This window comes from Gossypium hirsutum, chromosome A13 (genome assembly GCF_007990345.1).
Source record: "Gossypium hirsutum isolate 1008001.06 chromosome A13, Gossypium_hirsutum_v2.1, whole genome shotgun sequence".
Lineage (NCBI taxonomy): Eukaryota > Viridiplantae > Streptophyta > Magnoliopsida > Malvales > Malvaceae > Gossypium > Gossypium hirsutum.
This window is the reverse complement of record NC_053436.1, coordinates 107,242,395-107,370,268: the sequence shown is the minus strand read 5'-3', so window position 1 is coordinate 107,370,268 and position 127,874 is coordinate 107,242,395. Positions and strand designations below refer to the sequence as shown.

General features: G+C 30.6%; 10 protein-coding genes, 1 long non-coding RNA gene, 3 other non-coding genes and 1 pseudogene across 17 annotated transcripts; 5 read left to right on the top strand and 10 right to left on the bottom strand.

Annotated features, from left to right (window-relative positions):
- Positions 1 to 2,650: 2,650 nt before the first annotated feature.
- Positions 2,651 to 6,605, bottom strand: LOC107938815 (palmitoyl-acyl carrier protein thioesterase, chloroplastic-like). Of its 2 annotated transcripts, none has more exons than XM_016872059.2 (7): positions 6,161 to 6,605; positions 4,784 to 5,370; positions 4,523 to 4,656; positions 4,175 to 4,288; positions 3,676 to 3,847; positions 3,522 to 3,590; positions 2,651 to 3,157 (listed from the first exon to the last, which is right to left on the bottom strand). In XM_016872059.2, the coding sequence occupies exons 2-7, from the start codon at positions 5,282 to 5,284 to the stop codon at positions 2,906 to 2,908; spliced, it is 1,242 nt and encodes a 413-aa protein (XP_016727548.1). In that variant the 5' UTR covers positions 5,285 to 5,370; positions 6,161 to 6,605; the 3' UTR covers positions 2,651 to 2,905. The 2 variants fall into 2 exon arrangements, with proteins under 2 accessions (XP_016727548.1, XP_016727549.1); XM_016872060.2 differs by having other exon boundaries at positions 4,784 to 5,365; positions 6,161 to 6,421.
- Positions 6,606 to 41,592: 34,987 nt separating this feature from the next.
- On the bottom strand, positions 41,593 to 47,556 carry LOC107893306 (3-hydroxyisobutyryl-CoA hydrolase-like protein 3, mitochondrial). The gene is made up of 10 exons (XM_016818255.2): positions 47,100 to 47,556; positions 46,137 to 46,238; positions 45,908 to 45,972; positions 45,001 to 45,135; positions 44,792 to 44,888; positions 44,107 to 44,236; positions 43,512 to 43,690; positions 43,228 to 43,355; positions 42,984 to 43,085; positions 41,593 to 41,980 (listed from the first exon to the last, which is right to left on the bottom strand). Exons 1-10 carry the CDS (start codon positions 47,197 to 47,199, stop codon positions 41,879 to 41,881), a joined length of 1,140 nt encoding a protein of 379 aa, XP_016673744.1. The 5' UTR covers positions 47,200 to 47,556; the 3' UTR covers positions 41,593 to 41,878.
- Positions 47,557 to 48,220: 664 nt separating this feature from the next.
- LOC107893305 (ESX-3 secretion system protein EccA3) lies at positions 48,221 to 51,538 on the bottom strand. Its single transcript, XM_016818254.2, has 7 exons — positions 51,135 to 51,538; positions 50,230 to 50,340; positions 50,023 to 50,121; positions 49,820 to 49,930; positions 49,428 to 49,731; positions 49,174 to 49,313; positions 48,221 to 49,095 (listed from the first exon to the last, which is right to left on the bottom strand). Exons 1-7 carry the CDS (start codon positions 51,273 to 51,275, stop codon positions 48,559 to 48,561), a joined length of 1,443 nt encoding a protein of 480 aa, XP_016673743.1. The 5' UTR covers positions 51,276 to 51,538; the 3' UTR covers positions 48,221 to 48,558.
- Positions 51,539 to 55,547: 4,009 nt separating this feature from the next.
- On the bottom strand, positions 55,548 to 55,643 carry LOC121212988 (small nucleolar RNA snR60/Z15/Z230/Z193/J17). Its single transcript, XR_005908355.1, has one exon. It is a non-coding gene; the product is annotated as a small nucleolar RNA snR60/Z15/Z230/Z193/J17 (small nucleolar RNA).
- A 55-nt stretch (positions 55,644 to 55,698) lies between these two features.
- On the bottom strand, positions 55,699 to 55,783 carry LOC121213000 (small nucleolar RNA U83). Its single transcript, XR_005908368.1, has one exon. It is a non-coding gene; the product is annotated as a small nucleolar RNA U83 (small nucleolar RNA).
- A 241-nt stretch (positions 55,784 to 56,024) lies between these two features.
- Positions 56,025 to 56,126, bottom strand: LOC121212990 (small nucleolar RNA Z43). Its single transcript, XR_005908357.1, has one exon. It is a non-coding gene; the product is annotated as a small nucleolar RNA Z43 (small nucleolar RNA).
- A 2,924-nt stretch (positions 56,127 to 59,050) lies between these two features.
- Positions 59,051 to 63,163, bottom strand: LOC107893307 (protein CONTINUOUS VASCULAR RING 1). The gene is made up of 7 exons (XM_016818256.2): positions 62,775 to 63,163; positions 61,969 to 62,021; positions 61,674 to 61,783; positions 61,006 to 61,173; positions 60,772 to 60,869; positions 59,831 to 59,957; positions 59,051 to 59,434 (listed from the first exon to the last, which is right to left on the bottom strand). The coding sequence occupies exons 1-7, from the start codon at positions 62,913 to 62,915 to the stop codon at positions 59,343 to 59,345; spliced, it is 789 nt and encodes a 262-aa protein (XP_016673745.1). The 5' UTR covers positions 62,916 to 63,163; the 3' UTR covers positions 59,051 to 59,342.
- A 4,100-nt stretch (positions 63,164 to 67,263) lies between these two features.
- On the top strand, positions 67,264 to 73,000 carry LOC107893308 (probable plastidic glucose transporter 2). 3 transcript variants are annotated; one of them, XM_016818258.2, is made up of 14 exons: positions 67,264 to 67,589; positions 68,329 to 68,478; positions 68,892 to 69,003; positions 69,116 to 69,183; positions 69,275 to 69,407; positions 69,923 to 70,022; positions 70,127 to 70,239; positions 70,321 to 70,414; positions 70,841 to 70,994; positions 71,128 to 71,271; positions 71,352 to 71,425; positions 71,779 to 71,867; positions 72,219 to 72,333; positions 72,491 to 73,000. In XM_016818258.2, the coding sequence occupies exons 2-14, from the start codon at positions 68,388 to 68,390 to the stop codon at positions 72,671 to 72,673; spliced, it is 1,470 nt and encodes a 489-aa protein (XP_016673747.2). In that variant the 5' UTR covers positions 67,264 to 67,589; positions 68,329 to 68,387; the 3' UTR covers positions 72,674 to 73,000. The 3 variants fall into 3 exon arrangements, with proteins under 3 accessions (XP_016673747.2, XP_016673748.2, XP_016673749.2); XM_016818259.2 differs by having other exon boundaries at positions 67,345 to 67,589; positions 68,324 to 68,478; XM_016818260.2 differs by lacking the exon at positions 67,264 to 67,589 and having other exon boundaries at positions 68,324 to 68,478; positions 68,903 to 69,003.
- A 594-nt stretch (positions 73,001 to 73,594) lies between these two features.
- Positions 73,595 to 74,529, bottom strand: LOC121212576 (uncharacterized). Its single transcript, XR_005907880.1, has 2 exons — positions 74,228 to 74,529; positions 73,595 to 73,894 (listed from the first exon to the last, which is right to left on the bottom strand). It is a non-coding gene; the product is annotated as an uncharacterized lncRNA (long non-coding RNA).
- Positions 74,530 to 78,888: 4,359 nt separating this feature from the next.
- On the top strand, positions 78,889 to 80,113 carry LOC107894798 (E3 ubiquitin-protein ligase ATL42). Its single transcript, XM_016820010.2, has one exon. The coding sequence runs from the start codon at positions 78,923 to 78,925 to the stop codon at positions 80,033 to 80,035; it is 1,113 nt and encodes a 370-aa protein (XP_016675499.2). The 5' UTR covers positions 78,889 to 78,922; the 3' UTR covers positions 80,036 to 80,113.
- A 3,219-nt stretch (positions 80,114 to 83,332) lies between these two features.
- On the top strand, positions 83,333 to 85,933 carry LOC107894452 (polyprotein of EF-Ts, chloroplastic-like; annotated as a pseudogene).
- A 10,211-nt stretch (positions 85,934 to 96,144) lies between these two features.
- Positions 96,145 to 100,953, top strand: LOC107893309 (hexokinase-1). The gene is made up of 9 exons (XM_016818261.2): positions 96,145 to 96,691; positions 97,740 to 97,890; positions 97,979 to 98,161; positions 98,624 to 98,698; positions 98,813 to 98,968; positions 99,054 to 99,152; positions 99,239 to 99,369; positions 100,053 to 100,134; positions 100,242 to 100,953. Exons 1-9 carry the CDS (start codon positions 96,420 to 96,422, stop codon positions 100,587 to 100,589), a joined length of 1,497 nt encoding a protein of 498 aa, XP_016673750.2. The 5' UTR covers positions 96,145 to 96,419; the 3' UTR covers positions 100,590 to 100,953.
- A 9,639-nt stretch (positions 100,954 to 110,592) lies between these two features.
- On the bottom strand, positions 110,593 to 115,249 carry LOC107893310 (protein phosphatase 2C 56). The gene is made up of 4 exons (XM_016818262.2): positions 114,729 to 115,249; positions 112,606 to 112,893; positions 112,349 to 112,454; positions 110,593 to 111,413 (listed from the first exon to the last, which is right to left on the bottom strand). The coding sequence occupies exons 1-4, from the start codon at positions 115,200 to 115,202 to the stop codon at positions 111,079 to 111,081; spliced, it is 1,203 nt and encodes a 400-aa protein (XP_016673751.1). The 5' UTR covers positions 115,203 to 115,249; the 3' UTR covers positions 110,593 to 111,078.
- Positions 115,250 to 120,726: 5,477 nt separating this feature from the next.
- Positions 120,727 to 121,059, top strand: LOC107894453 (E3 ubiquitin-protein ligase RNF181). The gene has a single exon (XM_016819725.1). It carries the CDS (start codon positions 120,727 to 120,729, stop codon positions 121,057 to 121,059), a length of 333 nt encoding a protein of 110 aa, XP_016675214.1.
- Positions 121,060 to 122,718: 1,659 nt separating this feature from the next.
- LOC107894454 (E3 ubiquitin-protein ligase RNF181) lies at positions 122,719 to 123,057 on the bottom strand. Its single transcript, XM_016819727.2, has one exon. The coding sequence runs from the start codon at positions 123,055 to 123,057 to the stop codon at positions 122,719 to 122,721; it is 339 nt and encodes a 112-aa protein (XP_016675216.2).
- Positions 123,058 to 127,874: the final 4,817 nt, after the last annotated feature.

The following is a 127,874-nucleotide window of genomic DNA, read 5'->3' as shown; positions in this document are numbered from 1 at the left end:
TGACCTTTTTGTAAAGTTAAAGGACTAAAAAAGGTCATTATACATTATTTTTGGGGGTTTAATAATTATAAATATAATAATGGTGATAATAATAATTAGGAAACTAATGATTAAGTTTGGGACATGTTGTCTTATAGCACAATTATAGTTCATCTCTTTGAGTATTTGTGAATGAAATCATGGTTAATTAAAGAGAATCTTTAGGTTATACTAAGAAAATTTTTCTTATAAATGAATTTTGGCATTATTATAGACATTAATTAATCAATTCTCTTTCAACCACTTGATTTTGTAAGTCAAAACAAACAGAAATAAATGTGAAAAATATTTAATTTCATGTTATGTTATATTTTTTTATAATGAAAAATATTAAATTATCTAAATTTAAATTCTGAATTTAATGTCAACTGTCATTTTACTAAATTTGTGGGTTTAGGGTTTAATTTAAGTCAGTTCAGAAATTTAATTTACCCAAAATCTTTTAACTTAAAATATTATTTATTTTTATATTTTTATAAATCATTAAAATTTATAATAAAATTGCACATAATAATATTTGAATTAAAGTTACCATAAATTTTAGTACTTTATTTAAAATATATTTAATACAGTTTTTTAATAAATATTTTTATTATATAATTTTTAATGAACATAGCATAATTTAATAATATATTATATGAGTTCATCCAAAAGAACAATAGAATATAAAAAAATCAATTTTTAGGATTAATGATCTTTTTAAACACGAGATATTATTTTTAGGGTTTTAATGTTTTTAAAATATTGGAAAAAAATCTATGAAGTTTTTTATTTAAATTAGTATTTATATTTTTTATAATATCAAACTTTTATTTTTTTATTTGTAACTAATTATGAAAACTTTACATTTTTATACTATTATTTAATAATTTTATTGAGTTAATATTGTCAAGTCGATATTAATTTGATTAAAGAATTAAGATTTTAAATTTTAAAATAACTAATAAATATTATTATGATTTTTTTATATTTTTATATAAAAAAACTCAAATTTAAATCCAAAATAAATGTGAATTTGATATTTGAAGTTAAGAGATATTCGAATTTTTTAAACTTTAAGTTTACCATTTCAATCAAAACCTTATTATTATTTTTTAAAATTTTTTACATAAAATTTATTTTTCACTCGCATTGTTGTGAGTGTCTCATGATATACTATTTTTAGTATGTGTTTCATAAGAAATCATTTATTTGAAAAATGAAATAAAAAAATAATTTACTAAAAAATGCATTTATTCTCAATAATTCTTAAAAATAAATTATTTTTATAGAAATTAGGTTAAAAGAAAATTAGATACACAAATTTACTTTAGTCCATATAGGTAAGAAAGTTAAAAAGCAGGGTAAGAAGGTCAAATGAAAGATAAAGTAGGACCAAGATGTCCAAACTTTTAAAGTCAACGCAAGAAATGAATCTCCGACACGCAGGTGCCAAATGCTGGAATGTCGGCGACGTGTCGCTTTCGTATTAGTAGTATGAGAATCTTTTTTTTTCCTCCATTTTAACCTCGCAAATCAAATAACAAGCCCGGTTTCTGGCGGTGGCTTCACCACGTAAGGTTTTGGGCCGAGGCCCAACGCTAACTCTTTCTAAATATATATACACATTTTTTTACAATTCCTAAATAATCAACTCATAATCTTAATTTAATATATACTTAAATACGTTTAAATCAACGTGATCTTTAAATTTTATAATAAAAATAGTCTCAGACAAATTAATAATTAATCTCGCATAGCAACAGTTTTAAACCAAAAAATAAATAAAGTGGTAGTAAATAAACACCAAGATCTTCACGAAAGTTGCTCCTTAATTGCTCCTTAATTATTAATAAATTGCTCCTTAATTATACTTCAATTTTAAGACTGGTTTTAATAGTTGGTTGTAAATTATCCATTTGTTTTGGTTTGTAAAAAAATCAACTATAAAAACATGTCAAATATAAAATTTATTTTGTGAGTGAAGCTAAAAAATTCTACCAATAATATAAAAAATACTATTAAGTTTCCTTAAATAAAATCATAAAACAAAAATTAATAAATAAATAATACTCAATTATAGATTCTTATCATATTTGCTTTGTTTGATACGATATTTACAACTACTTGTAGCCCCTCTCCAACTCTTAAATAACAGAATAATATGTTTTAGTGCACAACCCACGTCTTCTTGCACTGGCAACTATGTCGATATTAATTGAATTAAGACTCAATCGATTTAATTGTAGACTTCTTTAATTTCAATATTAGTTTTATTTAATGATAATCCATAAACAAATTGTAGTATGTTAAATTGATTGTTATAAGATAAAAGATCTTTGAGTTATGTAAAATTATTACATACATCCATCCATAAATTTACGTGTTTATGTGTGATATATTTTATATCATATATTTATCATTAATAAATTTGTATAGATTCGTGTTTTAATCATAACACAAAATTATCAAAGACATCAAATGTTTTAACTGTAACACTTGATTATAAATAGTAAGGAAATCATTACACTCTAGGTTAGTATAATGACATTATACCATATGATATTTATAAGAAATACTTATTTAGGCTTTTACTTCTGTTATTAACTTTAAAAAAAATGGCAATCTAATAAAAAAAATTAAAATGCACATCACATGATAACTACATAATAAAACAATAAAGAATAACTACATATGCTTCTCTGGCATGGTCTGCTCCTAATTTCCTTGGACAGTTTTCTTGATTCAATGAATAAAAGGTTGAGAGAGATAAAGAAAGAATAAAATAAGAGAGATACAGTGAAGCTACATACATATATACTACATTGATAAATACATACATGAAAAAATATAGAAACATATATAACTCGGAAGAACACTTGGATTTCTAGGCAGTATCAGCTGGAATTTGCCCCACATTCCCAGAAATTTTGGCATTCTTTGGCCTCCACTGGGTCCTCCCTCTCGTGACCTCGGACCCATCTTCGAGACGAAGCAAGTGCTGGCACTCGATCTCATCAGTACCATTGTCGGACACAGCAGTTAGTGACTGCAGCACGCTGTCCCTACCACACTCCCTCCTATACTCCAGTGTCATAGAGGATAGTTCATGAGTCTCCAAGATTGGCAATGGAGCACTCTGCAGCCAGTATTAGTTTTCCGATTAAAATGCATGTAAAATTGGTGAAAATCAGGAGAAATAATACTGCATAAATCAGATTCCGAGCATCGAGTTCCTAAACCGCGGTTTCTTAGTGGGAAGCTACTGGTTCCAAGGAAACATCTAAGGGAATGCAAAGAATTCGGCAAATGATTTGTATTCATCAATGAATGCAACTTAAACACTTTAAAGGAATGTACAGAAAATAACTTTTGCTTTTAGGTTGGATAATAAATGCGGTTTATCAGTTCGAATTTTTCTAGAGCCGAAGCAAGTTCTTCCTTGGAACCACAGGTATATGAAACAAATGTTAAAAATTTAAGACGGTTAAATTGTTATGTACCTCGAGGATCCAGCCGATGTACTTCACATTATTGACATGCTGGTTGACATCCAAATCACTCCATTTAGGCTGCAAATTAGACATAAACTTTCAATAAGAATGCTTATAAGTGGTGACAACCGAAACCATGAGTGATAAGAGCAGCTGGACTTACAGTTAAACCTTTTCGTACAAATTCTGCACTGCTGTCATTGAGTTTCACTAATTTACGGCTATCCTCAGCAACAACAGGTTCAGAATTCATGAAATAAGGTTCTATTTCCCCTCGGACCTCTTCTGGCATTTTAGATAACCTTCTAGTCACTTTATTCATCATCACCCAGATACTGCAGATCACCAAAACCAAAATCAAAACAGAGGAATCAATAAACATAGATAAAAAGAACAATCATTCTATGTTGCCTGGGAAACCAAAATCTCAACCGCGTATCGAGCAATGGTTTTGCAAATGATTGCAAAACGAATATGCAAAGATTTAGCAAAGATATTTGATTTAGGCTACCCCTATTTCCATCTTTTAAGGAGAAAACGAGCTTCAGACTATATATCATGATAATATACAATGAATGCGAGATATTTTCATGCCGGAGTCAGAAGATCAATGCATCGTTTGTTTAAAGGTAAGAACAAAAACCAGCCACACAATGGCTTACCTTGAAGCTCTTGTTAGAACTTCACCAGTTTTACTATCTCTTACAAGCCAATCCCTTCGCATGCAATTCTTTCCGGATGCACTGACCCAAGTATCTACTTGAACAACATTACCCCTGCAAGAAAGACACAAATAAGTCCAATGTAAGAGTTAAGCTTGCCCATAGCAGTTTATGTATCATCCAAGCAAGAAAACTACTATTCGTGAAATTCAATTTTCAAGAGCTACACCAACTAGCAGCAAAACACAAGTTTTAGTAACATCACATTCAACCACATGGTAAGCAAGAAGTGGCTTATCATGAATTGTTGCTATACGAGAAACCTATGAGCAAGAAAGTACATCTTACCAAGTAGGATAGCGATCAACCACGACTTGCATCCGAGTGACAACCCATATTAGATTCTTCTTGCACATCTCTGGGGTTGAACCAAAACCATCTACAAGCAGTCCAGCACTTCTAACATGATTAAGTGCTGTTTCCTGCCAAAAAGAAAGATATATTAATTAGAAATCATTCTTAGCCAAACCTCCACGTGAAGAATCAATAAATATAAATTATAATTCCTTAAACTGTTCAAACATCCTAGCCAAGTAACAAAAACCGAACCTGTAAATGATTCATTACTGTCTCTATGGAAGCTGTCTGATCAGCACCTATCTCATAAGACCTAATCGAGAAGTTCTGACGGAAAACAAGACCATCCTGAACAATCTTTCCTATACCAAATGGATCAATAAGCATGTCAGGTCGCTTCGGCTTCCAATCAAGCATCATCCACTGCTTCTCAGCAGCCAAGAAAACGGTTGTGATAGCAGCAAGAAGCATGCTCCAATCAGGCAACTGATTGATAAACGTCCTCGGAGGATGGAAACTGACACCATCTTCGTTCTTGAAAACTTCCGCCGGAGGTGTAACGACTTTGGTTCCGTTTATTTTTGGAGGGGCTTGAGCATTTGCCTTGACTTGCAAGTTTCCAGAAGAAGAAGTTTTCGACTTGATACCTCCGAGGTTAATTGATCCATTTCCAAGCCTTTTCTTTTTCGAGTCAGAGGAGTCTGGCGATGGAGTGACCGGAAAGAATGAGGATGTAGCAGCAGTGGCAACCATGTTTTTATAAATTAAAATTAACTATGATCAAATTCCCTCTTTTACGACGTGCAAGCTTTTTAGAAAAGCATCTGCTGCATTCTGCACTGTATCACATATTATAATAGAGAATCAGAATATTTCCAAAAGTCGCGTTAACAAATGCAGATAATTACAAAATCCTCAAATTATGACTCTAATGTTCACATATTCAATAATTCAATGCAACATCACAAATTACCAATTTAGTTTTCTCAATAGTATAACCAAAAAACATATATTTGAAAAATCAAGTTATTCATTTCTACAAAGAAACCATCGTTTTAAATCTTCTTAAAAAACGAAATAATTTAACAGCGCACCACAGTAAATATGCCACAAACGAAGCAGAACAGCCAAAAAAAAAAAAGAAACAGATCTAAGCTGTAAAAATATTTTAAATAACAAAAAGCCAAAAAAAGTTTAAAAATAAAAGAATAGAGATAAAAAAAAAAAGCAAACAATTCATGAACGCATATCAGCTTCCTTATCCGTTATAATACAGAACAGAGCATTCTTTCAAGAATCTTTTACGTTTCCCCGTTTCGACCCTCCGTTTCACTAAATCACAAGAAAAGACGACGGAGAAACAGACATTCTAAAGAAAGAAGGAAAAACCTAACCATTTTGAGCTGTATTTGGTTGCTAAGAAAAGAAAAACAACTCTCCTATGACACCTAACCATCACTCAGAACCTTTTTTTTTTTTCAAAAGCAACATCTAGAATTTTCCTTCCGTTTCTCGCCAACCAGACAGAGCAACAACACTTCAACTAGCAAAACGCGAATCAAACCAAAAAAAAAGGGAAAAAAAAACAAGATAATAATTAAAATATAACTAAAGCATTCGCGTCCATACCTCAAACAAAAAAAGAATCAATCGAGGGGAAATTTTCTCGAGAAAATTGCAAAGACGAGAAAGTCCACTTAGAATCCTCAAATCCTTATTTTTGTAGTTCTTAGTGCAGGTAATTTAGCACTAATATTTCTTCCCTCCTTCTTCGTTAGCCTTTCTCCTTATTTTCTTCTGGTTTTTGTGTTGTTTTTGATATTTCGTCTAAATTTTTTTAAAAATTTATAAAGAGAGAAGATTCAAGGCCAGCTGTCTAGTACGTGGTGGGGAAACGGCCTCCAACGCCTCTATTTATAGTGTACACCCTGTCCCTCCCGCCTATCAGTTTCGTTTTTTGTTTTGAATTTTCCAAATTTGTAACACCACTTTCGCTTATTTACCATGTTGCCCTTACCCCTTAATTCATGTTGGTTAACATTTTTAAATTTTAAATTCTTATTAAACATTTTTGTCCTCGATCTAATTAAGAGGTTTAGGCATATATGCCACTTTTAATTGATAATTATGGGAATAATTCGTTTGATTTGAAATTTAAGTAAATAAATAGATTTTTATACAGGTAATAAAAACGTTTTTATCATGTGTCATCGGTATCTAATAAAAATGATCTATTTCTTAATTTTTCTTAAAAATTTATTTAAATTCCTAATTTTTTTTCTAAAACGACATATATATATATATATAATTTTCCTTTTATTAAGAAATTGTTATATTTTTTTATCCAATTTTCAATTGTTATATTTTTTATCCAATTTTCAATTTTGATTTTATTTTATTTTAAATTTTAAAATATTTTTATTAGGTTTAAATTTATTTATCAAATGAAAATGAAACTTTACAAAACTAAGTAAAAATTAACATCTTAAAATCTTGAGCGATTATATTTAAGTCTCATCATATACCACACGTTTACTTACTAAAGTTTTTTTTTTTAATATTGGTATTAATCGAAGACGTGAATAATAGAATCAAAATACAACATACATAACCCTATATAAATAACATGAGCGGTTTCTTAATTTAAATTTTATTCTATGTCCAGATTTATTATAGTTTAGATACAGATATTATTCTGATTATCAATTTGATCATACATTATAATAATTACTTATGATAATAGTTATTCATATGTTCATTCTATGTATCAGAATTGTGATTGTACTTATATTTTAAAAAAGAATATATTAAAAAACAGTAACTGTTTTAATTTTTTTTATTATAATTTTAACTTGTCCTTTTAATGTATCTTTTAATTTCACAAGCGGGTTAAAAAATTTGACATTAATTAGTGTTTAAATTGTATTTAAAACTAAAAAAAATAAAACATATGGTAAATTCTTAATAAAATTAAAATTTTCAGCAATATACAAATAATAATTCATTTAATAAATATAAAAAAATAGAAATGGCATTTGAAGTTAAAAAAAAATAGAATATATAAAACTTGAAATGGAAGGTTTTTATAAAAATAAGTAAAAAAGGTAAAGTCAAATATACATAGCTTGGGGGCATAATAAATTCTTTTTCAAGTTGGAGAAGAAATAAATTAAAAATAATAATAGATATTCATGATTTGAAAGAAATTTTGACCCATTGGCCATTAGGACGAAGTTAGGTAAACAAATGGCTAACCAAAAATGGGATTTCGTTTTCTCTTTCATTTTTCTATTTTTATAAAATAAAATATTTGGCTTTGTATGTCAAATTTGACTAGAATAAAATAATTAAATTTAAATAAAATAATATATATAATTTGGGCCGATCCTCACCCAATACGTCAATTTAGTGGAACCAAAATTTGGGGCAATGCTCATCCAATATCAGATTAAGACACAACTACCACATGATTAAAAATATATATTTTTAAAAAATATTATGTTTTATTAATTTTATATTAAAAGAAAAAAAAGTACATTCATAATAATATAATTTATTTTATATAAAAAATATTTTTTTAAAAATTTAATTGAGTTGGTGATTAATTAACTCTAGATACTAACATAATCAAGAGTTTAAGTAATTGTATAAAATTTTATTTATATCATTTTATTTTGTAAAATTAAATTCTTCTAAAACAATTAGTTTTTATAGTATTATAGATTCTGATCATATTTTTTTTTGACACAATGTCTAGAACTACATATAACTATTCTCAAATCCATAAATAAAAGAATAATACACTTCAGCGCACTTAAACACATGTCCTCCTATATTAGCAACAATGCATATACCAATTGAGCTAAGACTTAATTAAGGGCGAAATCAGGAATTTTTTTTTTTGGGAAAAAATTAAATTATAATTTTTACGATAATGAAAATACAATTTCACTACTTTAATAGCCTAAATCTTTATGATTATTAAATGATTAAATTAAATTTTTATCGTTTTTAAAGAGGCCAAAGTGTATTTTATCTTTATTAATTCAAAATTTTAAAAAAATTTTAAAATTAAATGAAAAATTTTATATTTTAAGAAGACCAAGACGACAAAAATTAAAAAATTAATTTAATTAAAATAACTATTTTTTTAAGATAACTAAATTTTTTAACCGAGATAAAGAAAATCAATTTAAACCAAATACATTTTACTAATAAGCGAAGAATGTTAAATTAAATTAAATTGAATATTAGGATTTAAGTAGGTTTTTTTATTTTTAATTTTTTTTATCAGTCCTAAAATCCATTGGAAAGGGGGTTTGACTTGCAACAGAATTAGACTCAAAAAAATTTTGTCTGCGGTCTACTTTTTATTTCAATCTTCGCTCCCTTCGTCGAAACAACCTTTTTGGAAATTCATGTCAAAGGAAAATTCTAGAAAGCCTCTCATCCGCCTCAATATTACGTAGAAATATTTATATAATATTTGCTTGTGGAATTTTTTAAATACATGGTGATATCTTAAATTTGGTTGTGAAAAAAAAATTAATTACAATAACAAGTCAAAGATCGAAGAATAAATATGATTAATGTGATTCGAATTTAAGTCACACCTAAGGTGATGAATACTCTTATGTCACGGGACTAGATCTTTCGTCTCGCAATTTATGCGCACAAGAGGTGTTTGAATAAATACTCTTCAAAAATTCTATTACTCTTTGTAGCGACGTAAAAAAATTTTTAATTAGTTTCGCTTGGTCGCTAATTGTGGCGATTTATTAAACATTTGAAAACCAACTTTCGATTTTATTAACAAAGGGAGTCGCCACCGATCCTTTTTTATAGGTGTGATCGGACACCTAATAAAATTATTTTAAAACAAAAAGAAGGCCAAATTTAGGTCTACGTGAAAGTCTAGAGAAAAATTGGGGTTCGGGAGTCAATTACGCGCGAGGAAGGTATTAGCACCCTCGCGACGCCCAAAATTGGTATCTCATAAACATGTGTTAACTTGATTTTCAAAAATACGAGTTCAATATAATATTTAATCGTGATCCGATTGAAAAATGAGAATTTTTAGTTTTCAATTTTTTTAGAAAGGGTGTCCCGTTTTTTAACACAAGCCGACGAATTTCACCCAACATAGCGATGAAATCGATGGCTTAATATTAAATCGGTACATTGCCTTATTTTTGAAATTAATTAAAACATGAGAAAAAATATTCCTAAAGTGAGAAATTAAAAATAGATAAAGGACGCAAAAAAATGATATCATTAATGAAAAATATTAACATGGAATACTAGAATATTAGAATAACAATAATAATGATATTTACAAAATAAAAACAAATCATGTACTAATAATAAAATAGGAAAAATAATATATTTGGTAATAATAATATAAAATAATAATATGTACATAAAAATACATATATATATATGCATATAATAAAAGTATGTAATAATAATAATAATATCTACAATAAAAGAAAATATTAGGAAACGTACATAAAAAATATATACATAAAAAATTTACAACAATAATATAAAATAATGATATGTGCAAAAATATATATATACATATGTACATAAAATATACACTAATATAATAATAGTTATAATAATACTAGCAATAGTAATAATTTGTAATAATAATATATACACAATATGGTATTTAAAATATATATATGTATATAATAGTATTTAAGAATATATACATAAGAAATATATAACTAATGGCATTAAAAAATATATACATAATATATATATAAAATACCTAAAAAAAAGAAGGGGGAAAGAAGAGAGAAGGGAGGGGGGAAGGAAATCCGGCCAAGGGGGTCCGGTCACCGGTCGATCATCGGTCGCCGCCCGTCGTCGGCCACCGCCTACGGTGGCCAGAAAAGGTAAATTTTTTTAACAATATATGTATATATAAAGAAAGAAAAAAAACAACACACAAAAAAAAGAAAAAAAAGATTCGAAAGAAGAGGAAAAAAGAAAAAGATGCAACCTTTTTATTGATGTTTCTTTTGTGTTCAAATTTTGAAGGGATTTTTGTGTTTTTTTTTCAATCTTTATAAAATCTCCTCTCCTCCATATACAAAATATGAGAAGGCTTATATAGCCATTTACAAAATATTTTTTATTATTTATGTCTTCATTTGTAGGTATAAGTGGTGGTGGAGAAGGTGTGGCTAGTGGAGTTGGTGGTGGAAAAAGAGTGGCTAGTGGAGTTGGTGGTGGAAAAGGTGTGGCTAGTGGAGTTGGTGGTGGAAAAAGAGTGGCTAGTGGAGTTGGTGGTGGAAAATGTGTGGCTAGTGGAGTTGGTGGTAGAAAAGGAGTGGCTAGTTGAGAAAAGTTTAAGTTGTGGGCTAGGTTTTTTATTTTGATTTGGGCTTAGGGTTTGGGCCATTGGGGTTTTGATGTAAATTTGGCTTTGGGTAGTTAAGATTTTGGGTTTTGGGTTTAATTTTGGTGGGTTAGGTAAGGCTAAATTGGGTTTTGATGTAAATGGGCTAAAATTGGCCTACAACAGCTGCCCCTCTTTGCTTATTATCGTGTAACGAGAATAGAGCAAAGATATAAAGAAAGGCCAATTTTGCCCGGTCTTGCTAAGTATGGACTTCTTTGGTGCTCTTCTCATCCAGGTAGTCTCTTTCCAGTCCATCACATCTTGTAGCTTTGGTTCAATCCACTGCAAATTCGGAGATATGCCTTGTAGCTTCAATCTGTTCCAATGTAATTCAATATGCTCTTCTATCGCTTCAGTGAGATAAGGTTTTGGGTCTTCTCTTCTGCCACTTTAGAAAGGCAAGATCTGATATCCTCGATTAACTCCACTACAACTTCAGGGAGACAAAATCTGGTGTATTCAATCAGCTCTAATATTGATTCTTTACTCGGTATGTGATCCTGAGCTCAACTCATTTCTCGTAATATGAATTGACTCTGTAAAACTAGACATTAAAAACAGAAATTGAAAATAGCTCAGCACGTGAGCCAAGGCTCAACTCACCTCTCGCAAAAGTAGATTTTGAAAATACCTCGACATGTGAACCCAAGGCTCAACTCACATCTCGCAATATGAGTTGATTTTTGAAAAATATAAATTGAAAAAACAGAAATTGAAAAGCAGAAATTAAAAACAGAATTTGAAAAGACCTCAGTGTGTGGCCTGAGACTCAACTCACCTCTCGCAATATGAGTTGATTTTGAAAAGCAGAAATTGAAAACGCCTCAGCGTGTGACCCGAGGCTCAACTCACCTCTCACAATATGAGTTGATTCTTTTGAAAAGCAGAAATTGAAAATAGCTCAGCACGTGAGCAAAGGCTCAACTCACTTCTCGCAATATGAGTTTATTTTTAAAAAATAGAAATTAAAAGGCTCAACTCACCTCTCTCAATATGAGTTGATTTTTGAAAAGTAAAAATTAAAAACAGAGTTTGAAAGACAGAATTTGAAAATACCTCGGCATGTGACTCGAGGCTCAACTCACCTCTCGCAATATAAGTTGAAATTTTGAAAAGCAGAAATTGGAAAAAAACAGAAATTGAAAATACCTTAGCGTGTCCTGAAGCTCAATTCACCTCTCACAATATGAGTTGATTTATTTTTTTGAAATTAAAACACAAAAATCGACAATTCCTCAGCGTGCCCCGAGGCTCAACTCACCTCTTGCAATATGAGTTGATTTTTGAAAAACAGAAATTGAAATTACCTCAGCATGTCCTGAGGCTCAACGCACCTCTCGCAATATGAGTTGATTTTGACAAACAGAAACAAAAATTGAAAATACCTCTGCACGTGAGTCGAGGCTCAACTCACTTCTTGCAATATGAATTGATTTTTTTGACAATAGAAATTGCAATTACCTCAGCATGTCCCGAGGCTCAACTCACATCTCGCAATATGAGTTGATTTTGAAAAACATAAATTGAAACACAAAAATTGACAATACCTCATCGTGCCCCGAGGCTCAACTCACCTATCGCAATATGAGTTGATTTTTGAAAAACAGAAATTTAAAAATACCTCAGCGTCTCCTGAGGCTCAACTCACCTCTCGCAATATGAGTTGATTTTTTTTTACGAACAGAAATTGAAAAACAGAAATTGAAAAGACCTCAGCATGTGAGCCGAGGCTCAACTCACCTCTCGCAATATGAGTTGATTTTTGACAAACAGAAATTGAAATTACCTCAGCGTGTCCCGAGGCTCAACTCACCTCTCGCAATATGAGTTGATTTTTTGAAAAACAGAAATTTAAAAATACCTCAGCGTGTCCTGAGGCTCAACTCACCTCTCGCAATATGAGTTGATTTTTTTTTACGAACAGAAATTGAATAACAGAAATTGAAAAGACCTCAGCATGTGAGCCGAGGCTTAACTCACCTCTCTCAATATAAGTTGATTTTTGACAAACAGAAATTGAAATTACCTCAGCGTGTCCCGAAGCTCAACTCACCTCTCGCAATATGAGTTTATTTTTGAAAAACAGAAATTTAAAAATACCTCAGCGTGTCCTGAGGCTCAACTCACCTCTCGCAATATGAGTTGATTTTTTTTACGAACAGAAATTGAAAAGACCTCAGCATGTGAGCCGAGGCTCAACTCACCTCTCGCAATATGAGTTAATTTTTGACAAACAGAAATTGAAATTACCTCAGCGTGTCCCGAGGCTCAACTCACCTCTCGCAATATGAGTTGATTTTTGAAAAACAGAAATTTAAAAATACCTCAGCGTGTCCTGAGGCTCAACTCACCTCTCGCAATATGAGTTGATTTTTTTTTACGAACAGAAATTGAAGAACAGAAATTGAAAAGACCTCAGCATGTGAGCCGAGGCTCAACTCACCTCTCGCAATATGAGTTAATTTTTGACAAACAGAAATTGAAATTACCTCAGCGTGTCCCGAGGCTCAACTCACCTTTCGCAATATGAGTTGATTTTTGACAAACAGAAATTGAAATTACCTCAGCGTGTCCTGAGGCTCAACTCACCTCTAGCAATATGAGTTGATTTTGAAAAACAAAAATTAAAAGTACCTCAACGTGTCTTGAGGCTCAACTCATCTCTCGCAATATGAGTTGATTTTCCTTGAAAAGCATGAATTAAAAACATCAAAATACCCAAAACCTGTCCTTTGGTAAAACTCGGGTGTCTTTTCCTTTGATTCAGTGCGACTCTCATTCAAGATTTCTTGCTCTGCTGGAGTACCTGTATATGCTATGTATGATGTTATCATGCTATGTATGATGTTATCATGCTATGTATGATGTTATCATGATATGTACATGTTTGTCTTAAATGCTTTTATGCCTACATGATTATGCAGTGCTCCTTAAGTATGTTTGTCGTATGTTCATTTAGCCACGACTGTTGAGGATCTGTGTTCATTGCTTTGATTCTCGACTTTCTCTTCAGGCCTTATACCTGCCTTCAAGCTTCACGAGTAATCGACGTTCCTCAGATATCACTCTTCTGCCCCCGATTGAACTTTGTTCTTACTTTGAGACTCTTGTGCTTATCAAATTTTCATCCAGGTAATGCTTAACATTTCTTTTGTTTAGAGTATGTCATTTCTCCATTTATCATGTAAATAAACACACAATGAGATGCATGAAAAAGGTCAGGTAGGGAAAAAATGATATTTCATATTCATCTATTTCAAATGTGGCAAACAAAGCAAGTTAACCAATGAGAGTAAAAAATGTCAAAAAGAAAGAAAGGATCGTATTCAACGGATACAAATACTTTAGATATTCGACACATGAACTCTTCCACGTTCCTCAATCAAGAATCTTTTCGAGTCTGGCTCTTTGCGTAGAAGATTTCGAGCTTTCAAAAATGCTTTAAATACTGTAGTCTCACTGTTTGACCCGCTGTTAAAACGCCACGCTCTTTAAGCCAGGTTTACCTCATTAGGACGCCCTCTCGGGTTTTCATCCTAATCTTTTGTGCTAATCAATACGCCTTTTGCGGGTTTTCGCCTTGATCCCTCTTTTTTTTTTGGATGCCCTTTTCGAGTTTTCATCTCAAGCATAATATTTCTTCACAGCATCTGAGTTCACTGGATTCGGTAGCTCCTTGCCATCCATCTCGGTAATGATCAAAGCTCCTCCTAAAAATGTCTTCTTTACGACGTATGGTCCTTCCCAATTTGGTGCCCATTTTCCTTGCAGGTCCTTTTGTATTGGGAGAATCTTCCTCAGTACGAGTTCTCCTTCGTGGAATTCTCTTGGCCATACTTTCTTGTCATGGGCCGCGATCATTCTCTTCTGGTACATCTGCCCGTGACAAATTGCTCTTAGACGTTTTTCTTCGATGAGGTTCAACTGATCATATCGAGCTCGAACCCATTCTGCTTCTTCTAACTTTAATTCCATTAAGACTCGCAGGGAGGGGATCTCAACCTCAATAGGTAGCACAGCTTCCATTCCGTAAGCCAGAGAGAAAGTAGTTGCTCCCGTAGATGTTCGCACAGATGTGTGATATGCAAACAAAGAAAATGGAAGCTTATCGTGCCAATCTTTATATGTCTCAGTCATTTTCCCAATGATCCTCTTAATATTTTTATTGGCTCCTTCAACAGCCCCGTTCATCTTTGGGCGATAGGGCGAAGAGTTATGATGCTTTATTTGGAACTGCTCGCACACTTCTTTCATCATCTTATTGTTCAGATTCGTGGCATTATCTGAAATGATTCTTTCAGGCAAACCATACCGGCAAATGATTTCCTTTTTCAAAAACCTGCAAACTGCAGTCCTCGTCATATTGGCAAATGAAGCGGATTCAATCCATTTTGTGAAGTAATAGATAACCACAAAAATTAATCGATGTCCATTTGAAGCTTTTGGAGAAATTGGCCCTATGACATCCATGCCCCACATAGAAAAAGGCCACGGAGAAGTCATGACATGAAGGGGTGAAGGGGCTATATGAATTTTATCGCCGTAGATTTGACATTTGTGGCATTTTCTGGCAAAATTGATGCAGTCACTTTCCATTGTCAGCCAATAATAACCGAGTCTCATGATCTTTCTGGCCATATTGAAACCATTGGCATGCGTTTCGCAAATTCCCTCATTGACCTCTTCAAGTATTTTTCTGGCTTCAACATCATCCACACATCTCAAAAGCATTTGATCCTTTCCTCTTTCATACAGGATATCCCCATCAAGAACAAATCTCGCTGCCATTATTCTAATTGTTCTTTTATCGTTCTCATTCGCTTGTTCGGGATACCTTTGATTCTTGATATATTCTAAGATATCATGGAACCAAGGCCGTCCGTCTACTTCTTTCTCAATGCTACAACAGTGTACATGGACCTCGTATATGCTCATTTTGAGGGGCATTATTTCTGCTTCTCTACTTGCTTTGAACATTGAAGCCAAAGTGGCTAGGGCATCAGCCAGTTGGTTCTCTTCTCGTGGGAAGTAATGAAAAGTTATTTCTTTGAATTCCTTGATCAATCCAGCCACTAAATTGCTGTACTTAATCAATTTTGAGTCCCTCACTTCCCATTCTCCACGGATTTGGTAAATCACTAGGGCTGAGTCCCTGTACACCTCCAAGATCTCGATGTTTCGTTCGATAGCTGCACGAAGCCCCATGATACAGGCCTCATATTCTGCGATATTATTGGTACAGAAGAAGTTCAGTCTTGCAGTGAACGGATAATGATTCCCGTCTGGTGATACCAGGATTGCTCCAATTCCATGCCCTAAAGCATTTGACGCACCATCAAAGCACATCTTCCATGACTTCTCTTTTGATGACTCGGATTCTATTTTTGTGATGCACATTAAGTCTTCGTCTGGGAAATCGAATCTTAAAGTCTCATATTCCTCTGTCGTTCGAGTTGCTAAGAAGTCAGCTATTGCGCTCCCTTTTATCGACTTCTGACTTACATAGGCAATGTCATATTCCGAAAGAAGGATCTGCCATCGTGCCATTCTTCCTGATAGTGTCGGCGATTCCATCATGTATTTTATTGGGTCGAGCTTTGAAATTAGCCATGTCGTGTGATACAACATATATTTTCTGAGTCTCCGAGCTACCCAAACTAGAGCGCAACAATATTTCTCAATGGACGAATATTTTGCCTCATATTCAGTGAAATTTTTGCTGAGGTAGTAGATCGCTTTTTCTTTCTTTCCTGACTCGTCGTGTTGCCCCAGTACGCAACCCATTACAATATCAATGGTCTTCCAGGAGTTGGCGGTATTAGCACTGGAGGACTGGACAAATATTGTTTTATCTTATCAAAGGCCACCTGGCATTCCTCGTTCTATTCTCCCGGGTTATGTTTTCGAAGAAGCCGAAAGATTGGGTCGCATTGGTTGGTAAGTTGAGCGATAAATCGGGCGGTGTAGTTTAATCTCCCTAAAAATCCTCTAACTTCCTTTTGCGTGCGCGGAGGTGGTAATTCTTGGATGGCTTTTATTTTATCTGGATCAACTTCGATACCTCTTTCACTGACAATGAAGCCTAGCAACTTTCCCGAGGTAGCCCTAAATATACATTTGGCTGGATTAAGCTTTAGCTGAAACTTTCTCAGCCTTTCGAACAACTTCTTGAGGTTCACTACATGCTCTTCTTTCCCTCGGGATTTAGCAATCATGTCATCGACGTAGACCTCTACTTCTTTATGCATCATGTCATGGAATAATGTCACCATAGCCCTCTGATATGTTGCTCCAGCATTCTTTAACCCAAATGGCATCACCTTGTAGCAGAATGTTCCACACATTGTTACGAAGGTAGTTTTCTCCATATCCTCAGGGGCCATCTTAATCTGATTATACCCCGAGAATCCATCCATGAAAGAAAATAATGAATGTTTTGCTGTGTTATCCACCAACGTATCAATGTGTGGTAAGGGAAAATTATCTTTAGGACTTGCTCAATTTAGGTCACGATAATCCATACACATTCGTCCTTTACCGTCTTTCTTTGGCACTGGGACTATGTTAGCCACCCATTCTGAATATTCGGAGGCTTGTAGAAAACCAGCATCAAATTGCTTTTTAACTTCCTCTTTTATCTCAGGCCTCATCCGTCTTAGCTTTTGTTGAATGGGCTTGCATTCTGGCTTTAATGGAAGCTTATGGACCGCTACATCTTCATCTAATCCTGGCATGTCCTGATATGACCATGCGAATACATCTTTGTACTCGCGGAGCAAAGCAATCAAATTATGCCTGGTGCCCCCTAAAATAGAAGTCCCAATCTTCACTTCTTGATTCCTTTCTTCAGTTCCCAGATTTATTGTTTCAACAGATTCTTGATGAGGCAAAATCTATTTATCCTCTTGTTCCACCATTCTTAACAATTCAGGAGACGAGACATAATCTTCAGCATTTTCTTCGGCTTCAAATTCTCCTAAGCAAACAGCCTTCTCAAAATCAATTTCAAGATTCGTAATGGGCTTATTCATGTCGTCAATATCTGAGCACCTGAAAGTTGAATGGAAAAGGAAGCTATAGAGGGGCATCCAAGTATTGGAACCAACAAACGAAATGTTTTGGCATGGTATGAGGCAAATGTACAGATAGGCTATAAAATGAGGAGATGATTATGAAATTAGTGATAATGCGAAAGATCGTGATAAAATGCATCTTCATTGATATTCATTTAAATGATAAAGAGTGAATGCAAGCTCTTACAAAAGAGTTCTATTATATCTAAGGACACAATAGAGGGTTAATGTTTGAGCATTACTCTGAAGACTTATAAACTACAAGAAGGTCCTGGCAGTCCAATTGTTCAACATGAAACCAGGGGGACAAAGGCGTATCCTTGAGACATCTTTACTTGTGTCAGCTCCTTTGTCAATGACATTTATACTGATGTTCTGAAAACCCTTTTCGATCATTAACATTGTGCCTTGTGCATTGTCCTGCCTTGGGTATATCATTCCCGCAGACGTAAATGTTCTTGACAAAAGAGGGAATTCCATAGGCTCTCATTCTGGTTCTCGGTCTAAGGTTCTCGCGATCCTTCTTTCTTGATCTTTCTTCCACTGTCTTCTTCTTTGACGCATGTCCGGCTGGAACCCCAAACCGTATCGGGCCTTATGATGCACTGGTTTTAGAGCCTTGACTATTCATTGCAGATATCTCCCTAAACCTCTTATCACTCGAGCTCCCCTTCCTACAGTCAACTTGACACCCATTCTAGTATTTCTCGACAATTTAGGCACGGGAATTTTGTTTCCCTCAGTGAAGAATGTGGCATTGACGAATTCAAAGGATCTGAAGGAGCATTCCACTACGTCCTTACTCACTTCAAGGTATGGCGCATTAGCAGAGATAGATGCGACAATGTCTTCTTCTCCCTCGACAGTGACCAAACAGCCATCCATGATAAATTTCACCTTTTGATGGAGGGATGATGGGACCGCTCCAGCAGAATGGATCCAGGGTTTTCTCAAAAGGCAGTTATATGATGATGTAATGTCCATGACTTGGAACTCGACATCATATATGTAGGGACCCACTTCCAGAGGGATCTCAATTTTTTCCATGACTTCACGCCTTGTCCTGTCGAATGCCCTTACCGTAGAATGACAGGGCCTTAAATGGGACAGATCCATCGAAATTCTGGAAAGCGTGGCCAAAGGCATAACGTTGAGTGCCGAACCATTATCGATGAGCACGTTCGGTATTATGTAGCCCTTGCAACGGGTTGTGGTATGCAATGCTTTCACTGAGCCTCTACCATTGGGCGGTATTTCATCATCACTAAAAGAAATGAAATTATCCGCATTCAAGTTGTTCATCCACCTATCCAGTTTTTCAACGGATACATTGTTTGCCACATAAGCTTGATTTAACACTTTCAGCAGAGCGTTTCGGTGTGGTTCTGAATTCAACAGCAGAGATAATACCGAGATTCGCGCTGGCTGCTTACTCAATTGTTCTACCACGTTGTACTCACTGTGCTTGATAAATTTTAAGAATTCCTGTGCTTCCTCCTCGTCCACAGGATTTTTAGCTTCTTGTTCAGGCGCAGTTTCATGCTCATCATCGTTCACATGCATCAATGCTTTTCCTTTCTGTTTTAAGTCACTGTTCTTCTTTATCTCCTTCGAATAACATCTTCCACTACGAGTGAAATGACCTAATTCCCCGACGCTTCCAGTCATGGCTTTGGGTTTTTCATCTTTAGGTGTGACGATATTAACGTCATATTTCTATGGTACTGTTTTATTGTCCTCGTAAGGGAAAGAAGATGGTACTTCGATTATCATTTTTGGTTTCACTGGCTCTTTCGTCGCATCGTAATAAATTACTAACGGTTGATCAGCGCTATAAGGGGGATGACTGGCTATCAGAGGCGCATATTTCTCTTTCATTGGTCTCTTCCCTTTTGTTAAGGATCTTAATCTCTTTATTATCCATCCGGTCTTGAAGCAACCTTTTAAATTCCTCACACGACTGAATGTCGTGTCCCACAATTCCATTAAAATTGCAAAAACTTTGACCTTCTTCTCCGAGAATTCTATCGGGGTGACAAAGCAATCCTTTCTTAACCAATACCTCCCAGATTTTCTACAGAGGCGTCCTTATTTCCGAAACACATCTTCTGACTTTCCATTCGTCCACTTTCCCCACTATGCTCACATCCCTTTCGATATGGTTAGGGAATAGGTTCCCAGTTGCATTACTGGCACTATCGAATTGTAGGATACCTGCATCAATGAGTCATTGAACTCTTCTCTTAAAGGCTAGGCAGTTTTTCGTGGAATGTCCCTGGTTTCCCGTATGGTATGCACAACTAGCGAATTGTATGTTTTAACCTCAGCGAACGAGTATGGAATATGCAATGAATGAATGAATGCATGAATGTCAAATGACTGTTAGTCATGAAAGAAATGCAAGAAATTGGTGTTAATTTCAAGATAGCCCCTATTTAGGCATTTCCTTAATCAAAAGAGTCTATTACACAACGTTTCGGTCACTCGTGTAATTGACTCCTCTATCAGAAACCCCTTTTTGGCAACCAATCTCTAATCAACCCTTTCCTAACAAGATGTCTATGATGCATGATGAAAAATAGAAATACAGACAAACAACATTGGTTAGCAAAACACATATGATCAGAGAAAATTGTGGAAAATCTAACAAATTAAGCTACTTGGTCCAATGGACTCGATTCCCTTGCATAGAAAGCGAAAGTGCAAAAGGTAAGAGGCGTTCCTCCCGTGCACTTATTTTGGTGACTACTAAACGGATGGAGGTTCAGCATGGCTCTAGTTGGATGGCTCGTATGGTTCACTATATGCGGTTTTGGTTCTAGATAGGTACTCGAATCATCTGTACTGTCATCTACTAAGATTAGTACATAGCCTCGGTCATGGCCCATCATAGGCTTACGAGATCAATTCGAGGGATTACATTTACTTATGCCTATGCGGAGGGACAAGTTAACTCACGAAAGCATAAGTCATATGTAACCCGAAAGTATTCACTAGCATGTGCGGAGGGACGAGTTAACTCACGAAGGCGTAGCGCTTACTTTCACTTAAACGGACGGAGCCCGGGTATAGAGCTCATGTTATGCAAAGATGTATGTGCACGGTGTGTGGGGAGAAACTCACAAACCTTTACGTTTTATTTAAAAACTAAACCAAAACTAAAATCACAAAAATTTAAAGCTGAAAAACAACCAAATAAAACAAGTTAGAATATATACAACACGATGCAAATGCATGATTTTTGAAAACAAAAAATTTGAGGATCACGACTAAATGTTAATTTGAACAAGGAATTTTGAAAATTTTGACAACGCGAGTTTAATTCCAGACACGACTCTCAAAAAGGGTCCCCAGCGGAGTCGCCAGCTGTAGCGACGTAAAAAATTTTTTAATTAGTTTCGCTTGGTCGCTAATTGTGGCGATTTATTAAACATTTGAAAACCAACTTTCGATTTTATTAACAAAGGGAGTCGCCACCGATCCTTTTTTATAGGTGTGATCGGACACCTAATAAAATTATTTTAAAACAAAAAGAAGGCCAAATTTAGGTCTACGTGAAAGTCCAGAGAAAAATTGGGGTTCGGGAGTTAGTTACGCGCGAGGAAGGTATTAGCACCCTCGCGACGCCCAAAATTGGTATCTCATAAACATGTGTTAACTTGATTTTCAAAAATACGAGTTCAATATAATATTTAATCGTGATCCGATTGAAAAATGAGAATTTTAGTTTTCAATTTTTTTAGAAAGGGTGTCCCGTTTTTTAACACAAGCCGACGAATTTCACCCAACATAGCGATGAAATCGATGGCTTAATATTAAATCGGTACATTGCCTTATTTTTGAAATTAATTAAAACATGAGAAAAAATATTCCTAAAGTGAGAAATTAAAAATAGATAAAGGACGCAAAAAAATGATATCATTAATGAAAAATATTAACATGGAATACTAGAATATTAGAATAACAATAATAATGATATTTACAAAATAAAAACAAATCATGTACTAATAATAAAATAGGAAAAATAATATATTTGGTAATAATAATATAAAATAATAATATGTACATAAAAATACATATATATATGCATATAATAAAAGTATGTAATAATAATAATAATATCTACAATAAAAGAAAATATTAGGAAACGTACATAAAAATATATACATAAAAAATTTACAACAATAATATAAAATAATGATATGTGCAAAAATATATATATACATATGTACATAAAATATACACTAATATAATAATAGTTATAATAATACTAGCAATAGTAATAATTTGTAATAATAATATATACACAATATGGTATTTAAAATATATATATGTATATAATAGTATTTAAGAATATATACATAAGAAATATATAACTAATGGCATTAAAAAATATATACATAATATATATATAAAATACCTAAAAAAAAGAAGGGGGAAAGAAGAGAGAAGGGAGGGGGGAAAGGAAATCCGGCCAAGGGGGGCCGGTCACCGGTCGATCATCGGTCGCCGCCCGTCGTCGGCCACAGCCGGCCACCGCCTACGGAGGCCGGAAAAGGTAAATTTTTTTAACAATATATGTATATATAAAGAAAGAAAAAAACAACACAAAAAAAAAAGAAAAAAAAGATTCGAAAGAAGAGGAAAAAAGAAAAAGATGCAACCTTTTTATTGATGTTTCTTTTGTGTTCAAAATTTGAAGGGATTTTTGTGTTTTTTTTTCAATCTTTATAAAATCTCCTCTCCTACATATACAAAATATGAGAAGGCTTATATAGCCATTTACAAAATATTTTTTTATTGTTTATGTCTTCATTTGTAGGTATAAGTGGTGGTGGAGAAGGTGTGGCTAGTGGAGTTGGTGGTGGAAAAAGAGTGGCTAGTGGAGTTGGTGGTGGAAAAGGAGTGGCTAGTTGAGAAAAGTTTAAGTTGTGGGCTAGGTTTTTTATTTTGATTTGGGCTTAGGGTTTGGGCCATTGGGGTTTTGATGTAAATTTGGCTTTGGGTAGTTAAAATTTTGGGTTTTGGGTTTAATTTTGGTGGGTTAGGTAAGGCTAAATTGGGTTTTGATGTAAATTGGCTAAAATTGGCCTACAACACTCTTAAGAGTTCAAGATACAATTGATGAATAAAGTCCTTTACAAGTGAGGGGAGGCTCGTTATTTATAGTTGAGTTCCACCAAAATTGACGACCTGAATTAAGTTACATCGACGGCGAGATTAGCTTATCCTTTCAATCGTGAGATTTACAATATATATAATATTAAATCTAATTTAATTTTTACAATATATGATTCATATCAATCTTTTTAAGATTAATTCTTATTTTTACCAAGATAGCCTAGTTGTCATATCTTCATCATTGGGCTACTTAGGCTTCAATTTGACAAGCTTCTCCAATAGCTTATTGAATCAGTCTCGTTCTTGTGAGTCAAATGATCCTCATCTAACCAATAAACTTCCATTGAATACATTTGGTGCGATGGTCGCGGGTTTTGAACTACGACCCGTGACACTTAACCATCAAGTCACATGGGTTCGTTGTGAATTTTTTTTATTCCATTAGCAATATATAAAATAATTAGTCTTTATATAATAGGTTATAATTATGGGACAAATGTTCTATTTATTTAATTTTTTAATTTATTAATAAACAACTATCATAATAAATAAAAGTTTATTTCAAAATAAAGAAATAAATATGTTTTCAAAGAAAAGTGACATTTGCACGTCACATGGGATTTTCGTTTCACCACCTCGGCGAGTCATTAATATACCACGATGCCACTCATATGCAAGCCGCCACCGTTGGGCGAAATTAATTGTGGACCAAGAGGTACCTACACGTGTTGATAATTGGGTCTGATCGTAAATATCCACATTATAAAAATCTTAATTTTGCACCATTATATACATTAATTTTTCTTTTATTCAGTTTTAAGACATCAAACACTTGCCATATTTTACATGGTAATATCATATATAATTTATAATAATATGCATTGAATAAGCTTGGTGTAACACCCCTTACCCGAGACCGTCTCCGGAATCGAGTACGAGATGTCATCCAATTTAACTTACCGATTCGGAGCATAAAAATTTGCTTTTAAAATTAAATTCACTGTACATAACAAACACTGTCCACCTGCGCAACTGTCACTAATTTAATTATAACTTGAGTTACGAAACTCAAAATTTAAATCCGTAAATTTTCCGTGAAACTAGACTCATATTCCTACTTACGATAAAATTTTCAGAATTTTTGACTTAGCACATTAGTACAGTTTATTCATTAAAGTATCCCCTGTTTCACAGCTCGACAGATCTGACCTCTTGGCGCTAAAAATCAAATATCTAATTGTACAGAATTCATATAAGGTTACCATTAATTTATTTTGAAAATAGACTCACTAAGGAATCTGAACATATAAATTATGACCTATAATTATTTCTGTACAATTTATAATGATTTTCTAAAGTTAGAACAGGGGACTTCAAAAACCATTCTGACCCTGTCTCACTAAAATTTAAATATCTCAAAATATAAAATTCCTTTACCTACACCATTTCTTTCATGTAAAAATAGACTTGATAAGCTTTAATTCTATATATCATTCACCCTCTAATTCCATTTCTACTATTTATGGTGATTTTTCACATTCACGTCACTGCTGCTGTCAAAGAAACTGCTTCTTTGAATTAGTTACCATTTAAACATACATAACTCCAAAACATATTCTTTAATAACTACTTCAATAGCTAACATTAGCCATATCATTTGGACATGCTCAAAATGATTAAGACTCTATACATGCCATAATTTAAACATTTTGAAAAGCACATAATACCGAGATGGTTATGATAGTGTGATACGAGCTCCGACAGTCCACTATTTGATAAAGTTCAAATCACTATAAAACAAAGGAAAGAAAGAAATGTGTAAGCTATAAATAGCTTAGTAAGTTACATGTAAACAATAATTACTCAATTAATAATTAACACTTTTAACATATAACTAATCAAAACATTTCTTAGCAATTTCAATCACTTACACATACACAATCTTACCAATTCACTTGCATATACTTTTTCACACTTAACATTTCATATTCACTTTAATTCATTATTAATCCCGTTGAACACTTGGAATATACACGGATACGTAGAGATTTTGCACATAAGTGCCACACTGATATGTAGCCGAAGCTACCACTGATATGTAGCCGAAGCTACCACTGGATGTAGCCAAAGCTACCACTGAAATGTAGCCGAAGCTACCACTGATCAATAACACTGGAAATGTCCACGGGTCTGCTCACACAAGTTGTCAGGTGTCTGCAACATATGCTAGATCACCCAGCACCCGGGACTCACTGTAACACTGTAACACTGGTCTCTAGTGACATGTCACTTGTATCCAATTCTATTCCTAAGTTCAACCGGGAATTTACACTTAACACTTTATTTTCAACACTTTATCACCTGAATAATTCATGAACAACTTTCATGTTCAACCGGGAATTTACACTTAACACTTTATTTTCAACACTTTATCACTTGAATAATTCATGAACAACTTTCCTTCCACATTCAATATTAATTCACATATCAAATATAATTCACAATTTATACAAATATAACTATTATTTACATATAACCTACCTCGGATGCAAAACGACTATTTTTGTAATTTAGTCGATAACTTTCTCTTTTCCCCGATCACTTGCACTATTTCTTCTTTCTTGATCTATATTAACACAATTTAATACATTTTATCAATATTCCATTCAAATACAATTCATACACAACATTTTGACACATTTACATTTTTCCCCATAACTTTTCAAAAATTCCACTTTTGTCCCTAAGCTCGTAAAAATAAAATTCTCTAAATTCTTAAATTTCAAACTTCACTAAATCATATTTCATGCTCATAACGGGCCTCAATTTCACAAAATCACAACTTTATGCACACTTTACCATCTTTCATAATTTAGCCCTTTTTCAACATTTTTCATTGAAATTCATCTAGTAAAACTTGTAATTAACACTTCAAACATTCATTATCTAACATCACTAATCAATTTACAATTATATCATGAATGGGTCAATTTTTAAACTTTAATTTCATTTAAATTAAATAGTAGAAACATGAAATTCAAGCTTCAATAAGCATAAAAATACGAAAATAATTAAAAACGGGGCAAGAAATCACTTACAATTGAGCTTAGGAAAATCAAAACCCTTAACTATGGTAACCTGAAACTTTCGGCAGCAAGCTTCTGATTTTTTTGAAGAAGATGGACACTTATTTTCTCTTTATTTTGTCTTTTACCCAATTTGGACAAAAATGCCCTTGACCCATTACTTAGATATTTTTCTAGAAATACCCTTTTGTGTCCATAACACTAATTTATGGTCTAATTGCCACATAAACACTTCCAATTTCATGCAATAATTCAATTAAGTCATTTAATCACTAATTAGACACACTTTGCATTTTTCTCAATTTAGTCCTAAAAATTCAATTAAGCACTAAAGCATTAAAATTTCCTATCCATATTTTCACACAATATTTTAATCAATCAGTAACTAATAAAAATTTATAAAATTAAACTATTTCACTTCGGATTTGTGGTTACGAAACCACTATTCCGATTAGGCCCTATTTCAGGCTATCACAGTTCTCCCCCCCTTAGGGATTTTCGTCCCCGAAAATCTTACCAGTGAATAAGTTGGGATACTATTTCCTCATAGCCTCCTCAGTTTCCCATGTTGCCTCTTCCACCCCATGTCGTTGCCATAACACTTTCACTAAAGCAATTTCTTTGTTTCTCAACTGTTTCACTTCTCGTGCCAAGATTCGAATCGGTTCTTCTTCGTATGTCATATCCGATCGAATTTCCACTTCAGTCGGTGAAATCACATGTGATGGGTCCGATCGATATCGCCTCAACATAGAAACATGAAACACATTATGAATTCTTTCCAATTCCGGTGGTAAAGACAATCGATAAGCCACTGGACCAATTCTTTCTATCACTTCATACGGACCAATAAATCTTGGACTTAATTTGCCTTTACGGCCAAATCTCAAAATTTTCTTCCATGGAGACACTTTCAAAAATACTTTATCTCCCACTTGAAACTCAATCTCTTTTCTTTTCAAGTCCGCATACGACTTCTGTCGATCCGATGCAGCTTTCAAACAATCACGGATTATATTCACTTTTTCTTCGGTTTCTTTTACCAAATCGACTCCATGTAACTGATTTTCATTAAGTTCAGTCCAATATAATGGAGTCCGACACTTTCGTCCATACAACGCTTCATAAGGTGCCATTTTTATGCTTGACTGATAACTATTATTATAAGCAAATTCCACCAAAGGTAAATATCTTTCCCAATTACCTTCAAATTCCAATTCACAACATCTCAACATGTCTTCGAGTATTTGAATTACTCTTTCAGACTATCCATCGGTTTGGGGATGGGATGCTGTACTAAAATTCAATTTAGTACCCAATGCCTCTTGTAATTTCTTCCAAAACCTTGAAGTAAATCGTGGATCTCTATCAGATATAATAGACATAGGTACACCATGTAATCGGACTATCTCAGCAATATACAATTCAGCTAACTTGTCAAGTGAAAAACTCATTCGCACAGGAACGAAATGAGCCGACTTAGTCAATCAATCAACTATAACCCAAATTGAGTCTTTCTTTTTCGGTGACAATGGCAATCCAGAAACAAAATCCATAGTAATTCTATCCCATTTCCACTCGGGCACCATAATAGGTTGAAGTAATCCTAAAGGTACTTGGTGTTCAGCTTTTACTTGTTGGCACACTAAACACTTTGTCACATACTCGGAGATATCCCGTTTCATACCCGACCACCAATAAAATTTCTTCAAATCATTGTATATTTTTACACTACCGGGGTGAACTGCCAAATGACTATCATGTGCTTCTTGCAAATTTTCTGAATTAAATCAACATTTTTCGGAACACATATTCTATCACGAAACATTAAACATCCATCTGAATCAATCTGAAAATCAGAATTATTGTCCACTGCACACTGAGTCTTTCTTCTTTGCAATTCATTATCCACTTTCTGAGCCTCACAAATTTCTTGAAGAAACAATGGTCTAGCTTTTAACTCAGTGATCACATCAGGAGAAGATGCTTCCTCTCTAGCTCGGATGGCATAAGCTCTTGCTGGAGCTCCCACTTCAGATCTTACAGTCGTGTCTTTTGTTACGCCTCTACCACTAGTTCCAATCCCCACATTTCTCTGTGGTCTTCCTCTAGTAGTCACACTGCTCGATCTCACATTCTGAAACTTTTATATCTCTTCTCTTTCCGGACAATCTTTCACAAAATGATCTTGAGATCCACATTTAAAACAAGCTCGGCTGATTAAATAACATTCCCCCAAATGTCATTTTCCACAATGTTGACATTCCGGTCTAGTAGGTTTAACACTACCTGTACTTGCCATAGAAGTTGCCTGAGCTTTAGAACCTGAATATTGTCTTCCTCGATCTCTTTGAAAATTCACACTAGAAACATTCGATCGAGTATTCATTTCTTTAAACTTCTTCGCTTGAGACTGAAATGGCTTGCTCATTGATCTTTTTCTTTCATCTCTTGCTTCACTTTCCACCTTTCTTTTCTCTTTGCTCAATTCTTCAGCCTTGATAGCTCTTTCAACTAGTACCACTAACTCTTTAATTTCAAGAATTCCCACTAGCAATCGGATATCCTCGTTTAATCCATCTTCAAACCTTTTACACAATGTAGCTTCATTAGATACACACTCTTGGGCATACTTGCTTAATTTGACAAATTCTCGCTCATATTCGGCTACCGTCATGCGCCATTGTTTCAATTCAAGAAACTCTTTTCTCTTTTGATCAATGAAACGCTGACTCACATACTTCTTCCGGAATTCTTCTTGAAAGAAGTCCCATGTAACTTTCTCTTTAGGCACCACTGACACTAAAGTTTTCCACCAATTATAAGCCGAATCCCTCAGCAATGAGATAGCACATTTGAGACTTTCTTCTGGAGTACAAGATAATTCATCGAACACTCTGATAGTATTATCAAGCCAGAACTCTGCTCTTTCAGGATCATCATTTACATTAGCTCGGAACTCTTCGGCTCCATACTTTCGAATTTTATCCACTGGAGGCTTTGACAATTTTATCACTTCAGTTTGTTGAGGATCTATGGGAACAGCTTGAGGAATAGGAGGGGGCGGAGGAGGTAGAGCATTAGGATTAGTTCTAACAAACTCAGTGTACCAATTGTTCATCATTTGGAGAAAAGCTTCTCGAGCCTCATCTCCTTGACCCTGAGTCTCGAATCGACTTTCAACAGGCACATTACTTTGAGCATCATCAGCTGTATCTCGGTTAGAATCCATTACTATAAAAAAAACATTTTAAGATGTCAGGAGTCGTCACACTATCATTATTCACTTATGGCATGTATAGATAGTCTATTACACTCGCTACGTTAGTCCGAGAATCGACTAAACCGTAGCTCTGATACCACTAAATGTAACACCCCTTACCCGAGACCGTCTCCGGAATCGAGTACGAAATGTCATCCAATTTAACTTACCGATTCGGAGCATAAAAATTTGCTTTTAAAATTAAATTCACTGTTTATAACAACACTGTCCACCTGCGCAACTGTCACTAATTTAATTATAACTTGAGTTACGAAACTCAAAATTTAAATTCGTAAATTTTCCGTGAAACTAGACTCATATTCCTACTTACCATAAAATTTTCAGAATTTTTGACTTAGCACATTAGTACAGTTTATTCATTAAAGTATCCCCTGTTTCACAGCTCGACAGATCTGACCTCTTGGCGCTAAAAATCAAATATCTAATTGTACAGAATTCATATAAGGTTACCATTAATTTATTTTGAAAATAGACTCACTAAGGAATCTGAACATATAAATTATGACCTATAATTATTTCTGTACAATTTGTAATGATTTTCTAAAGTTAGAACAGGGGACTTCAAAAACCATTCTGACCCTGTCTCACTAAAATTTAAATATCTCAAAATATAAAATTCCTTTGCATACACCGTTTCTTTCATGTAAAAATAGACTTGATAAGATTTAATTCTATATATCATTCACCCTCTAATTCCATTTCTACTATTTATGGTGATTTTTCACATTCACGTCACTGCTGCTGTCAAAGAAACTGCTTCTTTGAATTAGTTACCATTTAAACATACATAACTCCAAAACATATTCTTTAATAACTACTTCAATAGCTAACATTAGCCATATCATTTGGACATGCTCAAAATGATTAAGACTCTATACATGCCATAGTTTAAACATTTTGAAAAGCACATAATACCGAGATGGTTATGATAGTGTGATACGAGCTCCGACGGTCCACTATTCGATCAAGTTCAAATCACTATAAAACAAAGGAAAGAAAGAGATGTGTAAGCTATAAATAGCTTAGTAAGTTACATGTAAACAATAATTACTCAATTAATAATTAACACTTTTAACATATAACTAATCAAAACATTTCTTAGCAATTTCAATCACTTACACATACACAATCTTACCAATTCACTTGCATATACATTTTCACACTTAACATTTCATATTCACTTTAATTCATTATTAATCCCGTTGAACACTTGGAATATACACGGATACGTAGAGATTTAGCACATAAGTGCCACACTGATATGTAGCCGAAGCTACCACTGATATGTAGCCGAAGCTACCACTGGATGTAGCCAAAGCTACCACTGAAATGTAGCCGAAGCTACCACTGATCAATAACACTGGAAATGTCCACGGGTCTGCTCGCACAAGCTGTCAGGTGTCTGCAACACATGCTAGATCACCCAGCACCCGGGACTCACTGTAACACTGTAACACTGGTCTCTAGTGACATGTCACTTGCATCCAATTCTATTCTTAAGTTCAACCGGGAATTTACACTTAACACTTTATTTTCAACACTTTATCACTTGAATAATTCATGAACAACTTTCATATTCAACCGGGAATTTACACTTAACACTTTATTTTCAACACTTTATCACTTGAATAATTCATGAACAACTTTCCTTCCACATTCAATATTAATTCACATATCAAATATAATTCACAATTTATACAAATATAACTATTGTTTACATATAACCTACCTCGGATGCAAAACGACTATTTTTGTAATTTAGTCGATAACTTTCTCTTTTCCCCGATCACTTGCACTATTTCTTCTTTCTTGATCTATATTAACACAATTTAATACATTTTATCAATATTCCATTCAAATACAATTCATACACAACATTTTGACACATTTACATTTTTCCCCATAACTTTTCAAAATTTCACTTTTGTCCCTAAGCTCGTAAAAATAAAATTCTCTAAATTCTTAAATTTCAAACTTCACTAAATCATATTTCATGCTCATAACGGGCCTCAATTTCACAAAATCACAACTTTATGCACACTTTACCATCTTTCACAATTTAGCCCTTTTTCAACATTTTTCATTGAAATTCATCTAGTAAAACTTGTAATTAACACTTCAAACATTCATTATCTAACATCACTAATCAATTTACAATTATATCATGAATGGGTCAATTTTTAAACTTTAATTTCATTTAAATTAAATAGTAGAAACATGAAATTCAAGCTTCAATAAGCATAAAAATACGAAAATAATTAAAAACGGGGCAAGAAATCACTTACAATTGAGCTTAGGAAAATCAAAACCCTTAACTATGGTAACCTGAAACTTTCGGCAGCAAGCTTCTGATTTTTTTGAAGAAGATGGACACTTATTTTCTCTTTATTTTGTCTTTTACCCAATTTGGACAAAAATGCCCTTGACCCATTACTTAGATATTTTTCTAGAAATACCCTTTTGTGTCTATAACACTAATTTATGGTCTAATTGCCACATAAACACTTCCAATTTCATGCAATAATTCAATTAAGTCATTTAATCACTAATTAGACACACTTTGCATTTTTCTCAATTTAGTCCTAAAAATTCAATTAAGCACTAAAGCATTAAAATTTCCTATCCATATTTTCACACAATATTTTAATCAATCAGTAACTAATAAAAATTTATAAAATTAAACTATTTCACTTCGGATTTGTGGTTACGAAACCACTATTCCGATTAGGCCCTATTTCGGGCTATCACACTTGGAACTTTAAAATGTTGGAGTGAAAGATCCCATCCATTTTTATGGTTATATTATGCTGTTAGTTTTTATATTTTACAAAAATTTTGAATTTAATCCTTATATTTTAATTTTTTTAATTTTATATTTTCAATTGTCACCAAATTCATTAAGTTAATTTTTACTATTTCTAAGATTTAATATGCCAAACATATTATCATATGTGTAACGTTATATCATCTTATTATTTTCACATGTTATTGATTAAAAATCTCATTAATGGATTAACAACTGTCATTGGTATCAAAACTGAAATTGCAAATTTTGAAAAGTAAAGAGACTTAGAATGACCCAATTGGAGAATATGAACCAAATCTACAATTGTATGCATAGTGCATAATTAATAAATGAATTTAACCAAACGAATATAACTGTTACTATTTGGGCCAGGATTAAATTTCAAATTTTGAAAATGGTAGGGACTAAAATTGACAAACTATAATTCAAAAAAAAACTAAAATTAATCAATTTAAAGTATAAGGATTAAATACAAACTATAAAGACTAATACCAAACCAAACCAAACCTTAATACTGACATTATTTAGGTGTACAAAAAGTTTGGCACCTTATTATAGTTTCAGTCTAGTTCAATCAATTTGTTGATTTTAATCAACATTGTATCAATTCTTAGCCTGTTTGTAATGTAATGGTTTGATTCTGCATTGTGACTATTTACACTGTCCGTTTGTAATAGTTTGATACTTGTGGTTACTCAGACTTGTATTTGTACTCGTTACACTAAAAAAAAGAGAAGGGAATAGCTATGTATTAAGATGTTCATGGGTCATTAGGTTCGATTGGATTTAAATATGTTACTAACAGATTTTATGTTTGTTTAATTCTGATTTGGTCAAAATATGAGCATAAAATTTTGTCAAAGTCTACCTATACTCATTTTAGGTCCGTTTGTATTATTTTTAATTTTTAATTTTTAATTTTTAATTTTAAATTTAATAATTTTTATTTTTTTATTCATTAAAATTTTATATACAAACAACTTAATAAATTTTTAATATTTACATTATAACATTATATATTACTATATATTTAATTTTTAAATTTTACTATTTTTATAATATAATAGGGTCGGGTTGAGTACAGGGTTTGAATGTTTGGGCTCAAGCCTAACCTATATTCTAAATAGGTTCAATGTTTTGGGCCTAAGCTCATTTTTCAAACCTAATATATTTGTTCAAATCTTGTAAAATTTTGAATGGACTTTTAAATTTAAACAAATAGTTCAACCTTTGAATAAGTCCGCTACTAATATTTATATATATTTATCAATTCTAATATAAATTAGGGTACATGCACACATGAAAAATATTATATAAAAAATATACTTGTTAAAGGTTTATATGCAAACCAAATAATGCTTTAGTTAAAATAATGTGCTCGATAGGTAACTTTTTAACATTTAAGACTGTAATTCACTATAGCAAATAGAGGAAACAACGGTGGTTTTCTTGTTTTGAAGTCACGACACTTTTTTATGGTTGCAAAAAGTGGCGCCGTTAACATTCAGATATTTCAATACTACCTGCTCCTTGCATAAACTTATATACTAATAATGTAAAATTTTTGACAATTTTACCCTGTTTTAATGTTTGTAATTCATTTTACTTAAATCGAAACTAAATAATAATTAATTAATTAATAAAACTCTTCAAAAAAATTCGGTGAAACTCTCTAAATAATGAGAAAAATTAATATAGAGAAATACATTAATTAATTAGTAAAATAAAATCTTATACTATGAAAATAAATTAGTAAAATGTGTTTTTAGATCGTATTAAATTCCATCGATCAAACAATAAATTTTTTTCATGTATTTGGAAACACTTTGGAGTAAAGATGTTCATAAACCAAGACTGATCACAATCCAATTTAGAAAATTTCCAAACTCAGGCTCAAGCTTAATCCATCTAAATCAGCCCAAAAAACACATTTTATTGCTTAAAAATTAGTTATTTTTATTTTATTTTAAATCTAGGAATATATAAATATTAATATAAAATATAATAAAATAAGTCGAACTGACAGTAGAATAAGGGTCCATCTTGAATGGAGCAAATAGAGATAAATAGACAGCCCAGCCCATAAACACCTCTTCTCTACAGTGGAAGACGCTGAGTATTAGAATTTGATTTTCTTTTTCTAGATTCTCTAGTGTTAGAATTGGTGATCGGCAATAAAACTTTTTAACTTTGTCAGTGCAATATGAGAAAATATACCTTTTAATTACTTGTAAAAATTAAGGAAGTTACACTTTGTATTTATCAAAAAAATGCCCCTCGAAAATCTCTTTTTCTTCAATCCCATCCTAATCCTATAACTAATCTAAGTTTCCCAGGCTATCGAGATGAAGAAAACATCGCCGCCGGCAGCGGCAGCACTTGAATTTCACGAACTTTTCCTCCTCAAATATCCCACAGCTCTCCTCAATCTCGAAACCCAGTTTTGTCCTCTAACTATGTCCGAAAAGAAAACAGGGTTATGTTTTGTCTCTTAAACTAACTAACTAAACTAGAGGCGATCAACTGAAACAGTAACGAAGACGACGATGATGACTCATGACGGTTCATGCCAACACAAAAGCATAGTGATACAACGTCTGAGGATGTAAAACCTAGTTTTCTGTTGCTTCGCCATCGAGGAACAACGGGTTTTGAAACTGGGTTTTTCTCGAGGATTCTGAGACTTGCTGCAGCAACGAAGGGTCGATTTGGAGCTTGAAAGAAAGTTAGGGATTGCAGACATGGCGGAAACTCAGAACTGTTTGATTGAAGATGATGATGATGATGTGATTGGGGTTGTGATTTTGAAGCACTTATAGCTAATGACTGCTTTAAGTTACTACTTCACTTGTATATAAGACATCTGACGATTGTTGTTTGTTCCCTTTTAACTTTTCGCAGATTAAATGTGCAATTTCCTAGAAGCTAGCCTTTGATTTTTTTGAATGACATGTTTACCCTTATTCTACTACAATTTCGCTGTTTTTGCTTTTTTTTTTCTTTTATATTAACAATGACTAAATTCAAGTGAAGTCAAAGTTTTTTAAATGGGATAAACCTCTTTCTGTATTAATATTTCTATCTATAATATTCAAAGTGGAGAATTTAATTAAGAAGTATTGTGGGTATGTCTCGAATTCTGTTATGATTATTATTGTGATATTTTAGTATGATTAAAACTCTAATTTTAACTTATTTGAAAGGATCTTAAATCTTTGTTTTGAGATGTCAATTAGCAAAGACTTTTATTTGAAGGCGACAAAATATAGTCGCATATGAGTTTTAGTGAGAGTTTCGTAGAAATTATAGAGATTATTTTATATCCTTTTCATAAGTATTTTATGAGATTTAGAGTTTTGTTTATCGGTTTGCTCTTTGGAATTTTGAGCTTTATATTCGAGGTTTTTGGTAACATATATTTAGTACATTTAGGTTTATTTTCTTCATATTATATTCTCGTTTGTTTACTCATTTAGTGAATAATCAAAACCTCCTTTGCCAGTGATTTTTCCCTCTTTGAAAGTTTCTTACGTAAAATATTTGTGTTTATTATTTTCCCCTTTTATTATCTCGTTGTTTCCTCGCCAAAGTATTAAACTTTTTAACACTTGATCTAATGAATTTTTAAAACTTTATCAATATATGATAACATAAATTGAAAATATGTATGTAACGAATATATTTATGAAGTTTTGATTGAAATTTTGGTACTTTAATTTCAAAATTTATCATATACGTAATTTTTAAATTTTATATAATTAAAAAAAATAAAATACTCTTATCATGTTATGTTTCACTTTGTAAAAATAATTTTTTTTAAAAAAATTTTAACTGAATTAAAATTTAATTGATAAGTAACATAATTTAAAAAAAATTAAAGAATTGAATGGAAACATATAAAGATAATTAAAGTTATTAATGCCATTATTGAATTACTATTTAAAGATTAGATTGTGGTTCAAGTAAATTGAGAATTGAGGAAAATGGATGACAGAAGAATTTGCATGATAATTAAAAGAATGGAGATTAGAATGAGATGATGAGTTATTAAAAATTTTCTAATTAAAACATGAAAAAAAAATAGATTTATGATTGTTGAAATCAATGATTGAGTGTTGTTATGGATAATGGGTTGTCAACAAGAAATTTGACATTAAAAATATATGAGTATGAATTGTTGTTAATATTCTCTTCACACATTTAATATTATTTAATTTTTATTTCGTGTGATACACACATTGATTTTGTGTTTGTAATTAACTTTGAATTTTTTTAAATAAATAAAAAATCTTATTTTTCACTTAAAATAAAGTTTTATGAAATTTATGTTTAATTAAAGTACAATAATAATTAACAAATTGTAATGTGTTTTAATATATTTTACTCGCTTTTTAATTATTTATGTAAACTTTAATAAAATTAAAAGATAATTTATTTTAACATATGCATGCTAATTTTTTTTAATTTTTAATTTTTTAAAAACAATTATATAATTTCATAAAAGCATGATATTAGAAATTAAAAATGAAAACTACTTATTTAAAGTTGTTTATTATTGAAAATTTTATTATTAATAATATAAATGGCAAGAAAACAATATTTAATATTTAATTAAAAAAGAGATCCACTTTAAATATAATTTAAAAAAGAAGTATTTTAAAAATCAAATTTTCCAGTTTACTTTCATACCTTCTTTTGTGATATATATGATTATCTTTTTTGGAAAAGAACCAGTAATTATATTTTATTGACATGTTATGAAATATAAAATGGATAATAATTAATCGACAATTATATATAGTATTAATTGTAATTTTGAGCCTTTTATACATCGTGATTTTTTTTTTGGTGAAATTATACATCGTGATTTTCATATAATGTTTAATACACATGTTAAACCCTCAAACAACCACAAATTTTTTATAATGATAAACTTGTTTAATTAATAAAGACTTAATTACAAATTGGTCACACATTATGTCGTCTTTTTTCATTTAAGTGTTTAAAGTTTTTTTTATAAAAATAATAATTAAATTATTAATTTTGTTTTATTTTATCAAAATGTATACTATGCTTAATAAGAACAAATTATATATTATGTTCTTATTAACTCGATTGACATAGATATTGTTGCTAAAATAATAAAACGTGAGAGGTGAACACCCTATCCTAATCATTATGTAAACACGCGGTTTAAAAAGTAAAATTGATATTAGAAAAAAAGATAAAATAGTAAAATAAAAAGAGAGGAGCATTTAATTTATTCTGATTATGGTCAAAGAGAGCGAAACCGTAGAAAAAACGTGTAGAGAGAAGGAACCAGATACAGGGAATCAGCAGCAGCAGAAGCAGAGTCCCCCACAAGGCCCTTCAATACTCGTCTAACCAACAATCTCTATTCTCTCCCCCCACGTGGTGGCCTTGTCGTCATTTTGCACACGTTTTCGGCGGCCCACGTAATGTGAAAAAAAGGGGGCTTTCATTCGCTCACGCACTCGACAGAACATTGATGTTTCTTTCGTCGAGATTAGAAACCAGAGGGCAGTTGAAGCTGAAGATTGTTAGGTCGGTCGGTCGGTCGGGAAGGCATTGCACGGGCGAGAGAGCCCATCCTACCGCTACCAAACTTTCGAATTTTCTAGTTGCATTCTTAGAAATAGCTTAAGAGCTAGTTTAGCAATATTTTTAAAAAATGTTTTTAAAAAGTATTATGAAAAAATATTATGAAAAAATATTTTTTAAAAATATTTTTTAAAAATTTGGTTTAAAATTTGGGTGTTTAATATTATTATCAAAAGTGTTTTTGATAAATAAAATGTCCATCCAAGACATATTATTATTAAGTAACAAATATGCATTTAAATAATATTTTAAATTAGTTAATATTATTATATTTTAGTAAGAATATAAAAAAATTATTATAACTTCTTATTAATATTTTAATATATAAAATATAACTTTTAAATATTTTTAAGCAATAAATATTAATTACTTATAAAATTTAATTAGAATATATAAACTATATTTTAAATATTTAAATATAACTATTAAATATTTGTAATTAGTATTTTAATTTTTTTTTATTTTTAATTAATGATTTTAACATATTTGTAATTAAGTACCAAGAAAAAAAGGGAAGTACTATGTTATTGGAGGGGTGAAAAAGTAATTAAACAATAAAAGTATTTTTGAGAGAAGAAAAACTAAAAATTTTAGCTTCTTATTCTCAGAAGTGCTTTTAGCTAAAAATTTCAGCCAAAAGCAGTTTGTTTTGCATAGCTTTTCTTCTAGAAGTGTTTTTGGAGTCATAAGTACTTTTGAAAAGCAATGCAGAACTAGCCCTAAGTCTCGTGTTTAGTCCGGTGGTAAAAAAAAAAATTTATCGACAAATTTCATTTGGATTTGAGCTTCCGAAGAATAAGCAGTAAACTTTTATTTGGACAATCCCTGTTAGACATATAGTAAAAAAAAAAAAAAAAGGCTAAGACTTTGAATATCTAGTTTGGAGGGTTTGCTTCTCTAAAATGAAAAGTTTTTCATTTAAATATTTTATAATTTATAAAATTTTAAATTAATAATAATAAAATTGTATTTTGACCTTTACAAAATGATAAAATTTTGATTTAATTCTTTAAAAATTATAAAGATATAGACTATTGAAATAGTGAAATTACATTTCGATTATTGTAACAATGTACAATTTAATTTCGGCCTCCTACAAAATTTTCTGGCTCCACCATTACATGTATAATTACTCTGTTTGGGTTTTGTTCTATTATTTTCTTATTTTTCATTCGATGTGCAATTGTTTAGTTTGGGTTTCATTTGATTATATTCTTATTTTTCATCTATTTGTGTTTTTGTATTTGTTTAATTTTATTTAGTAGTTGTTCGGACCAAGGTTGTTAGAATCAACCCAAATTGGTCGATCGGACCGGGAACCAACTAGTACACTAGCTTGAAAAAAGAGGTTGAATTGATACAAACTGATTAAACCGGGCTAAAAATTTGGTTAAATTTAACGTTTTTATTTTTAATATTTTTTTATAATTTTTTAATAATTTATTTAATCAAACCGAATCAATTGGTCAGACTGGGAACATGTGACCTACCAGTTCGATTGCAAAAACATTGGTGGGTTTTCTTTTACATGAATAGTATCCTTAAAAAAATTTAATTACGAAAATAAGATATGTTATAGATTATTTACAAGGACTATATGTTTTTAACAGTAAGCTTAAATGCTTCCAATGTGTCAGACAACACCAACCTAGTACCCCATTATCAACCAATCATTTCAAGTGAAAAAGTTATTTTTTTAAGTGATGCTGTTAGATTATCAAACAACACACACAAAAAATACGAATTTCCTTTAAATATTATACAATATTTCTTTAAGTACAAAATAATTGAGCTTAAACGATTTTGACTAACAGAAAAATTAAAATTAATTGTTTAAAAAAACATATTTAATATTTAATATAAAAAAGAGATTTAATTTAAATATAATTTAAAAATGATGTATTTTAAATTTAAAAAATTTAACTCAATCTCATTCTTATTTTGATCATTTTAATTTTTTTCGTTAATTTAGTGATTGTCCTTCGTTAAATTGCTCAAAAATAATTATTATGCTATTCTCTCCTAAACGGAAAGATGGCCGAGCGTACCACATAATCGTTCACATACTCGTATAATTAGATAATACTTTGTGTAATTTTTTTTTAAAAAATATGAATGTTATAATAATATATTTTGTTATTTACACAAAATATTACGAAAATTGTATAATTATAAATGTTTTATGTAATTAAAGCGTGCCACATTAATAAAAAAAATTGTTATCAATAAAATGGTCATCTAGAATATTGTTACGAATATCTAAAATTTACTCGATACAAATTTGTATAGTTGTGTATTAGAATTAGTTATTACTAATTAGATTGAATGATAAAGAATTTATTCTCTCTTAAATAATGTATTAAATTCGAGTCTTGTAAATAAAAATATATATAAATATTTATTTGACCCTCAAATTTTATAAAAAAATATTTTACTTCTCCATTTAAATTTTTTTTTACCACAAAAAATAACATTCGACAAACTTTACCAATTATTTTAGATGTTCAATCTGACTTAACTTTAAATTTAATTAAAACTCAAAACCAACTATCAAATATCGAAAAGTTTCCTAACATAGAAAGAATATAGTGCAATAAAAGAATTTTCTGTTTTAACATGTGCTTTGTAGGATTCGTCAGCAACCTATTTAGATAATTCTTATTAATACTATTATCAATTTTAAATAAACTGTAAAATTATAACACCACATTATATTATACTTTGGATTTATCTCAAACAACTCGATTTTCTTTTTTAATTATATATATATAAGAGAAAAAAAAAACCTAAAACTATAAAGCTGGTGCAGTAATAACAGAAATTCTGTTTCTAGAAGATGTGATTTGTAAGATTCGTCAAAAATCTTGGTCCGTATTTACATAATTATTTTGCATCAAAATTTTAAAAAAAATGTAAAATTGTACATATGAGATTGTTTTTTACAATTTTATTTTATTTTAAAAGCTGAGATTGGAATCTCACTGTGTATACTTTGGTATTAAATCTTTGTAGTTTTATTCTGACCGACTTCTTTTAAGTTTAATGATAACAAATATTTTATTTTAATCACTTAACTAAAAGAAATATAATTTTATTATTGAATTATTTAAATTTTTTATTTAAATCATTGAATAAAATCAATATTATGAATTTAAATGTTCGCACTACCGGCATCAATCGAAAACCATTTTTTCTCTTTTTTACAATTCAATCTTATTTTTATAAAATAATTTTGGAAGTCACGAATTACAATCCAGAATCCAAACAATTTTTTTTCCCTATATTTTTTTACGATCATTGAATCGTCGCTTGAAATTTGCAAGAAAAACTTTTAAAAAGAAATTACAGCTCAATGACTTAAATAAAATACTTATGAATAGTTCAGTGGCTTAAATAAAAACTTTCAAATAATTTAATAATCAAAACGAAAACTTTCTCATAATGTAGTGACCAATAATATAATTTACCCTTGATTAAATGGACGAATTCGTCCGATTTTCTAAATAACGGTCTGATTGTTCGAAATAATGCAAATAACCTAACAATATTGCTAGAATATAAGCCATCATCTTAGGAAAACATTAATGTATATTTCCCCTTCTTTCAATTTCCCCCCACCCCAAACAGACAAAAATGCACAAATTTTCAGCCTTAAAACTGATTGAACATAAAGATTTGATTATAGCAATGGCAGTCCAAAAGTGTAACATCTTAGGAAACATGGATGTTCTTTAACATGACAATATTACTAAAGCCATAAGTGTCATGATCCAAGTATATAAATACGTTAACATACCTTCATGCCAGAAACTGAGGTAGTTGCGCTTGTAAATGTTCTTTTATTTTTCTTTAGCTTCATAGTTCATATTTCTACAACCACGAACCTTTCATTCATCTTCGCAAATGACAAGGAAAGCGAACTTGATTATGTGGAAGTGTGAACCTTAAACTTTCAACTCTTCGATTCCCGGACCTAAAGGTTCAAAAACTGCCTCCACTTCCTTTTGGTCAACTTCGTCTAAGGTGGCAGGGTTCCACTTCGGATTCTGCAAAACATATGTAAGTCACAACTATGAAAAGTAAAGATGCAATGATAAATACATGTGCTATAAACTCGGGAAGTAACACAACCACTTTTAAAAGATGGCACCTAGTAAGTCCAAAATTCAAATCTCAACGTTTGTAATTCATTTCTATATCTTAGAATGTGGCCCTCTTTATACAAAAAGGAAATTTAACATGTTACTCGGACTTGGTTGTTAATGTTGGGGTTATATTACTATCTGGGGTCAGAACTTGGCTACTTCTCCCACATTGAAGCGTGAACCTTTTTCTTTTTGTCCAAGTTAGGCCCTGAACTAGGCAACTGTTTCTATATTAGAGCTTGAACTTTGTTTTGTCCAAGTTGGTCTTTGAACTGGGCAATTATTCTCATATTGGGCCTGAACTTTGCAATTTTTCCCACGTTAGGGCCCGAACTTTAAGGTTTTCAAGGATTAACTTGGACAAAAAAAAATTCTAGCCCCAACGTGGGAACAGTTAAGTTCAAGCCTAACTTGAACCAAAAAAATTTTAGGCTGCAATACGGGAAAAGTTACCAAGTTTAGGCCCCAAAAAGTGTTTTAACCCTTAATGTTGAGATAGAATGTGTTTCACATGGGCATGTTCAATTTTTTCTAAGTTCTCTTATATTTTTCGAGGGATGGAGGGTCATATCCCCCATATCCATGTTGGATATGGGTGTTAGACATTAGTATTTTAAGAAAAACAAACAGTTGGACCAACATATAATTTAACATCAGATTTTAAGTCCCAAAGACACGGCATATAGGAACATGCAGATCCACAGAGGCAAACATATACGTTACAAATGCATGAACAATTCAACATATTTGGGTATCATGAAGATTTTAAAGAATAGAAGAAAAAAAGAGATAAGAAAGTTTACAGAAGCTAACACATTTCTTTTTTATAAATATTAAAAAATAATAATCTTAGGGATGATCTTCTATCTTGGAAAGAAAAGGAGAAGAAGCATGAAGAGCGAACCTTATCCTTGTCAATCAAGACTGCACGGACGCCTTCAGCAAAATCATTCCGCAGAGAAGACCGTAAGGCAACACGGTATTCAGTTTTCATGACGCCTTTTAGCTAGACAAACAACAATCCATGCAACATAAATACAGATGTTACTGAGAGTATAGCTACTTGAGCAGAAATTTACTTAGAAGGGAAACAAGAGATAACACATCAGATGGAGGAAGGCAGTTGAGTTAAACATCTCAAAACTCACCATCGTAAATTCGTTGTTCTGTTTACCATATCCAGATGCAACTCTAGAGAAATAGTTGTGTGTTAAGAAAAGAGAAAATGGAGCACCCTTTCCGAGACCCTGCAGAGCTTCATTTGCCCACTCGACCACTGCAGAATGAAACAAGGTTAACATATCTAGATTGATAGATTCAGTTTCATTCAACAACACCCACAAGGGGAAAATCCAGGGAGAACAATAATGGTGTATATTCACTATGCAGTTCATTTCACTGTTTGGATTAACATGATTTAATTAAAGCTTACCTGAAGCTTCTGTACTTTGTTGATGTTTTTTAAGTTCTTCAATTATCTCCTTAACTGACTTATTTGCGTTAAAGCATGAAGTTATCTGAGGCAAAAGCGACTTCAATTGAGCTTCCGACTCAGGGTCACTGCTGTATTTTCCCAACAGTGTTGTAACATCCTTGTGTGGATCCTCCGAACTGTGAAAATATACATATTCATATATTAGAATGCTGGAAAGAAAATATACATGCAAGTTATTGAAAAACAGAAACAAATCTGAAACTATCTTATCAGAGAAAAGGAGGCAATTGCAATGCAACCTACAAAATGAAATAAACCAATAAGATAAAGAATTGAAGATCATAGTTCACGAATTCCAGCCCAACATGGAAACATCAAGTCATGGCGTACAAAACTGATTTGATTTGGAATATCAAGTCGGAAATACTTTTCTCCCAATTCTAGAGAAATATTTGCAAGTTGTCTCAATTTATATTAATGGCGAGCAACAAGAGAGAGAATACGATCCTAAAATTATTGATTTCCACTCAAAAAGAAAGCCAAATAGAAAGAATATAAGAGATATACAAGGTAAAGAATATAAGAGATATACAAGGTACTGGCTAGAAGGGCTTCCTTTACTGAAGCTAGATTCCCAGATGGCACATAGTGTGTTCCAAGACCTATAAATAGAGCATCTGAAGGTGTTGATATCCTTTTCCCAGTCATTCCAAGATAAGCACCTGCAGAACTACAAAATTGTAAATGGCAATAGAGAAATGCAATGTAGAGTGAGCTGAAGAGAGCAAAAGAACTATTTGTGCATATATGCAGTATGAAGTTTATCTTTAGGGATTCAGCATCAACAAAAAGTTCTTAAAGTAATTTTAAGATTAAAAATAAATCTTTATTAGTAAATTGCCCCCTGAACTGTACCCCAATTACCAGATTGGTCTTTAAACTCTTTTTTGGTAAGTGTTAACTAAACTATCAATTTTATCTCATTTTACCCAAAAAAGTGTATGATGTCCATATGTCACGTTTTTTATTGTCTGGTATTGTTTTTGGGGGTAAAATGGGACAAAATTGATAATTTAGGTGCTACTTCTGACCAAAAATAACTTCAAGGATCAATCGGGGAATTGGAGTATAGTTTAGGGGCCAATTTACCAATAAAGCCTAAAAATAATCCTACCACCCTCCAACTTCAAACCACTGCTTCTCGTTTAACTTTTAGCTTCCTATCACAAACCATTTTTGCAACTCTTGGAACTTGGTTTAGAGTAAAAGAAACATACCAACAGAACCCCCTCCTGGTGTTTGTGCTGCTATATACGAAAACCCAACATCAGGAAACAAACCAATTCCATTTTCTGGCATAGCAAGAACAGTCCTCTGAGCCAAATATATCAAAGAGTACAACATTAGAGAGAGAAATTGAGAAAGATATTATAATTTAAAATGCAAGACAAATACTTCTCGGCAGAGGAAGGAGATTAGTTTGCACCTCAGTTATCACTCTGTAACGACCGTGGCCAGATAGGCCAATTCCAAAGCCCATTGTTATGCCATCCATGAATGATATATAAGGCTTCTTGTACTCTGAAATTTTGCATATTAGAGAATACTCTGCGGTGAAGACCTGGAAAAAGAACAAAAGATAAAGATATTAACCTCAGAGGCATGGTAATATGCAACATGCGGAGTTAATTTCATCCGATAACCAATTGAGGCAAAATTATTAATACATTATACAGGTTGTATTACATGTGCGGTCAAAGATATCCTTTCCCTTCTCTCTCAAGAGAGGGACGGGGGGATTCACATCACATACAACTATTTGATCCCAACCATCTCGAATGTTTGTGTTCACATGGGATATCAAAATTGCATACAATTAGTACTAAGAGAAAAAAGAACATAGAAAACAGTTAAGGGTTTCAAACTGAGAAGCAAGCAAGTAAAATCGGACTCATTTTCTTTTTTCCAGAAAAAGGAGAAGGATAGTTCTTTATTGTCACTGATATGAGCAATCATAAAGGTTTCTGGAAGGTTAATTGTATCATAGTCACAGCAAGAGTTTATTCCAAGTTTGGACAAACATAACAGACGTCTTGTGTGTTGCCTTGATTTTAGCAAATTGAAAACGTTTGTGATTAAGATGGTATATAATTCAACCTGAATCATATTTGAGAATGCATGTATTTTTGTTTGTAATGTGCTATACATCACCGACCTCTAAGCCAGGATCTAAGTTTTCAATGAGAGAAGCATTGAGTGCTTTAGTTTAAGTAAAGAACGCAACATTGAACCAAAAATTTAAAAAAACAAAAAAACAGAGAGAAAACAACTTAGCACAGCAAGTTTGCAGGTTAGATAGTATGCATTTACAGATGGAAGGGAAAAAGAAAAACCTTTGGCACAAGAGGTGTGTTTCTGTCCTTTTGGATTTCAGCCACAACACCTTTAATATCCATTCCTGCGATACCCGTGAATGGTTAGCCCCAAAAACTCCCTTTACACTAGCAAAATGAAACAGAGCCTACAATGATATCTATACACATTTTTCATTACAAACACAAAATGCCATTTACAGGTATCTTTTCCCAACCAAAGAAGTAGGCTTAATATTTCTTCAAGTACCTGCACAAAACGCACGCGATGAGCTGCCCTCAACCAGAACACATTTGACCTTTGGATCTGATTCCCATTCTTCAAGAATTTGTTTGTACTTGACATCCATATCTGCATTTATCAAAATATACACGCTGTCATATCAACAAAACTGATCCTCAAACCATTAACTCATATATATAATACAAAGAAAATGTCACGAGATAACAAAATTACACAAACAAATTTGTCCATTATTTCTTAAAAAGTGCTAAATTTGTGTATAAAAAATAGATTCTTCTTTTACTAAGATATCTTGCAGAACAATTACAAACTTCTTCAAATAAGCTCATATCCAAATTATATTATTCTCCTCCAATATTAATGCCGTCAAATTCTTGAACCTTGGCTTACTTTTGTTCTTTTACCTTAACTAATTTTGACAGTTTTACCCGATGTACAACAAAGGTATGCCTGAAATCGTAGCCGAGAACATGAGTACTTTTTTTTTTTTCTGTAAATCCACACTTAAGCACGAGCCAAGTCCTCCTAATTGTTGCAATAGCAATGGTGCCTTCAAAGCTAAGACTCAATCAGCAAGCACATAAGTACTTCAATAAAGACAAATAACATATCATCTTTAAATTATCAAGGATAAATTTTGCAGTTTCGGAATCGAGCTAGAACAAAAAAATATTTAGCTCGAATTCAATTTGATTTCAAGCAAATGTTAACATTCTAGCTCAAACAAGAGCGAATTAAAACAAGAAAATGAGTACTTTATTAATTGGAGTAACATACTCCATAATATATCATCTTGACATTATCAAGGATAATTTTTGTAACTTCAGAATCGAGATAAAAAAGTCAACTCGAATTCAATTGATTTCAAGCAAATGTTAATATTTTAGCTCGAACAAGAACCAATTAAAATAGTAATAGAAAAAAGAGGAGAAATTTAAATGTAAATGAAGGAGAAACAACGAAAGAGACCTAAATTCATGGCGTTAAGGGCTTTGGGACGGTCGAGAGTAATGATTGCGACGCCGTTGGGATAGACATTTCCTTTAACAAAATCCTCAGCGCCAGCCATGGTGAAGAAGTTTCGAAATTCGATGACCAACAGAGAGAGAGAACCGCTTCCGAGGCGTCACCGCAAGCAAAGAACCGGCGGAACGAGCAGTGGCGGGGATAACCGCCGATTATCGGGGTTGTTTGGTAACAAGAATAGTGTAGACCTCAATGAAAGATATGGTGGCGAGTTTTTAGACGCTGATAAGCAAAACATGGAAATGCTTTATCGTAGTTGAAGTGTTTAACTTTGATTTCGTCATGACTGTATCAGTGTCAGTGACTGCATCGACTTCTGCTCCGGTTCGGCTCAAAGGCTTCCTCGGTACGGTTCGACAAATTGGGTTCGGTGGGCTAATTATTCACAGCCATATAACCATATTTGGGTAAACGTGCTTGAGAGGTCCCTCTATTATAGGAACCTGATCAAATTAGCCCTTATACTATTAAATGAATTAATTTAGTCATTGTACTATTAAAAAAATGAGGTAAAAATAACATTTACTATTTAATAAAGTTAATATTTTTAAAGTTTTTATTGTTCTATAAATGAAATATTTTTTTGTAATTGAATTGCAAATGAAAAAAAATTTAAGACATATTTTATATAGTAAATGTTCATTTCGTTACAATTTGAACTTATTTTATTCTTTTTTAATAGTATAGGGACTAAATTGATCCATTTAATAATATAAGGACTAATTTGATCAAATTCCTATAATATAAGGACCTTCTAGGTAATTTAACCCATATTTGTTATCCAAAGTGAATTGAAAAGAGTTAAAATATGCTCTTAATCCCTATACTTTGACAAAATTTTAAATTTAGTCCCTGTACTTGAAAAAGTTAGAATTTAAGTTTTTCAACTACTTTGATTTAAAAGTTTCAATCCAATCATTAAAATCATAAGTATTTTTGTCGAAATTTGTTAATTTGGCTTGTTGATTAAGCTGCCATTCCATGACATGTCATGATTGATGGAAAATAAAAATGTTAAGTTAGCAAATTTTACCAAACACTACCAACCACCATAATAATTAGCATGACCTGAATGAATATAAATTCCTTTAAGAAGATAAAATCAAGCATTCATCCAGAGATGCTGGAAAATGAGATTTACAAATGAATACTCCCTCCTATAACATGACCTAAAAAAAGAATGCCTTTTTAAGGGAAGAAACACATATATGCATGACTTTATAAATCACCAACCAGATCCTGGGTTTTCACCAGTACTCGAAACTAACTGATACCGATACTCGGAAAAGAATATAATGAACGAAACATATCTAATTTTCAATTCGATGAGATCCCCATCAAGCTTTCACCAATGTATATGATAAAACACAAATGCTTGTAAGGCCTTGATTCAACCCTTGTTTTATGGTGTTAAAAGTTGGATGCCTGCTTCAAGATCTTCTAAGGTAATGGTACGCAGTTCGTCCGCGTTTGTACAGTTGAAATCGAGCCTAAGATCAAGGTTCTCCCTAGCGTTAACTAGCATCGGATCGACTAAACCTCCATTCATCTCCTTACGCTGCTTTTCCGTTGTTTCTTTCTCTATTAGTCTTGCTATGGCATCTACACTGCAAGAACTATGCAACTTGAATCCGTATAACAAACTCTCCTCCGTTTGGTGGTTCTTCTTGATATGGAGGATCTTGGCGAGTTCTTCTGAGTTGAAGTCACTAAAATGGAAAAATTTTGTTACTCTTCTGCAGAACCCTTCATTAGAAGCAATTACACGCTTCATCGGTTCGCTATACCCAGAAAATATGACTACAATTTTTCCGCTGTCCATTACCGACATTATCTCTTCCAAGGCCTCCAAACCGTAGTCTTTGTCATCAGCCTTTTGCATCGGTATTAACCGATATGCTTCATCAACGAAAAGGATTCCTCCCTCTGCTTCTTGGACCTGCATATGAACAGTCATAAATTAGTTCATTCGAGCAAGCATGATAATCTGCGGTCAAGCAAAGGGACAAGGAAGCACCTTTCTCCTCGTTTTTGGCCCAGTATGTCCGACAAATTCACCGACTAAATCAGTCCGTTGCACTTCTGTTACCTTGTCTGTAGGTAGAATTCCAACCATATGAAGTAATTTCCCGAGAATTCGAGCTACCATGGTTTTACCTGTTGGCCATATAATCATCTTGTCATTCATACTTACCAAACATCCTACAAAGTATAAAACCAAAAGACAAGTAATCTATATCAAGACATATAATACGATCCAATGGCATTTACCGGTTCCAGGATTGCCAAGGAATGCCATATGAGGTGGTCTTCTAGCACCAACTTTCAATCCAAGCGCTCTGCGTCTTTCATCCAAGAGCATCCCCTTTGCCCATTTCCGAAGTTGTACTTTAAGCTCATCTAAGCCCACGATATTTAACAGTTCGTTTTCAAGTTCACTCATCTTAGCCTTTGTTTCACCACATGCTTCGAGTGCTCTTCTCTTTCGCTGCTCTTCTAGATGCCAATGGAATAACTCACTTAACTTCTCACTTCCAGGGCCCTTCGAAAGATGTTTTATAGGAGTCATACCCTCCTGTAATGCAAATGGTAAATCAACACTATCATGAGTCAGTATATCAAAGCAAGAATGGAAGGAACCAAGTAAATGCAACAAATATTACATTGTCCTCAGCACTGCAATCGGCATTGTACTCGAGTAGTGTCTTAACAGTTGCATAGTCATCAGATCGAATTGTGTGCCAAACAGCAAGGTGTAACGGTGTCATCCCATTCTGCACAAATAACACGGAAGAAGTAAACCTTTCCATCCGATTCTAATCACATACAACGATAAAACCAGAAACAATGAGACAAGAAAAATCACATTAGCTTTGGCTTCAATGAAAGCACCGTGAACAAGGAGCAACCGTGCAGCTTCATTACACCCATTCTTGGCTGCCATATGCAATGGAGTTTCCCCGTACTGCAAAAGTCAACATATACAACTCAGAACGAGGAATCCGATTTTCAGAGGAAAATATCAACATATTGAAAAAAAAAATAGTGAAGAATTAGAAAATCTTTTACATACCATATTCTTTGCCTCCATCTCAATTTTTTCGGGTCCTTGCCAGTCAAGCAAAAATTTAACTATATCAACCCTATCATATCCAGCAGACACATGTAACGGTGTTTGCGCCATCTGCAATTTTAACCAAAAGAAATCAATAGACCGAAGACTAAGCCGGAATAATTCCCCATCAAAGTTCAGTGTTTGAAGCTTGAAATTACAAGTCCATGACGTACAATCAAGACGCGACTAAAGAAAACAAAAAGAATAAAATTGGCAAAAGCTTTAGTTACAAGAAGTAAAGCAGAAGCATATTAAGTCAAACAGAGAAGGCCAAGGATAGCTTCATCCAACATCGGAAATCGCCTCATAAGCTGTTTATGGATTATGTTTTATTTATGGTCAACATCTTATGAAATGCCCTTTCTACCACCATAATTTTTCATGGTAACCTTAGAATGTAGGTTAAATTTTGCATATCAATGAATGATCAAGAAAACTTATGCTTGCCCCAGGGATCAGCATTGTTCACCCATAATTCATAACTTCATATGTAAGGTAAAATCTAGGTCACATGAACTCTACATTTTTCTGTAAAGCACATACATATAAATCTTCACACATATACAAAACTTTAACAATAAAAAAATGAATAGATCTATGCCACAACATTTTTTTAGTACCTAAATGAAATTAAAAGAAAATTGAGCCCAAGTGGCTGCTAGATCGTTGAGGCTGCTAGAGATTAAATCTGTTGATAAAAACTAAAGAGACCCAACAGTCTTTTAGAAAGAAACGAAATGCAAGTAACCCATTGATCTTAAAACATCAAAATTCAACCAAAACTAAAGCTGAAAAACAGAGGAGAAATTTCGTCCATTTACAAACTACCAAAAAAAGCAATCAAAAAAGAAAAGGGATCATACAACAGGGTTTCTCTCGTTGAGAAGAGAAGGGTTGTCGTTGAGAAGCTTGCGGAGGGCATCAAGATCCCCATACTGAGCAAACCCATGAATGGTGGTGGGCTTTGAAGGTCTCGAGAGTTGATCTTGATGACGCCTCTTCATCCTTGAAAAATAAAAGAAAGCAAAAGAAGAAAGAAGAGTCAATGGGATGGGGAGGTTTCGATGAGAATGTTTTCCCTTCCGGGTCCAAATGTCGTCGACTCAGAATGTTAACACTGGTTGGCGTATATCTTCTTCTTCATCTTCCACTTTCCTTAACTTTCGATTATATATAGATATAATGCATTATTATTGGTTTCTCCCCATTTTCCGTGGTGGGTGATATTATCCAAAGAAAAAAATGACAAATAATTTACGTGGTCCATTGAGGATTTTGCCATGTTTATAATAAGTGTGGTGTGTTTGATGCTAATTGCCAGCCTCTCTTATTCAACAAGTAAAGCTTCCCAGTTGCCACCGCCCACCTGCTGCTCCAACTACTTTTAAGCTGTCAATAACCCCAATAATAAGTAAAATTAAAAAAGCTTCAATGATTAAAATTAAAATAAGTAAATATATATTAAGTAAACTACGTCACTAAACTATTAGACGACTTAACTTTAAAAAGTTATAAAATAGTCCCTAAACTATTAGAAAATTTTTTATTTAAGTTATATTAAACCATTAAGTTTTTCTTTTAAAAATTGTCAGGCTAGTGAGTGCCTAGCAATGATTCAATGATTGGAATGGTAGATAAGTATTCATTGATGAGTGAAATAACATACTTTAAATCCAAGTTAATCTAACAATCAATGTTGAAGATTGAAAAAGAAAGTTGTTTGAATTTTGGTTCGTAAATTCATTACATTTAAAGTTGTTTCGTAAAAAAAAAAAGAATTGTGGAAGAGAAGAGGAATTAGGGGTTTTGATTAGTTCAAATAATGCGAATACAGAAGGCTATACAACAGCGATTATAATAATCTAGTGATTTAAATAAAAATTTTCGAATAGTTCAATAATCATTTTGTAAATTTTTTAAAGATAAGTGACTAAAATATAAACTTACTAATAATGTAATAACCTTAGATGTAGTTTATATGCATACATTATTATATAAAAATTTTATTGTGCATATTGAATCAGGAACACCTCATCACATCACCCAACTAGACATACTATAACACGATCAAATCTTCTTGCCACCACAAGAGTTACTCTATCAAGGTTCAAGTGTACTCAACTCAATTGCTCTTTAATGACCACATTATCGAACCACTTTTAATAATAAATTAACCTATCAGAGAATGACATGTAGCATGAAAAGAATTTCTACGGAGTCGCTTAAATTTTTTATTTAGGTTATTTATAATTTAAAATTTTTAAAGTTAATAATGATAAAATTATATTTTAGCCCTAAAAATAATAATTTTAATTTAACCCTCTAAAAGTTATAAAGTTATAAACTATTAAAATAATATATAATTTAATTCCAACCCTCAAAAAAAAATTCTAAATCCGTCACTACTTACTGGTCCAATAGAATTCATAAGTACAAGAAGAAGCCCAGTCAAATAGAGATTTTTTTCTTTCGACCATATTTCGATTGTTAATATGATATATAAGAACCGCTACTATAAATAGTATTACATCCTTAATCGTAAAATATCAATTACTTGTTAAACTCTATAAATTTATAAAAGTATGATATTCTAAATTCGGGGATCTAACAGGTTTATAAAACGAAAAATATTCATATTGTAAGAATAATAATATAAGTAATGTCACTTGGGCCCGTTTATTGTATTTTATGAGTTTCCAATAATGTAATTGTCACAGTCACAGGGGGCAAAGAATTTATGAAGCATATGCATGGTTTCCAAAACATATTCAATTATTAGTGTTTATTTATTTATTTATCATAAATAAAGGAATGGATAAATTCATATTTAAATTTAATTATTGGTGTCCATAAAAATTCAAATAACGCAAGTCATTTTACGATTTATCAAAAAATCAGTTCACAAAAGAACTCAAAATTGCGGCATGTAATAAAGAAACAATATACATATTTTATACAAAACTAAAAAATAAAAAATAAAAAAGCTGACTTAGAACTTTCAATATTAAAAACTAAGCCCAACTAATAATTAAATTGACCTAACAAAAAAAAAAAAACCTAACAATTATTAGACAAACCCACAAGTAGCCAGTTCATAGATTACATGTATCTACAAATTAAATAAAAAATTTAGAAAAATGTAAACACAGGTTGCACTTGCACATGGACTTTTTTTCTTATCAATAATCACTATTGGTAATTTTTTTTTTATATTTGAATATGATAATTGATTCTATTTTGATTTTTAAATTTAAAAAATTAAAAATTTTATTGTATGATATTTTATAATTGTACCATATTATTCTTTAAAATTTTAAAAAATATATATAAATTTTTACATGAATAAAAATTTGATGATGTGACAATTTAATATTATACCATATTATCACTTTAAAAATAAAAAATATATATAAATTTTGAAGTGATGATATCGTATCATCTTCACCCTATCTAACTTTAGCTTAGTTTAGCAAAGTTTTTCAAAGAAAAATTAAAATTTTTAACTTCTCAAAAATGTTTTTAGATCAAATTTTTACCTTTAAAAATATTTATTTAAGAATATTTTCATCTTAAAAGCTAAATAAAATGTTTTAACTTGGTAGTTTTGAACGCCTGAGCACTGAGATTTGATAACAAACTTAAAAGTCACCTCAATAGTTTACAGGAGCTATTGGCACAAACTTAGTCTGTGCTAATTTTATTTTAAGGGACGAATAAAATTCGATTCAATTCTAAAAATTTCATAAAAAAATTTAAATTTTAAATTAAATAGTTTAAGTTATTTGAGTTAATCAAATTATTCGAATCAACTAAAATATGAATTACACATTTCAGTTATTCAAAAATTCAGATAAGAAAAGACAAAATTACATCGTTTTGATGAATGTTTACCTTTTTTAAAGTTAAAATTCAAAATAATTGAATTAAAAGGTAAAATTACGTCGTTTTGATAAATATTTACCTGTTAAAGTTAAAAGGTAAAATCATTATATTGTTTATATAGTTAAATAATATTGTACTTCGTCTACTAATTAAATAATGGGTCCATCTAAACATAACACTAAGTATAAATAATAAAATTCGTTAACTCAACTCAATTTGACTCAAAATTTTTTGATTTAATTCGATTCGATAAAAATTCAAATTAATTCAATTGCTAAAATAGAATTTACCAACTCGACTGATTAAAAAAATTTTAACTCAATTCGACTCAATCAATTACTCAGCCCTACTTATTTCCCATATATCACCAAGTCCACACCCAATGGACCTTCCACTTTCACGAGACGTTGCTTCATCAAGCTTTCACCTATTGTAGAGAGTTTCTCATTGTCGCCTCCCGCAAGAGTTCGGCCATGTCTCAATCCCATTAAGCCCCATGTTGAATAAGAAACGAATCCACTTTCACGAGACGTTGCTTCATCAAGCTTTCACCTATTGTAGAGAGTTTCCCATTGTCGCCTCCCGCAAGAGTTTGGCCATGTCTCAATCCCATTAAGCCCCATGTTGAACAAGAAACGAACCCAAAATCATTTGATTGAATAATTAGCCCAATATTTTGTTGTTCAATTTCATTTTTAAAATTTTCTAATTATTTCAGAATCGTTCGATTAATCAAAATTCGATTTTTCTGGCTATATCTCAAGATAAGAATATCAATTTAGTCAGAACTGATTCACCTCTATTTCTACTTTTCATAAGTAAGCCTGAGCCTTTTCCAACCATTCAATAGCCCCACATAGAGTTTTTGGATTTCAAATAATATAAAAATTATATATTAACCAATATTTACGTTTAGGGTTCTAATGTTTTTATACTATCTGGTATAAAAAATTTACAATTAGGTAAAATATTCATAAAATTTAAAAATAAAAAATTACTTAATCCAATTAAATCTATACAACTCTCAATTTTTATCCCAAATTTCAATTTTTAACAATTACTTAATCCAACTAAATTGAAATTCAATTAACATTTACTTCTTTTAAAAAATAATGTTTTTAATTTTACTTTTATTTACGTAAAAGTGTATTTATACATTTCCAAATCCCATTAAATATAAGTTAACATACAAATATATTAGTCACTGCGGTTAAGGTTTAGGGTTTCAGCACAGTGATTGGGCTTTTGAACATAAATTTTTTTATTAATTCAATTAAAATTAATTAATTTATTCGTTCAAACATAATTTTCAGTCCAAAATTACAGAAAAACTAAATAAAATTAGAAAACGAAAATCATTTGATTAAAATTAATATAAAATTAAGGATGGAAAGAGCAGTCATCAGATAGGAGCGAAAGACTAAAACAGTTTTAATAATCATGGAGATTATCAGCTGAACTATGCATTTTTAAATCATCACCTGACCACTCTTCTTAAAAACTTCAATAATATCTATTTTTTTAAAAATATATTAAAAAATGAAAAACCTCAGAAGGAAGGCAGTAGAGGTATTTATGTAATCATTATTTTTCATAAATTACAATAATACCATTTTCTTCATCATCGGCAATTATCTAAAACATTCATTTAAAAAATTAAAATCACAAATAGGAGCAGAAATATAATTTAAAAAACGATTAATCAGCCTCATAGAGAAGATTAGGAATTTCAACAAGAAATAATTCAGACATATGCTTGTCATTAAAAAAATATTTAATCATCGGCCGATTTTTTTGAATCCAAATCACTAAGCTAAAAACTTAAAACAAAAAATATATAAATATTTCAAAGAATTTGAAATAAAAGAAGGGGACTCGGAATATGGGTGGTGATATAACAGGATGGTCGGCAAAGGCCATTAAAACAGCCATTTACGACGAACGAGACCTATCTGTAGAAATCGTCACCGTCCCTATAGTCACTTTTGAAAGAAAACAAACTGACATGAAATTAAAATTGAAAGTTGAAAACTCGAAGAATAGATCTGTGATAAATGAGAGGCGAAGAGAGGAACCCTAAAAAAAAAAACTAGAAGCAATAGACGAGGAGAGACGAAGAAGCTTACAACGCTGTGTTATGATCAACCAAAGCGTACATTATATAGAGAGTTGAATCATGAGAACTAGGGTTTTGCTGGACGCGATTTTGTGAAAAACAAAAATGGTATAGATAGGGTTTAGGGCTGAAATTAATTAATGGGCCTGGGCATAGGAAAGAAAATAAAAGGTAAATGAGGTAAGAAAGGATATGGATGAAAAAAAAAGTTACCTTATTTGCTACTTGAGTTTTTGTTTCAATATTTAATTTGGTAGCTAATTTTTTCTGTGTTAATTTGGTATATAAATTTGGATTCAATGTTCACTTTGCTATATGAATTTTTTGACTTCACTGTTCAATTTTATACTTGAGCTTTTTACTGTCTCGATTAAGTACTTGTATTTTTTTAGTAGTAGATATAGTGATACAACAAGGAGGAGATACGAAGGAGGGTATGATGGTGCTAATGGAGGTCAGTTTATCCTATCGGGATGAAGCATCAGAGGTTACAAAGAGTAGAGGTGAAGAAGGTACGAAGATCGACTATTGGAGGTAAGTTGGTAGTGCGGGCAAATAAGTCTAGGAAACTGGTCCATTCTTCATCATTTTGGGAGCTATTTACAAGTGAGGTCTCATGCAAGATGACAGTAATGTATTAGATCTAAAATCAAGCCATCATTGTGGGACACATGGGGTGAATGACTTCTATGGGATTATGATGTTTGGGACGAAACATACCCTGTCATTTGTTTTTATTCAAGATATGGAGTAGTTGAACTCAAGTGGGGTTTGGGGATCATGTTCTTAACAGAAGGTTGAGTGACTAAAGGAATAGATGGTTAGCTTCCTTTAATGGCCACCTTCTGCCTGTTTAAGTGGCTAAGACAATGAGTGAGGCTTTTGAGGATCTCCCAATTTGAGCAAGTTGAGTACATCCCTCAAGCAACCTTCTGACCTGCCATATGTCCCTATTCATAAGAAATGTATAACTTAGAGTACATATGTCAGACATTCATTAGGTCTACCAAATGGAACATTAAAACTAATCTCAAGTGACAAATGGAATATTAACCAAAAAGTACGTTTTTTCTATTATTATTTAGAAAGAATGACAATGGATAATGTGGACTCAGAAAATTATAGATATTAAATTTATTTTTGTAGATTCATTTATTCTAATTACTATCTGTAGTGGACTTAGAGTTGATGCAAATTCGTTTTACTTTTGCTAATACGAGATTAGATTTAAGGTGTGTTTGATAAAATATTGAAAATTTTCATTTTAAAAAAAATATATTTAATAACCATATTAAATTTCTACTTAATATACATTTTTTTCAACCAAAAAAAAGTGTTGAATATGGTAAATAAATAAATAACTACTTATCACTTCAGGTTAAACAAATTAAACAAATTAAGTTGATATTATTTTTGAAAAAAAATTATTTCCTCATTTTATTAAAATATTAAAATTATTATATTTAAATTTTATTTAAAACTATTATAAATAAAATAAATTATACTATATTAAAATTATGAAATAATGATTTTTCAAAAATAAAAACTTACTATTATCTAACAAAATAATTATAGTTAGTGCTTAAATTGTACTAATGTATCAAACAATTTTATTATAGAAATCTAGTGGTTATAAAATTTAAAATTTTTTTAATCCTCTTTGCTTTCCAGATAGAGAGTTTAGATATACGAATCTATTATCCGTTTTATTTTTTAAAATTTCGTTTAAAAATATTATAATTCTTTTTTTTTATTTCATTAATTCATTTGATAGCACACAATTTGTAACCCTTCTTAGGCGGTGAATTAAATATATATTTTTAATATCTACATTTACCAAAAAAACAAACACGTCTTATGGGATTGTACAATTTTTTTTATTTAATTAACTACTAACATCCAATTAATTAAGGAATTAATAATAAGGGTAAACTACAAAAAGTCATTTTTATTTGTTTTTATTACATTTTAATTACTTATATTTGAAATATTACGTTCTAGTCACTTAAGTTATCGTTTTGTTATGAAGTGATCACTCTACCTCCTTAACAATAGTCCTATGTGACAATTTAAATAGATTTTAAATACAAACTTAGATGTCCAGTTGAGATGAAAATAGATTTTTTAATTAAATAAATTTAATTTAAACTACCACGTAAGGTATCCAAATTGGCATTTAATACTCATTTAGACTATCACATAGGACTGTCGTTAGGGGGTAAACAAAGTTTAACAATAGAGTAATTACTTGGCAACAAAATGATAACGTAAATGATTAAAACATAACATTTCAAACATAAATGACTAAAATGTAATTTAAGACAAACAAAAATAACTATTTTTATAATTTAGTCTAATAATAATATGAATATATTAAATATAAATTAGCTATATTTTTTTAGGATAGACCTCTACATCTAGCTCACTCATGTTCTAACTGCTCCCACTCAAACGAATTACATTGCCATTTCACTTCAAATCATGGATGCTTTCCCACTAAGCAATATCTGTAATAAAAGAAAAAAATAAGCTCTTGACTTTGAAATTCGAAACTAAATAAAAAATTGCATTCAGTATTTACTCTTAAGAAAACACAAATTCCACCGTTCGATAACTCAAATTGATAGCATTTTAGCCGAATCAAATAACTTGTGAGCACAAATTTCTTATTTACACCCCACTAGTTGGGATTTCAAACTTTCAAGTCCCAAAAGAGTGGGGGATACATAACTAAATCAAATCAAAGCTCAAGAACTTCGACATGATAGAGACTGCAGAAGAAACTCGAAAATGTGCACCACAATAACATTGCTGTTGTAACAGTTGAAAGAAGCACGATCCGAGACCAAATCACCTACCAGGCACCTGGTCTGTATTTTCGATCAAACTATATTTGAAAAGCAAATAGTTTTACATTCTACGCAAACAAGCGACGTTACGCATGCCACCAGAATCAAACATACAACAGTAACAAAATCTAAATATTGAATCCTGGATAGCCGACACATTGATTATGTGGGGTGATCCGGTGATTCGAATCTGAAAGCAGAGAAAATACAACTCTACGACTATCTTAGCTTCTGTCGGATCTACTTTCTAGAGGCAAACGTGTGTCTACTGTTGACAGGATCTGGGGCATGGACATTCCCCCGGAAACAACGATTTCTGCAATAGAAAAAACGTGAATGAGACACAAGCTTAAAATATTAAAATATTCCATAATTATATCAGATCACTACCGAACAGGAGCTACTCCGATTTTTTGTTGTTGTTGAAGTACCCTTACTGACAACCATTTCCTACACACCAGGTATTGAGTGTGGTAATATGACCTTTGAAAACCCTCCAAATACATGGAGAAGCTTAGAAACAAAACAAATACAAGTGTTGGACATATACATATCAGACATTCACATCTGTGTTCAGCAACATTGATTACCACTTCACAAAAAGAGAAACCATCCTCATGTGAAGTGGTAATTTCAAATCCCCTCCCAAGCTTCATTCTTTTTTTTTTTTCTTTGCATTTGTAAATTATAACAAAAGAAGCTGATCACTCACCAATTCCTTCACGGACTGATAGATTCGGTCTAATAACATCCTTGGTATTGATGAGGAAAATATCACCAATGTAAAGATGATTTGTGGGAACATAGACGCAACATAGCTCTTCATCACCAGAGTAGCTCTGCATTTCAAAATAACAAAGAATAAGAACAGCACTCTTGAGAAAAACAGTAGTCAAATTTCAGCTAACTGCTAATAGAAGATAAAAGTAGATGATTAGAAGTCAAATATTGCTGCCGTATGCAAATGCAGCTGAACTTCGGTTTGGAAATTGTGACATTGAATGTACTCAACAAGGTTAGGACAAAACAGAGGAGAAACATTAGCTGAATGTCACCAGAAAAAGAAACTATTCGTGCAGTGCACATAAATGCAGTGTAAATAAGACAGTTGTGGTTGCAAGCCATTCGAACTCGATTAGAACACTTGATTTTGGCTCAATCATTGGCAAGTTCAAGCTATCAAGCGATCTAAATATGAGTGTCCTACTGCATGACTTAAGTAGCTCATCAGCCTTATAGAGCCTTTTTTTTTCAATCATTATTAAAAAATCTCAATTTGAACTCAAGCTCAAGCATAGATAATCAAGTATGAAACGTGGGAACTGAGCTCATTTTTCATTAGGTAAACGAGCTTAACAAGCCTAATCAAGTTAACTCAAGCAGTTTGATTATTATATTGAATTGAGACTAATTAGTTTAGTAAAACTCAATCAAGCTCAAGCTTCTAACTGTTTGAGCTCGATTCAGCTCAACTACAGCCCCAGCGTACATTTATTTCTTACAACGACATGGAAGCAGGAACCATGACAGGGCAATAGGCAGTCTAAAAAACTGTCAAAGAAAAGGGCTTGTGAAACAGGCATGCTAGTAAAATAGCAAACAGGGGAATCCATGCCAAATGACAATTCTGGAACAAAAAATTGATTTGCCAACCTGCAGAATTACAGATGAAGTGATGAATCCAAACGCATATTCACCAATACGTGGATGCCTTATGATGGCTACTTCCTTGAAGGCCTGTGATTTCTGATCTGAAATGCAATAAATATGTAAATCGTAAAAAGTTATGTAGCAATATATTGTCACTGCGTGAACCAATTTCAACAACATGACCAGCCAAATTAATTTATTTTGCTTGAAATATGGATAATAAAGGCAGATAAAAACCTGGAGATATGGCAGAACTAATCTGCTTGGAAGCATTGTAGATATGTCGAACAAATGGCATCCGTTTGATAAACCACTCACCAAGGGCCAGGACAGATGCTCCCAACCAAGATGACATAAATACCCCAATCAAGAAGATGAATGTTAAAGAAGTTATAAATCCAAGACCTATACATCAAGAAACCTATTATTAAAACGGATAGTATATACTGTCAAAGGAGACACATTTAATAAATAAGGCAAAGACTGATATTAAGATACATCTGCGATGTTGGTAAACCAGTTGCAAAGGCCACTTTGGAAAATCCTCTTAGCTTTCTTGCCATACATACCAAGTTTAGCAAGATAACCTCTAAAGATATTAGATACCTTAATTATGTGATAAGACCGATCCTTATTTAGAGTAGCGTATGGAACACTTGATCCTAAGGAAAATTTCTACCAAAATCTCTAAAGAGATCTAGCTCTCACTACTAACAAGTCCTAAGGTTTCAGCTCCCTTTGAAGAGCTGAACTGTCAATCACAATAGGCCATTACAAGAATTGAAATACAGGGAAGAAAATTGACTTCCCCACCAATCATCATGTGACTCAATCCTGTTCTCGTGTTTACAATAGATGGGAAGAGGAAAGAAAGGCTTTTAGCCAGCAACAAATGAGATGCTTACCAAATATGTCAATTCCAAGTTGATTATAAATTGGAGAGAAAAAGCCATCCACGAAGTGAATAAACCACCATGTTACATAGAAAGTGATTGCTATAGGAAACAAAATGACACTGCAAAACAACTACGCATCATTAGTTAAATCATCATTTTCACTCACTATCAAATATACAACACAAGATGCTAAACCAGAAAATATCATTCTTTTTACAAGGAAATATCATAGAGATGATAATTTGACAAATATGAATCTTGAGTTTATAAATCTAAAGTAAGAAGATATAAGAATGGCACTTACCATCCTGTCATAAACTTCTTAGAAGCCCAACTCCTGACAAATTTGTAAAAGGTCTGCATAAAACAAAGCTTGCCAGTCATATTTTAAAAGGAATGTACACACCTCATTACAAAAGCACATAGACAAGAACAAGCATTCAGTTTCTGTGTAGGCATCAAGCTGAAACATTGTTTTGAAAGATTTCATTAAGAACTGTAACAATTTTCTTCAGGACTTCATCCAATTCATCAACCAAAAAAATAATGTCATCAAGTCCCGTAAGCAGAAGGTGGCTTTAAATGTAAGCCTGTAATTCTAAACCTTAAATTTATCCAAATGCATTTATGAGCTTTAACATGCTTTCCACAGCTTTTTAAGCTAAAAAACCCAGATACATATGAAGCCTCTAAAAAAAAAAGGGCAATCATTACCAGAATTGTAGGAGAAGTCCCTATCAAACATCAGTTCACTTATATCTCCCAAAACTTTCCAAAAAGAATATGAAAGGAAAAAAACCATCCCCTCATTTTTAACAACTCCAATAAACTATACTTAATCCTACAACAAAATACCAAGTAAAACAACAATTAAATCGTTTAATTTCCATAACTAGCACAAAATGACAAAATCAACACTTCTCAATTAAAAATCATTTTGAAACATCCAATTACTCTTTGTTAACAGCAAATTTATTCAATCAAAATCTGTTAGTTGAAAATTTGCAATTACAATCTCACAATTAGCAACATAAACAGCTAAAGACCAAGTCAATCCAATCAAAACACAAACGTCAGCAATTAAAAAAAAGAAAAAGAAAAAGAAGAGACCTCGTGACCGGCATGACGCGGTGAAGATGAAGAAGACGGTTTGGAGGAATCATCATGAACGAAGTCAGAGACTGGGATAAGAAGCTCTCGATCTCTACTCTCTCTACTCGCCATCACGATCGTCGATTTCTCATCTCCCATGACCAAAAAATCCAAAAAAAGAAACACAGCTACAAATCCCTTTATCAAATACACAATAAAAACCCTATCTCGCTTTCAAAAAACAAAGTTTCTTCCTTTTCCTCTCAAAGTCACTGTTTCTCAGAGTCAAGAAAATGAAAAGATGAGCAGTTCGATTTCAGCATTTGACTTTTTTAAAGATGGTAGAACATTGGACGACTCTTTGAAATCTGCTCCCTTATTTTGGCTGCTTTTTTTGTATTTCTTATTTATTTATTTTAATTTTAGAGTTATTTATAAGGGTGAGAAATTTGTCCGTTTGAAGTTTGAACCGATTTAATGGATCAAACCGATAAAAAATTAGTTAGTTCGGTTTGATTATTCAGTTTTAAAGAACCGATTCTTTTAATTAGTTTGATAAGTTCTAATTGAATAAATTGAATTGGTTCAATTTGTTTTATAAATTAATAATATTTCAGGTAATGGAATAATTCAAATTCGACTGCGCACAAGATTATTAGATTAATTTAGTACATACATATTTAGGAATATTAATAAATTTAGTCCTTAATGTTTGTATCCTTTTTTAATTTGGTTCTTATATTTTAGTTAAATTTGGGTATTATTTTAATTTGGCTCTTTCTTTTTAGTTAAATTTGGATATTAATCTTCCGAAAGCAATCAATTTATTTTTTTAAATAAAAATAATTATTAAATCATTAATTTTTTACTAAAGTTTATGTGGCAATCTATATGGTAGTCCACGAAATTTAGGTGGTCAAAATTAAATTGTAATTTTTGAGACAGTAAAAATATAATTCCATCATTTTAATAGCCTATCTCATTATAATTTTTAAATGATTAAATTAAAATTTTTTATTATTTTTAAGAGGACAAAATATAATTTTACTTTTACTAATTTAAATTTTTAAAATTCTATAGGCTAAATAAAAAAAAATTCATTTTAGAGAGGCCGAAGCCCCTGTCAACCCTCTAACTACGTCCCTAAATTTATCTATATTTCATGCCAACATAACACTATTTATGTCATATTATAAATAATTTAAAAATATTAAAAAATCGAAATTATTAAAAAAGAAAATAGACGCGATTCAATTCTGAGTGGTAGACGAAGCAGGTAGGACAAAGTCAATGTTGTAGCCTAGGCGCGTGAGTATTTTTCAAGGAGACCATGGTGTTTTTTAGTGCTAATAAGAAGAAGGCAATTAATTAAAATTAGGCATATTCATAATTTCAACTTTTAATGTTTGAATCTTTTATGATAATTTTTTTTTCGACTTAAACTTAAATATATGTAAGTTAAAATTTTAATTTTTTTATTATATCGGTGTTACAATTCAAGTATATTTTATGTTAACATGAAATTGTTTGTTTTTTTATATAATGTGATATAAATAAATTAAAAAATATAAAAATATTTAAAAAAAAATGGAGTATACGTGAAATGTAATACGAGTTGTTATATTTAAATTTAAAAATTTAACCTTTTAGTTAATTTTCCACTAAGAAAAACTGCACTACAGCTCTTTCTAAAAGTTGATTATCAAATTTAACTCTTTAAAGAGTCAATCGATAAACTATGTAAACGTTATCATTACACATTCTATTTTTAAGTGTTATCATTATAAACGAGTATATTTATAATTGTAGTATTAATATAAATTAAATTATAGTACAATCACAACATGGGTAAAACAATTTTATAATATTTGATAAAATATTCAAATTAAGCTTTGATCGGAATGATAAAATCAATGCATCAGAAAATCACAGGTCCTAGATTCAAATCTTATTATATGTACATATAGAGAGATTTTATATATATATATACAAAGACAAAAGCACCGTTGAAATATTGGTATTTTATAAAAATAATGTGATTTTGGTAAATTCACAATTGAGTTGGGACTTGATGATGGATATAAATAAATGTTTATATAAACTAATAAAACACATAAATACTCTTACAATAATATTTTAAGTAAATTAATTTAAACATTTTATACAGACTATTAAAATACATAAATATCCTTATAATAAAATTTGTTGTTAAAGAAAAAGATAAATCTTAAAACTATATATAAAATTTGATTTAATGTGCGATTTTATATACGAGTTTTGATTTTATATAATTTTATACATAGAATTTTGATTAAATCTAATCCTCACTAATTATTAACACAATTATTGATATAATATCCTTTTTTATATATTTATACATAAATAATTATATTTATTTGAAATAAAAATAAATAAAATCAAAAGCATAATTAAGTGACTATTTTTATAGTTTACTATTTTAATTAAAAATAAATTACTTAAAAACCCATATCTTTTTAAATATTTTTTAAACACCAAATAATTCACTTTCTTTCCTATTTTAATTTTTTATTAATTATTGATTTTTATTACTTTTTACTGACACTGTAGGTGTATGGATTATTTATTGATACCAATTTAAGTTTAATAAGAGTTTTTTTTTTCTTTTAAATAAGTTATCACTCTACTTATAATAGATAATTTTTTTATAATTATATTTTTAATATTAAAATTTTCTTTCGCAGTCATAATGACATTTTGATGCCATGTTAAAAATGTTACTTAACAGGATGTCATTTTAACATACTACGACAATACGATATAAAAAATAATTGAAATATATTTAATATTCTTAATTCCCGTATTTACCTATTTAAACTTATATTCACTTATAATTTAAATTAAATTGCTTTATTTAATTTTATACATAATACATACATACATACATTTATATATATATTTGTTGTTAGTTAGTTAAAAATTGTACGTTTCATTATTTACTGGATGTTATTTTTAAACGCACACTTATATTTTAAATATAAAATTTTCATGCACTTATGTGTATGATACAATCATTATTGTGTTGTTTTTTTAGTCAAAAGTATTATATATATGCACATATATAAAATGGTTAATATATTGTTTGATACTTGAGTTTGACTTCAATGTTCAATTTGATAACTAAGTTTCTTTCCTATTTGGTACATGAGTTTGGCTTCAATGTCCACTTCAATACTTAAGTTTGTTCAATTTTATAACTGAGTTATTTTTAATCCAATTAAGTACCTAAGTTTGGTGTTGATGTTTAATTTATCGATATTTGAGTTCTTTTGTCCTAATTAACTATATATTTTACTAGAGCACATGTGTCAAACGTTCATTGAGTCATATGATGTCATTTGAGTTGGGTATCAAATTGAATATCAAAGCCAAACTTAGATACTAAATTAGAAAAAAAAAACTCAAGCACTAGATTGAACATTAAAGCCAAATGCATGTACCAAATGATATATAAACCCTGCATAAAAAGATAGACTCCAAACTTAATAAAATAACATTTAATCATTGAACTTGATAATTTTTTTTTATCCACATTTCTCCCAGAACTTGTAACCTTTCCCCATTTGGTCCCCAAAACTGTATTTCTTTTAAAAGTCTAATGACATGAGTCTGCGTTATGCATTCATTTAAAACTCTTTTAATTTTTTTTAAAAAATGTTGTATTTTATTTATAAATTTTAAACAAATTCTTAATCAATTATGTATATATTTTAAATTTATATAAGATTTTAAAATTTTCATTGATGATGTTGTACCGAAATTATCGTGGACTTAACAAAAGTTTATGAAACTATTAAACTATTAATAAATTTATATTTTGGTCATTTAATTTTAAAAAATTATAAAATGGTTATTGAATTATTTAAAATTTTTTATTTAAATCACTAAATAATTTGAAAGCTTTTATTTAAGTTATTGTGTTGTTAAGGATTTTCTTTTTAGAAGTTCGACAAGCAAGTTTTAAGCAATGATTAAACGATATGAGTGAAAAAACATATCTTAGATCAAAATTAAATTGATGATTAGTGTTGAAGAACGGAAAAGAAAATTGTTTCATGAAAACAAAAAAATTGAATTATAAATGAAAAAAAAATAGAAGTTTTTAATTGGTGCAGGTGGTGCAAATAGAGAAAATCACAAGACAACTATTTTTACAGGCAAATGACTTAAATATAAACTTTTAAATAATTCAATAACCATTTTATAACGTTTTTAAAATTTAATAATTAAAAAATAAATTTATTAATAATTTAATGATCTTGAGTCTAATTTTCTCATTAAAAAATACACAAAATCCAAGGCAAGGATTTGCTTTAATCACGAAAAGATATAAAAAGACCCGACAGTCTTTATCCTGCCACCTGTCCTTAATGCACCAATAAAAGATTAAATTCGATACACTAAATGACTAGATTACCCCCAAGATCGTCTTCTTCCATAGACCTGTAAACCTTTCGTTTAACGACAAATGTCCATTTAAGAAAAAAAAAACCAATTTCAACACCAAATCAAATTCCTCCACTGCTTCTCGTACACGACAAACAGTCAAAGACCATAAATCACGTTTTCTCAATATGTAAAATTTGTTAAAGCACACCTCACCCCGGCGCACGATAGTACCTAACACTTCCTTTTTTATTCTTCATTTTATTTACTTACAAGTAACTCGAGCCTCTAGAGCTTTCCTCTTTTGGTTTTTTCTTTCTTTCAAGAGATTTCGTTACGTTACAGTGAAGGTGTGGCCGAAATTTCTATGCTGATTTCAAGTGGCAGATCTAAGTCATCTTAAGCAAGGTGAACTTAATTTGAACTTTGTTTTTCGATCGAATATTTTAGCTTTTTTAGCTTTAATCATTGCTTAATTTCTTTCGAAGTGATCTTTCTATTACACGGTTTCTACTGCGATTTGATCATTATTTTTGAAGTTATTTGGTTTGGTTGATATACGTGATTTCTTTTAATTTCATAGGTTTTAGCTTAGTTCAACTTTTAGATCATCTGTTTTTCGTTTTTCTTATGTTTGGTTGTTTAGAAAATAAAGGAAAAGATAAAGAAAAAAACTGAAGTGTGACCTGTAAGGTAGAAGTCAGCTTAATTTTGAATCATTTTAGTATCAATTTAAATTTTCGATGTGAAATTAATGAAAATGGAGTGAGAAAACTCCGTGTTATCATGATAAAAATTTTTTATTGAAATTATGATAATTGATAATAGTAGATAATCTTTTTTTTTCTCTATTTAGCTAAGTCGGTAACTGCAGTTTAAACAGTTATCTTTCAGATTAATCTTTGTGTGACGGTAGATTTATACGATTCGCTTGGAGATCTCATTTACCTTGTTCCCCCTGAATGCTGGAAATTAGCGTGGATTACAAGTTGTTGAACTTGTGTTTAACTTTTATCATCAATTTAATACAAAAAAATGAACAAAGCTTTTTATGTTAAGTTATTAATTTATTATTACTTATGAATGAAGGAAATGAGATTTTGATGTTAATGCTAATTTACGTGCAACATGCAATATGATAGTGCAGTCCTTTAAAACGACAAAGGTTGAGTGATTTGAAGGCCAGACCTGCTGCTGTTATTTGGCATGTGGGAACGTGAAGGCAGAGCATTCTCGATGTACAAGAGGATGCCATCTAGAGATCGTTCAGATGTAATGGATGTAGAAGAGAATTCAGGTAAATTTTATCTATTGACCAGCTGAGGGTTTCTGTACAACCACGGTTGTGGAGTTGATAGACCCAGACCCAACAAACTTCAGTTGCATTCTAATTGCCTGAAGCGCTCACCGGTATTGTCCCTTGAGACGGGTCTTTGCAAGCTTTGTACGCAGAAAATTTTTAACCAATGGCAGTATTTTGGAACTTTTAACTAATGGCAGAGTTTTTGGCTCTCTTTTCAATTGACCATTTAGAAATTTGCATTTGGTTACCTGCAATTTGAAAAACGGATTAAAAACTGCAGTTGTTTTAAGAAACCTAACTAATTCGTGGCAAGTTAGGAAATCTGTTGTTTGAATCAATATTTTAAATCATTTTGACTGTTCTAGTATTTAAGAAGAATTTAGTGCTTAACTATTGTGGCCTTTTAGCTTTCTCACAGGACAGCATGGATGTAGAAACTACAAATCCTTCAATGTGGCTTTCTTTCCCACATGTTGTAGTGGGAACCCTATCTTCATTCCTATTTGGCTACCACCTTGGGTTTGTGTGCTATCTAAAACTGTCATCTTCATAATTTTCTTGTTATTTGATTTGATAATTCTCCTATCAAAGGCTAGATGTTTATGGTTTGCATGTTTGCTATTCTTTACAGGGTAGTTAATGAACCGCTTGAAAGCATCTCTTTAGATTTAGGTTTCAGCGGGAATACTCTGGCTGAAGGTGACATTTTCTTTTCCCAAGCTTTTTTTTTCTTCTGACTTTTGCATCTGGAGTCCAGACTTTTAACATGATATGTTGCAATTAAATATAGGTCTGGTGGTTAGCACATGTTTAGGCGGTGCCCTTATTGGATCTTTGTTCAGTGGTTGGATTGCTGATGGTGTTGGGCGTCGAAGGGCATTTCAATTGTGTGCTTTGCCTATGATTATTGGTGCTTCCACAAGGTGATATGCAATGCTAATCGAATGCTTTTAATGAATAATTTTGTGATATGCTCTTAATTTTCTTTCTATTTCTGCTCAAAATAGCTTGTGACTTAAATTTAAGCCCTCCCTTTATTTAATATATCTGTGCAGCTTTCATGAATTTAGTTGTTACTATTATATATCCTAGAAAAATGGATTAGGTATATATTTTATAATCTCGAGAAAAACTTATGTCTGACTTCAGCTCTACTATTTTGGATGAAATAAGAATAGCTAGGACCTTAGTTGATTGATGTTACACAATTACGTTTCTTCTATTTGACCTGCAATGCCTTTTAATTCCTAAATCTTTTGTTGTGTAGAGTTCATGTATGAACTAGTTAACATCTGTGTTATACAGAGTACTTTTTACTTATCTTTATAAACTTTGGTTTATTATTCATTCCCCTCATTATTCTTTTCTCTTTGTTTCACTGCATAAAGTCTGAATCTATAAGGTTTAGGTCTGACAAATTTTTTTTTTTTCATTTTAGCGCAACAACAAAAACTTTGGCGGGTATGCTCATTGGAAGGTTCTTAGTCGGGACTGGAATGGGAATTGGTCCATCTGCTGTAGCTCTTTATGTGACAGAGGTATTCCTACTGTTAATTTTATGTTGCATTAGTCATGGCTTATATAGCACTCTCTCTGTGTATAAACATAAACTATTGTTTCATCACGTACTAAATGTGTGTAGGTTTCCCCTGCTTCTGTAAGGGGAACTTATGGAAGCTTCATCCAGATTGCCACATGTCTCGGACTTATGGTAGCTCTATTTATTGGAATCCCTGTCAAAGAAATTGCTGGCTGGTATGAATCATTATTTAGGCATCAATCATAATTCCTGTAAATCATTTGTAACTTTTCAGATTTATTGCATAATTGTCTCAGGTGGCGCATTTGTTTTTGGGTCTCCACAATTCCTGCTGGATTTCTTGCAGTTGCCATGATGTTTTGTGCTGAGAGTCCACATTGGTTATACAAGGTTTGCTCTCTGATTCGTATTATCTGCAATTGCAAATTTATTTCCAATGTTAAATTCTTAATATTATTCAATGGCCATTCAATCAAACCCTTGGATATTGACTCTTATCATTTTTTTTTTCCTTTTGCGATAATCCCAATCTAATTTTGTGTCATGGATATGTATTGTTTCCATGTCCTCTATGTCTATATTTGTTGCTATATATAGATGCAATTCATTGTTGAAAATCACTAAAAATTTGGATTCTTTCACGTTATTTTATTTTTGCAACTTTTGCCACATGAAACTGCACTAATCTTCTGTTAGTTTCCAAGATGTGCCCATCATTTGTAGCATATGACTGAATTCGATAAAATCATATTTTCCATTTTATTGAAAGCTTATAGCAGAGTAAAATAATTATATTCCTTTGATGATGTCACACAGCAAGGAAGAATTGCTGAAGCTGAAGCTGAGTTTGAGAGGCTATTAGGTGGATCACATGTCAAATATGCCATGGTGGAATTAGCCAAATTGGACAGGGGGGATGACGCAGACACTGTAAAACTCTCTGAATTGTTCTATGGCCGCCATTTTAGAGGTAAATAGTACCATTTCTTTCCATGCCTGTACAAAGGCTTTCCGAGTTCTTTTTTGGTGCCTACAGCTAGTGCTTCCTGTTCTGCTTTGCTTCTGTCCTTTTGGGCTTTGTTATTCATGTTCTCCTTTTGCAGTTGTTTATATTGGGTCAACTCTGTTTGCTTTACAACAGCTATCTGGTATAAATGCTGTGTTTTATTTCTCTTCATCTGTATTTAAAAGTGCGGGAGTGCCTTCAGATGTTGCGAATGCGTTCATTGGAGTTGCTAATTTATCAGGTATACTTTTTTACTTTCTTGTCAACATTTTATTTTGACATTTTGCCAAGTCTCATGATGCTGATTTTCTCTTCATGTAGGATCTATCATCGCAATGCTTTTAATGGATAAACTTGGAAGGAAAATGCTTCTTTTGTGGAGCTTCTTTGGCATGGTAAATAGTAGTTTCACTAATTTTCTCTTGGAAAGTATATCATTCATACCAAGGAATTTGGAAGAATGGTTTTAAAATACACTGTTGTTCTATGTTACCTGACGGGGGTGACTGTAAGATAGGATATGTCTCTGACATGTGTATGTTCAGTATTTTCAAAGTTTTTCCTTACACGTGGAAGATCATATCTCTATACTTGTCACTCTTGCCTGAATATGGATCAGACATTAGTACTTTAAGAAATTGAAAACTCCAGATAACATAACTATTGATACCGTGTTAAGCATGGCTCAGCATAATGAAATTTATTTCAGAAATTGGGCTTTAATTTGTTCTACATTTGATTTACTCAGGCTATATCAATGCTCGTCCAAGTTGCTGCTGCAAATACTTTTGTGTCAGGCTCTGCATCTTTATATCTATCAGTTGGTGGCATGTTAATGTAAGTATTGCTACAAATTACTTACTTTCAAAAATCTCTGAACACCAAGGTTTTATATGGCTGCATTGCCAGAAAGTATTCAGTATTTGTGAAAGTTGTGGTTGGAAATCAAGTCTTGGTTGTAAGTTCAATATGCTTGGGTTTTCAGACCCGAGCCACTGGCTAACCTTGATCAGTGGAATAAGCAACAACTGAGAAGTTGAATTGATGTTCTGCAAATGTTGAACTGAGAAGTTGGTTATTTTCTTCATTGTGGAAAAACGGAAATATAAATTGCCTACAACGTAAAATGTCAGTTTTGGTTGCTCAAAAGCGTTCCGGATATCAATTCTAATTTTCAACAATGTGCAGGTTTGTCTTAACATTTGCATTAGGAGCTGGTCCTGTTCCAAGTCTCTTATTACCAGAAATTTTCCCTAGTCGAATCAGGGCAAAAGCTATGGCAATTTGTATGTCAGTACACTGGGTAATTTTTTTCCTCTTTACTTCCATTTTCATTATTGGTTGTTTGCTTTCTTTTCTTCCAAACACGTACTTGTATACTTGCTATTGCGACAGCTTTCACGATTAAATGCGGACGGAACATTACCATGATCTTCTGATGGTTTTTCTTGCTCTTTCAGGTAATCAATTTCTTCGTTGGCTTGCTCTTCCTGCGTTTGCTCGAGCAACTTGGACCGCAACTCTTATACTCGATGTTCGCAAGCGTTTGTATGATGGCTGTAGTCTTTGTTAAAAAGAACGTAATCGAGACCAAAGGGAAGTCTCTTCAAGAAATCGAGGTTGCTCTTCTCCCACAGGAATAAGCAGGTATATTTTTCTTCCAAAAATTTTCTTTGCAATTCAATAGTGTCGAGCAACCAAAGAACAACCATCCAACATGAAAAGAAAAAAAAAATCGTATATGCATGCACACACACCAAGCATAAGCATATCACGGTGCCACACGGTCATACTAGATCAAAGTTGTAAGCCCGTGACGTATATGTACACTTATTGTAAAGCCAGTACTTTGGGAATCCTAAGATTTTGCTCTTTAAGATTAGATTTCTAAAATCTATTCTTTCAGTTGAACCTAACTGTTTGGAATCTGAGTTCTCGAATTAAAATCCTTACAATTGTGTTTTTCTTGATTTTTTTCATGTAATGTCCTGTTTCTATTGAGCTATGTGTTGTTATTTAAGTTTTCTTTCAAATAATTTTATTTTGTTTTATGCATTTAAATATATATATATACAAATTAGTGTCATATATCAATTTACATATAAAAAATCTGCTCAAACTAGCTTCAAATTTTGCAATAATTGATGGCCCAATCTATTTTCTTTAAGTTAAAAGGCCCAGCTTGAATTGGCCAAGTGGGCAGGTTCTTTCACCGATTTATTATTTTAAACATTATTTGATATTTAAGTTTGGATTTTTTTATTGTAATATTGGTGTTTTTATGATTAATTTAGTGTATATATTTAACAAAAGCTTTATATTTTGATTTTAGTATTTGATGATAGCAATGTTAATAAACAATTTGAATTTAACATATTAAAAAAATATCCTTTTAAATTTCATTGACATAGTATTTTTTTTTTCTAATATATCATATTCAAGCTGGCCATGGGACATACATATTTATAATTCAATTAACATAGTTTAAATATATTTCATGTCAAATATAAACTGCATTTAATATTTAAATTAATAATTAAACTATTTTTTTACAAAAAAAAAACTATGATAGAATCTAATCGGTATAATATTGATGTATTGAAGATACAATTATAAAATTTTAAAAACCAAAAATCAATTGAAAATTTCGACAATAATTAAGAATTTGGAGCATTAACCCCAAAAGAAAACAAAAATCGACTCAATTTCAAGAAAAAAAATATAGTTGCAAAATTTGCGTTGGGTAACAGGCCTGGTTTTGTTCGAGGTCTGTGTAGCGGAAGTTCTACAGAAGCTTGGTCGCGACGCTCATGATTCCCAGCCTTTTACTACATCACATAGCTAGGCACTTTTGTTTTGGTGCCCTGCTTTTTTGTTTCCAATATATATATAAACCAACCTTGAAAAAAAAAACTATCCAAACATGAAGTATTCAAAACTCAAAAATGGTTCTAACTTGAAATCTTCTCGAAATTTTAAAAAATTCTCAGTTTCTTTTTGAAGTAAAACTATAAACAGAAAGTTTCCGGATAAAGGGATAGATTTCTTGAAACTTCCTCTTTCTTTTTTTTAAGAAGCTTCGTTTTCTTACGTCATTACTAGAGTAAACATGAACATGACAGCCTCAATAACCTTAACTATGTTTAATTGCTCCTTTATATAAAAACATAAAATGAAGACCAAGATTTAGTTATTACCTGTAATGCTTGTGTTACAGTCTGCTGATTCTGGGTTTTGTCGCCATTGCCCATGTTCTACCTTCAGATAAGACTGCCGGGTCTTTTGGGTGTTTGCGTTTATTCCTCACAGATAATATTAGTTTCCCAATATAGAATGAACAACCATCCACTTACCTTAAATTTAAAGCTTAAAATTCATTTCTAAATTAAGCCCTTAACTTTTGCTTTGGATACCAACCTTTACTTCTACAACACAAAACAAAAAGATTCTCTTTGTCAACTTCGCCCTTTATCTTCCATGAGATGATAAGATTTATTTCAACTACTGTGTTAGCAAGTGTTATTTGAAATAGGTTAGCAAGTGTTATTTGAAATAGGTTATATTTCGCTATTAGTCCCTGCGTAAATTATGAATTTAATTTTTATATTTTAATTTTGGATAATTATATATATACACGTTATGCTTTGATTTGATTTGATTTGATTTTCATAAATTACCAATATTGTTATTGGCATACGAATAATTATATTTATCAATTGATATATTTATTTATTTTTGTGTGTGTACAAATGAATCAAAAATCATATATCACATTGCATATTAATTAAATCTATATAACCACTAATAAAAATATTAACTTTGTTAATTTTGATAAAAAAATAACTTACTCATATATATTTTTTTGGTGAATTACAATAATAGGACAAAGCCCGAACAACTCGAACCCAGGTCACACTTAGGGCAGTAAACACCCTTTACCAACAGGCCATTACATGGATTCAACTCACCTATATTATAAAAATAACTAGTTCAACTTCATTTAAGTCTAGGCATATATTTTTTATTTAATATTTAATAATTATATATTTATACATTTATTTTATTATCATTACATATATTTTACCAAATTTCTAAATATAAATAATATATTTTTAATATTTACATTATATTATAATATAATTAAATTTCATATCATATAAATTACACAATACATAAAATAAAATAAAAATCCATCATATTATAAATTTAAAAACAAAACCCTTTCACCAAAATTCATTTTTCTTCAAACTAATATTTTTATACCATCTCTCTCTATGTATAATAGAACTTATTTCTTTTGAACAAGTCTATATAACAGTTGTTCTAATGATTAATAGAAATATCTTAAAATGTCAAAAGTCTAAAAGAGACCTAAAATTGATCGATTAAATTAAATATTACTTAAAAAATAAAATAATCTATTAATTATTAAACTTTAAACCACCGCTCACCCTATCCGTACACTGTGATATTTTATATATACGATTTTTTGGGTAAATTTTAAAATAGTCACTTTTATTTCTCTTATTTACATTTTAATTATTGAGTCGTTAATTATACAGTAAACTGACTTAGCACTTTAAATCATCATTTCAAACAAAAAATTTGGTTAAATTATACAATTGATCCCTACTTTTTTGTTTTGAGCAATTTAATTTTTTTCTTTTATATTCTTTTAACTTTTCTTTCTTTTCTTTATTTTTCATTCTCTTCTCCATCTCTTTTAACATAAAAAGAAAAAAAATAAATTGCTCAAAATGAAAAAAAAATATAGGGAACAATTATATAATTTTACCTAAAATTTTCATTTGAAATGATGATTTAACATGACACGTTAACTTATCGTTACACTGTTAGCGATAATTAACGCTTGGTGACTAAAACATAACATTTCAAACATAAGTAGCTAAAATGTAATCTGAGACAAATAAAATTGACTATTTTAATAGTTTAATAAAAAATAGTGTTTATTTAAGAAATTCAAACAGCAATATAGGACAGATCATTTGCCTTCATTCTAGTAAACATGTACGAATGGTATAACCTGTCTTGTTTAATGAAGACTTGAAGAATGTGTCCAATGACTTTCAACGTTTTCTCTTTTTTGACTTTGATTATTTATTCATTTATTAACAAAATCAATAATTCGTGTTTTTTCTATTAACTTCGTGTATTTTATCGTTTTAATTAATGGTATATTACACTTAAATTTTGATAATTTAAAATTTCATATTATATCGTAATTTAATTATGTTATTTCATAATTCAAATGGTATAGATGTATTATATTTTAATATTTATAATATTATGAATCAAATCTAGTGTACCCCTTGACTTTCTTGTTATCTCTGGAAGTATTGAATTTCTTTTTTAATCATTGGAATCTACTACTTATTAGACGCTAGCATTTGGTGGAGTGAAAAAATTTCGAGTTAATTGAGTTTACAAGTTTTATTTTATCATATTAACTCAATTTTTTAAAAAAAATTCGAGTTGAGTGAAATAAAATTTGAGTCGAGTCGAATCGAATGAAATTATTCGAGTTAAATTAAACACGTCAAATCTTGTTATAGTATAGCATACAAAATTGAAACTATATATATTTGAAAACTTTTTCAAAGCAAAATAATAATAACTAACACTTTAATATGATAAACTTGAATCATTAATTAACTTATTTATATGTCAAAATTATTACTCTAGAAAAATTTTAATTTTTTAATTTTATATATTTTTTAGATTTTTTTTGAAATTTTTAGAATTTTTTAAAAAATATATAAATTTGAGAATTATAAATATTTTGATTTTAAAAATTATTCTGAATTTGAAGATTATTTTAATTTTTTTTTATAATTTTTGTTGAGAGAGAGACTAGTTTGTTCATTTTTAAACTTGATAGGGACCAAAAAGGTATTTACACCAATCTGTTATTTGAATTATTCAAGTTATTTGAGTTGTAGAATTCAATTCGATTTGAGCTCGAAACTCGAATTATTTATTCGAGTTGACTCGAATAACTTAATTCGATTAATTTAAAATTTAAATTTTTTTCGATTTTCACAATTTTATAAAACGTGAGATTATATTCTCATTAAAATAAAAAAAATAGATATGTTGTTGGACTTGTACAATAATTAAGATCAAGATAGAGTCGGTTTTTTTTTTCTAGTCTTTTTTAGCCTAATATTTCATATTAATATTTATAATTTTATATAAATAAATTTAAATAATTTTTAATTATTAGGCTAAAACGAGCCAATTCAAATAAAAGTTAGATCAAAACCTAATCCTTTTAATTTTATCAAATTAATCGATGAAACATTTGATTAATTAAATAAATGTAGAAATTTTGAAATCTTAAGTTTAGTTGTTTAGATATATCCTAGTTTTTTTTTTAATAGTTCAACTAATTATTGAATATATAATTCCATTTTTTTATACTCTAGAAAATTGAGAAAATTTCATTTTCGACCCTCCAAAAATTTTGATTATTCAATATAACCCATTTTAACACCAATTTTTTTTTAGCTTTGCCCCTTAATTTTTTTTTTAATTTTATCTTGACCTAGCATAAAAATTTTGACTTTATCCTCATAGTATTATACATGTGTGAATGTAATAATTGATCATAATTATAATTATAATTGTAAGATACAAACAAAAAATTATAGGAGAAAATGGAGAAATGTGGTTAGTGGCCAATTTTTGTATTTATTTTGTTCAACGTATTCAACCGCAATTTAAAAGCTTCTCCTCCATGTTATCACTTCCCAAATTTTTTAATTAAAAAAAAAAAGCTGCGTTGCCGATTTGGAATATATTTTATATATATATAAAAGTGGGCTGCTAATATTAAGAGTTAGGGGCGAAACCAGAACAATTTTTTAGGGAATCGGATGAAATTTTAATTTTTTATATTCTATATCTTATAATTTTTAAAAGATTCAATTGAATTTTTATAATTTTAGGGGATTAAAGTACAAATTTATCTTTATTAATTTAAAATATTTAAAAAATCTCAAAAGCCTAGGGGGGCTGGACTCTACTAGCCCCGTAAATTCGCCACTAATAACAACGACCTCAAAGATAATTTATAAATTAGTATATTTTTTCCTATAATAATTATATTTAAATTATTTTACAATATATATATCTTTATGATAAGTTTATAATTTATTTTATTAAAAGTTTTTGTATGTTTATGTTTTTATGTTTTCTTAATACAGTGTTCCGAAGTGAAGGTAGAAATTTCTTTAAGGGGTTCGAAATTAAAATTTAATTTTTACGATAATAAAAATATAATTTTACTATTTGAATAATTTATATATTTATAATTTTTAAAGGAATAACTAAAGTGTAATTTTATCTTTACTAAATTAAAGTTTTAAAAAATTAAAAATTCATTTTAGGAGTAGCCGAGTCACTGCCAAATGTCAGCTCCCTGACTATGCGCTGGTAGTGTTCTTTAATTATTTTTTTAAAGAATTTTGTAATTACTTTTTCTCAATATATATTTTAAAGGTTTAATTATGAAATTCTCTCTTTATTTTATAAATAAATATTGAAAAAAATATAAATTTGAATCATTAATTCTTTTATACACTTAAAAATAATTGAATTGATAATTTGTATTAATTATTTACTTATGAATTTGATATACTAATTTCGATGACAGGTTTAATAGAATTTTGAATAAAAAATAATGATAAATTAAATATAAATGGATTACCTTTTAATTTTCTTAAAATAAAAGGTACGAAATTTAAAATTATACCACGTCTATCCCACCCGTGTGCTATAAAATGTAATCAATCCGAAATGAATACAAAAATTTGCATCTGAAAACGGCAGTGGAGAAGCAATAAATTTTTTGAAAAATTTTTGAGCTTCCAATGAATCGATTAAACTTAACCAGTTCATTATTTCTTCTTTTCGTTCTTTTAGTCGGCGATGTAGAATCTACCTCCAACAGCCACGGTGATGCAAGTTCCGATGATGCTGTCTCTAATTTCCAGCCAAGCCTCGCCATTGTCATCGGCATTCTCTGTGCCATGTTCGCTTTAACTCTCTCCCTAATTGCCTGTACAAAATTCTGCCACCGTGGAACCACCGTCGACAGCGGTGATAATCTCCCTACAGCTCTCCGTCGAACAAAATCTGGGTTCTCCGGGATCGACAAGAAAATCATAGAATCACTCCCTTTCTTCAAATTCTCATCGATCAAAGGATCGAAACAAGGACTCGAATGTTCGGTTTGCCTCTCGAAATTCGAAGATACCGAGGTTTTAAGATTGTTGCCGCAATGCAAACACGCATTTCACGTCGAATGTATAGACGAATGGCTTGAAAAACACTCGAGCTGCCCGCTTTGTCGCCAGAAAATCAACGCCGACGATCCGACAATCTTAACGTACTCCAACAGCTTCCGGTTCTTAAGAAACGGCTCGAACTCAAACATGGAGCTCAAAGAAGATGGCGGGTCATCAAGATTTGAAACCAGAACAGCGGACATGGCCACCGACAACGACGATGATTGGAGGGTGTTTCATAAACTCAACGTGGTTTTCAAGAACCGGTGGAGCAATTTAAGTTCTTCAGACATTGTTTTGTTGAACTCCGAAATGATTAACGATATGTCGAACGACATGATCAAAAACGAGAAAAAAATGAAGATTATTGAGGATGTAAAGATCAAAATCAGTTCGATCAATGAAACCAATACAGTTTCAGGTCCTGTTGTTGCTTCGACATCATCATCAAGGATTGTTAATGAAGGTGAAAGAAGATCAATGTCGGACATTACTGTTTTATCGAGATGTCGAGATGTGATTACGAGGAACAGAACATGTGAGCCGCCGCCACCGTCGCGGTCTTCGTCGTTATCGGAGAATTTTACGAACGAGGAAACAATAAGGCGACAATGGTGGTCGATTGCTAGGAGAACAATTCAATGGTTTTCTAACAGAGAAATAAGGTCTCAAAAATCTCGAATTCAGCCAATTTAATTTCTTTTTCTTTTTCTTGGTAATTAGTGCACTTTATGTAAATTTTTTTCATTATTTTTTGAAATTCTTATGTAATAGTCAAATTCTTGAGAGTATTATTATATATATAATAAATTCAGAGAAAAATTATTAATATGAGATTCGAATTTGAGTTTTCAAAGAACGAGTTATTCTTAAATTGCATTATTAATATGAGACTGATAGTCTGAGTTTTTGTTAACCATATAGATTATACGTGTTTAAACTCTATAATCTCCTTTCCCAATATTTTATATTGACAAGAATTTCTTCTTATTATATAAACTCGTATTAGGGATTGGATCAAGTGGGAGCTCAATGCTCGTTTCACATTGGATAAATAAGTAGAAAAAGCTTTGCCTATTGTTTAGGGATCTAACCCAATTTGATTTCAAATTTAACTAGAGTTGAATATAATTATATTTATTTTTTATTGAAATAACTTTAATATAATTATAGTAAGGTCTCAAACTGGACCTAATCATAGGCCAAGCTATTCACTTAGGTCTGAAGATTGATGGAGGGTTTGTACAAAAATATAAGTCTTAAAAATTGGTTTGAACAAAAAATAAGACTTATTTTCTAAACGGATCAAGTCTTGGATAAGTTTTTTGGCCCAGGCCTGGCTCGAATATGCCTAAATTTTATTTTTTTGCTGTTGTTTTCTTGTTATTTTGCTATTGCATTGTTATTGTTTGAATATTGTATAACTCTTATTTTATTATAAATTTTGTTACTATTTTAGTGTCATTTGCTTACTAAGTTGCAACTATCTTAGTATTATTTAAATATAAATTTTTTAATATATTTTCAATTTGTTGGGAAACATTTATTTTAATGTATTTAATGTATTATATTTTTAAAATTTAATTTATATATATATAAATTTAATACGAACAGGCCGGGTCAATCTCAGGTTTAGCATTTTTATCTAGGCCGAGCTTAAGTAAAAATTTAAGTTTATTTTTTAGATTGAACACATACCTAAAACACGAAACTGAAATTTTACATCAATCCAATCCGAAATTTATCTTAATCCCCAAAAAGTTATAATTGTTTAAATTCTAACTAATTTATTTAAATTGATTTAATAATTCCAATAACTTGAATTGTTTGATTTAAAAGTTGAAGTTTAATTTATTATTAGGAATTGAATTAGATTTTGATCATTCCCAAGCCCAACTGCTGCACACACGGACAATAAAAATGGAAAAGAAGAGGGAGAAACGTTACAGATACAGACAGTCACTGACAGGGGACATTTTCTTTGTTTAACATCACAGACCCAAAGTTTAATGGAGACAAGGAACTGGTTTTATGTTTTTATTTCTTGAGAAACATAAACAATTATATTATTATTATTATTATTATTATTATTTCACTATTTAACTTCTAAATTATAGTTGTGTTTTTTATCTTGATAATTAGTTTTAGGGTAAACTTCAAAAATAGTCACTTATATTTGTCTGAGATTAGATTTTAACTATTTATGTTTGAAATGTTACGTTTTAGCCACTTACGTTATCTTTTTGTTACAAAGTGATCACTTTAACGTTAAACTCCATTATCTCCGTAGCGGCAGTTCTATGTGACAATTCAAATAAGTTTTAAATGACAACTTAAATGTTTAATTCTTGAGATGAAAATATGTTTTTAATTAAATAAATTTAATTTGAACTATCGCGTAGGACTATTGTTAGGCAGGTAACGGAGCTTAATTGTAGAGTGACCATTTCGTAACAAAACGATAACGTAAGTGACTAAAACATAATATTTCAAACTTAAGTGACTAAAATATAATATGAGGTAAATAAAATTGACTATTTTTATAATTTACACTTAATTTTTTTTTGTTTTAATTATAATTTTCTTCCAAAATTATCCAAAAATAGTTACCAATGGAAAATCACGTCACATTATCAAAATCAAGCCAAGTGCCATTGAACATCCTCGGAATGCTGCCGGAAATGGGACAAAAAACGACAGTTTCCGGTGACGGAAAGGAGTGGTGATATTATACAAAGGCCTCTAATAATATTGTCATAAAATTATTTTTTGATTGAATGGTTTGATTTTACAGTTTTCATTTACTTTTGGAATAACTGCAACGTCAATGGCTTTCTTCTCTTTTTTTTTTTTCTTTTTTTTTATTTAAAAATAAAAAAAATTAATTACACCAATAACTTAATGATTTAAACATTAAAAGGAGTGGATTTAAATTTTTAATAATTTCACAAATAAATTATAACTCATTTAATGAGTGAAATTAATTAAATTGATCATTTAAATAATAATATAAATGAGTTATCGATGACTTTTCAATTGAGTTAAGATTTAGTTGATGGTAGGCACGGAGTCAGAAATTTTTTTAGAGAACGGAATTAAAAAATATATTTTTACGATGATAAAAATGTAATTTCACTATTTTAATAAACTATATTTTTATAATTTTAAAAGGATTAAATCAAATTTTTATCATTTGCTGGGCCAAAATGCAAATTTACCATTATAAATCTAAAATTTTATAAATTATAAAAGGCCTTAAATAAAAAATTTTCTATTTTAGAGGGGCAGGCCCCTGCTAGCCCTTGTTAGCCCCTGGTTGATAGGTAACACCAACTCAGTCAACCATTTAAATAATAGTAAATATACATACATTAGACTTAAAATTTTACATAAAATAAGAGGATTAGACAACATTTAGTCTTAAAATGCGACAATAATTTTTGTCTATGTGATGATGTGACACTTTAAAATTGTACCTCATCAGCATTTAAACTTTCTTTAGATTGTCATATTATCTCACGGACCAAAACTGATAAAAAAATTTCAACTATTAGAACTAATGTGAAAAAAACTCAGGGACTAAATTGAAAAAATTACCAAATTTAAGGATTAAATTTTATTTTAACCCTAAAATAAATTTTGCAGCCAACCAAAAACTGAAGGCTGAGAAACAAACTTGCGCAAGAGTCGAGCCAAGCCGAGCCCATAATCATATTGTTGTTCTGTTTTTCTTTTTCCTATCCATTAATGGAAAAAATAGATAAGGATTTAAAGGCTAAAGCCCAACCTTTCCATTTCTGATGAATAGCAAGCAATAGGCTTTTCTCTTGTACTCATTTTCACTTAGTTCACTTCTGAAAATTTTCCCCAGAAAGCTTTATCTCTTTAAAAAAAAAAAAAGGTACAATTTTTGCTTGTAATATGACAATGGCTCATTGATTTTTGAAGTTTATATATGTTCTTCATCGACTTTCTAATTTTGGGTTGTTCATATTTTCTCATGTTGTTGCTTCTCTTTGACTGAAACCATGAATTTTTTTATTGTATTTTTTGTAATGAATTTCTTGTTCTTGTTTATTGAATTGGAAGTGAAATGTTGGGTCTTGGTGTTTTTCTAAGTGAAAATCCTACTACTGTAGCAGTGAACAATGTGATGAAAATAACCCGATTATCGAACTCAAAATTTAACTCAATTGGTTCATGCAGCTACTTGAGATGGATTTTGATAAGAACCTTTTTATGTTAAGCACCATTTGGTTAATTTTCACCTTTTAAGTGTTACATTGGTTCATTATGCACTTTAGTTGAAGCACCCTTATCCGCTACTCATGTCCGACTTATATTCGGATATGATACGAGAGTAGAACAGTCCAAGGTTTCGAGCTCGAGTAATGCAGGCTAGAATAACTAGACGAATGATGCTATTTATATGTTGTGGTTCTAAAGTCCAAACTGTTATACACTTGCAACCTACTATACCTTGAGTTGGAACATGAAATTTTGATTTGCATAACAAATTTAATCACCATATTTATGCCTGTGATTGTAATTTTCTGTTTGCTGGGGTATTAGTCGAAGATATTAACCGTATTGGTTTCGGTATGTTGGTGCTCGTATATCGTGTGCCGTATTGAAAACTTTGGAAATTTATGTGTCTTGAGTGCATTGTTCATGTTCTTGCAGGTGAAGATACAGATGAAGCACTTATTTTAGTGCAGATTGTACTTCGCTTTTCGCCACTATGACTCCTGTGATCCTGTGTTCTATTAGCAATACTACACTTATTCTCGGTGCTGCCTGTTCGGTAAGGAAGAACACTAGTTTAACGAGATGCAGTTCCTCAAGGAGACACACAAGATATGCTCCACCCTCACATAGTTTTATCCTACCTTTGTCAACCAGCGTTACATCATTTCCGCAATACAGAACAGGGTATTCTTTGAATGGAAAACCAGGAACCTGTGCAATCTGATTCTCCCGTAGATGCAGTTGAAACAAGTAGTGAAAAATCAGATTCTAATGATGCACCAACACAGTCCAAACGAACGAGATCTGTAAGGAAAAGTGAGATGCCGCCTGTTAAGGACGAGGAGCTTATTCCTGGTGCAATGTTTACCGGGAAAGTAAGATCAATCCAACCATTTGGTGCTTTTGTTGATTTCGGGGCTTTCACGGATGGACTGGTGCATGTTTTTAGGCTAAGCGATAGCTTTGTTAAGGATGTTGCGAGTGTTGTTTCAGTTGGACAAGAGGTAAAGGTGAGGTTAGTTGAAGTAAACACCGAGAGTGGGAGGATATCACTTTTGCGTGACTAGTAAACGGCAGCCACAAAAAGACGGTCCTTCCGGGACTGACAGGGCCAGGCCAGCTAGGAAGAATGCTTCAAGGCCTGGCCAGAAAAAGGAGCCGATGAGAAGCTCGAAATTTGTCAAGGGACAAGACCTTGACGGAATGGTTAAGAATTTAACTCGGTCAGGTGCTTTCATATCACTTCCCGAGGGGGAAGAAGGATTCTTGCCTACATCGGAAGAATCCGATGATGGAATTATGAGCACGGTGGGAGGGCCATCATTGCAGGTTGGCCAAGAAGTCAAAGTCCGTGTGTTGCGCATCACACGGGGACAAGTAACCTTGACGATGAAGAAAGAAGAGGACAATGATAACTTGGACTCTCAGCTTAGCCAAGGTGTGGTGTACACTGCAACGAATCCCTTCATGCTAGCTTTCCATAATAACAAGGAGGTTGCTGCGTTTTTGGATCAGAGAGAAAAGCCGGAGAAAATTGAGGTTCAAACGGTCGCTGGTGCTACTGCAGCAGGTGAACTGGTTGAAAAGGAAACGGATACAGTTGCCAATATCGCAAACAAGGAGGAAACCATAGATAAGGAAACAGAGGAGAGTTCTGAAGTTTCATCTCCTGAAAGTAGCGCAGAAGTTCCACTAGTAGATGTGGTGGAAAGCGATGAAACTTTGGGATCATCCGGAGAAATAGTCGATCAAGTTACGACTTCAGAAAGTTCAGTTGTTGGTGAAGATTCCAATGCAAAGGATGAAGTACAAGTAGAAACACTCGTGACGGAGGATAAAATCCCATCTGCCACATCAGTTCAAGATGATGAAGTTGGAGCTATTCCCAAGGAAAATGGAAGTGTTGGCAGCACGTATGTACAACCCGATGTTCCTGATTTGAAAGATGTCGTAGGTAGATATCCACGACACTGCTAGCAAACTTATATTTGGAAAATTTCATTCAGCATGTTCGTAACACTGCACCAAAATGATGACAGGAAACTGAACATCTGTGATTCTGCATATAATAAACAAAGGCATTAATATTATCTAAATACATAGATACATACATACATGCCTGCATACATGCATTCATGCAATATGTTCATGACTCTGCACCCATATGATGATTGGAAACTAAATGTCTGTGATTCTGCATATAATATGCATACAATAAGCAAAGGCATTACTATTATCCAAATACATTGATACATACAAACGTGCGTGCGTGCGTGCGTGCATATTACATACATACATTCTTTATGTTCATGACTCTGAAGCAAAATGATGATTGGAAGCATGAGACCGGGGAGAAAATGTAAGCTTAAGAATGAACTTCCAATGATATGAATGTGAAGTATTTTTGAGTAATGGAGGTGATTGAGAACTAATTTTGAACTTAGAGAAAAATAAATTTGATTCTTTATTTGATTAAACAACTTCTGATTTTGTATGATTTTAGCAGTTTATCCATTTCCAGTTTATTTTTGCAACATTAAAATACTGAACAAATCTAAATAAAAATATTAATAAAACTTAATATTCATTATTCAAAAATTAATAAAAATATTTAAAATATATTTTATATTAATATTCATGTATTTTATAATTAAATTTAAATCTAAAAATAGCTTATTATCATTAAAATTGAATTTAAACCCGTCAATGTTGGATTGGCCCAAGACATAAAATCTTTGTCCAAACTTAATTCATGAATAAATCTACCCACCAAGAAGAAGATTCACTCAACAACGACAAACAATCAAATTATATTAAATGCGACTGTTGTGCCCATTACTTTTGTCACACGAGCCTAACAATCAATCAAGTTGCATGAAATGTATCTATCACCTCTGTTGTGTAACTAATATGATTCTCTCTATAATGTCATCTCGCAAGAAATAAATAATAGACTTTCTCCCTCCTATAGGAATGAATTTGCTTTGATTCGATGGTTTGTTTGTTTTTCATTTTCAAGCCATTTATAATAATTTAGTTTGCTTCAATTTTAGATTTTTTTAAATATTGATTTTGGTTTCTTTCGGCTTTATTTTAACAAAATGACTTTATTTTATGATTTTTTAAACATTATTTTATAAAGCTCCAAAAAATATTTCTAAAAAATTAATAATTTTAAGTAAATAAAAAATAATCAATAACTTTATATAATATTTTTTGAAACATATTCTTTTACATTTTTAAATTATTTCATTATTTTAAATATAAATTATTTATTTTTACAACATAAAAATTGGAATCAATTCTAAATTAAATAAAAATAAATTTTATTTATGTTCGAATAATCATGATTTTTTTACTTTTTATTTCAAAAATCATCCAAATATCATTATTCAAATCAACATCAATTTCTCAATTTTTTTCTTAGGCCTACTCTCCTAAAATATTGAAGAGAGGAAAAATAACCACCATGCTATCAAACTTAGTCTAAAGAAGACATGTTCAAGGGTCGCGCTATCCACCTAAGCTCGAAAACTCGTTTAAAATTTGGGAGGTTGATTGCTAAAATAGAGGATAGTTGCTCAAAGTACCTTTAAGGGTTAAAAAGTTCATCATTCTTCATCATTGAAAGGATATTTATAAGAGAGGTTATCTTGTCCACTAGCGTGACATGACAAATTGTTATCAAAGAAGTTGCCATCATGCAATATGTGAAGAATATGCACTATAGGCCCAATCTATTATGCATTTGATAGGTGCAAAGTTGTTATACTCAAATAGGTCTCTATTGTTTTGAAAGTATATTCACACTTAAAAAAATAAAGTGGCTTTCTCGGAGAAAGGAGAAGATTGATGTTCTTTTAATTATGACGAATAATTTGACATGATATCTCTTCAAGCAGAGCCAATAAGAGAGTCAACCTTGTTTATGCTCCTTACATGTGCTCAAGTGGAATAGAAATATAACAAATATCTATTATTATCATTATACTAGTGATTAGTCAACCAACGAAATAGAATTTTTTTAATATAATATATAATAATAATTATATTGATAAAGTTAAATTTAAATTATTAAAATATTAATTATACAAAAAAAATTATAAAAAAATTATAAATTTTAAACAATAGAATTGATTTTTTTTATAGATTTATTATTTCTGTGATTTTAATGGTTTGGTCGTTGGCTGTATCTTTGGATAATATTGGTTGACGATGAAGCCCTTAAACCAAACTAAAAACCTAATTTATACGCAAACCCTTTTATTATAAAATAATTGGAATAATGTAGATGCGATTAAATTCTAAAAAAAAGTCTCTATTTTATATGAGATTTTAGTATAATATAATATTTTTAGTTATTTTAATTTCTACTCATTTAAAATTTTTTTTTTTAATAATCTCATTATAGGTAGGGCGAATTAGAAAAAATTTTAGGGGTCAAAATTATAATTTTTACGATGATAAAAAATTTAATTTTACATTTTAATAGTCTATATATTTATAATTTTTAAAAGATTAAATCAAATTTTTATATTTTTAAAGGAGGTCAAAGTGTAATTTTAATTATACTAATTTAAAATTTTAAAAACTTTAAAGAGCCTAAAAGGAAATTTTCTATTTAACAATGTTTTGGAATGTCTAGAACTATTTATAGTCTCTCCCCAACCCATAAATAAAGGGATAACACGTTTTAACGCACTCGAACCCACGTTCTCCTGTATTAACAACAATACCTACAATATTCATTCAATAAAAAAAAGTCAAAAATATACATATAATACACCACATCTTTTTCCTATTTTTGGTTAGGGTGTTTTTTTTTTTGAAAAGAAACCATTGATAATGAGTTTTGTCTGGTTTATTCTTGTGATAATTTTGATTAATAATAAATTTTTTCAAAAAAAAACTAAATCTCCAAATTTTTATATATTTTTAAATTTCTATATTATGAAAAAAAAAGATTCCTGCCTAATGGAACACAAGATATTAAGTAGTATAATCTGCTATTAAATTTGAATAAACGCATTGTTTGCAAGTCATCATTAGTATACTCTCAAAATTATTTCTTAACTTTGAAAGGAGTTTAAGAACATGTTTCGATACTTAAAATTAAAAAAATCATAATTATTGAAGAGTTTTGTGCGTCAATATATTCGAACTCGTGACTTCTAGGATATAGAAATTATGTGAGCAAGTAAGACACCATACGAACTAGTCTATGTAGGCATAGAGATGTCTTTGAACTCATTTTAAAATCGAAATGCAAAAGTTTGAGAATGTGTGGTTCATGACATGCACACAAGACAATATATTCATGTTATCAATTCAATAATCTATTATTATTAAATAATAATTTAAACTAAATTAATCTAATTTCTTGACACCCTTATTTAAAATCTCATCCATAAATAAATTTAAAAGCTAGATCCGATCATGAGTTGGGTTATCTATCTAGACTTGAAGGTCTGTTTGAAAAATAGGAAGATTTGGACAAAAATATAGTCCCGAAAAATGAGTTTGAACAAAAAATAAAACTCGTTTTCTTAACGGGCTGAGCCTCTGATAAATTTTTTTTGTCTAGACTGTTTTGCTACTTTCATTTCGTTATTATTTTGTTACTATTTATATATTTTATAACTATTGTTTTATTGTTAATGCCACTACTATTTTAGAGGCATTTTATTATTAAGTTGTAACTATTTTAGTGTTATTTAAATATAAAAACTAAACATTTATTTTAATATTTTTAATATTTTTGATGTATTATATTTTTAAAATTATTTTATATGCAAATAATAATCTAAAAAAAGTTAATACGAGCGGGCCAAATTCAAGTTTAACATTTTTAATCTGTGTCGAGCTTGAACAGAATTTTAGGTCATTTTTTAAACCAAATCCGAATCTAAAATTTTACATTTACATAGACCAACCTATGATCACGTATATTTGAAGCCATTGTACGGCTCTCTTGAACTACATTTTGTTTACTGTAATTAATGAAAAAAAAAACAGAATACATTTTCATTAATTAAATAGGATAAATAGTGAGCAGAAGCAAGCATCTAATGGTAAGTAAATCAAAGTATGATATATGTAATTGTCAATTAAAGCAAAGAATTAAATCTTATTTATCATCATCCAAAACACACGTGCCTTACATTACTTTCCAAATTTGGTGACCTCATAAAATTAGCCACCAACTTGCCAATAATAACATCAAAGCTTAGCTACCCAACCTGGTTTTAGATTTGATGGATTCTGAACTCCTAACTAATTAATAATTTATACATATCAAAATCGAAACATATTCGAATGAGTACCCGTATATAATGAGATTTGAATTTAGAATAATTAAAAAAAATTATCTGTAATATTTATGCATGATAAAATTTAAATTTGAGCCATCAAAGCATGATTGATATTTGATGAAGATGGCAAAATTAAATATTAATTTATTTCCCCCAATTTTATCTCGAAAACTTAAAGATTTATTTGACTCAACCCAACCATGATACGTCACAAATATATATATTTTTCTATATTTAATGATAATAATTTCCTAAATATAATTATTTTAATGTAAATAATAATATAAATTTTATTATCATATATTTTAAATTAATATTATATATAAAAACATATTTTGATAATTATTTCGAAACAGACAGTTTTTTTTTAAATTCGATTTCATTGAATTTTAAAAAAATAATCCTATCAAATCAGATCGAGTCAGAATCCGTCGGGTCTCAAACTTTTTTTTCATGCCTAGTCATTGACTTTTTCACGTGACATATTGTCAAATATTGTTGGCTTAAAAACTAGAGACTTTCCTCGGTTTTAAATTTGTTACCAAGAGGCAAAAATGTAGACCGGTCGTGTCTCGTTACTTGAAAACCGGAATGGCATGAATTATGAACTTCCTTCAAAACTTTATTTTCTTAAATGAAGTTCAAATTTCAGAATTTTTAATTACAATTTGACACCAAGTGGATGATTTTTTTTGTGTTTTATTGTAAATATAGCTAATTAATTTTTATTTAAATTATTTAATGAAATAAGTCAAATTTAATTTTGGGAAGAAAAATGCTGGAAATAATTACTAAAAAGTAATATTGAAATACATGGGTTAATTTTTGTTATTAGTTATCATAATTTACAAAAAATAAGACTTTAAATTGATTATTTTTAGTGAATATAATTTTTTAATTTTAAATTTTTACTTATCATTAAACGATAAGGGTTAAATTTATTAAATTAAGTTATTTTCAAAATAAGATGTGGCAAGTATATTATCATATGCGTTATGTCATATCAACTTATTATTGTTATATATTACTTACTAAAAATTTAATTAATAAATTAGCAACTGTAATTGACGTTAAGATTGAAATTTTAAAATTCAAAAAGTATAAGGACTTACAATAATCCAATTGAAGAATATTGATTAAATCTATGACGGTACACATAGTTCAAGATTAAAAATTTAATTTAACTATGTAATGGCCTAAATTCAAAGTTGTCGGAACAGTGGTTTCATAACCACAAATCCGATTTAAAGAGAAATTTATTTCAATATTTTGCATGAAAATTGATATGATAGGAAAATCGTATGAAAATATTGATAGAAAAATTTTACCGATTTAGTGGTTAGTTAGAAAAAGAAATTATTGAAGAAATTGGGTAAAAACAAGGTATCGGGACCTCTATCTCGTAAAACTGAGTCGAAAATAATTTTATAAATATTTATGAAATGTTAGTAATGTAGTATTAAAATTTCGATAGGAAATTTTAATGTTTGAGTAGTCGATTAAATGAAAAGAACTAAATTGTAATAGGTGTAAAAGTTGCTAGAATGATTAAATAGCTTAAAATTCTAATGAGAAAGGATTTAAAAGGGAATTAGACCCAAAATTTATTATGGCTAGACGGCAAGGGCATGAAATCAAAAGAAAAATTGATAAATTAAGGGCAAAATTAGAATATTGCAAAATTAACTAAAAAAAACTAGGACTAAATAGGAAATATCTAGATTTCTCTTCATTTCTCTTCAATTCCAGCAGCTAAAAACGCATAGGAGGGTTCTTTAAGCTGGTATTCCATAATTTTTGCACCAAGTGAGTTAATCCTTGCCTTTTTCTTGTAATTTTTGTGTTTCTGAGACTTTTACAACTAGGCCCTACTATTAAATTCATTAGTTTTTGAGTTCATGGATGAAATTGAAAGTCACCATGGTTGAGTGTTGTAAGTTTATGATGAAATAGAATGAAATTAAAGCTTTAATTTGTTTATGATATGATTTTATTAGGTAATTTCAATAGAAATTGATTTTTAAGACCTAATTGTGAAAATGATTGGAATTAAAGTCTATTGCTGAAATTATGATTCCTAAAGGTTGTAAACTAGTTTAAGGTGATAGAATAAAATGTTAATCGAAAAAAATCAGCTCAATTGAGAGGCTAATTGAGTAGGGACGAAATTATCATTTATTAAAAGCTTAAGGGAAAAATAGTAATAAATAGCTTGCACAAAAACAATTTGGATAGCAGCAGTAGACTAACTTTGAAAAATCATCATAAATTGTAGAAATCAAATTAGAAGATGAACAAAATATGAAAGTCTAGTTTCTCATAGAAGAAATAGTGTAAGCAATGGATTTGTAAATTTTGAGATATAATGAATTTTGTGAGACAAGGTCAGAATGAATTCGGGTTCCCCTGTTCTGACATTGAAAAATCATAAAAAATTGAAGAAAAATAATTAGGGGCTTAAATTTATATGTATAGAATCTTGAATGAGTCTATTTTTAAGAGAAACAAATAAGAACATCATTTGAATTGTGTATGAAGAGATAATTAATTTTTAGTGAAGAAGGATCAGAACTATCAGACAGCAGAACAGGAGTGACTTTAAAGAATAAAATGTACTTATTGGCTAAACCAAAAATTCTGAAAATTTTATGGTAAGAAGATATATGAGTCTAGTTTCAGGGAAAATTAACGAATCTTAATTTGGAGTTCCGTAACTTGAGTTATAAATAATTTAGTGACTATGACTCAAATAGGCAGCTTTGAATAAACTATAAATAATAATAGTTGAATTATAGAGAATGTTGCATATGAGCATGAAATGTATTAAATTGATAATTAAATTTATTTATTTAGATCCAGAAGATTTAAATACGAAGCTAGATCGAGGAAATGAAAAAGTTCGGGATTAGTAGATTTTTTTTGTTTACAAACAAGTATCAAGGTAAGTTCGTGTAACTTGAATTATATTCTTAAATGCTTGAGATTGTATGTTATTGATGTGAATATGATTTGAATGTTCATTGTATGAAAATTAATGAAACATTTATATATTTGATAAAATGGGAAGAAATCCTGGTTGAATGAAAAGAAAATTCGATGGATATCTGAAAAGGAATTGACGGTAAAAAGGATCTAGCCCGGACGGGTGATCCTATCTTGATATAGCTTTCCCGAAGAATATGTGTAAAATGGATTTAGCCTGGACGGGTAATCCGAATTAGGGTCTGAATTTAGACTGGACTAGTAATTCAGATCCAAGCTCATTAGAGTAATTGTCGTTGCAGGAATTTAGCCTGGACTGGTAATCCCGACAATACTCTATGAGTTTATATTGCAAGGGATTTAGCCTGAACTGGTAATCCCGCTGCAAGGTTGAGGTTCGCGGGAGTGTGCTCTCTAAAATGGAAATGTGCGCACATGAATAAGAATTGACGGACCCGGAATTGTACACTAAAAGTGTACCTCTGAAAATCCATCGAAATTCTGATAAATTCAATGGGATAAATATGGAAAAATAAAAAAGGAAATGGAAATTATGATATTGATGAGCTCATCAATCATAGTATATTTTATTGGTACATGGAAATTATTGTACTAACTTGAATGTTGAGTTTGTGCATGTTAGGGTAATAATGCATTGAATGGATATATGAATGTTTATTGTATTGTATTGAAAATATTAGGTAAGTATAATTCTTGTTACATGGGCTTACTAAGCACAAAGTGCTTACTCTGTTTCATTTTCCCCTGTTTTGTAGTGTTAAGAGCTCAGAGGTCGGATTTGGTCGGAGACACATCACACTATCAACCTCAGGATTTCGGTATATAAAGAAACTTTATTTTGGAAATCAATGGCATGTATAAGCTAATAAAGTAAATGTTAACGTGAAATGAATGTAAAGTTAGCCATTAGTATGGTTAACAAAGCCATTAGTATGGTTAACAAACCTGGTTTTGGGTATGTGATGACGTTATTTTATAAATATGCATGAATTTATCTTGAAAATATGTTGAATTGGTTTGGTTGAAGTGGATTGGTCTCGATTTAATATTGCAGGGAAGGTTAGCTATTTATAAAGGGGCTATATTGAATATAAAAAAAAATCGTAAACTCCGGTAATACCTTGTACCCTATTCCGGCAATGAATACGGGTAGGGGGTATTACAAACTAAACGAATTTAACAACTATTGTTTGTGTTTTAACTAAATTTTCTAAATTTAAAAAATATATGAACTAAATTTGATCAAGTTAATTACGATTACTCTCTTTAAAATTGAAATTGACATATTTTATTAAACAATCTTACTTTTATTGTGGAGTATGCCAAGCATTTCAGCATAAACAATGTGTGACGTTGCAATGAGGAGGAGCTTTTCGTCCAGACAACGCGACCATGCTTCATCACAACGAGAAGAAAGCCACGTTGCAACGTGGCAATGTGTTCCTCAATTTTCTCTTATTTACTTCTTTCGGTTAAACGTTGTTTTAGTTTCCCACTTAAACATTGATTATTATAAATTATTTTAATATTATTTTACCTACGAATTTAGACTATAAATAGGCCTTCTACAACTCTAGAAAGAATAACCTATAACACGTTTAAGTATTAGCTTTTATAAGCTTTCAAGAAATTTTGTGTTTACGTTTTAAGTATTTTTACTTATGAATTTCGAGGTTTAATTTTTTATCTCCATCTTTGTACTCTTCGTTTTTGTTGATTTAATGAAATTATCTTTACCCGTATTTTTATCCTCTTCGGAGGAGTTTTTCCACGAAAAAAATTGTGTTCGATTTTTTTAATTTTCCATTATTTTTCTTGTTCGTTTCATGCTCGAGTTTATCCTAACTTTTATTCTATTAGATTAAAGAAAACATTGTATTTACTACCTTTAAAAATATTGTATTAAATATATATTTTTTGAATAATCTCATCTCATTATAGGTTCTGATCATATATGCTCTTTTTGATATAATGTCTAGAACTAACCATAACCCCACCCAACCCATAAATAGGAGGATAATACGTTTCAGCACACTCGAACCCACGTTCTCTTACATCGACAACTATACCTATACAAATTGAATTAAAACTCAATCCACTAGTAAATTTATATTTTTACATTCACATATTTAAAGAAAAATCCACCGAAAACTATATATAAATCGGAATGGATAATTTTAAGTACCAAGAGGTCGGATAATAATTTAGTTAACGTCAATTTCATGAAAAAAAAACTTTTATAATAATGCAAATTGTCCTATTATGTTTTTTGTATTTATTAGTATTGTAATTTTATATTATGTTTATTCCATTTAGAAAATCATATATTGTTTAGAATTGTTCTTTTTGGCATAAATATTAATTTTATACATAAATTTTAGTTTAATATGTTATTTGATATATTAATTTTAATTTTAAAGAAACAATTAAATATATTTATTTTTATATTAGATTAATATAATTATTTATGTATATAATATATCAATATAAAATTATATTAATTAAAAAATATTGTTAATATTTTATAAAACTTAAATTAAATCAAAATTTTATATATTAATTTACGTGACTTATATTTTAAAACACATGATGATTTGATAGATAGTATTTGTTTTTTTTTTATAATTTAATAAATATCATACTTTTTCTCTTTTTTGTCTTACATAATTGTAAAAGATTATGCTATTTTTTAAAAAAATTTAAAATATATGTGTCACATCATTATAATTATTTAGATAAAATTAACGAAAAATATTTGGCTTTAAGAATAAAAACACATATTTCAAAATATAAAGAATAAAAAAAAATTATATTAAAAAAAACTAAATGCATAAAGAAACATAGTACAAAGTACAAACGTATTATATAAAATTTGATAAAGTTAAAACCCAAAAATGTCACCCGTGAATGTAATATGAAATAAAAAATATTTTTTTGAAAAATGAAATAAAAATAATTAATGTCTACGAGAAAATACGAATGCAACTATAATAAAACTTGTATAATATAAATTATTAAGTTATATGTATAATAATATTAATTTATTAATTTATTAAATGTTTTAAATATAATTATAAAACGAGAAAAATATGTGGATATATTGAAAAAAGATGCCAAGAATGGGGAGATTCTGCACGTGCAAATCAGCCGAAACCGAACAGCTGTCTTACCTTGGAACTCCCAGAAGTAAAGGGTCATTATCGTAATTTTAATCAGATATAATGTCCATTTTCCCAATTTCTCACATTTAAATATCTTCTTTCATTCTTACATCCGCCTCCAAGGTCGAGACAAGATTTATTTATTTTTCTCTCAAATAATAACATAATTAGTTTTATTTATAATTATCAAAAAATAAATAAAAATCTCTCTCTTTGCTTTTCTCAAGAAAGCTGCTGCTTTATTGCTGAAGTTGAACGCTATATATAAAGATTCAAAAAAAAAAAACATTTGGTTGTTTGTTTTCTTTAAAGTTTTCTTTTGATTTCGTGTTTTGCGGATTTATACTCGTTGTTGCGATGAGGAAAGTAGCGGTGGGTGCGGCGGTGGGTTGTGCGGTGGCCGTGTGTGCCGCGGCGGCGTTGGTGGTACATCACCGGATGAAGAGTTCTGGGAAGTGGGCCCAGGCTCAATCTATACTGAAAGATTTCGAGGAAAAGTGCGGCACGCCGATTTCGAAGCTGAAACAGGTGGCGGATGCTATGACCGTCGAGATGCACGCCGGGCTCGCATCGGAAGGCGGGAGCAAGCTCAAAATGATAATCAGCTACGTCGATAATCTCCCCACTGGGTAAATCAACTAATCAACTCAATGAACTAACCAATTTTTTCCCGCAATACAAAATTCAGCTTCCAATACTTTCGGAATGGTCTTTTTTCCCTTTTAAATGTTTCGATTGATTGCTTAAATGTAGTCCGCTGATTCAAAAATGTAGAAGAGTTTGATTCGACTAAATTAGGATTAGGAAGCTTAGAGATTACTGGGTTTTTTAGTGTTTTAATTAAGTTGGTTCGGATCGACATTTTGGATTCCACTTATGAATTTTAGGAATTTCATGTATCAGATCCGATTCGAAATTTTGCATAATATTTTATATTACATTAGATTTTACAAAATTAATTCAAATATATGATATAAAATTTTACAAAATTAAGAAATTGTAATTAAAAATCTATAAGAATATTTATAAAATTAAAATGTATGTTATGAATTCTTATAAATTAAGAAATTATAATTTAAAATAAACAAAAAATAGTTATGAAAGTTTTTTTTTTCCTTAGCATCATCACTTACCTAACTTTTCAATCTTATGAACTTTATGCTTTATTGATTCTTATTTACCTTATCCACCTTTTGCTTTCATTTCATAAATAATTTATGTTCTAATATGTTGCTTACTATCTAAACCTTAGCTACTTCTTTTTGGCTTTTTGAGTATATTTTTTTCGAGTAATGGATACGGGTATTTGCTTGGAAGGGGTATATTCAATTATTTTTAGAAAAGTATTTTTCATGTATTTAGAGGGCATTTGGATGTCAATTCCTCGTACCCGTATCCAAAAATGAAGAGTCGAATAACATAGATTATTGTTACATTGTTTATAAATGCTTTAAGAAAATTTCTCTTGCCAATGCTTCATTATATGTTGACTTTGTCTTATCATAAGTTGGATATGGCATGTGGGAAGCTAGTCTTCAATTGTGAAAGAATTCGTTTCAAGAGAATGATCAGTAAATTCGGATCCGGCTTGCCAATGATTCAAGTTCTCTAAATTCTTGCATTGGTAGCAAGCTTAACTTAGCATATTTCTTGTATTTTTCATCTTTAACTTTCCAGTGATGAGAAAGGGCTGTTTTATGCGCTTGACCTCGGTGGCACCAATTTCCGTGTGCTACGTGTACACTTGGGTGGTAAAGAACACCGTGTCGTTAAGCAGGAATTCGAGGAAGTATCGATCCCTCCTCATTTGATGACCGGATCTTCTGACGTGAGACCCTTATCCATCCGGATTATTGATTTTAATCCGGCCTATATTTCTTCTTTTCTCTGAATTTGTCTCTATGATGTGATTGCAGGCATTATTTGATTATATTGCTGAAGCTCTTGCAAAATTTGTTGCTACAGAAAGTGAAGGTTTACATTTTTCACCCGATAGACAAAGGGAGCTGGGGTTTACATTCTCATTTCCTGTTCGGCAAACATCCATATCGTCTGGGACTCTTATAAAATGGACAAAGGGCTTCTTGATTGAAGATGCAGTTAATCCTAGTAACCTTTACTCCTATTTTGCAGTCTGAAATAGTAGTTTGTTATGTGTTCATGTTTGGGGGATGTTAGGATTTCATCGTGATGTCATTATTCTAATTTTTTCTTTGTAATGTTGAAAGCATGCGGACTTTGGTTTTCCACTTTTCCCCGTCCCAGGAGTCTTAATATTTTGTGCATATGGGCTATGTTTAGACCATAGAACTAAGATATGTTCATGATGTGTTCAGGTAAGTCCATTAGAACCTGGCCTGGCACGTACATCTCGATTAAATTTATAGACATTTAACTTTTTTATGAACAATCTGATCGAGGACAAGTTCTTCTTATAGATGTTCCAGAACGCATACAAGTGATATTCGGTTATTAATATTGCAATGACTTTCTTCTATATGTTATAACTTTTGGAGTTTGCATCATACAATCTTAGTGTTTCTCCTCACTGGCGCGTGTAGGTTGGTCAAGATGTTGTTGGAGAATTGACTAAAGCCATGGAAAGGATTGGCCTCGACATGCGTGTGACAGCTTTGGTGAGTCTAATTTGTTTCTACCGTTGGGTGTAGTAGTCCGTTGCTTTTCTCGTTTTTTTCCTGCTTGGCTAATGTTTTTAGTTCGTATTCCAAATTCTTTTGTGGATTTTGTAGGTCAATGACACAATTGGCACATTGGCTGGTGGAAGATATAACAACCCCGATGTTGTTGCTGCTGTGATATTGGGTACAGGCACCAATGCAGCTTATGTAGAGCGTGCTCATGCAATTCCCAAATGGCACGGTCTTCTACCTAAGTCTGGGGACATGGTAAGCAATGTTCTATGCTTCTGTTAATTGGCAACCAAACCATTACTATATGTTGAGTTCTGAAACCTTTTCCTCATTTTTTCAGGTTATCAACATGGAGTGGGGTAACTTCCGGTCTTCTCACCTTCCAATATCAGAATATGACCAAGCACTGGATACTGAGAGCTTAAACCCCGGAGAACAGGTCACTTTCTTCAGCCCCGAGTTTCTAGTTCCCACTTATTAATTTTCTAAACGATAGATGTTAACTCTATTAACTACTATTTCCAGATTTTCGAGAAATTGATTTCTGGTATGTATTTGGGAGAGGTTGTACGCAGAGTTCTGTACAAGATGGCCGACGAAGCCGCATTTTTTGGTGATACTATTCCGGAAAAACTGAAAATTCCTTTCATACTAAGGTATGTCTTTAATATGCTCCCCAGTTAAAATTCACTCGGTGTGCCATACTGTAGTGTAATTTTTCTCTGTATCTTATTTTGCAATGTGACTTAGATTTGTTTCACTGAAAATAGCTCCAGAATATGATTTTTAATTTTTTAAAAATCTTTTTACATGTTAAATTAAAATTTTGTTATTAATATTGTAATGTTTTTCTCGATTCAAGTTACTTTTTATTTAAAAATCACTTTACTTGCATGAAAGTTCTTTTCCCAAATTTGTCTTACCCCTTTCGATTAAAAATATATATATGTCTTGTTTCCAGTTGATCAAACTATTTTCCGTGAATTAGACATGGGAAAATGCGGAAAATATTTCCTGTAAGTAATTTCCTACAGATCACACCCACCTTGAATACATGAAGCTTACAATCTCTTCTCAAATGTGAGCCTTTGTACTTGGAAGGATAATAAGATGTGGATCCTTAACCCGACGCAATCTAAGTCTGATATAATCCGATTTGGTTAATGATTTGTTGGGTTACTGAATTTTAGGCAACTTATATGTATCGGACCATGTTACGTGTTTAAGCATGTTCATTCCCTAAGATAATTGTTTTTCCAACATGTAGTTCAGCAGTCTTTGATTTTTGGGTGTGATGAGAAATTGGAGATCGGTTAACATTTATCTGTTGATTCCGCAGAACTCCTCACATGTCCGCAATGCATCAGGACACAACTCCGGATCTCAAAATTGTGGCGACAAAACTAAAGGATATCTTAGAGGTAGAATATGTTAGATATGTTTATTGTACAAATACGGGTTTTCCTATATATCACGCTTTTAATCGGTTTTTTCTCGTATTGTTATCTTTCCGTCGTTTTTATTTCAGATATCGAATACCTCCCTGAAAATGAGAAAAGTTATTGTTGAGCTATGCGACATTGTTGCAACTCGTGGTGCCCGACTATCGGCTGCGGGAATTGCCGGCATCCTCAAGAAAATCGGAAGAGACACATTGAAAGATGGTGAAAAGCAAAAGTCGGTTGTGTCTCTAGACGGTGGATTGTACGAACACTACACCAAATTCCGTACCTGCATGGAGAACACCCTCACCGAGTTGCTAGGAGAAGAAGTCTCCGAAAACATCATTATCGAACATTCCAACGATGGTTCCGGCATCGGGGCAGCCCTCCTAGCAGCTTCTCACTCACAATACATCGGAATTGACGAATCCTGAAGATCGTTGAACTTAAAAAGTAAAACATCGTAGATCGAAGAATCGAACTATTATGATTTTTGTATATTTTTCAGCCGTTGCGAACTAAGAGTTTGTGCTCGCAAATCGTTTTTAAGTTATGGTCAATCCGGAGTGTATAATCAGGTAATGGATCAAATGTAACGAGTGTCTGCTTGTAGCCGCCGGAAGCTTCATCGCTGCAACTTGTCACTTGGCTCGATCCGTTCATGGTGTTTGAGGATCAATTCCGTAACACCGATGTATAAGTACCCGTCGATGGTAGTTCGATAAGGGTATGTAAAACTCCGATTTCGAGTTGTTGATCTTTGCGCATCGAGAATAAAAGGTCATCTTACGGTTCAAATGCCTATTATTTTGTTTGAATTGTTTTGCAAAATTGGTTTTTCAAGTTAGAAAATTTTAATTTGTGGTTTTTTAAATTATAAAAATTGTCATTTATATAAAATATAAAAATGATTTTTATATGTTAAAATTCAGTTTTATAAATGATTTTATATTTTTAATATTATATATAAATAAGTTATATTAATTATTTAAAAAGTATTTTCAAATTTATTTTTCATATATAGATGATATTAAGGATGAGTTAATATAGATTATTTATAGATTATTTATTAATTTAATTATAATTTAAGTTGAATATTTATCAACATTAAAATATTAACAACATTACATTGTGGTAATAATTATATTTTATATAAATAAATTATTATTTTTATATAATATTTAAAATTACTTATATTTTTTTTCCTTCAAACTCATATTTATTTTATCACTTAAGTTATTTTTTTTTCAATAAAAAAAAAGTTCCAAACTAATACTTTTTTTTAACACATTTTTGCGTACGGGAGGAAATCAATTTTTGAAAAATTGATTTTCTTATCTTATTATCTTTTAATTGTGGATTGTATAAAAATGTGATTTCACCTTATTCTATTGAAAAGGGATATAGATAATGTGAAATTACAATTTCATATTGTTGCGGAAGCGACGATAATATTAATAACAATATTATCAGAAATATTTAGATAATTATTATGCCAACAATTATACTAAGAAAATTCCCAGTTAAATTGGAGGGGTCACAATGGTCCCGCTTAAAACCCAACAACTAGACAGAACTCACTTAGATATTTATAGCAATAATAACTAAATAAATATAACCAACATAAAGCTATTAAATAAAAGCAAACAAATAAGAAATAAAATACCAGAGTTTTAACGAGGTTCGGCCAATTTAGCTTACGTCCTCGGACACTACCAAATTAATATTTCCTCTAGAAATATTACAAAGGAGAAGATTTTGGGATGATACAACCAAAGGGGGAGGGGTTCTATATATAACAAACCAAACCCCCTCCCTTTCTATCTTTTCCTAATGTGGGATATTGCCAATATTCAACAAATCTCCACCTTGGCGATATTCCACATCTTCGAACATCTTCTCATAACACTAACTTCAATAGTGTCTTCAAATTTGCAACCAATCGCCTTCTTCCCTTTTGGTAGTTGTGCCAGCTTCCACGTCTTGTTTTTCTCTAGAGATTGCATTTCCTCTTCCATTGCACCTAACCATCTATTATTCTCTAAACTCTGAATGGCTTTGGTGTAAGTGGATGGAATATTATCAACAACTGGAAGTGCATAAGCTACCATGTCAGTGAAACGAGCTGGTTTCTGAATTTCTCGTCTCTGCCTTCTGACTGCAATTGGCTCTGATTGCTGTTGAGGTTCTTGGGTAGAAACCTCTTCCTCATCTGACTCTGCATCTGCCAATGAAGAATCACTAGTGGTACCTTCTGCTGGAATTACCACACTCTGCTCAAACTCCACCTGCTGCGGAGTACACTCCACCTGCTGCGAAGTACTACTCACTCCTTCTGGATTTACCTTATTCAACATGGCAGATTCATGAAAGGTAACATCCCTACTGATTATCGTCTTCTTTGCCTCTAGACACCACAAACGATATCCCTTAACACCAGCATTGAAGCCCATGAATAGAGCCTTCTTTGCTCTTGGATCTAACTTTGATTCTTTCACATGATAATATGCAATAGAACCAAAAATGCGCAAGGTGTCATAATCAGTAGCAGGTTTTCCATACCATTTCTCCAAAGGAGTCTTGCCATTTATAGCAGATGATGGCAAATGATTGATGAGATGTTGAGCGTACGTCACAGCCTCAGTCCAAAACTTTCTATCTAATCCAGCATTGGATAACATACATCGAACTTTCTCCACAAGCGTTCGATTCATACGCTCTGCCACCCCATTCTGTTGCGGTGTTCCACCTACGGTGAAGTGCCTTACTATGCCACAATCTTGGCATATCTTCAGGAAAGGATCGCTTTTATATTCTCCACCGTTGTCTGATCGGAGAACCTTAATCTTCCTTCCTGTCTGATTTTCAACTTTAGTTTTCCACTTAAGGAAAACTTCAAGCACCTCATCTTTGTTCTTCATAGGAAACACCCAAACTCGTCTGGAAAAATCATCAATAAAGGTGACAAAATAACGTCTTCCTCCAAGTGATGGAGTCTTGGACGGTCCCCATACATCAGAATGCACATAATCCAGAATACCTTTAGTATTGTGAATCCCAGTGCCAAATTTCACCCTTCGTTGTTTTCCCAGAACACAATGCTCGCAAAATTCAAGTTTGCAAGTCTTTGTACCTTTCAATAATCCTTGCTTGGCTAGAGTTTGCAAGGATTTTTCACCAGCATGGCCCAAACGCATATGCCACAGCTGTGTTGCCTCAGCGTCCTTCTTGGTACTCGTAATTGCTGCTGCTGTTGTCCCGACCACTGTACTACCTTGGTAGTAATACAGATTGTTCTTTCTTATGCCTTTCAACATCACCAATGCTCCTGAAGTTGCTTTAAGAACTCCATCTCGTATTGTCACAACTAGGCCTTTAGATTCTAACGACCCCAAAGAGATGAGATTCTTCTTCAACTTTGGGACATATCGTACATCCCGCAAAATTCTAGTAGATCCATCATGACTCCTCAGTTTAATTGAACCTATCCCGGCTATTTTACATGTGTTATCATTACCCATGTAAACAACCCCTTCATCTAGTTTTTGAAATTCAAAGAACCATTCCCGAATGGGACACATATGATAGGAACAACCAGAATCCATGATCCACTCATCTGCATATAATGTTGAAGATGTCATACTAAGAGAAAAGTCTGACTCTGCTTCACTATTGCATTCTGCAACATTTGCATCTTGCGGAGTCTTCCCTTTTTTCTTCAATTTTGGACAATCTTTCTTCCAATGTCCTTTTTCTTTGCAAAAAGAACATTCATCTTTGGCAACAGCTCGACCTTTGGACTTTCTTCTCTTCCCCTTAGACTGACTTTGCTGACGACCTCTTGTTACCAATGCTTCCACTGCTGCTTCACTTGAACCTTTCAACTTATCCTTTCGGCGTAGTTCATAGCTATACAATGCAGCAGTTACTTCATTGAAAGTTACTTCCGATTTTCCATGAAGTAGAGTAGTTTCAAGGTACTCAAACTCCTCAGGAAGCGATCCCAACAACATTAACGCCAAGTCTTCGTCTTCAAAAGTCACATCCAAATTCAACAAATCAGCCACCAGCTGATTAAAATTGGTAATGTGCTCGTTCATCGTGGTACCAGGAACATAACTGAAACGAAACAGTCTTTTCTTCATATGTAACTTATTTTGACTGTTCTTCTTCAGAAATTTCTCCTCCAATGCTTTCCACAATTTACTTGCAGAAGTCTCTTTACTGAATGTATACTTCTGCTCTCTGGAAAGACATGATCGAATTGTACCACATGCCAATCGGTTGATGGTCTTCCATTCTTTATCATCAACCCCTTCTGGTTTTTCTTCCTCAATGGCAATATCTAGACCCTGTTGAAAGAGGGCATCTAGAAGCTCACTTTGCCACATGCCGAAATGACCTGTTCCATCAAAAATTTCCACTACAAATCTCGTATTTGCAGTTCCAATCCTCGACAAAATGTACGAAGTGGAAGTTGTTGATATGGATGGTTTTTCTTCTGTCATTTTTGCCATAGCTTCTACTTAATAGCCACCAAATGCAGAATACCCACAAGCTTTAGGAAATGTTTCTGATGTGTAAGATCAGACTAAGCTGCAAACACAGAGCATACTACAAAACCTTGGCTCGGATACCAATTGTTGCGGAAGCGACGATAATATTAATAACAATATTATCAGAAATATTTAGATAATTATTATGCCAACAATTATACTAAGAAAATTCCCAGTTAAATTGGAGGGGTCACAATGGTCCCGCTTAAAACCCAACAACTAGACAGAACTCACTTAGATATTTATAGCAATAATAACTAAATAAATATAACCAACATAAAGCTATTAAATAAAAGCAAACAAATAAGAAATAAAATACCAGAGTTTTAACGAGGTTCGGCCAATTTAGCTTACGTCCTCGGACACTACCAAATTAATATTTCCTCTAGAAATATTACAAAGGAGAAGATTTTGGGATGATACAACCAAAGGGGGAGGGGTTCTATATATAACAAACCAAACCCCCTCCCTTTCTATCTTTTCCTAATGTGGGATATTGCCAATATTCAACACATATAATATTTTTTCATTTTTTTTCAGCCATCAATCATTTTATTAGTAAATCAGCATCTATCAAATCAACTCAACAGTTGATAAAGGAAAAAGCAAAAAACAATTTTCAGAAATATTTTTTGGGTGAATATATACTTTGTTCCTTAAATTTGTTTAAAAGTACTTAATTGTTTTTTTGCTTAATTAGTATCTGAATTTGTATTTCATCAACTAAGTTGATATCTCTACAGTAACACCGTTAATTTGTGCATCTAACGGACCTAAATTAAAAATTAAAAATCTTTAAAAAATATAAATTAATTTTAAAAAGCATAATATCTTTTTAATAAATTCAGGTACCGACAATGTACCTTTTGGACAAATTTAGGTATCAACTAGGTATTTTTGGACAAATTCAGATACCAACTAAGTAAAAAAAGTTCAAGTAGCAACTAGATACTTTTGAATACGTTAAGAGTATGCTACACATTAACTTTTTAAAATTTTAATGTAATACCAAATCAGCTCAAATCTTTTTTTTTTTCAATTTTTAATTGAGTAAACTCACCATTAGTCACTAAATTATGGGTAAAATTTCATTTTGATCACTAAACTATTCAAAAGTTTTAATTTAAGTAATTGGGTTATTAAGTTTTTTTAAATAAAAAATTATACTAGCAAGCTCCAAACGGTGATTTGACAACCGGTATAGTGGATCAACACCCATCAACGAGTAGAAGGACATACCTTAGTTCCAAATCGATCAGACAGTCAGTGTCAGAAACGAAAAAAAAAACTATTTGAATTTTGATTCGTAGATTCATGACATCTAAAGTTATTTCATGAAAAAAAAACTGAATTGTGAAAGAGAAGGAGGAATAGAGCTTTCAATTGGTGATTGGTACAGGCAGTATGAACAAAGAAAGCTATATATCATTGATTTTAATAGCTTAATAATTTAAATAAAAACTTTTAAATAGTTTAATTATCAATTTCTTTTCTTTTTTTTAGTTAAAAGACCAGAACGAAAAATTACTTGTAATTTGATAACTAATGGTATAGTGTACCTTTTTAATTTTAGGGTTCTGATTGAATCTTTTGCTTAGCCAATGTAATATTTAACGAGACGGACCAACTCAAGGCAAAATTAACAATAAATATCAATTTCAAGAAAAAATTAGAGATATAGGTCGAAATTTTGATTATTTAAGGAATTATGTCATTTTTTGTGAGGTTGACAAAAAAAAGTGTGGGAAGAGTGCTTTTTGAAAAATGCTTTCTACAAAAAGTATTTTTTATTACATATTAATTTTTTTTGCTTAGACAGTAAAATGATAGTATTGTCATATTTGATTCTTAGGTTTGATTCCTCATCTAATCATATTTTTATTTTTTATTTAATGTTATTTCAAACTTTTTAAAAAATTTTAATTAATAAATATATTGTTTTCAAGTTTTTTTTATTTTTAATTCATCTTTTTAATTAATAATTTTTTTATTTACATAAATAAAATAATAATTATATAATTATATAATAAAAACATATATTATAAATATCATTATGTTAAAAAAAATTTAATTAATAATTCCTTTAATTATTTAAAATAAATTAATAAATGTGTAATTATATAATGAAGATATATATTTTTTATATTTACCATTATGTTAAATATATTTTATTTTTTAGAAAATATAAATTAATTTTATATGTCAAATATTTATTCTTTCCACCTACATGGTGAGTATGGTGATTTATAATATTATAAATTTAAATAATTATTTCAAACATCATTATTTTAGTAAATATAAATATTTCAAAAAAATGCTTGAAACAACATGAAATGAAAAAAACCAAAACAAATGTACTTGAGATAGAAATCAAATTTGGGATTTAAAGATAAAAATAGTAATACTTAATCATTTGACTAAAGAATTTGACATGTTAATTTTTTTTTTTCTAAAAATCGCTTTTTGTAGAAAAATGATTTTCCCAAGATTTGATTTCCGTCACATTTGCGAAAAATTAACCTATTTCTTTAAATAATCAATATTTCAATCTATATCCTTAATTTTTTAATGTAATCACCGTATACTTTTAATTTTACCAATTGAAACCCTAAATTTAAAAATTGAAAAATAATTCGAATTGATTCGATTTCTAAATAACCTGTAACACCCCCTAACCCCAAACCGTTTCCGGAACGAGGTTATGAGGCATTACCGGACATATCAGACAACTTAGGAATAATTTACAATTAATATAACTTTCATAGTATAATATAATAATTAAGTCCCTATCTTGAACTCTCGAAGTTCAAACACGTATTAAAAATAGAACGGGACTTGTTCGAGTATTCCAATTTTTTTTTTAATAAAAATTTCGGCAGCATTTCTGCTTATTTTTACCTAAACCTCCTGCAAATTCAAACCAAAACAACCAACACCAATATTTCACATTCATATACTAATATTTATATTATTAACAAAATTTTAATTTAATAACTATCATAGCATCATTCAAAATTGATTAAAAACTTCATTCATTTAACAACTTAATGTTCATGTATCAAAATATCATGTACTTTCCTTACCATTTCATTTAACCATCTAAATTTTATAATTCATCCTTCACTACCCAAAGTAATATACATATTCAAGTGACTAAATAACACCTATGTACATGCCACATTTACCCAAAAGAAAAATATACATCACCAAGTTTGTGTTGGAGTCGGGATTGTTCTGGATGCTGAGCCGGGACACTTGACTTCTACTAACCTGCGCACGGAAACAACCGTACGCTGAGTATGGATATACTCAGTGGTATTACTATAAATCAAGACTATTTAACATTAATAAATTACAAACATCAACCATAAATTTTATAATTATTTAAACTACTTTTATATAAAATTATTTTACTTCATAAATCTTAAATTCATAATTTATTTTTCTCATACTAACTCAATTCATAATTTAGTTCATACATTCTTTCTCGTACTTTTCAATAGTGCTAAAACAAATAATCTCATTTTCAAAACTTCATTTCAATTATTTACCCTATTAACAAAGCTCGGACTATGACAGAAACGCGGATTCCATCCAAACACACCAGAATGTCCAACCCAAACACACCCGGAATATTGTAAATCCTCCATAACACACCGGTATAATATATCCTCCCAAACACACCAATAAGGCATTAAATGCCTATTCGGATAAACCGAAGTATATAATAACAGAAACATCCTCTCGGCCGAACTACAATCTCTTCATCACATCACAAATCCAATGGCATGCCATTTGTATCGAATCTAGTCCGACAAGTTAATAGGGTATTATTTTATTTTTTATTTTTTTTAATTTCAATTTTATTTACACAAAAATTTTCAATACTCATTCAATTCAAATATCTATTATCTTAATTCATATACAAATTAATTTTCACACAAGTGTATACCATCAACACCATACATTTGTCACAATTTATTTATTTTCAATCAATACACTTTTCAAATAATCACATATTCCATAATTCACTTATTCAATTCAATTTGATTCAATTTATATCACTTTCATTTTCACTCAATATTCATATCGATTTCACATACTTACCTCAAGTCTTACTTACCATACATAACAATTAAAATTTCAGCAATCAATAATAATTAAAATTTGAATTATAGTAATATACACCGTAATTCTCCCGTTTTAGTCCTCGATGACTTTCTCCTTTCCTTTCGATGTTGATGCTTCCGGTTCTTTGTTGGCTACGAAAATAATAGTAATTTACATTATTATTTACAGCATTAATTATAATAAATAATTAAATTTCTAAACAACTCCTACCTTATTCCCAATTTAATCCTAACTAAACTTAATTATTTTCTTAATCCAATTCACTCTCTTTTTCTATTAAAATTTTGTCTAAACTTATATTTAACTATAAAATTTCCAGCATATTTCCCTAATTTCGAAATTTCTTCAATTTAGTCCCTACAACATAAAACTTATAGCCTAGTTTACAATTTAATCCCTTAATCAATTCTAACTTAGAATTCATTCAATTAAATCCCTAATTCCATAATTTTTCCAACATGAACCCTACTTGGAAACATATGAACTCTTGAACTATCAACTTAATTTCATCAAAATCTTGTTTCAAAGCTCCTAAAACATCAAAATTAACTAAAAAGAACTTAATTGACTTACCAAATTAACTCCAAGCTTCAAATCCTTAGTTTTCTCTTTTATTTTTCTTTCCCTTTTTCTTTCTCTTTTTCTCCCCTGCTTCCCGTTTTCAACTCTGTTTCTATTTCCTTTTGTTTCTTTATTTCTTTAATTCTTTTATACTTTATTATTTTATTAACATAATATAATATTAATATAATATATTAAAATATCTTTTACTTTAATATTAAGTAAATTAATAATTATATAACAAGTGTACATATTTATATTATTACAAATGTCATTATCTAATTTGCTTATTAAATAAAAATCTCATGATTTAATTAATACAATTAATAATTATAAAATATTTTTATACTTAAATTATAAGTAATTAAATATTTAAATTACAAATGTACCCATACAATTCTTACACATGTATATTTTATTACCATACAATTGTCTTCTATTTAATTTATTTATAATATATTATCAATTAAATAATCATAACAATTTAATATAAAACCATAATAATAATCATTATAATATATAAAACCTAAAAAAATCTTTGATTTTATTTCACCAATATGCCACCTCATTTGTAGTCAATGGCTTAATTGCCATTTTAATCCTTTTTATTTTCTATTGCTTTATAATTAAACTTTTACCCTTTATTCAATTTAATCCTTTTTATTACTTACTCTAAATTAAGCTAAATTCACTTAATTAGATCCTAATTAGATACACCACTAGGCTCATAAATATTTTTAATAATTATTTTCGAACTTATTTCACTAAGACGGAGGCCCTATAACTCACTTTTCCGGTGCCCGTGAATTTCAGGTCATTACATAACCGATTTTACTTTTTCATTTTTATTAACTTTTCAGTTGATTCACCATTGACCGGTAAATAATTAATTGTTGAGAGATAATAAAATATGAAAATTCCCTCTCTATTGGAATAATGTGTACTAATTTGATAATTAATCTAAATGAAATATTATTATTTTTAAATTTTTACGTTTTTGGATAAATAAGTCTCTTTAAAAATGAATTATTAATCCTAACATTTTAAGAAATTCTTTTATCGAGTACCAAAATTTGAGATACAAGTAAATAAAATATTTTTCATGAGTGATAATATTGCCATACGAATCATAAATGTATGAAATATAATAGATCAAAATATTTAGCTCAGATTTACTTAAGAGCATTCATGACTTATTTTTATTATTATTTCAATTTAATAATTCACACCAATTTACAAATCAATCAATTCTCACGCCAACCCATACAATTTCATCAACTATATCAATAGCTTCACTAATGTTAGTGGTAAAGGTAATTGATGTTTGCACAGATCAAGCTCTGAAATACACACTCCTCCTCACTGTATAAAAAGAAAATTGTGAACCACACTCTATATAGCTAACATGTTTCACTTTATGTATTTATTTATCAAAGCTAAAAAAAAAAAATTACACGAGTGGTGATAAAAAGACACACAAAGCTTCTTAACATCTCCCACTAAATTTACCAAGGAGGAATTAAGAAAAAGAAATAATATTTGAAAAAAAAAAAAAGAAAGAAAGAAATAGATGTGTACCGTTTTTGATGACTTTTTTTTTTTTTAAATCTGCTCAATTTATGGAACCACTTGAATGTGTGGATTAATATGGTTTGCAGAACCAACTTTTTTTATTTTATCTTTTTTTCACCGCATTGGATGGCGATTTCCTCTTGGGTTTTAAATCCACAACGATGACCGAAATATTATCAGAACTGTTTCTTCCTATGGCAATTGCCGTGAGATTATCAGCTACCGCTTGTGCCGGTGAAACTCCATCATCAACTTCGCCCATCAATGCCCTCCGCCGTCGCCGTCTTAGTAGGCGGCGAGCTACCTCCCCGGCCTCTTCATTTGACATTACATCCCATAACCCGTCGCTGGCTATTACTAAACACTCGTCGTCGTCAGTCCTGTTTGTGAAGGTAACCTCCGGCACTGGAATTACCCATGGCCTTAAATAGCGATCACCTATAACACACATATCCCATCACAAATATTAAGAACCTTAATGCTTTTTATAGAAAGTGAAATCATGTAACAATTATATTGAAAAATTTTAATCATACCATATTCAAGTGTGACTGTTAGATACGTGTGTATATATATATATTTTAGATTTTAAAATTATTTTATGTTCCGGTGTAAGTAGACACAAATATATACTTTTATTGCCATATACTGATACTAAATCCCACAGTAGGAATTGACAAATCCGCAAAACATATAATACATAAATTCACGGATATACATATATTTAGATACATTCTATGGTTCATTCTCTATGGTAAAATTCCATATGGTAAAAGATCCCAAAAAGAAAACTTGGTTCATGTTGGCATCTCCATTTGAGACATAATAACATGCAAGTTTCATTTAGACACGAATTTACAAATACAATCAAATAAGCACTTCAAACTGCTTGATGTTGCAAAATCCTATAACAATGATATGTCATACATTATAAGGCACCAGAAATTCACCATGAAGCAATCCACAATTTATTTTAGATCCTCGTTTTTGCTAAAATACTATTTTGAAATAGATAGGATGCATACTATAACCCATTTAAGGCCCTAAGCGCATTTTGGTAATTACACCACTTATATGGCTTATAATGACTGTGAGCTTCCATGGAAGAATCAAAGTAACTCCACTTTTACACTTACAAGTTTCTATGCAGGTTTCAATTAACAACCTAGGAATACGTTGATTGGATCGTGCTTAAGCATATATTATTCTTTAATTTATAAATTTAGAAGGGTCTATGAACTCTAATGCTTCGAAAGCCAAAATCAACACCAACAATCTCCATATGCATAGTGATGCATATTACAGGATGCCTTGAACATATGATTGAAGAAAAAAGCAAAACAGGAATTAGGAATTAGAGATAAAAGGCGAACCTATTGCTCTGGACATTGCAAGAACTCCAAAGACCCTTGCACCATTCCAGTTTATGACCCTCCCTCCCTCTCTTTCAATTCTCATGAGCTCGTCCTGTCGATCAGGCTGTAGTAAACCGTAACAAAGATGGAAACTGAGTCTTTAATCTTTATTTTACGAAACAAAACTTAGATGCACCACTACTGAACCTATGATTGATGAATGCAATAGATATATACACCATCAGCACATAATATAGAGGAATTTCCATTGTTACCTTCTGATCTACAGTCAATGCAATCGTTTCGGTTCCACGGCAAAGCACCACCCTCGAATCACCACAATTGGATGTTATAATCTGGCAACCAGATAAGACTACAATCGCAGCAGTTGATCCCACCATTTCTGGTGCAACTGCTGCAGTCAAGACTTCACTGTCAGCCCTCTCGAAACTAGTGGATAATGCCACTTCCCATCTCCTTTGCCACCCACAGCTCTCATCCACTTCACGGTCCCATTCTTCTGCGATAACTCCGTGCATCCTCTCAGCACAAAATTTAGCCACCTACAAATTATTGCTGAAGTTCGGTAAGTGGCATCATGGGTATCAAAGTAAAAAGGATTGTTAGAAATTCATATTCATGTTTTAAAGTGAGCATAAATTGATATTTTTTTAATATTAAAAAAATTTAAATATAAAAAACAATAGATTAAAATATAATTCATTTAGCTATAGAGTTTAATATATCAAATTCTCCTTCGAAAATGTTATTATTAACAAAAAATCTAAATCTATTTGATCTTATCTTAATCAATTTATTGAAAACTTAATTTATTTACTAGATACTTATTAACCGAATAAACCAGTAATTTTTATTCAGCTTGAAAAGGTTATTAATAATTACAAAAAATCCTTTTTCAATTTAAACTGATTTTTAATCAATAATTATTTGGTCCTACTGAAATAAAAATCTCCACAAATAACAATTTTTTTAATATTTTATTATACTCTTAAAAAATAACTATCATTAACTTATATTCAACAAAACCCAATTAAAATATAATTTTTTATTCCACTAACAAAGTATAGAATCATAATCCTTTCTTAAAACTTATTTTTTACTAAGATAATAAACCATTAACTCATATTCAACAAACCCCAATTAAAATATAATTTTTTATTCCACTAACAGAGTATAGAATCATAATCCTTTCTTAAAACTTATTTTTTTTATAAGATAATAAACCATTAACTTACATTCAACAAAACCCAATCAAAATTTTATCTAGAACTGTTCAAAGGGAAAGTAAATTCTGTAAATTTGAAATTTCATCTGAAATTTTGAAAGATATAATTAAACCCATATCAATTCATATTTTAATCATATGAAATAAAACAACGATAGCCTATAATACTATAATATATATAAAGTTTGGTAATGTTTAAAATTTTAATAGAAAAAATATTAGGATATTAAAATTTTAATTTAAAATAGCATTTTTTTTTAAATTATAAAAGTAATGTGATTAAGCCTAAGTTTGAGTTAATTATTCATTGAGGTTAAGCAAAAATTAAAATCCATATTTGAGATTCCATCATGACTTAAGCAAACAGCGTTGATATCAATCCAGCTCCAATCTAATTTAACCTAACTTATAAGCATTTCTACTCCCATAGCAACTAAAATGATTAAAATTCAAAGGTCATATCTAAACTAGATTTGTTCACCGACTATATCGTAATTTAATTGGGTTTTTTTTTAATCTATCGAAAGCTTAACCGGAACCAACTAGGTGGCCCCTGTTCTAGTGGTCTACTCAAAACCAAACAAACAAAACAAAATAAAAACCAATAAATAAATAAAAGCTTGTTAATCGAAATTATATGAATGGGGCAATGAGCCTTGACTTATTTACAACTGCTAATGTATGAGATCTGCATTACGCAATACCCGTGACGATAAAAATAAGCCTTAATTGAACTTATAAAAAGAATTAAAAAAAGGCGCCCATTTCGATGACACGTGTAAAGAATAATGAAAGAGGCGCTCTAAATGGAATGGACCACTAAGAAATCACAACGTGTCAAACAGATTTCATAAACAATTATTTACGTCCAATCATTGACCTAAAATATATTTTTGTTTATTTTAAAAATTAGAATTTCTATATTAAATTAAAAAAGGAAAAAGAATCTCAAAATAATTATTTTCCATGAAAACGGGAAAAGAGATTTTTTTTTCTTTTTTATTGAGCCAAGTGATTACTGATCTACCTTACTTTGATTTCTCCAAGACTTAAATTAGAGCATTAAATTTTCTAGAGAGCCAAACAGGTTTCTTTTAATTAAGGAAGTAAATAAATTTCGGTAAGCAATTTGAATAGGCGAGATTTTGTTACCTGAGAACCACCATGGCCATCATAAACGCCGAAGAAATGGATAGGGGAGATCTCAGGGGAGGTTCTAGAACCAGGAGCCGTACAACCTCCCACGTGACCACACGTGAGAGACATGAACGCCGGTACAACGGCGACGGCATCTTCCATCTCTCGCTGTCTCCCGATCACCGAAGTGAACCCCCACGTCACTCCCTTGTTATTCCTCCCAACACATTTCTGCCTCGCCGTTACCGTCACCTTCAACTCCTCACATGCAGGCGCAGGCTCGAGCAGCCTCGGAACCACAGCATCCGCCGTTAAGATCTCGCCGGAACTCCCGCTCGTTCCGGATATATCGCCGGAACTCGTCGCACTCCTAGAATCAACCGCACTGAATACCGAGGACAGGCTTGAGCTGGTTGAAGTCAGGTCCGGCTCGTGGAGTGAGTCAACTCGGTCTAATCGCTGTTCCTCTTCTTCAAGTAGGGGTTCCATGTGAGTGACAAAGGAAAGAAAAGAGGATAACAAGAAAATAAATAAGAGACACTGATGGGATAAAAGAAGAAGACGGGACTGTATGGGAAATTCGACACGTGTGAACAGAGATTTTTTTATTAAATTAATTAGACAAAGTTAAAAGGAATTTGACCATATTTTTTATGAAATAAATATTAAATTTATACATAATTTTTAATTTAATATGTAATTTGATATATTAAATTTTTTAAAATTTTAAAATTAAATTATATATTTTTATAATAATAAAAATATAATTTCACCATTTTAATATTTATATATTTATATTTTTAAATAATTAAATTAATTTTATATTATTTTTAAAGATTAAAGTATAATTTTATCTTTACTAATTAAATTTTTATCAAATTTAAAAAGGTTTAAATAAAAAATTTATTTTAAAAGATTGAACTCCTACCAACATCTGAATACGCCTCAAATAACAAATATTATTGGACTGAAAAGTTAAATTTGTCAATATTTGTAAAATATTAAATAAATAAATAAATAAAAATAATAAGTATGAAATCTCATCGAATAACTATAAAATTCTTCAGCTTTACTTTGAAGAATTAGAGTAAATATCATTAAACTTTTACTTACATAATTTCTATGAGACTTTAAATTGGACAAATAAGAAAATATTTTTAGAATTTCCATAATTCTATTTAAAAAATTTCTTTTTTGAATGTTATGAATTGAATTTCATTATTAAAAGAATAAATAAATTAAATTATTAAAAACAAACATAAAAAAATTAAATTTCAGACACGAGTGAAATAGAAAAAAAATACATAATTAAACTTTTTTAAATATAAAAATTTCTTTAAATATAAATTTTAATCGATCTATTCTAAAATATACCAAGACAATTTAAGGGGGAAAAGAAAAGCATTGAATACGATTTACGAGTCGTATTCACTCGCTTTTTTGAGGTGACTCCACGTGTCTTTCTTTATTATCTCGATGCCACGCTGGTATTGCGGGACACTGTCACTGGTCCAGCAAACTATTGAGAAATTATAAGGTAGGTTATATCAATACGTTAACAAGTACATATATATTACGTTGTGCCCTTATAGTGGACCCAAGCGATTGTACTAACCATACTTTAAAACTGGCTACGTGGCCAGCATGAATAGATATTGGGGGCCCGCCTACCCATTAGATAGAGTTAGAACCTTTTTTTTTACTTTTCTTTAAATTTAATTGTAAAATTTTACAAAATAATTTTAAAATTATTCAAAATTTTTTATTTAAATCATTTGACTGTTTAAATTACTATTGTGTAGCCTTCTTCATTCATGCCACCTGTATCAATTAAAATCTCTTATTCTGTTTTTCTTTTACACTTCAGATTTTTTCATTAAATATCTTTGAACGTCACGATTCTATGAATTGAAATCTAAACATTTATCTTCTCTAATCTCCAACACTATCAGATTGACTTGTATCTAAGGCATATTCTTCTAGTTGCCAATAGATATTGATCCATTACATCAATCATTGAATTGTCACTTGAAACTCGTTAGTCAAACTGTAAAAAAAATCAACAGCCCAATAATTTAAATAATAACTTTCAAAAATTTCCAAGACAAGTTATATTTTTATAAAATTAAACACCAAAAACATAAACTTACTAATAGCTTAACGATCTTAATATAATTTACTCGTTTGCAAAATCATCCGAGTAAGGCCACGTCAAGCAATTAGATTTGGATTAATTCATTAAAATTCGTCTAATCCTAGTCATCTACACTGTACGGTACTTTAAAAGAAACTAATTAGAATTTGATGTTTCGAAAGTCGAAACCAATTTAATGGAGGCATTATTTGAAAGGTTTTTACGCGGTAGCTTCTCTTTTTTCTTTTCTTTTTTTTCTTTCTAAAGTTAATATAATTACTAGAATAATATAAGTATACATTAGACGAAATTTGTGATTTAATTGAATATTATACATTAGATAAATTCGTTAATTGATTGGCTAAAAGGTTAAAATATATAATAAGATGTTTTTATATTTTTCATATATTTAAAATTTAATCTTTATATTTTTATTTTTAGGAATTTAATTTTTTATTTTTTAGATTTCAAAATTAAGGTGAGATGGTAATGATCTCTCCTACCTTAACCAGTGGTCGAGAATTAGGTTCTCGCCCTGAATATAGAGCAGCTTTAAAACTAGTGGCCATCATCTACTGCTTAATGGGCCTACAAAATGCGGATGATTAATTATTGGATTCACTCTAGTAGATACCTTAAGAAATTAAAAAAAATTGTTTTGTTAATTTTATGTTCATGACAATGTTTTTTTTCCGTATATTACTACAGAATAAGTTTTTTTTTTTATTTCAAAATGTCACAATAGCCAATTTAATAAAAAAAATTAACAATGCTTGCGATTGGACTTGAATTTTAAAATCTAAAAAAAACTAAATTCCTAAAAATAAAAATACATGAGCATATTGCATATTTTAATCGTTAAAAGAACAGCGGAATTTATTGTCACAATTTGGAAGTTGTGAGTTACATGCTTAATTACTTATGGGTAAAAGGACGGAAAATCTCGATTTAACTTTTATATTAAAAGTAATATCATTTTTTTGATCAATCTCATTATAAGTTTTGATCATATCTTTTTTTATACAATATCTAGAACTATTTATAGTCCCTTCTCAACCCACGTTCTCCTGCATTGACAACGATACTCATAACAATCGAATTAATACTCAATCGACAAAACAATATCATTAAATCCATTTGACTTTCGGTTTTTTATATAAAATAAATCAAGGTTAATAATAATAAACATAAAATATTATTTTTTAAAATATAAAAATATTCATTCTTTGTCTTTTTGTTTTGTTCGTATTGTATGCTTAGATAGGTTCCGAAGTGTTTCCTTTTTGTTTTGTTGGTTGGTGATTGGGCAAAATCTTAATTCGATTTGGTTAATGATGAGACCTAATCCCATTTTAATGTTTTGATAATCAAACTATCTTCATTTATTAGTTGTAATACACTTGTTATTAATTTATTAATACCTTTTTTTATATTTTTTCCTTGAATTTTTTCACGACAAATAGTTAATATTGGAGACAGATTAAATGATTTAAAAAATTTATGTTCAAAATCTTATTGAGATCAAACTCGTATGGTGACTCTTATTTTTAGTCAAAATTTACATGTAATTTCGGCCATTTGTGGCGGTGCTACTGGACTATGGTAGCTAATCAACTTCCCACCTTCACTTTTCGCTTAATTTTTTCCTTTTTCTTTCCTTCATCCTTCACCACCATGATCGCTTCCTCCTCCGTTGGTCGGCCCCATTTTCCAACACCAGAGGGCCATGGTTGCTAGACCAATAAATTTAGTTTGGGGTTTTATCCCTTGCTGCCACATTTGAGGGAGGATTATTTAAGTTGACGAGGACTAGTGTTTCTCGAGTCATTTATGTTTGAATTTTTTTAAGTTCAAATCAATTTAGTTTATCTACATATAATTTAGAAGATTTAACATTACAAGATATTTTAAAGGCTTTCAGAAAAGAGTAGATTATCGGTGTTGGATCCAATACACCAATTTATATGATACTTTCTAATGGTTGAGCACCCAATGAAGTGGCTTTGATGTCCGCATTCATTTTAGTGTTATTTTCTAAGTTCAGAAGCTTTTATTTGATATGAATCAACTTTTAGTTAAGCTTTTTTATTCTTTTCTTTTGATATGCTTGTGTTTAGATTTTATTGATTATGTGATTTACACCTAAACGAAAAATCACTTTAAATAAAAAATTATTTTTATTCATATAATAACAGATTCAATTTGCTCTATTTAAAATTACGACATGATTTTTTTCCCATTTATACGTTAATATTTCAATCTTATACTACCTTTTCTTTTCTTCTTATATTAGTGTTTTTTTTCGTAAATGTTCATGCTCGATTTAAGATTTATGTCTGGGACTCAGTAAGTATTTATCTCAATAATATTGTCTCTAAAATTCGAATAATATGTTTTATCACTGTACTCAATATTATTATATTAATTTTTTTATGTTGCATGTGTTGCACGTAATTTTACATGTTTATTTTTTTAAAATTTATTAATTTCATGTAAAGTGCATAAAGGTAAAAAATATATATATTTTCACAATTGAAGTATCAAATAAAAGATTTGATAAAATACAAAACTCAAATATTGCATTATCCCAAATACAAATATATTCTGTTTATTATAAAAATTCTAATGGGCTGTTTTGAACCCATATATATGCTAGAAATGTTTAGCCTTGGGCCAAACTTCAATCACCAAAAAAACTCACTTAGGCAACAAAAGGCCTAAACCAGATCTCAAATTCTAATATTTTATCTAGGCCTGGCTTATCCTTTAAAATGTTACTTTACATTTCTTGGCCTTCTGCCCATGTGATCACATGCACAAACTTATCATGTGTTAGTCTTCTACACATGTCATGCACAAATTTATCTGGTATAATAATGTTGTTAAAAGTAATCGATTGATTTGAAAAAAAAAAATTTAAAGTGTGGTGCATTTGACATTCAACGATCTTTAACAATTGAAAGTATTGTTTTTTTAGTAAAGATTTTGTTTTTTGTATTCTGTCGAGAGTCAATGTGCTATGAGCGATTACTCGGAGAGACTCAATCCACCAACTTGAGGCTTATTGAGGCCCTTATAAGTCTCGGGTTGATGATTCGAGGCCCACCTAACTCAGGTAGCTCCATAATTATTCATATGCCTTATATTGACAACAAAGGTGAAACTAGGGGGAGTTAGCAGGTCTCAGACCTCTCCAAAATAGAAAACTTTTCATTTATGCCTTTTAAAATTTTTAAAATTTTAAATTAATAAAGGTAAAATTGCACTTTGGCCCCCCTAAAAATATAAAAATTTGATTTAATCCTTTAAAAATTATAAAAATATAAGCTATTAAAATAGTGAAATTGTATTTTTTCTATCGTAAAAATTATAATTTAATTTCGACCCCCTAAAAAAATTTCTAGTTTCACCCTTACCTAAAACTTTTATTGGGTCTTGTAGGTAACACTAACTAAGACGCTTATGGCTCTATAATCGATCTCTCAACACACGAAATTTTGTTGAATTAATGTTTTAAAATTTTTATTAAATTCAAATCATTTCACTTAAAATTTTATATTACATAAAAATCATAATAACATAAAAGGTTTATTCTTTAGTTTGCAAATTAGACAAACAATAAATCACGAAGCCTAAACATATCCGAACAGAAATATCGTAGAAGTTGACGTTAATAATATACAAATGAGAAGTCAAAAAGCGTCGAACCATTTACAGATGGTCAAATTTCGCCCACTCAAACGCAACCCTTTTATATATTAACTGCAAATCACACAATGCTTATGCTCCAGACCATTTTCTTCATTCCTTTTTTATCTCAAAACCAAATCCTCTAACAATAATCTACGTTCTTTTTTTTTTGTTTGTTTGTTCATTTCCATGGACGGTGGATCAGCAAAGTACAACGTTGTCGTTTCAGGCAATAACGATATTGCTGTTCCTTTCGATCAGCAATTCGACCTCGACGACGCTGTGACAATGCCGGAAAACCTTCTGTCTAGGCATCAAGCGGTGGTCCGTTTGGTCTCGGATATGCCGGCGGTTAATCATGCGACCGGAAGTTGCTCGATCTGCATGGAGGGTTTGTCGGAATCCGAGGGAGGTGGTTCGAGGCAAGTATCGTGTGGCCATGTGTATCACCATGATTGTATTACCGATTGGCTTTTGAATGGCAATTCTTGCCCTCTTTGCCGTCATGAAATCTCTGGTTAATGATACCGTCATACATTTGAAACATGTCCACTCATGATTTTTTTAATTTTTTTTTATAATTATGTACTTGGTTAAGAGATTAATGCAAAATACATCTTCCGCTTACTCTTTTCGTTTAATATAAATTGTTGTGGATCAGGGATGATATAGATAATATATATAGTTCAGAGTCACATATCAGAGAAATCTCTCAAATCGACAGTCGAGAGGTCCTATTCATTATTCACTATATCAAACTCCATTTGTCATATCCACTCCACAATTGCCTTTGATCCCTCTATAAGGCCTTGACATGTGACATCTCAAAACTGAGGCAAAGAGAATATAAAGCTCAAGGCTTTGGGCCAGAACTAGGACTCTCGTATCTTCTCAACCTTTTAGTCAATTTCTACCTCCTTGCTTGGCAACTCTTCATCTTGTATTATACAAAGTGAGCCGTACATCTTCCCATTCTCTCTGCCTTACCCAATTGAACCATCAACAATTGTAGTTTCACTTTATAACTAATATTTATTTTTCTAATGTACAACATTAATGTGCTCTAGATATGTATACTATTATTTAAATAAGTAATTAAGTTAATACCACTTATCAATCGAATCTTAATTTAAATGTAAAAATTATTATTTTTATAAAATATAAATATTTTTATCTTTTTATAGAACTGTCCACTGCCTCATTTGCTTTTTTTTTAATCAAACTTTTAATAAATACAAATTTTATATAATTTTTTTAAGTTCAGCGGTCAGGATTATCTTTAGAAAGCCACATCGCATTCACTCAACTTCGTAGGGCAAAGCGGATCGTTTTGGTCAATATCTTAGCGAAAACAAACGTAAAAGTTTAAAGAAATATTTTGCATTAATCTCAACCAAGTAATCTATAAACCATACAAGGACTTACATGCATGACAAGTTATTTTTTTTAACTAATAAAATGATGGCTAGATTTCAACTATATTCCTTTATTTTTTGATATTATATAGTAATGGCTAAATTTTAGTTTTGGTCCTTATAATATAAGGTATTACTTACATGACACGTATCTAGGTTAACTTTTATGATAATACAACAATGGTCAAATTTTAATTTTGGACCCTATATTATGTTTAAATTTGAGATTTAATCTCTATACTTTAAAATTTGACATAATTTGGTAACTTAACTTTTACAATATCATTAGTTAGTCTAGATATTTTATTCTAATTAAAATGTTGATGTGAATTTTAATTTTAAGAATTGTTAAAATTAATAACTTTTTTTTTTGTTAAATTTAATTATTTAGATCTATTGCAATGTCATTTTTATTATGGCTACCTACTAAGTATATATATATTTTTTAATTTCAAAATGACACATCAGGTCACCAACGAATTTAACGGGAAAATTTTAACAAGAATTTCTAAATTCAAAAAATAAAATAAAATAACTAAATTATGGGAAAAATACATATTTATCATTTAAAATAACATGATTTTACATTAAAAACAAATCTTAGTTAGATCGACATGTTTTATGAGATATACTATAATTTATATTAAATTGAAACGAACAAGTCTGAACAAATATTTTGCATTAATCTCAAACAAGTATAAATAATTATAAAAAAGATAAAAAAAAAATCCTGAGTGAACATGCTTCACACGTATGATGGGTATCATTAGCCACAGATTTCATGTCGGCAAATTGGGCAAGAATTGCTGTTGCCGTTCAAAAGCCAATCAGTAATACAATCATGGTGATACACATGGCCGCACAGTACTTGCCTCGAACCATCTCCCTCGAATTCCGACAAACTCTCCATACAAATCGAGCAACTTCCGGTCGCTTGTTTAACCGTCGGCATGTCGGAGACCAAACCGACGACCGTTTGATGCCTGGTCAGAAGGTTTTCCGGCATTGTCATAGCGTCGTCGAGGTCGAAATGGTGATCGAAAGGAACAGAAATATCGTTATTACCTGAAACGACAACGTTGCATTTAGCCGATCCGCCGTCCATGGAATTGACAAAAAAGAAGAAGAAGAAGAAGAAGACAGAGATTACTGATAGAAGATTGGTTTTAGAGATGAGATTAAGACAAGTAAAACAATGAAGAAAATGGTTTGGAGTATATATAGGCATTGTGATTTGCAGTTAACATTAAGAGGTGGTGTTTAAGTGGGCGGAATTTGACTCTCTGTAAAAAGGTTCGGTATTTTTCGACTCCTTTTTTTGTATATATTAATTTCAACTTCCACGCGATTTCTAATTATTAAGTTTTTGTACTTTTCCAATTAATTCAAGTGATTTTTGTTTTATGGTTGATAAAAAAAATTCTCTTTAATATTTGGATAAACTATTAAAAAAATTATTTTTATTTACTTTAGGTTATATTTTAGTCACTTATGTTTGAAGCCTCTTACGTTAACGTGTTGTAACATTTTAGTCATTGAGTCGTTAATTGCTGTTAACGATGTAACAGTAAGTTGACCTGCCACTTTCAATCATCATTTTAAACGAAAATTTTAGGGTAAATTATATAATTAGTCCCCATATTTTTTCGTTTTGAGTAATTTATTTTTTTCTTTTATGTTCTTTTAACTTTCTTTCGTTATTTCCATTCTCTTTTACTTTTCCTTCTATTTTCCTCCATTCTCCATTTCTTTTAACGTAAAAGAAAAAAAATAAATTGCTCAAAACGAAAAAAATATAGGAATCAATTATATAATTTAACTTAAAATTTTCGTTTAAAATGAAGATTTAATATGTTACGTCAACTTACCGTTACACCGTTAATGATAATTAACATTCAGTGACTAAAATGTTATAACATGATAACGTATATAACTAAAACATAATATTTCAAACATAAATGACTAAAATGTAACTTAAGGGAAACAAAAGTAAATATTTTAATAATCTACCCTTAATATTTAAATTTGAGTTGTTTTCCTAAAAATGCAATGTTTACCTAACATTTGTTGCAGAGAAGCTAGATATTTATTTTTCGATGCCAATATTAAATTATATATTTTTAATGATCATTAAAATATAATTTTATTATTATATTAAATTATTATTTAAAAAAATCTAATGTGGTTAAACTGAAATTTTATTATTTTAAGAGTTTATAAATCAAGTTTAGGAGCGGGAGTGCCATAGCCTACCCTTTTATGTCGTCACTGATTTGTTGGTGTCCAAAAAAAACACATATTTTCATTTTACTTAATTTTTTTTCAATTTTTTAAAAACTTTTGGTATTCAAAAATCTCATGATTTAATTTGGAATCGAGATTCGATTCGAGCCCTAAAGGGAGCAAGATATCTTAACTTAATTTTTACACTTACAGTACTTGGACTCTATACTTACTTAAGTAACATCAATATCTTTATGACCTAACAAGAGTTAGTACTATGGGAACAAATTTCGTATCGATTCCACCCGTATCAATGATAAACGAGAATAAAGTCTAGATTTAGATCCGATATAAACACTGGTCAATATCGATCCTATTATTGCGTACCTTTGAATTTTTCTCCTATCGCCTAAAATACAATGTACCAGTCGGTACCAAAAAAACTATTTTTTTTCTTGCATGAATGATTTTACGAAACTTAACTTGTATCTTTAGTATGGGATACTCTTCTTGTTTAGTGTTTAAATATTTTTTAGTGTTTAAATAATATATTGCAACATGCAGGCGAATTAAAAATTTAGGCCTGGGTCCGTTTCTGTCCGAAAAATGAGTTTAAAATTTTGTCCAAGTCTGTTCCAGACAAAAATGTTAAAACTCGGCCTGCCCATATTAATTTTTACATAATTTTAAAAAATATATAATACATCAAAAATACTAAAAATATTAAAATAAATATTTCTCAACAAATTGAAAATAAAATTTCAAAAATATGTATACCTAAATAACACTAAGATAGATACAACTTAACAAGTAAATGCCTCTAAAATAATAACAAAATTAACAAATATCTTTAAAATAATAACAAAATTAATAATAAAATAAGTTTTATACAATATCCAAATAATAACAACAAAATAGTAGCAACATAATAGTAAAATGGTGCAAAATAAGGAAAAAAAAATTATTTGTCTTTGTCCTTTAGTGAATCCGGGCCGAGCCCAGGTCAAAATGTCTTACATGATGCTCGGCCCGTTTTTTAAACAGGCCTTATTTTTTGTTCAAGCCTATTTTTCAGGCTTATATTTTTATTTAAATCCTTTCACATTTCAAGCGGGTATTCAGGCTGAACTGAATGGCCTGACCCATAAACATGTCTACATACAACCTATTAACTCAACAAATTTAACAACATATTTTTTTAAGCTTAACATTACAAATAGCATATATTTACTAGAATAATCTTTACTCCAATAATTACAACCTAGAATTAAACTAATAAAATGAAAATCTCATTGACATGATTTTGGTCAATGGTAGGATGAAATTTTTAGTGTTGGTAACTTGATGTACTGTGTACCACCAATGGAATTTTAACTAAAATAGATCATTTCTAACACAAAAATAAAAAGAATTGTAATAGTTAAGGGTAATACATTTTTGAATCTAAATTTGACAATTAAGTTCACTTTAACATATATATTATTATAATATTAAGGGATAATATAAGTGCATTCTAATCCTACTATTGTTAGATCAATCCAACGACAAACTCTGCTCAACAAAAAAATCATTGCCGAAGGCCTTAAGAGACCCCATTGTACCAGTGATGCACGATCAATCTTGCAATCACCATCAATGTGCTTTATTATGACAAAATCCTCTGATAAAAGTTATGAAAAAGCATGACAACACATTTGTTTAGACAAATCTTATATATACGTCAAAATACAATTTGAAAAAAAAAATTAACTAGAATTGTCATAGCTTTTAGAAAAAAAATAGAGTAGATTGAAACTAGAACTACCATATATAATTTTTAGATAAAATGACTTGAAATTAACAATATCATTGCAAAAGCACGAGTTTTGAAAAAAAAATTATTTTTTATTAAAGAGAATGCAATTGGTAACCAGCCTAAAGACCCTTGTTGTTGTCGGGGGAAAGTTTTGATTTGAAAATTTTGAGTATTAGAGTTTTAATATAATTAAATAGGAAGATAATATTTAGAATTACTTGTACTAATATTAATCGAATTAATACATAATCGTAAATTTAATAATTATTATATTTATGAAAAATTTTATGTAAGAAACAAAAGTGATTTAACCTAAAATAAAGGAAAGCCGACGCAGTAATTAATTATAGTAGAATAGCCGGTCAACGAAACTGTACTCAATGGTCTTTTTTTTAATTATTATTACGTGGAAATTAGACATTTATGGTCAACACAAGGATTCTCCGCCTCCTCCACAAAATAAAATAACGTGCTTGACTGGAATTGAATGCGTTCCACGAGCCGTTGAATTTTCAGTCTTTCGTCAACCATTTGGGAGTTTATCCGAATTCTTGTTGAGCTGAAAAAAGAGGATCCTGAAACGCCGTCGTTTGATTTCTAAAATACCTTTCGGTATTTGGTTAATAATAAACAGTTTTTGTATTTTTATAAGGGGTGTATTTGGTACATTGGCTTTATTTATTTATTTATTTCATAAGTAGTTTTAATAAATTGAATATTTTATAGTACACTTGTCATCCTCTTAATAATGATGGAGCCAATAATTTTTTTGGAGGGAGGGTCAGAATTAAATTGTATATTTTTACAATAGTAAAAATAAAAGTCTATATCTTTATAATATTTAAAGGATTAATTTGAGAGGTCAAACTACAATTTCACCATTACTAATTTAATATTTTATAAATTATAAATGTCCTAAATGAAAATATTTCTATTTTAAGAGAGTTGGGGTCCATGCAGCCCCCTTGGCTCTGCCACTACCTCTTAATCATGTTTATGGAATTTAAAAACTTTACTAACAGTATATCAAATAATTCTCATATATATATTTGAATAATCTTATTGCAGGTTCTGATCATATCTATTTTTTTTACACAATACCTTTTTTTGGGGGGAGAGGTGCCGAAATTAAATTGTATATTTTTATGATAGTAAAAATATAATTTCACCATTTTAATAGTTTATATCTTTATAATTTTTAAAGAATTAAATCAAATTTCTATTTTTTTTGGGTGGTCAAAGTACAATTTCAACATTACTAATTTAAAATTTTATAAATTATAAAGGGCGTAAATGAAAAAATTTTCATTTAAGGGGGGTCAAAGCCACTGCCAGCCCCCTTAGCTCCGCCATTGCCTCTTAATCATGTTTATGAAATTTAAAAACTTTACTACCAGGATATCAAATAATTATCATATATATATATTTGAATAATCTTATTACAAACTCTGATCATATCTATTCTTTTTTACACAATACCTAAAACTACCCATAACCTCTCTCCAACTCATAAAGAGAAAGATAATGCGTTTCAGCGCATTCGAACTCATGTCCTCCTGCATTGGCAACAATACTCGTACCAATCGAGATAAGACTCAATCGACCCTTTTTATATAATGTTTAATGTTTAATTTATATACTTTGAAAATTTTTAACTTTATTATTAGCCTTGTTAATATTTTTTAAATGTTAAATTAACAATTTTTAATAGAAAATTAATAGTGAATATAAAGACTGACAGCGTAAGTTAAATATAATTATATAATGATAGATAAAGGGGAACCTTGAATATGCGTGGACCACTCGTTAAATAAAAAATATTAAAATATTAAAATTTATATAATATAATTTATTAAAGTATAAAAAATTATAAATGTAATATATTTAAGAATAATAATATTGAA

Coding starts and splice junctions, on each gene's coding strand:
- LOC107894453 (XM_016819725.1), top strand. CDS start 120,727: ATGGACGGTGGATCAGCAAAGTACAACGTTGTCGTTTCAGGCAATAAC.
- LOC107894454 (XM_016819727.2), bottom strand. CDS start 123,057: ATGGACGGCGGATCGGCTAAATGCAACGTTGTCGTTTCAGGTAATAAC.
- LOC107893305 (XM_016818254.2), bottom strand. CDS start 51,275: ATGAAGAGGCGTCATCAAGATCAACTCTCGAGACCTTCAAAGCCCACC. Junction 50,341..51,134: donor TCAACGAGAGAAACCCTGTT/GTATGATCCCTT, acceptor TTAAAATTGCAG/ATGGCGCAAACACCGTTACA. Junction 50,122..50,229: donor AGATGGAGGCAAAGAATATG/GTATGTAAAAGA, acceptor TGACTTTTGCAG/TACGGGGAAACTCCATTGCA.
- LOC107938815 (XM_016872059.2), bottom strand. CDS start 5,284: ATGGTTGCCACTGCTGCTACATCCTCATTCTTTCCGGTCACTCCATCG. Junction 3,591..3,675: donor TTGTACGAAAAGGTTTAACT/GTAAGTCCAGCT, acceptor TCTAATTTGCAG/CCTAAATGGAGTGATTTGGA. Junction 3,158..3,521: donor ACATCGGCTGGATCCTCGAG/GTACATAACAAT, acceptor TACTGGCTGCAG/AGTGCTCCATTGCCAATCTT.
- LOC107893308 (XM_016818258.2), top strand. CDS start 68,388: ATGTGGGAACGTGAAGGCAGAGCATTCTCGATGTACAAGAGGATGCCA. Junction 71,426..71,778: donor TGTGGAGCTTCTTTGGCATG/GTAAATAGTAGT, acceptor TGATTTACTCAG/GCTATATCAATGCTCGTCCA. Junction 71,868..72,218: donor TCAGTTGGTGGCATGTTAAT/GTAAGTATTGCT, acceptor AACAATGTGCAG/GTTTGTCTTAACATTTGCAT.
- LOC107893306 (XM_016818255.2), bottom strand. CDS start 47,199: ATGGCTGGCGCTGAGGATTTTGTTAAAGGAAATGTCTATCCCAACGGC. Junction 44,237..44,791: donor ACCAGGAGGGGGTTCTGTTG/GTATGTTTCTTT, acceptor GTAGTTCTGCAG/GTGCTTATCTTGGAATGACT. Junction 43,691..44,106: donor GCCCTTCTAGCCAGTACCTT/GTATATCTCTTA, acceptor ATATTTTCACAG/TTCGGAGGATCCACACAAGG.
- LOC107894798 (XM_016820010.2), top strand. CDS start 78,923: ATGAATCGATTAAACTTAACCAGTTCATTATTTCTTCTTTTCGTTCTT.
- LOC107893307 (XM_016818256.2), bottom strand. CDS start 62,915: ATGGGAGATGAGAAATCGACGATCGTGATGGCGAGTAGAGAGAGTAGA. Junction 60,870..61,005: donor TAGTTCTGCCATATCTCCAG/GTTTTTATCTGC, acceptor ATTGCATTTCAG/ATCAGAAATCACAGGCCTTC. Junction 59,435..59,830: donor ATCAGTCCGTGAAGGAATTG/GTGAGTGATCAG, acceptor TTTCTATTGCAG/AAATCGTTGTTTCCGGGGGA.
- LOC107893310 (XM_016818262.2), bottom strand. CDS start 115,202: ATGGAACCCCTACTTGAAGAAGAGGAACAGCGATTAGACCGAGTTGAC. Junction 112,894..114,728: donor ATGGCCATGGTGGTTCTCAG/GTAACAAAATCT, acceptor AATAATTTGTAG/GTGGCTAAATTTTGTGCTGA. Junction 112,455..112,605: donor CATTGACTGTAGATCAGAAG/GTAACAATGGAA, acceptor GGTTTACTACAG/CCTGATCGACAGGACGAGCT.
- LOC107893309 (XM_016818261.2), top strand. CDS start 96,420: ATGAGGAAAGTAGCGGTGGGTGCGGCGGTGGGTTGTGCGGTGGCCGTG. Junction 98,699..98,812: donor ACATGCGTGTGACAGCTTTG/GTGAGTCTAATT, acceptor TGGATTTTGTAG/GTCAATGACACAATTGGCAC. Junction 99,153..99,238: donor GCTTAAACCCCGGAGAACAG/GTCACTTTCTTC, acceptor TACTATTTCCAG/ATTTTCGAGAAATTGATTTC.